This window comes from Corvus kubaryi, unplaced genomic scaffold (genome assembly GCF_017639235.1).
Source record: "Corvus kubaryi isolate FWS band 111438036 unplaced genomic scaffold, C.kubaryi_AGA036_p1.0 37398, whole genome shotgun sequence".
Taxonomy (NCBI): Eukaryota; Metazoa; Chordata; class Aves; order Passeriformes; family Corvidae; genus Corvus; species Corvus kubaryi.
The window spans coordinates 14,952,182-15,093,726 of record NW_024581137.1 but is presented as its reverse complement, the minus strand read 5'-3'; the positions used below and the strand labels follow the sequence as shown (position 1 = coordinate 15,093,726).

At 42.5% G+C, this 141,545-nt stretch overlaps 6 protein-coding genes across 15 annotated transcripts; 4 read left to right on the top strand and 2 right to left on the bottom strand.

Annotated features, from left to right (window-relative positions):
• Positions 1 to 692: 692 nt before the first annotated feature.
• Positions 693 to 17,096, bottom strand: LOC121671961 (C-C chemokine receptor type 8-like). Of its 2 annotated transcripts, XM_042044313.1 has the most exons (3): positions 16,805 to 17,096; positions 4,783 to 4,941; positions 693 to 2,620 (listed from the first exon to the last, which is right to left on the bottom strand). In XM_042044313.1, the coding sequence occupies exon 3, from the start codon at positions 2,609 to 2,611 to the stop codon at positions 1,556 to 1,558; it is 1,056 nt and encodes a 351-aa protein (XP_041900247.1). In that variant the 5' UTR covers positions 2,612 to 2,620; positions 4,783 to 4,941; positions 16,805 to 17,096; the 3' UTR covers positions 693 to 1,555. The 2 variants fall into 2 exon arrangements, with proteins under 2 accessions (XP_041900247.1, XP_041900248.1); XM_042044314.1 differs by lacking the exon at positions 16,805 to 17,096 and having other exon boundaries at positions 4,783 to 5,015.
• Positions 17,097 to 34,016: 16,920 nt separating this feature from the next.
• Positions 34,017 to 36,029, top strand: XCR1 (X-C motif chemokine receptor 1). The gene has a single exon (XM_042043529.1). It carries the CDS (start codon positions 34,094 to 34,096, stop codon positions 35,096 to 35,098), a length of 1,005 nt encoding a protein of 334 aa, XP_041899463.1. The 5' UTR covers positions 34,017 to 34,093; the 3' UTR covers positions 35,099 to 36,029.
• A 4,957-nt stretch (positions 36,030 to 40,986) lies between these two features.
• FYCO1 (FYVE and coiled-coil domain autophagy adaptor 1) lies at positions 40,987 to 86,753 on the top strand. 7 transcript variants are annotated; one of them, XM_042043123.1, is made up of 19 exons: positions 40,987 to 41,085; positions 50,213 to 50,389; positions 51,886 to 51,992; positions 53,113 to 53,238; positions 56,811 to 56,917; positions 57,787 to 57,930; positions 58,680 to 58,773; positions 59,193 to 61,823; positions 62,714 to 62,806; positions 63,830 to 63,948; positions 64,842 to 65,009; positions 65,433 to 65,582; positions 67,009 to 67,214; positions 67,560 to 67,704; positions 76,162 to 76,245; positions 79,131 to 79,226; positions 80,899 to 81,109; positions 82,399 to 82,508; positions 82,920 to 86,753. In XM_042043123.1, exons 2-19 carry the CDS (start codon positions 50,335 to 50,337, stop codon positions 82,993 to 82,995), a joined length of 4,722 nt encoding a protein of 1,573 aa, XP_041899057.1. In that variant the 5' UTR covers positions 40,987 to 41,085; positions 50,213 to 50,334; the 3' UTR covers positions 82,996 to 86,753. The 7 variants fall into 7 exon arrangements, with proteins under 7 accessions (XP_041899057.1, XP_041899062.1, XP_041899061.1 ...); XM_042043124.1 differs by lacking the exon at positions 40,987 to 41,085 and adding an exon at positions 41,708 to 41,884; XM_042043126.1 differs by lacking the exon at positions 40,987 to 41,085 and adding an exon at positions 41,933 to 42,016.
• A 2,123-nt stretch (positions 86,754 to 88,876) lies between these two features.
• On the bottom strand, positions 88,877 to 98,827 carry LOC121671945 (C-C chemokine receptor type 9-like). The gene is made up of 4 exons (XM_042044287.1): positions 98,652 to 98,827; positions 98,129 to 98,304; positions 95,100 to 95,128; positions 88,877 to 92,156 (listed from the first exon to the last, which is right to left on the bottom strand). The coding sequence occupies exons 1-4, from the start codon at positions 98,825 to 98,827 to the stop codon at positions 90,933 to 90,935; spliced, it is 1,605 nt and encodes a 534-aa protein (XP_041900221.1). The 3' UTR covers positions 88,877 to 90,932.
• On the top strand, positions 98,793 to 106,194 carry TMPPE (transmembrane protein with metallophosphoesterase domain). Of its 3 annotated transcripts, none has more exons than XM_042043280.1 (3): positions 98,793 to 98,879; positions 100,971 to 101,109; positions 101,583 to 106,194. In XM_042043280.1, exon 3 carries the CDS (start codon positions 101,672 to 101,674, stop codon positions 102,986 to 102,988), a length of 1,317 nt encoding a protein of 438 aa, XP_041899214.1. In that variant the 5' UTR covers positions 98,793 to 98,879; positions 100,971 to 101,109; positions 101,583 to 101,671; the 3' UTR covers positions 102,989 to 106,194. The 3 variants fall into 3 exon arrangements, with proteins under 3 accessions (XP_041899214.1, XP_041899216.1, XP_041899213.1); XM_042043279.1 differs by having other exon boundaries at positions 98,799 to 98,879; positions 100,971 to 101,086; XM_042043282.1 differs by lacking the exon at positions 100,971 to 101,109 and having other exon boundaries at positions 98,798 to 98,879.
• On the top strand, positions 98,797 to 140,040 carry GLB1 (galactosidase beta 1). Its single transcript, XM_042043278.1, has 16 exons — positions 98,797 to 98,879; positions 108,786 to 108,955; positions 114,594 to 114,744; positions 115,043 to 115,103; positions 115,908 to 116,002; positions 117,205 to 117,385; positions 118,575 to 118,633; positions 119,528 to 119,649; positions 119,731 to 119,771; positions 120,229 to 120,341; positions 123,189 to 123,263; positions 128,798 to 128,887; positions 129,980 to 130,093; positions 131,125 to 131,256; positions 134,552 to 134,791; positions 138,546 to 140,040. The coding sequence occupies exons 1-16, from the start codon at positions 98,826 to 98,828 to the stop codon at positions 138,804 to 138,806; spliced, it is 1,959 nt and encodes a 652-aa protein (XP_041899212.1). The 5' UTR covers positions 98,797 to 98,825; the 3' UTR covers positions 138,807 to 140,040.
• The last annotated feature ends 1,505 nt before the right edge of the window (positions 140,041 to 141,545 follow it).

Sequence of the window (141,545 nt, the reverse complement as noted above, 5' to 3'; positions counted from 1 at the left end):
ACTCTTTCAGTGCATACAAGTGCAGAAATTTTTGAACGTTGCTTAGTGTCGCCATAGATTCTTTCCATCACATATAAGAGTAGCATAAAGTCTTGTGGTTCAACCCATTAAAAATAAATTTTCATATTTAGAGAAGAGGCACAATGCTTCTGGGTGCTCTGCTGTGTAAAGCTTCTGCAAGCTTTACAAGTGCTTGGGGTGATGCTGGGTGTATTTGTGTCTCTGTTCTGGTACTTCCTACAATAATATTTTGGCACCAAGGTTGAAATTTATTTTTGAAATTTTTAGGAAGTATAAAAACATGCAATTATATTTTCAGAAGGAAAGGTAGGATTAGGAAAATATTTAACATTTTTATTACCCTAAAAAATAAAGTCTTTGATGATATCTAGGTTGTGTTTTCCCTGATTTCATGTGTTCCCTTGATTAACTTTTAAAAATGTGTTTGCAGTAATACTACCTCAATATAAATGTTATTTTTACCCTGTGAATTTTTACCGGGATTTGGAGAGAAGGCTTCCTCAGCAGGAAACTGGAGATAAGACTTTTTTTGCTGAAGAGCTTCAGAGTGCCTCTCAATTCCATCAGATATATTTTACGTGATACCCACTGAAAAATAACCAAACCCAAAGTTTCCTTATCCTAATCGAGGCTTGTAAGTCATTAGACAGACTTTCAAGAACCAAGACAAAAAAGGTGGAGCTAATGTTTATTCAAAGAAAGCATTTCAAAAATGGCAGAAAATAAAGATATTTGGGAAAAGAGACAGAGCCTACTTTGCTACAGGCCATTTTGTGGTGGTTACATTTAGCAGCGAGTGCTGGAGGCACAAAGTTGGAGGTCCCACAGCTCCAGAGGTGATACAGACCCCCCACCTGCTCTGAGGACAACGTTTCCAAGTGTAGGAACCTCCATGAGTGACCGGTATAGGGGACACCTGGAGCCATCATTTTGTTATTTTTGGAGGCATCACTACCAAAGGCTGCTCTGGGCAGCAGCAGTTCCAAGGATTCCAGGGCTGCGCCCCTGGGACCATCCCACAACAAACAGGGTCCTGAGGGCTTTTTTGTCTGGGAGCTGAGGCAAAGGGGAAATGGTGACAATGGCTGAGGTGATTCCCTCTTTGCAATGTGAAGCAGTCCCATGCCTGTCCACTTCCTCACTTTCCAGAGGGGTGTTACACACGTGTCCCAGGGATGCAGGGATTCAGCTTCCACAAGCAGAGCATACTTGGGGTGAGGCAGAAGCGATGCTTTTGTCAGAGGAGAAAATAGATACTACGAGAAACACCCTGCTTGCTGAATTGTATTACGAGAGCTCTAAAACTTAATTAAAAATTATTCTGTGGCAACGTATGGTCACCATTTTACAAATGCACCGGTGCTCTTGGGAAACCAATGTCACAGCTTCTTATGTGGCAGTTCACAGCGTATCCCAACAGGAGGCACAGGCATACTGCATCTGCCAGGGGATGCTGCACACATGGTACAACCTCCAGCACCACAGCAGACCTCTGGCCAGCCCCTCACACCAGCAGAAGGTGGCTCAGGTGGGCTCACAGGGCCCCTGCACTGTCAGACCAGCCAGAGAGCTGGGTGGGTGCTGAAAATGACTGTCCAGCCCCGGCACCTCCGACAGGGCTGGAGAGGACACGGCCACAGGACTGAAGGAGTCCTTTAAGATGGGCCTTGAATGTCACGCCAGCGAAGGCGTAGATGATGGGGTTCAGGCAGCAGTGGATGAAGGAGATGGTTTCTGTCAGCTGCAGGGCCAGCGCTATCTGGGAGCTCGCCTTGCAGTCATTGATGATGTGCAGGCTCTGCAGAGAGTCGAGGAACAGCGCGATGTTGAAGGGAGTCCAGAAGAGGAAGAAAACAATGACGATGATGAAGATCATCTTGATCGCCTTGACCTTGTTTCGGTTTTTGCATTTTTGCAGGTTTTTTAGTATCTGAGTGTAGCAGCAAACAAGGATGCTAAAGGGAATCAAGAGGCCTAAGATGTTGGCTGCAAACTGAGAAGCAACCTTCCAGGTATTGTCACCTGGGGGGTATGTGGGGACACACTGCAAAGCCTGCTCGATCTCCAGCTCCTGGCTGAACATGATGTTGGGCACAGAAGCCAAGCCAGCCACCAGCCACAGAATCAAACTGATAATTATGCCATAAGTGGCTGTCCGTATCCTCATGGCATAGACAGCATGGACAATTGCTATGTACCTGTCTACACTCATCAGGGTTATAAAGAAAATACCGCTATAAAAACCTGTGTAGTAAATGCCAGCCATTATCTTGCACATGGCATTGCCAAAAACCCACTGGTCTGAAGCATAGTGGGCTTGGAAAGGGAGAGGCACAACAAAGAGCAGATCAGAGGCTGCGAGGTTCAGCAGGCAGATGTCAGTCATTGTTGTCAGCCTTTTCCTGGTCAGGAGAACCCAGAGGACCAAGGAGTTTCCCAGGAGGCAGAAGACAAACACGAGGCAGTAAAGAATTGGTAGAAGGAGGGATTTAAACCTGCGGAAATTGTTTCCTTCGTTGCACGGAGCAGTGTTTTCATCGTATCCATAGTCATATTCTGTTGTGCCAAGGAATTGGCTGGTGGGATTCATCCCAGGTACCTGTGCAGGAAAGAGAAAGGGTTAAAAATGTCTGGCTGTCCTGGCACAGCACTCCCATGGTGGCTTCTGCCTCTGTCTGTGCTGTGTTGAGTCTGTGAGTCAGCTTCCAGGCAGGGGGGGACTACGAAATGCAGTCTTGGTCTCACTGGGTGCACAAGAGCAGCTGTACCACCCAAAGGGCTGCCCTGCATGTTCCTATACATGTGTGACTGTGAGCACTGGGATGCTCTCTGTTTTCCTGAAACTGCTTTAGACCCAGTGGACCAGCACCTCATCATTACAATGACAGGGAAAAATTCAGGTCTCTGAATAGTCATAATGATAAAAAAATTACAGATCCTGCATCAGATCTAAGGTTCTCAATTTTCTTGTGCTCCCTGGGGTGGGGAAGCTTTTTGCCTGTAGCATAAAGACCCTCATAAAAGTGTTTTGCCTGAAGAAGCTGTCACCCAGCAGCATAACCTCATTTTTAGCAGAGCTGATCAGGGCCAGGTACTGGCACAGAGTGCAGAGACATGCAAGCTACTTTTCCATGGGTGGGTCCCGGATTGGATACAGAAAACTCTGAAGCAACAAGGAGTTCACAGGGCTGCACAGCAGTGCCAAGCTCTGGGCTGCCACTGAACTCCAGGGCAGCTAGTTGAGTAGCTTGGGTGTGCCTTTTGCTGCAACACAGCAGTTTAGTGCTCCTGCCTGTTCTGTCCAGCTTCAGTTTTCTAGTGTAGAGAAAACCAAAACATTAGCGGGAGTGTTTCCCCTCTGTCTCATTTCTGAAGAACTGCAATGAAGGCAGCCTCAAAATAGTAAAATAATCTGACATGTTCTCCAAGAGTGAGTCTGTGCTTTAGCCAACTTTTTTATTGTTTCAGATGTCAGTTCATGACCCCTATAAAAGTGGATTGGGTTTCCAGACTTGAGTGTTCACATTTCAAGAGGTGATTCTTTCAAAAGGGTTTGGTTTTTCACTGCTAAGACATTTGAAAGTTTATGCTGTGCTGCACCTATGTTGCACCTGCTTACAGGTTGACCACATCTTGAAAGAGCTTCAAAGACACACAGTTTCCAGGAGGGAAGAATAATTTGTAATAATCACTGCTGTTAAGGTGGAGCAATAATATGAATGGAAGTGATTCACTCTATAGAAGTGGAGGATGTGCTCTCCTGAATTAAAGATTACTGCCTGGGGATACAAAAAGAGAGAGAACAGGGAAAACTTTTTGTATTGATAGAAAGGAATCACAATTCACCCCTTCTTGGCAGGCTGTGCCACTTGTGGGGGGAACAGAACGATCTGTGCATACAGCCCAGAGGAGTGTCAGCGTCCATCCTCTGCTCCAGGTATGGATCCTGCTCATGCCTCACTGACCTGCCTCAGCTCTTCTTGGAGGACAGTTTCAATTGGCATGTGCAATGCAGAGAAAACTGTTACAAATACAGCATTCAACCCCACAGAATTCCTTGTTCAGAAATAACAAATAATGTGAGAAAGGCCACGCTGCATCGATAGTGTAATTCTCTACTGTATTGAGCTCTTAGCTGTAGCTAGGACATCTGCATTATTAATTTTAACTTTTTATAAGGCATAAACCTTTAAATATGAAGTTACTGAGTCACTAGATAATGGCTCTTCTTGCAGCAACCAGCAACAGGTAAAAAATATTTCCTGCTGATGGTTTTGATGTGTGAAAATGACAGGCTGTGACTAAGTGATGCAGCACTGGCTCACGTTTCTTAATTGCCTGTCTAGGACCTCTTAAAAACAGTTTGTAGATTCAACTATCAAAACTAAAAAACATTCCAAAAATAATGCATACTGTGTTATAGATACATCGATCTATAAGTATGAAGATAGATATGTAGAGATAGATATATCTAGATTTATAGATATAAAGCATCTACTTCCAGCAAAATTCAAGTGTTTCTCCTGGGTTGAACAGAGACCAGAGATGTTCTGCTTCCGATCCTTACACCATTAATACCTTTAACAGCTCCCAACCAGGGCACAGCATTTTCCATTTTCTCCCTTCTCCACATCACTCAGCAGAACAGTCAAACTGAAAAAGCAGTTTTACAGAGGATATCAAGGGAAAGGTAGCTGCTGCAGGTCCCCTGGTTGGCACAGTGAGCGCACTAATAGCACATTGAATATGGATGGACTTTACCTTTGGCAGCAAGACGCCTCTACTCTCTCGGATGGCCCTGGTCCCCTTCTGCTTGTCCCCTGTTGCTCAGGCTCAGGGTTTTCCGGGAGGTTTACTTCACCTTCACTTCTCTCGTGCAGAGAGCTGAGATTTGGTGATATGAGGGTGTCGGATGGGCACCTGCCAGATACAGAATAGCTTGGAGGCAAATAGAAGATTTTGTATCTGTGGTAAACAGGAAAAGAGTGAGAGGGCTATCGAGCACCTTCTGTGAAACGAGTAGCAAATACATCGCTTTTCTAACACGGTAATGCGTAGCACTCCTTTTAATGTGTTTGCTAAAACCCCTTCTTCACAGCCACCCCTGTGAAGTGGGTTTTAAGTGAAAAACTTAAAAGTTGAGATATCTCCATCACAGGAGACATGCTAATAAATTTGCAGCTTTTCACAGAGGCTGATATGGAATTTCCTGGTCGCATTGTTTTAGTTTTTCAGTTTCTTCAGCTGATAACAACTTACATACTGCATTCTATTTATATCCCTTCCAATTAAAAACTTACTAGCTTTTTGAGCAAAATAAGGAATCACAGCTACTGATACCACTCTGCCATAATTTTTTAAGCAGTTCTTATTTAGTGGGGTATTTCAGTTTCTTTGCTACCTTGGGGTTTTTCAAGTTTATTTTAGTGACTTGAGGATGGAAAAGGGCAAAATATTGAAACAAAGACAGGCTTGAAATTTTTTATTTTATTCAATTGCTTTAAATTACCTATGTTTAGTGGAATACTGTAAATTGTGGTGTTTCATAAGTCAGACAAATGATACACTTTTTATCCGTTAATCTCAACAGGCACCATTTTCCTGATTTTAAGAACATGGGGAATGCCAGAGGTTCACTCAAGAGCCCCCAAACAAGCATGGGGCAGACTTTTACTGACGTTATTCACATGTTCTTTGGTTGCAGCTCCAACCCAAAGCACCTTTACAGTTGCTGGTTGTCGCAAAAGTGAGTAGTGAAAGAGATCCTGAAAGAGAAGAAAAGCTAAATACTGCAGGCAGTAAGGAAAAGTGAGAAAATAGTCTGGGGGGAAAAAGGAGCAGTGTCATGAAGGACCTGGCACTAGTCAGTAGCACAGTCAGAAAAAACAGACCTGTCCCATCAGGTCTTCAACATGCTCTCAGTGACCAGGGCATCACTCTGCCTCCAAGTACCCAATTGGTCTTTCTACACAAGAGAGACTAGCTCCTCTTATTCTGTTTATTTTTTTTCAGAACTAATTTTTGAATATTGTTGCAACAGAACTTTTTTTATTGTATTATCTAGATACTAATTATATGATTAATAATATGTCAGTAGTATGTCCTGGTGCTACAGACACACAGTATGACATAATGTAGCTTTGCTCTATTTAGGTTTATTTACATTTGTTTAGAAATCAATAAGGTCAGTTTTCATTATTTCTTAGGAACAAAACATTAGTAAATTAAAGATGCCTCCTCTTCCATCATACGCTTTTTTGCATTAGTTTAGTTGATAAGTTATTAACACATTAAAAAAAAAAACACAATAGTTTGACATGAAAACAATAAAGGAAAAAGAAATTTCTGCATTTTAAAACATTAGTACATGTTATAAAATTGAAAAAATTTTGCATTTTTTCCTGAGTTATTTTCTGCTGCAGAAATTACGATCTCGCAAAAAGATTTCAGTTCATTCAAAATGCATATTTTTAAATTGGGAAATCTTCCAGCTGTGTATTTTCACCATCCACAATCCTGCACAGTCAGGCAAAGGGAGGCATGAAGCTGGAAGAAGCAGTAGGGAAACATCAAGGAAATGCTGCATGTGTTGGAGAAAGTTGGAGCAAGCAAGAAAATGGAGACAACCTAAAAGGCAAGGAAAAGAGCTTGAATTCAAGAGAACAAAAGCTAAGAGAGAAGTGAGCAGGCCTGGTGACTGATATGGCTGGAGGATGGCTGGGCTGTCTGCTGTACTTTGGGCAGGCCAAGGCAGCTTGGTAATAAGGAGAGCAAGGAAAAAATTGTGGTGGGGACAGTGTTCTGGAGGAAAACAGTAGAATTATGGAGTCTGATGCTCTGCTGTGTTTTGGGAAGTGATATACAGGTGTGAGTTTCTGGCCCTACCTGTCTTTCAGAAAGGTTTATGTGCCTGCTCTTCTGGAGTGGTTTGGTGTTCCTAACACACAGCCAGAACCTGAGCTTTTCTCATCAGAGAAAGAGAATTAATGAAAGAAAGCAGAGGATGTGATTTGTCAAAAGCAGTGAAAGGAATGAAGTGGAGATGGGTTTAGGAAAGGTGCTGTTTCTGACTGGCAGGTATGAGGGTGGGTGGGAGGGAAAACCCACAGGGGTGGGCTTGGGAACTGAAAAGACGGAAATTATGATGTTGGCTGAAAAAGTGATAATTATGATGACAAAAACTAATAGGAGATGTCTGTGTTGGGGGACAGGGAAGAATCACAGACAGATTTTATTTTTCTCCCCATGTTGAGCCCTACTGGGTCTCCTGCAGGTCACCCAAGAGCAGCCTGCTGGGCTGAAGGGCAGTAGAGATAAACAACTACCAGTGTGTTCACAGACTGGGGTGCTGCAAGATGCAGGTGTGCTGAACTCCCCTTGAAAGCTCAGAGGAAGGTATCTGGTGGAGAGAGAACGAGAGGTACACATTTCCAATTTTCTTCATATCAGCTATAAGCTAGGCTTGTATCTGTCCTGACACTTTTTCAGTCTGTGAGTAGCAAACACCGCCCTCTGAGTTACACAGGGGCCGTGCAGTCAAACCTGGATTTTCTACCAAGCCAACACACAGCCCTTTGTAGTTCACCTACAAAGAAACAAAGAAAATGTGGTAAACCAGCAAGAGGTGGTAAGATGGGAACACACAAGTTAAAGGTCACCTGCATCTGAAAGTGCTAAATTCAAACAGAAGGAGGTGCAGAGAGGATGTGAGGTGGGAGGACGAGCAGTGCAAGGGCTCAGTGTGGTAAAGCAAGGTCGTGGAAGGGATACATTTGCTACATACAGACAAGCCAGTGAGGACACAGCCAGGGGAAAAGAGGATTGTCTCACCTTACAAAGAGTACAGCCATACCACAGCAATATTTACCCCCTTGGGCTCAAATGAGTTTGCTGCTGGGGCACTGGGGCTGTAGAGAAGGCTTGCTGTGGGAGGAGAGCCAGCCAGCTGGTGTAGAATGGTCCTGGGTTAAATGTCTGAAGGACATATGTCTGAAGGCTCTCATAGCCAGGGACAGGACAGCAGGCACCAGGCAATCCTTCCCAGGGCCTCAGGATGTTCCCAAGATGCTGGGTGGGAGCTGAGGAGCAAGAAGGTCTCAAATCTATTTGTTAAGAGCCTGTGCAAAATCCACCCCAGAGCCTCCTTCTCCGGTAGCCCTGACTGCTGCCCTGCAGTGTCCCTCCAGTTCAATTTTAGCTGGTCCCTAATACCAGGGCTAGCGATGTCTCTCCATACTCTGGTGGGATCTCCTGTGAGAGAGAAATACCTTGCAGCAAAAAGGAGACAACTGGTTGTGGGTATCTCTGGTGCTCCAGCCTATGGCCAGTTTGGGTCATGCAGCCACTCAGGACTGTGAGCTACAGGAGGGAAGAGCCATATGGCATCACCGCTTTGTGAAAAGGCTGATGGAGGCAGTCCCCACTCAAGTTAAATAGCAAAATGTTGTTGTATCAGGAGCTTTGTTTTGTCTTCCCATGTTTTGGCAGTGGCCATCAGGGCCAGCCTGCATGGGCCCCTGCAGCCCCAGAGAGATGACAGGGCTGGGGAGTCTCCAGTGGCTGTGCACCACACTGCTCATGCTTCCCCTTTAGCTGCTGCCATTCCTTTATTTACACTCGGAGTAGCAGTTTCTGCTGTTTTGTGTTCTGTCAGAAAAGTTGCTTCAGTGGGGGAAAAAGACCAGTGCAACCCTTCATGTAGCTGAAGACACTGTCAGCCCAACCCATCAGAGTAATGCAGACTTAAACTCCTCCAGACTACTCAGAGCCCCAAGGTCAGGGAAGAGATGCTTCACTGAAGCCCTATGTTACATGGAAAGGCTATGGCAAATGCTGCAACCAAAAGGAATCTTGCTGTGAGACAAACAGCATGGCCACATCTCCAGCTCCTACAGCCAGAAACCTTCACTGGCAGTGGAGACTCCCCGTGCACACCAGCTCAGCCTCTGACATCAGCCCCAAAGGGTTTCCTTATCCTGTGCCTTCCCTGCAGCTCCTCAGCCTGGAGGAGATAGTCAGCTTAGCTGCTGCAAAACCCCTATGCCTGCTCTTGTAGGAACCTCTCCTTCCTCCTACAGACAGTCTAGATTAATTGAGTTTGAATACAGAAAGGAAACTGTAGTTGCCACAGAAGGCAGCACCAGCAAGAGCTTGCTTTGGCCTCAGGAGTGTCAGCCACAAGCCCTGATATTGCTCTTGTTGTTTGCTACGGAGGATGGGAGGCAGCTTTCTGACACCATGGCACAGGCTCTGGTGTTGGGGTAGCAGCCATTAGGAACATATGGGAATAAAAGCAGAATGAGAGAGCCTACCTGGTAGGGTATTTTCCTACAAAAGGCTAAGTATTTCCTGGATCTGCTCACTACCATAGCACCACCTGGAAAGTGCAGGACACGTTTACCTCAATGCGATGTTCAGCTTCCACCTATCTCAGAGCTGTGGTAACCAGCCAAGTCAGGTGCTGTTCTCCAGAAAGATCACTTTCCTCTGCCTTTGCTCAACAGCAAAATAAAAGAAGCTTCTTAGTCAAAAGGAGGCCTTTCCCTTTCAGATCTGTTCTCACGTTACATCTCAGAGGGCTTACTGTGTCATATTGGAAGAGGGAAGAGATGACTTAGGTCAGCAGAGGAAAACAGACGATTAACTGCAACAGGGGTTATGGGATGTTCAGAGATGCTGGGTTGTTCAGCTAAAATGCCTTGCAAAATACCAGCAGTCATCACTGTTGGTGAGAAAAACAATGAGGACAGCTCAGTTTTGCAGCAGGTAGAGGTGGGGGTCAAGGTGAGCATGTCCTCTGCAGTGTGGCAGGTAGCACTTTGATGAATGTCCCACCCCAGATTCCTTCTCCTGGAAATCCCTCTGTCCCAACAAACCTCTCCCAGGTGTCTCTGCTTCCTGTATGGACCAGCAACTGCCCTTCCCCAACTGCAGCACCCTCAGTGAATTCCTTGCACCCATCTTCCTTAGGGCAGCAGGGATGGGCAAGGGGGACACTGAGCCCTGGATGTGCGCGGCTGGGAGTCCCCCATGAGGTACAAGAGGAAACGCCACACAGGAGCTATCTTTTGAGGAATCCTTGCCTGTTTTGGTTATTTTCACAATGTTTGGGTCCATCAGCATCAGCTATCAACACACCATCTTAGCAGGACCGCATTATCTTAACGAGAATTCATTTCATCCGACCACTTCCAGTGTAGAGGTAAAAATATGTCATATGGCAGAATGGTTCATTTCCTTTTCTCAGTGAGAATAGCATATTTGTATGCCCATGTACAAAGGGCGGGGTGAGACTTTGTGACCAGGTAAGATTCTGAGTGATGGGTTTTTTTGACGTCAAAAAGGTATATTTTTGTTGACTAAAATATCTCTGAAAGTGCCAAGTTGTTTGAGGAGAGGATTTTCCCCCTCCAAATCAAGGGGGGAAAAAAGAACAATTGCAATACTTTGTTCTGAGAAGTCCCAGACAAAACACTGCCATTTGTCATTTTCAAATACAGCATTTTTTTATAAATAACCTCTTCTTCTAACCCTTCTTCCTCAAAAACAAGCAGACTTCAAAGCTTCAAAAACTTTCCAGTAGAACTAAGATGTGTCTGTTGTGCTGATAGCAGGCAGAAGTTTTCATTTCTCTTTTCAGCTTGATCAGCAAAAAAATTGACACCCTCCACTGAAATGTGGAGTTGTATTACCGTAACAAAGCACTTGTCTATGCAGACATGTGCAAATGTGCACAGGAAAAACCTATTTGGCATTGTTCTGGCTCTCTCTCCTGCAGCAGATGCTCCGTGCAATAAAAAAGGCTGTGAGCCAGAGAATCCTCCAAAAACTGTGGCTGAGTTTGTGTGGGAGAAGCAGCTGGAGGTATTTGGTGAGGCTGGACCAGCTCACTCTGCTCCACGGTCTGCTTTTCACTGCCGGCACCAAAGCCACAAGGATTATGGCTCTGACAGCTGCAGCCTTGCACAATCGTTTGGTTTCACCCAAGCAGAAATCAGTGCGTTGCAAAACTCCCAGCACAGTAACTCATTCATAGCAGTGTCAGCAGTGAGTGGAATTTCTCACCCAGGCGTTACGAGAGGGTAATTGTGGGACACAAAGGAGTAAACAAATACAGCTCTTGCGGATGGAGTCTTTGAGAACAAAAATCTTCTCTATCTGTCCCTTACTTGACGCTTATTTTTCTCACCCTGGAGCACTTAGGTTGTTAAACCTTTGCTGTCCCAAACCTTTGGTTCACCAGTGCACAGGCACCTCTCAGATTTGCATCTGACAGTGCTTTGGCTGAGGGTGGAGAGCAGAGAAGGCTGCAAGCAAGAATCAGTTGGAACAGAGAAATCACAGAACGCCGGGCTGCATGGGACACTGGGAGTTCCTGGAGTCCGTCCCCTGTCTTGAAGGCAGGGGCAGTGTCCCACTGTTCCTCCTGCTATGCAGTTGTTCAGCCTGCTCCTACAGCCCCTGCTTTCCCCCAGCTTCTCCTTATGAACCATCCTAGTGCTTGTCCAGATTCACTCCTAGTAAATTTGTCTTAATCCAACACTCTCCTGGTATAATTTGAGCCACTTATTTACCTTAGCCTTGGAGGAACAATTAGTTCTAGGTATTTTAAAATATTATAAGATAACGTTTTCCATCAATCTTAACAGCACACAATTAATATTTTTTCCTCTGAGGTCATGCTTTCTAAATGGTTAATTGTAGTTGCTATTCTTCTTTGGTGACTATCCAGTTTTTCTTAATATTTTTGTGCATTGCAGTGCCCCAAACTAGCAAAGCAGACTGGAAGAGTCACCTGCCCGGGGTAGCTGTTTTCTTTTGCAATCACGTAGCACTGGTGGATTCACAGTTCTTTCGTGCTGGATGTCAGCCCCCAGATGCTTTCTTCAGAAGTGCTGCCTTCCCCATACTGTCCTTGTGGTCTCAGTTGACCCTGCCCATGGGGAGAAGTGGTCGTGTGTCCTCAATGCACTGCAGCCCATTGCTGCCAGACTTTTTCATCTGTCAAGGTCAATTTAAGCAGTCATCCCGTCCCCCAGTGCATTTTTACCCCTTCCCAATATGATGGCATATGTAAAAATAGCACAATCATGCACCAGACCTTCATCCAGAGCAGCAAAGTGCAGCAAATGCAGGTTTGTGCAAGGGCAGGGTGCAGCCCTGGATGCAGGATCCTTCTGAGTAGTCCTCTTGTCCAGTGGCAACCACTCCGGAGTTTGTCTGAGCACCCACATAAAGGCTGATTGAGGTGCTCAGAAAGCTTGCTAGCTCTGAGGTATGGGATACCACTGCTTTGCCCGGTGGCATGAGCCTGTAACTGAGGCTGATTTGGCATAGTGGCCTCTTGACAAATCTGTATCAGCTCCTACTTTTTTATTTTCCTGCAGCCTGCTTATTCCTTCTGGAGCTTTCCAGCAACTGTAGTTGCACTGACTGGCACGTAATTCCCTTTCTGGCATAAGCTGATGGCTCCCCACCAGATTATCAAGGGTCTCTGTGCTGGCTGGCTGCCCAGAACTCACCACCACACTTTGGCACTGGCCACACTGGCTCAGGGCAAAGGTGGGCACTGGCCACCACCACCACTGCTGGATGGCTCCACACCAGCAGCACCCAGTTGCAGCTGCCCCACCCTGCCAGAGCACAGCTCTGGTCCTGGCACCGAGCCAGGCAGCACCTGTCAGATACCCTTGAAAACCACAAGTGGCTGCACCACTTCTGCCTCTCAGCTGGCCTCAGACCATGCCAGCCCCATGGCTGTGAGGAACCAGGAGGCCTCAGGGTGGGAAGCACCCCCTGTGTGTACCAGGGCCCATGTCTGCCTCCATTTTTGCTGCAGGAGCCTCCTCTGGAAGAAACTCCAGATGATTATCAGATTTTTAAAGGAAAAAAGGTGAAACGCATGAAATCATGCTGTTAAAACAGGGAACTCTGTGTAGTTTAGGATTGGACTGATGACTCAGGGACTCTGGATTCAAACCTGCACCCTTGCCACTGGCAGGCTGCTCTCAGCACTAGAGCATCATGCACTGAAATCTGGGCATCCGGCATTTCCCATCTTGACCACAGTGGCTACAGTCTTAAAGCAGGCATCTGTGCGGCTTTGTCCTGTCTCCTTCAGGCCTCTGCCCTTGCCAGGGGCACGAAAAGAGGCTTTGTTGGGGTAGCACACACCCACGCTGCTGCGGTGTGAGCAGAGTTGTGAGGAGAGCTTGGCAACGCCACTGGTAAATCTTTATCTGAACTGCTGGTAAACAGGAAGCTGGTGAACATCTTTACTATTTTTCTTAGGTTTTTAGGTTCTTTTGGTCTGATTTTCATAGCTTTTCTTTTTCGCTTGCTTCATCTCAGGAAACACATTTTTCTGCCACCTCTTGCAGGAAATGTGCAAGATACCAAGTGCTGAAAACCTCAAGGTTCGCTCAACCCTTTCTACGAGAGGTGATGAGTCAAAGAGCCTGGTAATGAGGGCTTCAGAATGTGTTTGGGAAAAGCTGGAAGTGCAAGGGTCAAGCTCACAACAATAACCATAAGGCTAAAAGAGTTTGACAATGCAGAATGCAGACACTTACACACCTTTGTGCCATGTTCGACGTGGGGTGGCTTTTCACCAATATCAGAGAGAGAATTTCAAACCTTTCTGGTCAAGACATCCAGGGGCATATGTCTCTAACGAGGCGTGGCACCAGGCTCTTGGGATCTCATTTTCCACACCAAAGACCCACCCTGCTGTCCACACCAGGCACGTCCACCATCCTCACCACTGCCCAGCTGCTGTGCTGGGCCCATGAGCCAGAGCATGTTGGGGGAGAGGGAAGGCCCTTGCACTCAGTGTCCAGGCACATCATGAGCAAGCAGGGCAGACTGTTCTACTGTTCATCAGGTACCCCTGTCTTGTCTTAAGCTGAAGGCAGCAGTGCAGGTACAAAACCTGCAGGGATTAATGCTCACCACGTTTAAACTTTCTCTTGATCTTGCATGGTGCTGCTCGAGAGAACAAGCAAATAATCAAGCCCCTGCTGCTTACAGGGAAGCACGCCAAGGTTTGCCAGCAGGACCCAGGGGCTGCAAAGGTGACTTCGGCTGACCTTGAACTGACAGAAAGGAGTTTGCTTTTTGCATTCACCTTCTTACCCTCTCTTCACCACAGCAGTGAGGAAGATCACTTAAGCTAGACAGGATAAAACAGATTCCCACCACCTACACCATCCTCCTCTCCTGTGGGCTGGGGATGGACATGCACAGCTCAATGAAGATAATAGATACAGCCTAAAATGTTCAAAAAATAACAAATCCAGCAAGAAGCTGGGTTGAATAAGAGAAAGACGAGTCACTTTCCGGTATGCAGATGTGTGGGTCAGGTTTCCTTCTCGATATCAAACTGCAGCTTTATTTTTTTCTGGTGTGGGTTTCAAATGAGTGGGATAAAGCAGATGAACTTTTCCACTGCATAGTTAAAATCTCTATTTCCTTTTACAACACATGAATTTTCTTTTGCTGACTCTTTTCTGATAAGCTCAAATAATTCCAAGGACCATCAAGATTTCCTGCCTTGTAAGCTGGTAGGCAGGAGAGTAAAAGGTCAGAAGTTTCCTTAACTTTTTGAGGGTCTTTCTGAGCAGGACCTAACTCAAGACCAGACCTAATTCATAGAGAAGAAAATTGGTAATGTGTCCATATTTCTTGGACAGAGAAAAGGACATCTGAGAAATCCCAAAGTCAAGACCTGAGTCACAGTGCTCTAGGCACTCTTTGAAGAAAAAGAAAACTCTTGAATTAATCTCAAATAGTGTTCAAAACAAAAAAAATAGTGTTTTGGGTGTCTATGCTTCCTAAACTCAAAATGATCTCTGCTTGCTTCACCTTTATTCTCTCAAATATGTGCAAAGTCAACAACTCCAAACCCAGAAAGCCCTACCCAGTGTCAGCTTTCTCTAAAGAAGAGCCCAGCATGTAAGTGGGGGGTAGTCAGCACTGGGAAACCTTTGCACCCCATTTTGTCAATCATAGTTGCCATAAGCTGGGATAAAGTAAGCTTGTCTTTTTGACTATTTAGGACTTCTATCAGTAAAATGGGTCTGAAGATGGAACAAACCAACCCTTGTTTGTTCCTGCTATGGCTCTTTTCAGCCTGGAAAATTAAAAGCAAATTTAAAACAGAAATTCTTCTCTGTAACGTAATAAAATAGATCCACAGTCCATGGCGGCAAAGTGAAATCCCATTATGAAAAAAAAAATGCACAACATTTTGGGGTTTTCTTTGCTCTTTGAAATGTGAATAGGTATTGTGATAAGACATCAAACAGCAGCTGACCACATAAACCAAAGGAGGTTAACACTTAATGTACTTCCCAGTAAGGCATGCTATTCAACAGTATGAGTGTGCTCCCATCACAATTTCATTTATGCTCTCGCTGTTAAGCTTGGTATAAAACACACCTCTTTGGACAAAAGAAGGAAGTGACTGCACAAGAAAATTAAGTGTTGGTCTCCAGGCTCTCTAGAAACCTGTGACCAAAAAGGGTCATGAAATCACAAGTGATGTTAAAAACTCAGCCCTGGGAATATCTGCAAGTCTGACATCCAGTCTTGCCTTTAGTACAAAGTTGGTTTTTGTTACTCTTATGTCTCGAATCCTAAGCTATGGTCTGAAGGTGCTGGCAGACAATAAGATCACATAAATGGCCTTCAGGTGTTACAGAACCCTAACAGAAGTACATTCAGCACCATCCATCCTGCTGATCCCAAGGGTGCTCAGCGGTCCTCCAAGAAACTCTTTGGGAAAAAAATTTACACAACCAATACAAAAATAACAGAGGGACCCGGAAAGGATTTGGAGAGGTTGGTGTAGCAAAACAGCCATAACTCCAGCTAGCACAGCTCCAGCTTCAGCATGGCTCTGCTGTCCTGAAGCATTACAGGGGGCACAGCAGGGAGGTCTGCCTGCTCTGGCTGAAAATCGATCTCATGCAAAAAGCAAGGACATCCAATCTTCCAGGAAACAAAAAGTTTTCAGCAGCATCAGCAAAGTGACTGGCTCACTAAGCAGTGCAGGGCTGAGACACAGGCTGTGGGGAAGAGAGGCAGCTGGGCAGGCAGCTGCTTCCTACTGCTGCCCTGACATCCCCCTCCGGCTCCTTCGTGGCCACAGAGTGCACATTGCACTGAAAGGAGGAGGCTTACCTGTGGTGTGAGAGCAGAAAGCAGAGAGTTGCTGCAGGCAGAGAGAAAATCCTGCTGTCATAAAAAGCAGCCAACTCTGCTGGCAGTCAGGACACACAGGTCTTACACTTCATTTGAAGTGTTTTCAGAGAACTAGACAGGAGAGAAAGTATCAGCCCTTTGGCCATCACCAAAGTGTGAGCACACAGTGCCTGAGCTGAAAACATCCCCAGCATGCCTGTGTTTCACATCCTCTCTCATCTCCAGCACAGGCACTAGGGACTGGATTACCAGAGGTGAGAAGCACTGCAGAGCTAACAGATGCACCAGGTCATCCAGAGCTGTGGGTGCAAAAATACAGGCATCAGTCAGGGGAGAAGGAGGGACCAACTTTCGACATAGCCTCTTCCAAGACAGTGCAAAGGCAGCTGCACGAGCAGCAATTAGGCTTCACAGAGTCCAAAAAACAACAGGCGAGCATCAGGAAGAAAACAACAGGCTGTCCTAAAGATAAAATACCATCACTGGTCAGTCCCCTTGTAGCAAAGTGCCAGAGCTTGGGAAAGTTTTCCTCAGTACTTGATAGGTAAAGCAAATTTCCATGCCTTTGAGCATTACCTACCTCTCAGCTCAGCTTTGCTTCAGCGTCCTCCTCCTCCTCAGCCGACAGCTTGTGCTTTAGCAGGACCTGTGCAGGAGCCCGTGAGGGAGCAGCTTTCAGTGCTACAGCGTGCTCAGCAGTTTCTGGCTCCTGAGGCTGTAGGGATGCCCAGATGGAGCTGGAAGCTGGCATGGGGACAGCACTGGCTGCCTTTGGGCATTGAGGTTCCCCCCCTAACCAAATAGTCAGATATAGTCCAGTTTTCTGGAAAGAGTGTTTCTGTATGTTTCAATATATGCGAGCTGTTGTTTCCCTGACTGCTGCAGCTGTCACCCAGCTTCTCTGTCTCTAATTGTGAATGTGGTCCTAGAGTGCCTACAGATTTCACGGTACATGATTAAAACAGGGAAAATGCTCCACGTTGGAGCAATGCTGGAGTAGAAAGCACAGTGTGAATTCCCCAGTCCCAGCTGTTCCCCAGACAACATGTTAGGTGTTTCTACACTTGCACAGCCTCTTTTCCTGTGTCCCATCTACCACTCTGAGTAGTCCTTTCCTCTCTACTGGACACCACCGCAGGTGCCTCAAGCAGAGGATGGAAAGGGGCATGAGGACGCTCAGGGAAGAGCCAAAGGAGGAGGGATAGAGACAGTTGTATGGCACCTGTTCTGGGCATCACCAGCCCACGGTAAAATGCAGCCCAGTGGTGCCTCTGCTGCCCACAGCCCTCCAGCAAGGGATGTCTCCACAACAGCCTATTGAGTGCAGCCATTCCTGTGCCAGCCCCTCACTGCTGCATGCAGCTGCTTGTCTGCCTTCGCTAGCATGGGTTCAGCAACAGGAGCACAAGTCCACGGCATGCTGAGGGGAGATCTAGGGAGGTCACAGGCAGCCAGGGACAGGGCAGAATGGTCAGTGCAGCACTGAGAAGGAAACAGAAAATAAGCAATGAGCATGAACATCTTGCCACACCTGAGCCTTTCTTTTTTTGTGCCCTCAGATGATCCAGTGCCTCTTCCTCTTCTGCTGCACCACACTGACCCAAGGAATCAAGCTCTGCTGTCTGCATTGTCAGATAGGTATGGAGCTGTCCTTCTGCAACTAGCTAACCCTTAACTTTTCCTGCTGTAAACCGAGAGCAGGATCTGGCCCCCGAGCACCTGGTTGGTTCCCCTTTGTGCACAGCCAATTTGACTGTGTGCCCCGGCTTCCACTTTTGGCATGGCAGCTGTGCAGCTGCCTGGCTCTGCAGAGCTGGTGGCAGGACTCCCACACGCCTTCTGCTCTGCTACCAGCTCTTGTCAGTTCCTCCTCACATGCACTCCAGAAAACAGGGCAAAACCACAAAACACTCATGCTTTCTCCCATTGTACTGTAGCTCTCCAAAGCTACATTGGCAAAGAACTGTGAAGATCAGGCCTGCTCATCAGAGGACAGGGAATCTGAGCCAGGTCATGGTAACCAAGAGTGCAGACAATCCTGTAAGCAGTCAAGCTCCCCCCATCCACCTTGGCCAAGTTCTTTGTCTTCCCACCCCGTACCTCACTCTTAGCTGCTCATTCTGCAGTGTTACTTTTTGACATGCTTAAGATACGCTATTTTCTCAAAAAAAAAGTTAAAAAATAAGCTGAGGTTTCTCAGGAAGAGATGAATTAGGGAAATCTTTGCAGGAGTTTTGCCTTCTGAGGACAGTTTCAGCTCACATCTCTATCAGGATCCAGTCACAGCCCCAAAAAACAGTAGGATATGGGAGCTCCAGCTCTGATACTGGTGGTCCAAATTAACTAAAGAAGGAAGAGATGGGACAACCTGGGGCGACTGTTGGGGTCTCCCCCCCTGCCATGGAGCCCTGAGGGAGGGGCCCTGGGGGGGAGACACGGGGTATCCCTGCCCCACCTCATTCCCCATTGGTTGGTTTGTGTTCCCTGCGCGGGCAGAAGGACCCTTGGTCCCGTGACTGGAACAGTTCCTCAGCAGAGCCCCGGCCATGCGGCTGGAGAAATAAACATCTCTCTGAAACATCTATCAGGAATCTATCTGTCCATATATATTTCCTTTCCACAGGACTCCTGGTTTGATATATGCATGTTACAGTATCCCCACTGCAACAGGCGACTACAGCAAAGCCTGTGCTCTAGCATTACTCTTGTTTTGGAGAGTTTTCCAGAGAGCCAACAAAACTAGTTTCCCGAGGTAGTGTAATGTATCTGGATTTGGAACCAGCATCTGGCCCTGACTCCGAAACCCACCCTATTTAAATATCCTGAATGTTCACCATCATGCATTAGACCCTGATTGTCATCGTGGGGCTGTTTGTGTTGTGGCACACAGTGCAAAAAGGAGCAGAGGCTGCAAAACAACTTGTGGGAAAAAGAGGGCCAGAGCTGAAATTGCAAGGGAAGCACTGGGAAGAGGAAGGTGCACAAAGGTCCAGATTGTTCCTGCTTAGATTGTCCCTGCCTGGTCTTAATTTTTCAAAAGTAAAATTGAGAATATATGTTTTTAATCATTACGATGGCTCCATTTCCACAGCAGTTCACTCTTGGGTATTTCTCCTCCCTTTTCATTTCTCCCAATGCAGCTCAGCAGGACAGAAGCCCACAGGGCCAAATTTAGTTTCACAAGTGCAGTTCCACTGACCACAGCAGGGCTACTGCACAAAGCACGGGCTGAGGTGCTCCAGTGGTGTTTCATACTGACTTCAGTAAAAGTGCAGGAAGTAAACAAAAATGTACCAGTCCCTGCTCGAGGAACATGCAGTGATGCTTTGATTAAGTTTCTAGAAGAGATGAGTGTGGTGTCTTGTCTTCAAGACAGTTTAAAAGCGGGTTTTAGAGAAACCTGTATACAGAAGATTACACTGAAGCTGACGTAGATGCGGCTTACGTTAATTTAGCTTGCTTTGATGGGAGGAAGGCACAAAGTTGGTACAGAAATACATAAACAGACATAACCAGACTTAAACTAAGATTTCACTTGCATGGTTTTGTAGTGCTTTAGCTAGATCAGCTCATGAACATCCATTTTGTGTATGGTCAAACAAAGCTTCATAGCTTCTTGTCCCAGTAGTTCAAATGCCTCCCTCCAGCCCCCTGTGCTAAAGCAACAAAGTGGGGTGCTCAGTGACTGCTGGCAAAGGTAGGCACTAGTTTTGAACCCACTTTCCTCACCAGGTTAAGCTGTGCCACCGGACCTTTGCACAGCTGTATCAGAGGTGTGAGCATGCATTTCATCCCACCAGGGCATGCAAACCTGCCCTAGGGTTGGCCAAGACCAGTCTCTCACATATAATGCTCCATCCATTCCCCTCTGATGGAATGTGAGAGCCCACAAGAGCTGGAGCAGCTAAAACCTCACCTGGAGACTTTGAAGGAGAGTTGCAGAAGCTGTTTTGGCAGTGTTTTCTTCAGGAACCTTTATTTTTGGCTGGATCTTTGTAAACTTGCTGCCATTTTGAGGACTTTTTCAAGTTTGAGAAGTCTGGTTTTAGTAGGAAAGGTCCCTGCTTCCCTAGGGACAAAGCTTTCCTCAGCCCTGAAGTAGAAATAAACTCAGAACTTCAACAAACATGTTTTCTTCAAAATGTTCCTTTGTCATTTGAAGTAGAGAGAGATTAAATAAATCAACCTACACTCAGGAAAACGACTTCCACAGTAAGGCATATTTCATTTGCCAGGCATCAGAAGATCTCCACACTAAGCCGCAGAGCACTTCAGGAAAACCAGAACAGTCAAACCTGTCATGTGCAGTGACACAGGCAGAGTTTCCCCATCTTTTTTGCCCATATTTAAATTTCTGAATTTCTGTTACATCTGATAAGGACATACAAGCCAGGGAACAAATTTTGTCACTTTTCCTCTTCCATCATTAAAAAATATAGACATTGCTCATTCAGCATAAAAGAACACAATTATCCCCTGTTGCTTAGACACCTCCAGGGACAGACTCATAAAATCCTGGATGAAGGGTTGAAACAAAGATACCTACATTTCAAATAGTGTTTTGTCTGTGTTACAAATTGAGATCTACTGCTAGAGGTTCACATAGAATATTTCATCAGTTTGTCTAATCTCTCCTCCACTTGACCTCCAGTTGACTGTTAGCAAGGTTATTTACTTGTTATCTTGGAAGTATCACTGAAGCCAAGGGACTTGTCCTTATGTGGTAGAAAAAGCCTTAATGATTGCAGTTCTGACATAATCCTTTTTTCTCTTTCTTCTGTCTTCTGCCTGCTTCTATCACCTGCCTTATGGGGCTGAGACCATTTTTAAGAATAATTTAATAATATGTTTAATAATTTTAAAGAGTGTCTGAAGAATAATTTAATTTTTATTATAAGAATAATTTAGGAGTATTTTAAGAATTTTAGTGTTAATCAGCAACGTGGATACACCCAGGTTGAAACCAAGATAGGACAAAATGTCAGGGTGTCTTTGAGAAAGGGAACATTGAAACTTATTCATCATGTTATCACATTATGTGATTTTTATCAGACAAAGTGTGAAAGTGGCTGTTGGTGGGGAAGCTGTGGTGAAAAAACATGCCATATTCTTATTTCAAATTCAAGCAAAACCACAACATTTTTGTCCATTAGACTTGGGCAGACGGTGCCTCTCATTTGAGACTCCTTCTCTTTGGAAACACTGTGAATCTTCCAGAAAAAATTTGGCATACCTCCTGACCAGGGGCAAGCTGGGGACCAGGACAGTGAGGCCCAAGGATGCATGGCCTGGATGCTGGAGCAAGGGCACCTTGCACCTCCCATGGGGCCAGGGTGGTCTTCACCTGCTCTAAGAAGGGGTCCTGCCCTGCAGGGGTACCAGTCTAGTGTGGGCAGGCAGAGGCAAGGGGGCAGCATCCAGCCTGAGCTAGAGGCATCTGCCACAGCCCAGCTACAGCCATGCCCTGTCAGCCCTGTGCATGGCTGAGTCATCTCCAGCAGCCTTTGGGAAATGAGGAGCATTTAGCAAACAGCTTCAGCTGGAAAATAAAAATAATAAATAGGAGAAAAAAAAAAAAAAGAAACCATTGTGAAAAGCTGACATCCAAGATTTCATCTTCTAAATGCCAGGCTTGCCTTTCTTCATGTTCTGCTCTTGTGGTTTTTCTTGAAAATGATGCTTGCACTTTGAGAAACAAGAAAACCACTGGGTAATTAGAGTGCCCTTCTGCCTCCCCCCGTGAAACATTTGGTCCCAAACAGATGGGTGTTTTTCTTACCTTTTCACTAAGAACAAACCTCATATATTTTCATTTCCAGTGTATCTGAAAATACACTATTGCTGCTGAAGTTTTAGTCAGGCTTCACAAACTGAACCGTAAATCACCCATGCATATGCAGGTAGTGCTTGGAGACACTCGTGCTTTCCAGAAGAGACTTGGTCACTTGGGGAAGACCACAGGTCCCAGAAACATCCCAGTCAGGTGGTTTGAAGGCAGCAGGGAGGGAGAAGGTGAGGCAGCAATAAGACAGCCAGCTCCAGGCTGCTGTGATGGACTTCCAGACTGGATGGGAGATGAAGTCCTGCAGAGGCTGATCGAGAGTGACTGAGAGGAGTAGGGGAGTGGAGAGGGAAACAAAAGAAAGATCTTGTCCTAGCAGCATTGATGAACAGCACACCACCAGCACCCCAGTGCCCTGCAAACAGTGCAAGGTACCTGGAGTCACCTGCAGCCACATGCAGGACCTCATCAAATCTGGCTTCCCAGCAGCTCTGCTTATCAGCAGCTGATGTAGGTGTAGATGTATGTGCCTACTGAAGAGCAGATGTTCATCTAATCCTCCCTTTGGAGGAGAGCTCTCTGTCAGGATCTCTCGGGCTGCCGAGGGAAGGCAGGAGTTACCCTGTTCAAACGTGCCACCTATAGCTGACCATGACCACTGCACGCAGCCCGCGCCCGCCTGCCCTCTGCAGAGTCACCGCAGGCACAGTGCGCCAGGAACTCGTGCCGTATCTGCCGGTCCTAACGCAAAAACCGGACAAATCTCTTCAGCTTTACTTACAGATATAAAAAACCCAATAATAGCTATAAATATGCAGTCGAAGTTAAACAGACACATCCTTAACCTGGATAGAAAAGCGCAGTGCTGCAGCTGAAGGGCGTGAGCATGGTGGGCTGCTGCTGAGCAGGATGGCTACCAAAGCTACCATCCCAATAATGAGAACGTGCATGTGCTCTAGGGAACTGTGTTACACCTGAAGTCATAGAATCATTGAATGGTTTCAGGTGAAAAGACCATCTAGTTCCAACCCCCCTGCCATGGACAGGGACACCTCCCACTGGACCAAGTTGCTCACAGCCTCAGCCAGCCTGGCCTTGAGCACTGCCAGGGACGGGGCATCCACAGCTTTTCTGGGCAACCTCTGCCAGTGCCTCAGCATCCTCATAGTGAAGAATTTCTTCTGTATATCTAAGTCAGCCAGACTTTACCTGCAGCAACAGGTTGTATCTTTTGCTAGAACAAGAGACATTGGTGAGAAAAGCAACAACGTGATGGATGGAGCAGAGATGTTTTATATCTCAATCATAGAAGAAAACCTGAAAGAGAAGGACTCACTGAGGCTCCTCTACCAGCAGACAAGCTCTCCAAGTGTCTTGGTTTTTCTTTCTGTGTCCTGTCTGGTCTTTAAAAACCTCCTTCTGCAAACCTCACTTTGATCACATCAACCACAGAGTGCTACTCACAATTTTATAGCCCATGGGTGGCAGCATCTTGCATAGGGCTCAGCAGAAGTTGGCCTTTTTGGTGCTGTGGGAAATTCCAAAGTAAGAGAGAATTGCATTTTGTTTCAGGAAAAGAAGAGGTAGTTTGTGACCAAAAGGAACAAAACACAGACATTATTCTGAACTAATGCAGGTTAATTCTGGTTGAGATGGGAATGCACACTTAGAGCTGGGGTCTACACTTCCTGTGAGCTCTAGCATCCAGAGCTGAACAGGGGGCTTGGTAGTGCAGGATCCTGACCCCCATTAGGGCAGAGTTGCACAAGAACTGACACGAAGCTCAGGAGCAGTTCACAAAGTCTGCTCGCTGCATTGCACACAGCCATGACTGCACAGGGTTTTGGCTACATCTTCCAAGACAGACAGGCTGCTGCAGAGACCCAGGTCAAGTGCTTTGCATTGCCCACATCCTTCATGCTTGTCTGCCTCTTGCCAGTGAAGGAGCAGCCTCAGCAGGCACACCATATGGCTTTCCAAATGCATGCTTGATCCCACTGCACTGTACAGCCCTGCAAGTGCCTGCTGCAAGATCAGGGTTGAAGGTTTGCTCTTTGCGTCTCAGTCAGCTCAGCTGCTAGAGAAGAGGTACTGACATGTACAGAAGTAGCTCTGGTCACTTGGGGTGGTGGCTAAACTACATAGCAAAATTCAAGAGTTTTGGCTCTGACTGAAAGCCTTTGCAGGGAAACTTGAAAACCTTGTGCTCCCTGGAACTGAGACACCATGGGGCTGCTTCTTTGGGCTGGGAGGGGAGAGGTGGGATCACATCCCAGTTTTGAAGAAGGAAATATGTTTGTTGATTCTATGTCCTGAGTGGATTCTTCATGTCATCCATGGTTAACTAGCCTGAATTTCTTTATCACCCACAAATGTATTTAAAGCCTGTTTTAAAAAAGGAATAATTTGAAAAGATAAAGGGTCCAAGGAGACCATTTTTCTAGATTATTTCACCTTTATGCAAGCTGGGAGACTCGTGCCAACAGCTCCTAATTGCATTACTGCCTTCAACTTCTTGCCTTTTGGTTTTCTGCCCTTTAATTTGTGGGAAGGACCTGGCCACAATTGTGAGCCCAGCTCACAAACTGGATTTTCCTTGAAAGACACAACAGTAGTTGTTTAATGTGGTTTGAGTGTAATATCAGTAAAGAAGAAGGATATGCCTCTGCCAGGTGAAATGAACAGGCCAGGTGGCCTGAGTGACTGGGGGGTAAGCATAGTGCAATCTAGAAGCTGGGGAACAGTTTTGGGAAGAGCATGCCAACCGTGGTTGCATAAAGTATTGTTTGCCCTCGCTGCACTTACCACAAGGTCTTGCCAAAGGACAGATGGCCGGAGAAGTTGTGAAATGGCTCAGGACCTGGAATATTAAGATTGTGTCCCGGTTCACCAACGCTTCACATATAGAGCCCCTGGTGTCACCCCCTGCAGGGGAATGTGGGCTACAGCTGACTTTCTGCTGAAGAACCCCCTATCTGGTGGACTTTCTGCTGCTGGCCACCTGCTTGCTCATACTTTGGTGCTGAAATATGTGTATACAAGCGACATGGTGTGGCAGATGGAAATGTGCAGATGTCTTCTGCAAAGTGGTAAAGCACTTTCAGATGCCTCTTGTAACAACAGTGAATCTTCAATATAAACAAATGAGCAAAATGCTAGAGAAAAAGATGTGGGAGTGTGAGACCAAGCCAGGTCTAGCAGGATCTTAAGAATTTCTGGGCTCAGACTGAATGTTTCAGCCAGCAGTATTGCAGCCCAAACCTTTGACAGGAACAGCTGTGCTCACAGGGGTAGCCAAAGGAAATGATTTCTTCTCTGAAAAGCCTATTGAGAGGAAAGCATGAACTGACTCTGTCTGCCAGGAGATAGATTTCACCTGGTGGCACAGATCAAATGCAGTCCACAGCTGTCTGAACTGCAGTCACTGCAGGATCAGCTTGAGAAGTCATTGCTGCTGCAGTTGTACTGGGGGAACTGGGGGACAATATTTGAAGAGATGCACCTTGTCTGGGCTGTGCCTCTAGCCTTTGAGCAGGCATGGCACACCAGGAGGAAGTGCTGGGGTTTGGGGAAGTAGTGACTAAAACAGTACAGGAATGTTTGTGGTTGTGGTCAATTGTTTCTGGTGCAAGCTATTAGTTGCCTCATTGTTAATGTAAACAGTGCTCTGAATGTGCTGTGTTTTGGGAGTTGTTTTATCAAAAGTGATTTATTTTCCTTTGACTCATCAGACAAAGAGTGTTGGGAAACTGGCTGTGCTCTGGAAATGTCTTTGCACAAGGAAATTCCTCCAACTCTGTCTTCTGTAGAAAACTTAATTTTAATTATGAAAAGCTTTTCTTTCCCCAGTCAGTTCTGTTTTCCCAAAGTCTGACTGAGCCACCCCCTCACTGAGCTACTTCCCAACAACCATTTGAGATGCCATCGGGTTATCAACCCAATAAAGCCTCAGGCCATTCTCCCTTGCAATCTTTTGCTTCTCCCTTGCAATTTTTTTTTTTTTTTAAGGCTGTTATAGTCCTGACCACCCTGCATCCTGCACCTCTTTTCTCTGACTCCAAATTTAACCCAAAGAGCAGCCCCAGCCTTCGGTTCTCTCCAGAAGCAGAAGGCCAATAGGAGCAAAGAGAACATATATACACTGTATGTATATGCAATCTGTATATAATCTTCTCCAAAACTGAAAGGAAATTAGTGGTCAGTGGTGAGCAGAGTGGGGTTTTTTGCCTTCCTTTATTGTTTCGTCTGGTTTTCTAGCATCACCCTCTTCACAGGCTGCAATGTGGAGTGGCAGTTTTGGCAGCCAAGTAATTCAGATGGGTGACAGCAGAGGGGACAGCAGAACAGCAGCGAGGTGTACTCAGATGTCCGGCACCTCCATGGCAGTGGGAGCACTTCAGGTCTGCAGTGTCAAGAGGTCTGTGCTAAAGATTGCCTCATCCAAGCCTCTGTCAGAACACAGAGGAGCTGCCACTCTGAGAAAAAGCAGGGACAACACAGCAGCCAACAAATTTTTCCTGGTGATAGGCACATGCCATACTGTGACTTGCCTCGTATGGATTCACCCTATCCCTCTGGGCACAGGGGGCTGCTCGTAAATCAGGTTTTAGGCTTCATGAGAGCTTCAGCATGTCCATTCAAGAGAGTAGGTAGCAACTCACACCAGCAGAAGAGGGACCATCATACAGCCAGTGGAGAAGGGGATACAGCGGTGCTTCATTCACTGACCTGGCTGCAGCCCTTTGTTCTTCAATCTTGCTTTTGCATCCACATGAAAAGACTCCCCATCGCTGCCTCAACTGAGTTCCACACTAGGGCGAGCATGAAAGGGCTCCCAGCCTGGCCAGGGCAGTCCATTTGGAGTGGTGAAGGCACACAGGGTGCTACCCAGCTGGGCCTGGGTGCCAAGGAGCCACGTGGGTTTGGGGTAGGCAGTAGCTGATGCCAGCAAGTACCAGTGGGCTGAATAAGGCAAACTCAAACTCTGATGTTCTGCTAAGCATGAGGGATGTGATGAAGGGAAAGCGAAACAAAACTGGTTAGAAAGTGCAGAGAAGACAGCAGTGACATACTCAGTTCTGTGATGGTTGATGAAAAACTCAACATGGGCCAACAGTGTGCACTCACAGACCAGAAAGCAAAATGAATCCTGGGCTCCATCAAAAGAAGTATGGCCAGCAGGTCAAGAAAGGTAATTGTGTCTCTCTACTCTGCTCTTGTGAGGAACCACCTGGAGTGCTGAGTACAGTTCTGGTGTCCCTGACAAAAGAAGGACATGGAAGTGTTGGAGCAAGTCCAGAGGAGACCACGAAATTCATAAGGGGACTGGAGCACCTCCGCTACAAAGACAAGCAGAGAAAGTTGGGGCTGTTCAGCCTGGAGAAGAAAAGGTTGTATGGAGACCCCATAGCAACCTCCTAGTATCTGAAGGGGGGCTACAGGGAAGTCAGAGAGGGACTTTTCATGAGGAACTGCAGTGATAGGAAAAGGAGTAATGGGTAATAATTGAAAAAGGGGAAATTTCAGTTAGACATTAGGAAGAAAGTTTTTACTCTGAGAGCGGTGGGGCACTGGCACAGGTTGCCCAGGGAGGTTGTGGATGCCCCAACCCTGACAGTCTTTAAAGCCAGGTTGGATGGGGCATCGAGCAACCTGGTCTAGTGGGAGGAGTCTCTGCCTGTGGCAGGAGAGTTGGGACTAGATGATCTTTAAGGTCCCTTCCAACCCCTTAACATTCTATGATTCTATGTTTTTGTTTCCTTACACTACACCCAGCCTTTCGCTTTGTGCAAACATGGCTCAGTGGGTAGGATTTTCTCCCTTTCTTTTCTTTCTCCCTTTGGCTAAAGCCTTGCAAGTCTCTGGGACTTCAGCATCAGAATGGCTTTATAAGTGGGAATGGTCTGATACGAGTGAGCCCATTTCATAGTCAATAAAAACAGATTGTGTCTGTACTGCCAGGGTTGAGGACAGACTTTGTGACAAAGCTGGGCTCCTTGCAGCGACATTGCTCATCCATTTCTCTGGAAAAGACACCTCCTTCTGCCTGCACACACAGGTGCTGAAGCTGCTCCCATTACCTCTCCCCAGGCCACATCCCAGGGCTGCAGTCAGGAGCCTCAGGAGCAGGGGAGCACCCCCTTGTACATACTGGTCACATCAACGGCTGTCAGCACAGTTTCCATCTGTTTCTGCATCATTCCTGAAGCAATGGGCTCAGCAGGAACACTGGAAATCCCACCCAAGATGTGGTACAAAAATTCTTTAGACATATGGCTCATAATCCTCTTGGGAGAAAAAAAAAAAGGGTGCATATAGCTTAAATACACCAGCAGAATGTAGAAAAACACAACCCTGTTCTTGACGTTATCTCTGAGCCATAAAAATGAGTTCATGAACTTTATGTGGAGGCTTGAATTTTGCTAAGCTTTGGAGAAAGACATGAGATTATTTCTCCCAAAACTGTGATGTGCTCCTTTGTCTTAATAGTTTTTGGGTTTTGCCTGTAAGAACCTGTGGGGGAATAGAGTCAGCTTCTTTACACACATTTTACTTAACAGATTTATTCAGCTCTAAGATTGCTATTTAAATATAGTGCAGTGGCCAGTGAGATCTCTTAAGGACAGCCCCATCTTCCAGTGTATCATCAGGAGGATATGTGTACATCTGCGCACAGAAATGGGGAGGGGTCAACATTTTGTTGGCAGCAGAAACCTGCAGATATGTTCTGCTTTAACAAGAAAAATAAGAAGTGGTTTTGCTTGGTTTCGACTGCCAAGAAACCCAGCTACTAATAAACAAAGTGATGCTCTTTTTCACGGCCAAAGAATGGAGCAATTATGTTCTCTATGGAGCAGATGGGAAAGTGGTATGCCATGTCACTGCTGTCTGGAAAAGAGAAATGGGCTGGTGTTCAGGGCCTGGCAGGAGTGCTGCTATTAAGAAAAATCAGAATTACATGTCAGATACAGAGATCAGTGCAAGCTCTTAGCTTGCAAAAAATCAATTTAAGCTCTCACTTGTCTAAACTGTAGAAACAAACTGACAATTTCTCCACTCAAAAAATCCCAGAGAACTCCTGTTTTCTGTTTCCTCAAAGCCAATTATTACCCAAAGAACTACTTCTTATCATCCTGCAGAATTTCTTACTCATCCATCCCTGCATGAACTACCAGGAAAACCACGGCCAAACCCTACCTGGCTGCAAGCAGGGAGTGATGCTCTCCTTTGCACCACCCAGCCAAATTAAGGGTGCAAAGGAGATTTCTGCTTGCCCTGGGGGAGCATGGAGAATACCCAGAGCTGCAATCCTGCTGGCACAAAGCCTGTTGCAGGCAACCACAGGCAAGATACCAACCTCCACTTCCACACAAGCCTCTTTGGCCAAGGTTGCTCCTGCCTGTGCTCTGTTGGACAGCTGCTGCCCAGCTGCTGCCCAGCTGCCGGCACCATGTCCTTTCTAGCCAGCCTTAGCACAATAAAACTGCAAATTTGCTAATGGTAGACTGAATACCCTTGTCCAGATCATCAGTAAAGATATTAAACAGGACTGGGCCCAATACAGACCCCTGGGGGACACCACTAGTGACTGGATGTGGCACCATTCACCATGACTCTCAGGGCCCAGCCATCCAGCCAGTTCTTAACCCAGCAAAGGGTGCACCTGTCCAAGCCGTGGGCTGCTGACCTAGCATGTAAATTTGAACTCAAATGTGTGTTTCAGGATGGCTTCCAGGCTCATGGTTTGGGATGTTTGTGCTTCCCTAGATTGTGGTTATCACAGGGCTGATGGCCAGGACTGGGGGGCAGAGCTCAGGGGGAGCAGGAGGTCACCAAGACTCTGGGCTGACTGTGAGTGTTGTACCTGCCTGTGAAACCCATGGAGCACAAGTGGAAGCATTGGTCTCAGAAAATGACCCCAACCCAACAGAAGGTTTTGCTTTAAAAATAGGGTGAGAGATTCCTTGATGAACTGGGCTTCTTGAGGCTTTGCAAAACTGAATTGGACAAGGGAATTCCTACTGACTTTTCACTTTACCTTGACATTTTGCTTTACCCATGTCCTGGTAGAATTTGTAACCATGTGCAAATCTCCTCTAAGGCAGACAAAAAGTACATCCGCCAGCACAGACCACACTGTTCAGAGTACATTTGCTTTGGACCAAGTCTACGGGCCAGTCACGACTCCCAGGACTTTCCTGTCCACCTCCTACATATGACTCCCAGGCTGTGCTCCAAGACAGATACCAATCATACTTAGGGAAGGAGAAATGTTATTTAATGTGTTTTAACTTCCTTAAATTAAATTGCTGCTCCATAAGCCTGTTTTAAAAACTAAAGCCCCTTCCTGCCAGAAAAGGTCACACTTGGGATTATTTCTTCCTATCTCATTCTGGAACAAGAGATTGGCTAAGGAAGCAGCTACCAGATAAATTTAGTTATGGGGAACAGAAATTTATTGTATGTGTCAACGTTTGTTGCCTGTGTAAACCAGCCTGCAAAAACATCTAATTTCTTTTTTTTCCTGAGAAATGTGGAGAACAAGCTGTGAAGCCCAGAGGCTTTTTTGGATGAAGTGAATAAAAAATGCCATCAGTGCATGTCTTATGGTAGGGGGCTTCTCTCTATTGCACTCCCCTTGTCTTTTCCAATTAAGATGAGATTAACCTCAGTTTGTCTGTGTAAATGCCAGGAATCTTCTTAAAGGGGGCTGTCTCAGCTGCCTCGGCCTGGGGAACAGACTGGCAGAGCACACAGCAAGGGCTGATGTGGCTCCTGCCAGTGCCTCTTTCTCTCCCTCCAACTGACTGCAAAGTGAGCAGACAACTCCTCCCAGCCACTCTTTCAAATGCTCAGTTTGAAAATGAAATAAACTGATCAACAATATGTACCTTCAGCTGACAGAAGTCTGACTGAATTTTCAAAGAAGGAAATGGAACTGGAGGTCACTAGTAATATCATTCCCCCATTTCTCTATTAGAATCCTTTTTTGATATGATGCTCCAAGGCAAAGCACAGCCCTGCTAGAAAATGAAAGCTTCTGCAGAAGCAGTTTTTCTGGGTAAGAGTGAAATGAATGTTGAATGCCCTGCTGAGTGTTCTTCAGAAGGGCAGGAATGACTTTAAACGGTGTGATGTGCTTTTCCTCTGTTCCTATTTGTCCTGACAACTGAAATTAAGGTAATTTCCGTTTTTCAACCAACTTCTGCTCTCATGAAACAGTTGCATGATCTGTATTTCTTGTGTGACACTGACATATTCTCAGCCTGTTGATTCAATCACATCATTTTTTATCTCCTTTGCATATATCTTAACTAAAAATCCATGCACATCATTTCTTACTTGTAGAGTTGAAAGTGGGGAGATAAAATACAATAGAATGATTTAAGGAGTTTTGAGGTAAAAAGGAAAAGATCCAAGTGCCTTAGGTTCCTGCAAGGTTCTCCTTACCATCACTGACCTCATGGAGGGCTTCCCAGCTGGAAGATATGATGGAAACATCATATCAGAGCACATAATCCTGATCAACCATCCACAAGGTCTGATGATTTGGAGGTTGGAGCCTCTACCTGTAATTCCATGGAGCCTGCATCAGGCAAGATGGCATATGATGAATTAACTTGTTTTGTGAAATGTGGCATTATCCAAGAGCTAACTTAGCAGTACTAAAAATCAGCCAGGAACAAGCTGCCTCACAGAAGCATTTTCCTACATTCTCTGGAAATGCTGGACCCAAAATCAGAGGGAGGACAGCTGGTTCCATGTAAAAAAGCGTTCCTCTGGCTCGTCCCAAAGTGCAAGACAGAGCCTTTTGAGTCAGGTGGGTAGGATGCCAAGGCATATGAAAATTTGGAGATGGAAACAGCAAGAGTTACTAACAGGGTTTCCAATCACAGCTCTCTGCCAGCATGAATCAAATGCCTACGCACTCAGCATCAGTGTCCTTGGGGAAGATGGACACAGAAAAATGGAGACTGTTTGGACTGTAGAAAATATTTACCATCTCTTATCATCTAAACTGTGAAGAAAATAGATGTGTTGATACACTTTTTTTTTTTTTTTTTGGCACCTAACTGTTATTTGACATAAAACACCGTTGCAAAATGGTGCTTTCTGCCTTGCAAGTATTGCTCAGCTCTGACAGCAAGCAGGAGGGTGAGCAAAGCTCCCCAGCAGATATCTGCTCTCTTACCACTGCCTACCTTGCAGCAGGGGTGTGAAGAGCAGAATAACATGATGTGATGAGGGACAGGACATGTGCAGGTCAAAACACTTCCCAGGCAGAGGCAGGGATCAGCGCTGAGGTCTCTTGTGAGAAGAGTCCTGTGTCAGGGGCCAGCAGCAATTGTGGCAGAGATCAGGAGCAGCCCTGCTGGCTTTGTAGCTCCTGGCCTGTGGGCAGACCTGCCCTCAGGCTTGCTGTCACTGAATGGTCAGCAAGGAAGGAGAGAGTAAGTGATGAAGACACTGGGTAGTACTATCCTCTCATCCCTGGAGAACCTTGATTATTCACAAAGTGGCTTCTCTGCTCCCTTAGGACAGCTGCTAAGGAGCAGCATACCCCAGCATGAGCTGAAACAGGACACAGTGATGGTCAGGACCTCAATCTAAACTATTCATTGCTTAAGTGTTGTCTGTACTATCATGTAAAACCAGAGAGGATGACTGCCTTGGCAAGGACTTAGCCTGCATACCTGAAAACTGCAGTGTGATACAGACTGAAGGCCACAAGCGTCTTTAGTTAGAACTGTCACTCTGGTGGTAAATGTTCCAGGGCCACTTGCTGTCACAGTACTGAATCCTACACATCCCTTGCCTCCAAAACTTGCTGACCACAAGCCACTGGATAGATGGTCCCTGTTCTGTGCTGCCTGTGTCACATTCTGGCTGACCTGAACCACCTACCCCAATGGAAAGCATTAAATTCTGGCAGCCAGAAGTGCTCCCTGACATGCTTTCCTTGTGTAGACATAGCTCTCCTGTCCTCCAAAGGCAGCATGTCATTTTAAGCTTGTAGCAGGCAGATTCTGCCTTCACTAATTCAAAAAGGAAAACAGCACTAGCACAATTTTGGCCCAAGCTGTGGAGTCTCTTTCTTGCAACTGTACTTTGAAGGAACTCAGTGGCAGGTCTCTCACGGGCTGTCAAAACAGGATCCAAACATGGTGTTGCAGATAAGCCTTCTTCTAGGATAAAGTGAATTTAGACTTTAAACCACTGCTCAGAGACATCACTGATTTTTCTGTACCTATTTTTTAGCTTAATTTCATAAAGAAACTAGGCTGATTGTATGCCATTTTCCCAGTCCCACTAACTGTTGATCCTGTTGGCCAATTTCAACTCGCCATCCATCTGGGATTAAATTCTTGCCGGCATACAGGCAGCACTCTCAGAAAAGGACTGTGATGTGGTCACTGCTCCTGTTGCATCCCTGAGAATTGTCAGGCCACAGAGGTGCCCAGAACACCCAGTGTGATGACGCTTCTGTCACGGCTTTGAGATGTTTAGATATCAGCAAACTTCAAGACAAAAATCTGTAAGAAACCTGGCTTTTCTAGTTCTTAGTGCTTACAGTTGTTGCTACTGGTACTGCTCAGCTTTTTAGGTTTACGCAATGCTGAATTTTGGTGACAAAGAATCATCTATACAGTGAAGTGCTTAGGAGTTGGATACCATTCCAGAAAACTGAAAAAACAGTAGCATATTTAAAAGTTTGGGCAACTGAGATATTTACATCAAAAAACAATGCACCTTCATACAGTAGAAAGTTAGTAATTGGCCATTGTCACCAACCATTTTGGTTCAGAAACATCTTAGTTTCTGACTTCTTAAGTATTTAAGATTTGAGTGTTTTGCAATAAGTCTTTGGTATCTACCTGTTCATGCTCTAGTCATCAGAAGAAATTAGTCCTTTCTCTCCCCAAGCCAGGAAAAATGACTAGTTTCACTGCTGCTTTTTCTCTCTTAAAATAGAAGTCTCCACAGTGGGAGTTTAGTTATTGGGTTGATTTTCACAAAAGTTTTAGTTTGATTGTTGCAGTCCTTTGAAGTAGCTGCTGGAGAACAGCACAAGATTTGCACAGACAAATGGATGAAGAATATAATTTAGATTATAATTACTCCTATGAAGACCTTCATGAAACCAACGTCTGTGAAATGGGTGACTATTTCACATTCAACATCTATCTCACTGCTGTCCTCTACACTCTGGTATTTTTGCTCAGCCTGCTAGGAAATGCTTTGGTGTTAGGGATCCTATTCAAATATGAAAACCTTACGTCTTTAACAAACATCTTCATCATGAATCTCTGTATCTCTGATTTAGTTTTCTCCTGCATGCTGCCTTTTTGGGTGGTGGACCAGTCCTTTGGATGGATTTTTGGTGAGTTCCTTTGCAAAGCATCGAATGCTGTTTTCTCCATTGGCTACTACAGCGGTGTTTTCTTTTTGACTCTCATGACTATCCTGAGGTACTTGTTTGTAGTGAACCCCCTTTCAACTTTGAGATCCCAGACGCAGTGCTGTGGTGTTCTGGTGTCCTTGGCTGTTTGGACTGTTAGCATACTAATTGTGGTTCCTGAGGTGATTCACACCACAGTGCAAGAAGACTTGGAAGAGAACATGTTCTGTGATTATGCTGATGGGAATTGGAAAAAGGTGGACATTTATGTGAGAAATATACTCTTCCTGCTATCCTTTGGAGTCATCGTATTCTGTTACTTCAAGATACTCATAATCCTGCTCAGAGCAAGATCTCGCAGAAAGCACAAAACTGTGAAGCTCATCCTCATTATTGTGGTGGCTTTTTTCCTGTGCTGGGCACCCTACAACATCCTCAGCTTTCTGACTACTTTTCCATCACCCACCTGTAGGTATGCAAAAGACTCCAACCTTGCCTTTCACATCAGCCGTAAAATTGCTTTCTCCCACTGCTGCCTCAACCCTGTGCTCTATGTGTTTGTGGGAGTCAAGTTCAAGAGGCACTTGGCACAGTTATGCAGTCTGTGTTTACACTGCAGCAATGGTCAAGCCTCCAGCCCCAGGACCTGCTATGAAGGCAAATTCCAGAATGAAGGGGCATCCTTGTACTGAAGCAAGACCTAACTATTAGGACTAATCCTGAACAAACTTTCAGATTTAGCATGCCATGGATAGCCTCTAATTCTGAGAGGCAATTCCCTGAGAAAGAGACATAAATTTACTCTTTGCAAACATGCTGTGTATGGAAAATAACAAAATGTACTTGCAGTGGGATGAAGAGATGAGAATGCCAAGAAATTACTTCATTGGCCTGAAAGTGTTAAGTTCCCAATTTTTTGCACAGTGAGATGGATTTTCTCTCATTTATATTCTCTTTTGAAAAGAAAAGGATCGCTTTTTCCTTTGGGCATTAAAACATAAGGTTTTAACATAAAAGTTGTTGCATATCTCTTTCTTACCTGACTAAAAATACTTGGATTGTATATAGCAATGGACACATAAGTATTTTTGCAAATTTTAATGCTTTTCAGAGTTTATCAGCGTTTATCAGTTTACTCATTCGTCTTTTTGTGGGGTGGGGGGTGTCTCAGGATTAACTGTCCTGACAATAGCTACAAGACCTCAGAGTTTCTGAAGTTCTCAGGGCAAATGTTCTTTTATCTTTTGGCAGATAAGCGTACATAAAACAAGCTTTGTGTAAAAGTAGTCTTTTGTGTCTGAAATGGAAACTTTGGGAGAGCCCTAGAAGGAACACAAGCTGTTGAACAGATACTTCACTAGGATATAAGTTTTTCTCCTGTTACTGTTCTTTGCCGCAGGATTCTTCCAGTCTTTGAATATCACTTCAGACAATTGCAGCAGATCAACAGCCCATCTCCTGAGCAGAGCAGGAGCATATTTGCCTCTAAATGATCTTTCCCTCCTTTTCTCCCTTTCCCATGGTGCTGAGAAGACTTAAACTTCTATATAGGTTATAGTGCAGGAAAAAAAGGCTTTTTAAATAGCAGGATAAAAATGGCTTGCTTTATTTGTAAAATTAATGTTTGGGCTTTTTTTTTTTTTTTTTTTTTTTTTTTTAAAGAGAAACTGATATCCTTCTTCATTCTAGCTCAATGGGGTATTTTTTTCCCCAGGCAGTGTGTGCACACACATAGTGCATGTTATTGTGGTGTAGCTGAATGACAAAGTACCTGGAAAGCAGAATATTTAATTTCCTGGCATTTGTAGAGAAAGCCAAGGTAGTTTTGCAGTGGCACCTGCAAAAAAGCAATGGTTTAGCAACAGTTCTAAGCAACAATCTGGCTTTTTGGGCATCTGTCTTAAAATGTCTATGCTGCTTCCACACTATTTCATTTGATCTCTAAAGATTATCTGGAACAGACAACAGATTCTTCACAGCTGCTGTATAGTTTACAAAAAGTAGAAACTCAGATGGGCCCATAGTACAATATCCTATTTGTGATTATACCCAGAAGCAAGAATACCTAAGGAAAAGCAAAAGAATGGGGTGAAAATATATGACATAGACTCATTAATCCCACTGGGGAACTCACTTGTGTTCAGACAAGCCATGGAAAAGGAGAAGTTGTCACTTTTTCTGGTTTTGGTGGAGACCAGCCTTTGGCTATTGGCTCCCGATAAGAAATATTTGAAATGAATGTGGCTTCAAACAGCTTTGGACTGGGGACTGAATACCATCAATTATTGAAGAGACAACCTTTTAAAGGACAAATGAGTCCAATTTATTCTTCTATTCTGGTAAGCCAGGACCACTTCATGGGCACCAGCAAAGCTCCACAAGAGGAAAATACTATGACCATGAGTACAAGAAGGTCTCGTGCATAATTTCAACAAGCTGTCATTCAACTGATTGACCTAGAGCCACACAACTGTGAAATATTTACTGTTCATATATTTTACATCTGTCTGAAAAAAAGTTGAGAATTATAAGAGAAGCATGAAGACTGAAATGATCCTGCTCTGCCCAGTTTTTAGCAAGTTATTGAAATCTGTTTGTAGCTTGAGCATATTTTGTTACAGTGTATCTGAGCACATAAAAAGAACTCTTAATATTACCCAACTGTATTGCTGCCATAACCAAAGTAACTCAGAATGTAGATATTTTGCCTCCTGATATAATGAAGTAGTACTAATAAACATTCAGAAATTCAATGGAATACTACACTGTGACTATTGTTCTCAGCCTCTGATAACCACCTATTAAAGTTAAGGTATTTTTAATTGAAGAAGTAATTGTGAATTTTCATAGGTTAATTTAGCCTGGAAGAGACTTCTGGAGGTGATCCACTCTTCTGTGCTGCTCACAGAAGTTCCATCTCCCTGGTCAGACAAGGTCACTCAGGCCTTTATCTGGTCAAACTGATAACCTGCAAGATCAGGGACTCCATAACTCCTCCAAGTCCTTGTTGCAGTGCTTAAGAACTCTTATGGTGGATGTTTTTGCTTCTACATGAACAAAATTTCTTTTGCTGCAACCTGGTGATGTAGTTTTTTCCTTACCTTCTCTGTGTCTTCACATTAGATAATGGAACAGAGCCATCATATCTCCCCTAAACCTTGTTTTTTTTCCTGGGGATAAACATATCCCAGCCAATTTAGTGTCTTCATATATCATGTGCTCCAACTCCCTGTCCATCTGTGATCCTCCATTGGGCTGATTTCAGTCAGTCAATGTCTCTTCCTTACACTGGTGGCCATCAAAATCAGAGCAAGAATCAGACTCATAAATGTGGGCAATTTTGGCAAAGCAGAACATGTACTTCTTTACTGCCAGAAGTGTTTTCATTGAGTCAGGATACCTTCATATTCTCAATATTTTGAAATATTGAGTTCATTGAAATCGTAAATAAAATTCTATTTTATCTTCTCCTTATCGTTACTCTGCAGTTGAAAATGCCCTTGCTCATCCAGTGAAACAAAAAACCAAGGAGACAGAAAGGACAAAGAAATGTGTGAGGAGTGGAGTACTCTCTCCATACTCAGAAACTGTTCACGTAACAAAACCAAAACATATTTGAGTTTGTTTAATTCCTCCAAACAATGCTGCTTTCTTCCAGCAAAGAGAGGCAAAAAGATAATGCTCTTTATCCATATGCCTATACATACATCCACGTACACCTCTATAGATGTATATAAAGGACTCTGTTTCATTTAAACTGCACAGTCCAGAGTCTAGGTCTTGGCTTTCCCACACTATTTGATGCAGTTGAACCAGCATCAAACCAGATCAAAATCTTGGTACCCACTTTGTCCACACAGGAGTGAAATGCAGCCAGTTCTGGGCAGTGATAGCTCCTAAACCTGATGTACTCAGGTGGAAGTCAGTCTCAGAAGCTGACCTGATATTTAGCAGAATATGCTTCCAAGCTCCTCAACCACTTTGTCTAAAATGCCATATTTGCTTCTACATGTTTTCCAGAGCTTTGCTGATTCTTTTTATGTTGCCTACTCCCAGCTTTACACCTACTGACTATTATTTGTCCACCTATTCAAAACAGAATGCAAACAAATGCAAAAAGCGCTTCCAAAGCTTTCTCCCCACAGTCACAGAAGGTTTCTGATGATGAACAGCAGCCTGTTGTTCAGTCTAGCTACAATGGTATGTTAATCCACCAGGGAAGCTGGGGGTTAGCTGCTCTCATAAAGTACCTCAAGTGCCTAGGGGAAGCAAAGCCCTTCCACTTATTATATAACATGAATTAACTCTTGCAAAAAAATTTAAAGAAAAATTGAAAATAATTCCCATCTAGCCCATCATAGCTTATGAAGAAGTTAATCAATAAATTTTATCAGAGTAAAAATACAGGAAAGCAACACGCATGGAGCAGACAACGTGGTTTTTTTTTCCAAGTGCAGCTTCCAAAAAGGAAATATCTCTAACATCTTTTATTGCTAAGAAATGAGGAAATACAGAAAATTCTAAAGAAGTGTTGGTCAGCTATGGACCTAGTTGGAAATAGCATGTTTTTCTCTGAAGAAATTGATGTGTACATAAACAGGCAATAATTCAATAATTAGTATCAATAATTAAATATTTCTGAAAGTAGCTTGTTACTACATAATTAAAAGGAGGAACAATCCATTCCAACTGATTATTTCTGAGTGAAAAGTAGAATAGCACAGACTTTTTGAAAATTTTTAAAATAAAATCCATTGCAATGAAATTATATGGGATTTGATTTACCATTACTTGTGTCTGATGACCCCGAGATTACTTTTGGAAGACACCCAGTTGCCTAGAGATCAATGGAAAACAAACGTTCGTTTTCAGCAGATGCTCCTGGCACTGCTGCATGATTCAGCAAAGTGTGCCAAGAAAAGTAAGCCTGAAGGTTGCTTCCAAACGATGTAAGTCATCCCCGAGCATTTCACAGGTCATGTGCCTGCAACATGTGTAGCCCTATAACCTGCATTTCTGAGGGCACTAAAATGCTTTTGAGCTACTCAAAAACATACATTAGATGAAGATTAATCACCAAAACTTAAGGTCATTTAGTCATTCTTATGTGTGGAGGATGATGGAGACATGTCAGTGACTATATACTACATATATTTCCTCAACAGTCTTGAAAATTTGATGCTTTGATCTTCAGCCTAAGCTGATGTTTATGACACTAACAAAGTCACAAGCATTGTGGCGAGAACTGATGACAAACTGCTTGCTCACAAGTTTAATTTAAAATGGTTTATTTACCAAAGTAATGTGGGAAAAAAAAGCAAAGGAAGTCTTTCAAGTTTGCACTTCAAGTGCAAAACAAGCGTAGCCTCTTTCAGGCGCTGGGAAAGAAATGTCCTTTCAGAGAATCATATGCATATCATATAGGAGGGTTAAAATCTGAAAAGAGGAAACAGCCTGCTTGTAGAAGGGGCCTGGTGCTGGAAGCGTTAGGAACCCTGTGCCCCACACCCTGTCTCAGGAAGCAACCTCTTGTTCCAGTTTCACACCTGTTTTCTCTCAGTCTCTTACTTTATACAGACATATTAATTTCTACCTAAGTCTTTCACAGAATCACAGAATCAATTAGGTTGGAAAAGACCTCTGAGACTGAGTCCAGCCCATGACTGAGCACCACCGTGTCTATCAGACCATGGCACTGAGTGCCATGTCCTGTCTTTCCTTAAACACCTCCAAGAATGGTGACCCCACCACCTCCTTGGGCAGCCCATTCCAGTGTCTAATCACCCTTTCTGTTAAGAAATTCCTCCTTATGTCCAACCTAAACCTCCCCTGGCATAGCTTGAGACTATGTCCTCTCACCCCTTCAGTTTAGGGATGAAGATTTTCCTTTCATCAGCTGGTGAGAGCAGAGAGGGGGGAATCTGCTGCATACCAGTTTTGTCATGCCTGACTTTCACATTTGCTTCAGTTGTCTGTGCAAAGTGCTTGATGAACTGATGAGAAAATGAGAAAAAAAAGAAAAAAGAAAAAAACCCATAAAGAATAGTCCTAAAAGCAACAGTCAGTACTATATTAAAAAGTATTAAGACAAAAATTTATTAAAATTTTTTTTTCAGTGGAGCCCGCAACAGGCCAAGGAGCAATGGCCATAAGCTGAAACACAGGGAAGTTTCACCTCACCGTGAGAACTTCACATTGAGGGTGGCAGAGCGCTGAACAGTCTGCCCAGGGCGGTCATGGAGTCTCCCTCTCTGGAGACATTCCAAACCCACCTGGACGTGTTCCTGTGTCACCTCCTTGAGGTGACCCTGCCTTGGCAGGGGGGTTGGATCAGGCATCTCCAGAGTCCAGTCCAACCCTAACGACTCTGTGATTCTGTAAAAAGCGACCCTCTGGTGTGAGGGCACCAGAAACACCAGCTTCCCCGAGAGGAAACCACCCCAACGCTGCCGCTGTAGCCGAAAGCGGCGATGTCTCTCCCAAAGTCATTTCAAACCCCTCAGCTTTCCCCGCAGCACTCCGTCCCGGCCGCCTGCGGGCGCCCCTGGCGCTGCGCCCAGACACCGCCCCGGGCGTGGGGCGGCCCCTCCGCGGCCTCACGGGAGTTGTAGTCGGGCGGCGAGGGCCGGAGCCTCACCCCGGGCCGGCTGTGCGCGACATGGCGGCGGCAGCCGCGCAGGTACCGAGCGACCCCTCCCGCACACCCCCGAGGAGCGCGGCGGGGCCGGGGGCGGGGAGGCGGCAGCGGGCGGAGGGAGCTGACGGGGAGAGAGGGAAGTAACTTCGGCGGCTTCCACTTGTTGCGGCGCCGAGCTCGGCTTCGAGGGGAGGAGCCCCAGCGGGGAGAGAGTTGCCGGCCGCCTTAGGGGGTGCCCGGGTGGGCTCAGTGGTGGGGTGAGCGCGGGCATGGCAGGGGCACATCAGCCCGGGGTGGGTTGGATGCTGGCTGTCATCGCCTGGGAGCCCCTCGAATGGGGGTCACCGTCTCTCAGGGCCAGCGCCTGGGCGGACGTCGGCCACCATCCAGACCCAGTCCCAGTCTCCTGAAGTGTCATCATGTCTCCCTGGTGAGCGCTGACTTTAGGCCCACATCAGCACTGCCCTCTGTTTTCTCCTCTCCTGCAGCTGCAGGGGGAGCGGAGTCACCCTGCTGGAAACCAAACACCCGCCCGTGTCCGTGCCCTCACCCCGCTATAAAGTGCTGACAGGCAAATATTTGACGCGGCCCTAATCCCACTTTGCCCTTGTGTCGGCAAATCTCCGGCGGATGGATAGGGAGAGAGTTTTGCTGGCACACGGGGCGGCTGGGTCTGTCTCCAGAGCAGATGCCGGGTTTGCAGCCGGCCCTCCTCCTCCGGCTTATGTTGATCCTGGTAATCCAGAGTGAGCAAGGAGAAGGAAAAAACACAAGGTTTTAGTGAAATGATTGTCTACCGCCTTTGGACACTGGATTCCACTCGGGCAGAGGTCCTGCGGTGGTGAGTCGGGCTGTGGAGGGTCTGTGCCGTGTTCTGGAAACTGGTGTATCCCTTGCTGCTGCAGCTGCCCGAGCACAGGGCCCTGTTTTCTGTCCAGGTCACTGCATCCAGCCTCCTGCTGATTTTTGCAAGGTTGGTTTGGCACACAGAGTTGGTCAGCTGTAGACTTCACGCTCCTGGTTCTGCCTCTCACTTGAAACCAAACTTCAAGTTTTAAGTTTCAAGTTGAAACAGAGGGAGAAGTAACAGGCCTTTGTCTGCTTAATGCTGAAGAGTCAAAGTGGGTGATTTTACCCAGCTCTGACTTTGTACGCTCATAAGGCAAGTTAGGATGAAACTTACAGGGTAAAACATGTTCTCTGTCTTATCAGTAGCATTGCAAACTGTTCTCTCTTACTGCCATGCAATAGTGTGTTTTATGTTTTCCAGATTTTGTGGTGTGCAAGGCAGTTTGTTGGAGTCTTCCAATGATCCTCATGGGAGTGATTGAATTTTAAAAATGTTCTAGACGTTCCAAATAGTGTTTTCCAACACCCACATTTAGAAGAGTGCACTGCAGTTAAAAAGTTGTTTCTTAAGAGAGTGCGGTGCAAAACAAGTGATAGTCTGCTCTGCTTCTTGTAGTGTGTATATATATATCTGTAGTATATATATTTGACAGCATTTGTTGTAAACATGGTTTCACTGCTACTTCTCAGGAGCCTGTTAGTTATGGAGCCTGATTTTCATGTATAAAGGAGTCTCTTATGTACACCATTTGATAACAGCGAAAGAGTGTGTTATATTTGCAGTCCCTCTCTCCACTGCTAGAGGGTTACATAAAAGGAATAGGAATTTTTCGTAACATCCTGGAGGCTAGGTTCCTCTAAGACTTGTTTGGTGAGTGATCAAGACATAAAGAAACAACTAGGGAGAGAAAACTAGTCAAGATGTAAAGTCTGTAAAATTGCAGAAATTATGCAGTGGACCCAAGGAAAAGTAGTGCTGAAATTTTTTTTAACCCAGATTGTTATTTGTTTTTCTTAGTTGATCACATTTAAAAATAAACAATTGTCTATTTGTCAAGTAAACACCGAAACCTTCTAGTGTTCTTCACATGTTCTTGAGATTATTAAACTTAAGGGAACTCTAAGAGCCCCAAGTGTTTTTATTGTTACACGTTATTGTTTTTATTTATTTGTTTGTATTACTGTGTGTTTGGTTGGTTTTGCCAATGCAAGCAAACTTTAGCAGCTTGTATCTAATCCAGTTCATATTTTGATGTAGTAATTTCAGTTTGTCCACGGAGTAGTGGCTGTTTGTGTCCAAAAATTCTGTAATAGTAATAATTTAAAATCATTTACCTGGATGCATTCTGACAGTGGTTTTACAGTTTTTGACACTGGTAGGAGGAGCAGAACTTTTTATGCAAAGTGCCTGGATCTCAGTGTAAGCACAGGACCTTGACTTGTATGCCCTTCCTTCGGTTTAGTATTTTTGCCGATCACAGTATTCTGTGTTGGTTGGTGGTTTAGTGACCTCAGCAGATATTTACAAGCAATTAATGCCTGAATGAGGCCTGCTGGGAAGAAGGATGAAGATAGGAAAGGTCTTGCTACTGCTACAAGCCAGTTTAGGTTTCGAAAGTGAACCAGTTGGATCAGGGTATCCCGAATAACTGGGCTCATGCCAAGCCTGCGTCATCTGTGGGCCTGTCTCTTCCTATTCAACCAGTATGACAGTCTCATACAGGCCTCTCCTCCAAATGCTTCCTAATCTTTGGGATTTGTAACTCTGAAATTTCCCCTTCCCCCCAAAATGGTGACCTTCACTGGAAAACTCACAAGAACAGAGGCAGAGAAGAAATACTCCATACTTCCTGCTGCAGAGGAAGGAAAACAAGAATTCTTTCTGTTGACTCTGGGGCAGCATGACTCAGTGGCCTGTCAGTTTGGGTTGCCTCAGCGTGGTTTTTGCTTGCCTCGCCCTCTATTTGGTCTACATGTGTGTGGTCAAGACCTGTAATTTTCAGTGTTGCATGTTGGTATTTTACTGGGAACTGCATATAGGCTAAGAGTTATCCTAAGGAGCTGCTGGCTGGAGGGAGGACGCATGAGGTGCTACAAGTGGGCAAGACTCAGCACCCATCTGCCAGACTTCCCAAAACCATTAGCTGGAGGAAGCCTTTTCAAGTACTTCTGAAACCTCAGCTTGGAGGGACAGTGTGCACCGGTATATACAGAGGTAAAATTGCTGCTAAGGAAAGGTCCCACTCAGAGCCAGGATGGAATGGTTGTTGCTTTTAACTATCCCGAAGTCTCAGAGGTGGCTGAGCTACTATAGTCAGGCCAACCTTGCTGAGGAAATTAACAAGGCCCAGAGACCAATTTTGGAGACCTGAAAAATATGAGATTCTTTGAAGTCTCCAAGCTTGTGCGATGAATGAGTTGAGTGTCATGAATCGCCAAATGCTCCTCTGCAGCTGGAAGTCCTCTGGTGTTTCTATTTCTGTAGGTGTCTATGTGGTGCTCCTCAGAGTAGCACCTGAGTGTCATGTGCGTGGCTTGAAGAACATGTAAGACATTTAAATAGTTGTGTGAGTTGTAGAGAGAAAGAGCAGATTTTGTGGCAGGGAGGGACACAGGGAGAATTGTTTAGGAGAATAAGAGCATGAAGAGGGGAAACAAACCTTTTCACTTTTGAATTAATTCTGTCTTTTCAGCTCACATACAGGCATTGAGACAGCAGGGGTACCTTCTCCCAGGGAGAGTGAAAGAGGATGGGAGCAGCTGTGGAGAAACAGGTCTCTGGAAGAGTTATGGTTGGGTTAATTGATAGATGTTAGTAAACAAGGTATAGCATTCCTGACGTGGCGTGAGGTCTGGCGTGTCCTAAGGGAAAAGGGCAGACAAGTTTGTTAAAAGCGATACTTGTTCAATTCCTGTTATCAGAAGAGAGCTCTTCTCTTTGTAAACTGACTGCTTCCTCAAACAGGGAAGTTCTGTCATCATGAGATAGGGCTGAGACAAGGTTGTCTTTGTGAGATATGTACTAGCTCATCCCTGTGGTGTTGTTTGCAGAAAGTGGTCATTGAGTTCATGTTTGTCAGCAGTTACTGATGTGAAGGAATATCGGAGACAACACTATTCTCCAAGTCAGGAATCTGTGTCCCCGGTCTGATGCATCTATCCTGTTTGGCAAAGTACAGTGTAGGGTATTAAAGGGTTTTAAGCCAGATGTTAGAGAGGAGAACCAGTTTGGTAGGTGCAGCTTTAAAAAAATTTGGTAGGGTTGCCAGCTTTGTCCACTCAAGGTTAAAACTTAACTCTGTCTCATGGAGTTCTTACTGTGCCACTGTATACTCTTGTCTGTTGCCTAGCTTTGATCTTTTTCTAAAAAGAGGTTGTAAATTCAAGGAATAGGGGTGGAATGCAGGTCAGTTGTCCATAGAATAGGGAAGACTGCACAAAAAGTTTATAAAACTTTACTGATTCTTTTGTGTCAGTCTTTTCTGTCAGGTTAGGGGTACAAGCAGTATTTTACGAATGTCATTAGTTTGTGTTTTTATGTTGTAAAATGCAAATATTCCAAGAGCACAAGAGCCTTCCCACAAAAAGGCTTTATTGTAAGGAGTTCTTAACTATAAAAATGCTCTTTCTCTGCCAAGCATTTGCAAAATATGTGAATGTTTTTATGCACTTCATCTAGTTATTCTCTTCCTCTATGTTATGATACTCAGAGAATTTGTTTTTCTGGACACGTATTTTCTGCGAGATGTCTTTTATTGTTAATTGTTTATATTCCCAAACCATATTTTTGTCACTGAAATGTGAAGATTTGCTGATGTAGAAAATTAAGGGAAAAGATTAATTTAAAAAGAAGATTTCACTTCTCAGAGTGGAAACCCTAGCTGTCATTCAGACTGTGCCTGCCTTTTGCTTTTAATCCTTCTATTTAATATAGTCCAGTCACGTATCTTTGTATAGAGTGTTAAAGCACAAACAGTTGAGTTGCCCAGTAAGAAGCACATGTGTGTGCATGACAGAAGAACCACGCTGTCTTTTTTATACCTCAGACCCTTACTTCCAGCAAATAGTTCTTCAGCTTTATGGATGTGCAGCTCTGTGTGCCTGCATGGTACAAAATGAGAAAAGCTGCAGCGCAGCTGCCGTGAATTTCACTGGGGCTCTATGTTTGCTGCAACAACAAAGTACGAAGTAGTTTTTTCAGACAGTTACTGTAATGAAATTAGTTAACTAAATCAGTGCTGTTACAATCCTGAGAGTTAGGGACTTTCTTTTCCCAGTTCTTCCTTCATCTCTGCCTGAGGTTTGCATTCAGTGTCTTTTGTCAGTGTGTCTTGTAGCCAACTGTATGACCAGGTGGGTTGTTTGGGATTTTTTTTCCAGTGTACCTTGCAGTTATCAATCAGTATCTGCTTTTATAGAGCATACCATGTTCACACTACACAAGGGAATAATACAGTTCAAGCTGTGACTCACAAACATAGGATTTGTCTCAGTATCCTCACTTGCCTGTTTTGTTTCATATAGAATGTTAGAAAAGGCATAGGATTGCAGGCACCAAATAATTAAAGGTCTTGTGATACCACTTGGGGCCATGTGATGAAGTGCCCTTGTTTGGAATGACTAGTCCAGAGTAGTCATATTAACAGGAAGTATTTCCATAAGCAGTAGAAAGTAGTGGGTCTTGGTTTCCAAAGAATAGTTTTTGCAAATCTGATTTACTGTTTAGCTGAATTACACCAAGTCTGCAGTGTGAGCTCTGCTCTTAGTGCACACTGAAAATGCACTTGGGTGGGGAGTGGATTCTCTGATATCAGGTTATAGTGGAGGTCTCACTGTAGTCCTTAACAATGCAGAGACACTCTGCTCATGGGCATCCTCCCTGCTTCCTGTTTTGATTGCACATGGAGAAGTGTACTATTTTGAAGATGATTGCCTTCTCTCAAGGTTGGCCAAAATTGACCTAAAAGGGTAGCTGCTGGAGATGCAGACATGGTGTAGAAAATGAAGATAAATTTTATAGAATCAGATTAAAAGTAGGTCATTGTAGCTGCTTCACTAACCAGTTTAATTACAGTCATTACATTTTGTTGCCTGTTTTATATGTGTCTCACTCCCCTTCAGGTAAATCTTTTCCTGTATGTGGGCTATTTCCTTTCTGCTTCTTTCTTTAATCTCCAGGATATCCTCCTCTGTAAAGAAGATTGCCACCCCCACACTAGCACTTATGCCATCAGGGAAGGCAGGAACCACCTTCAGAGATCAGCAGGCATGGCCCAGGAGTGCGAGGAGGGACTGGTGGCATGCCCTGTGTTGCCTCCTTTGTGCCAGGTCCTTAGTGTAGCTGCACTGATGTCATTGCAGCTCAGCAGTTCTGGGCAAGTTAATGCCATCAGCCTCAGTCCAGTGTTGTTATATAAGAGGTAACAATGCATCATCCAGAAAGCTTTTGACCCACAGTGGGTCACTCGTGCCTGAGGAATGTATCATGCTGTTTTCACAAAGCAAATATTTACAGGTTTTAGTAAGATAGAAAATGCTGGAGGAACAGTGATGTGCTCTAAGGAATTCTGGGCAAAATGTTCTGTGATCAGGAAGGACTAGATCAGGTGTTTACAGAAGCTCTTCCTGTTTTGTAATCTTGGGAAACCAGTTAAGATACATTATCAGCTTTCTTTGCCATAGGAAATGAGAGCTCTGCACCTGTGTTTTCTAAGAACACCTCTGGAAGGACCACAGAGGGGAGAAGTATCTTTCTCCCCATTTTTTAGAGGAGAAGGCAAGTAGAAGTTTCAGCACGTTTGCCCTATGCCATAGCCCAGGTCAAAAGATCCTCTTCATCTCTGGGAAGAGAAGGGGCTAAATGCATGTCTCATCCATGGGAACTGATGCAAGGAAGGGGAAACTGTGAGACCTTGCTCCAGGTATTGAGAAAAGACGTGACAGGGAGCAGGCAGTGGAGTGGGCTGTGCAGCTTCATGCCTCCTGCTGAGTTGTGGTTTCTTTTCAGGATTCTCACATTCTGCCTAGGACATCCAAACAGAAATAAAGATGTGTATCTTGGGCTGCTTTGGCACAGCAGTTATCAACCCACTGGGAGCACATAGCCCTCTCTTGCACTGTGCTGCTGAGCTGTTGTGCACCCAGTAGTCATTTATTTGTGACTTCTGGCCAAACACACTGACTTAAGCAATGCTAATGGGGCTGGGGAAACTGAACTGCCTTAGTCCTCTTCCAGTGAATGTCTACTTGTGCACCCTGCTGGGAATTAGCACTTGACAAGGTCCCATGCTGTGCCTGGCTGCCGTAGGATGCCCAGTGTCCCACTCCCTGCTGGTTATTGCAAAATAAAGGCTCAATTCCCAATTGCCTACTCTCCCAGGCTCTCTGTATGTGCCTGCAGCTGGCCTGGTCACTGTTTTCCTGGCATGCCTCTTGCATTGCCTTTGCGTTTCTGGAGCCTTGCATGGGATCTTGTTCTGGCCTTTGGGAAGCACAGGCAGGAGCCTCTTGTTGGTCCTTGCTCTTTTCCCTCTTTGTGTGAGGAAAAGCATTTGATTTGGTCACACTTTCTGGCTTCCATTGCCCACGTGGCACCATCTTCTGGCTTAAGCTCCTTTATGTAACAGTTGCCAAACCGAACAGATACGGCTGATATTACTGTGTGTGCTTAAAAAAGGAAACATTGACTCACTGAGTTTGTTACTCTTGCTTTATTTCAGTAGTACCCAAACTCACCAAGTAGCCCGGAAGTGTGGCACTTTGTATGGTCACTCCCTAGAATCAAGATAGGAATCTTGGGTATGTCACATTGTTGATTTAAGGTCAAAAATTGTGTTTGGCAGCACAGGTCAGGTGGTCTATGCTGTTCTGGCCTTCTGTTCCTGAAGCAATCAGTTGTGGTAGGGATTTTGCAGGCCAAGGCCCTTCCCCAGACAGGACATGGTCCACATGACACTTGTGTCATAACATAACAACTGCCATCAAGATATGGAAATGGAAACTAGCAGGTAACAAAGCACAGGTATGCAGAGAAACACACGAGTAAGCCTAGTTTCAGCCTTCTCTTTATGCTTAATGTATTTCTGTCTCTATGGCTTTGTTAACGTTTGCTTTGTTTCAAACAGAAAAGAATATGGGGTCACATCAGGATCACTTCCTAACAATACCTTAATACATAGGGTAGGAAGGATGATCCATTTGATTAATTCAGACGCCTACTTCAGCCATGCCAATTTAGCTCTTTTGGGAGTGAAAGAAAGGAAAGAGAAAGGAGATATAATAATGTGACCTAATCACATTAGATTCAAAAGTTTGTAAGATTTTAATTACAACTTAATTTCATTGTAGTTCAGCTTGAATTATAACAAAAGCACTAATGCGTAACAGCAATTTTTCTAAAGATTCGGTACTTTGGGTGTTGTGTTTGCTTGAAACTTTGGCCGTACCTCTGCAGACAGAATTCTGAACAAACTTTGAACAGGATGCTTAGTAAGTTCCCTATGTAGTTTCTATGTGGCTTTTTTCTTTGAATGATTGTTCCCAGATTAGCGCTGGAAAGATTGCATCCCCAGGCATGATTGTTTTAGTAAAGTGTTTGAGGCTTTCAATTAATTTTACTTTAAGAAAGATTTTCTGTGAGTGCCGAGTATAACTCACTTATCCTAAGCAAAGAAGGTGGTGCAAGGTATGTTTATCCAGCCAAGGATGCTGTAACAGAGCTTAAAATAAAGTGGTGTCATCTTACATGTGTAGGGAACAGTGAGTTCTGAGAAGGGGTTGAGAGGTGTTCCTTGTGCTAAAATCACGCTCCAGTACTAAAGCTTTTCGTAGCTCTTGCGCATTAAAAGTATGCTCCGGTGCCAGAGAGTCAAGCATGCGTCATTTTTGACTCCATGGCCCATGCCTAGTCTGTGTCTTGAAAGTCTTTCTGAAATGGTCTTATCTTTTTACTCTGCAACCTGTAGGGAAGATCTGGCAGAGGCTTTGGGGAGGGAAAATCATGTGTCATTGGAACCTCCCTCAGGGTCACAAGATAGATTGGATGAGATGCCAGCCAGAGCTGGACTGTACCACCAACTTTGTTGTAACTCCAGCCAGAGAAAATTGCTCTCTGAGGTTTGCTTGGTAGTTTTGTAAGATATAACTGAAGAAATAACTGAAATGGAAAGTGAAAACTAGAAGAAAATATTAAGGAGATTCCTGGAAAAGTGTTGGCCTTGGAATTCATTACTCAACAGGATCTAAAATGCCAAAGCACCTCTCTGCTACTCATTTGAGCTGATAAAGACTTTCATTTTATTTTTGACTTTTACAATTGCAGGTGTCACAGAGAAGAATAATCAGCATCAACCCAATGGTCACCAAGGCTATGAACTCTGCTGTTTTTATCTAGATGGATGAAAAGGTTAACAGCCCAGAAGAGGAGTTCCTTTTGTTTCCAAGATGGCAGCAACTAGTGGCGAAAGTCAGCTGCAGCGGATTATCAGAGACTTGCAAGGTACATGCTGACAGATACATTCTGGAGGCTGGACTGCATCCTCTGGGTTTTAGATAACAGAGAGTAGGAGTTGTGTTTTCAATTGTGTAACTCCTTCCAGCAGCAATTGTAGCAACATAATTCAAGGTGTGCAATGTGATGGATTTTTTTTTGTGAGACAAGTGCTGTACCTTCTGCAGGACCCTGAATTCTTAAATCCTGCAAATTTAAACATACAAGAGAAGAAATAGGTTTTACAATTTAAAGAAAGGTGTGGGGGGGGGTGTGCATTGTGAGCTAGTACTTCATCGGCATGCAGAGAGTTACAAGACTTTATGTGAACTAAGGAGAAAAGGCCTAAAACTCAGGCTTCCTTGATGGGAAGCTGGTGTGGAGTTGTTGCTAATGTGGGAAGGGGAAAAACCAGGAGGCCAAACCTAGCTGGGAAAGGAGACCCAGAGGAAGAGTGCTGGAGAATTACACCTGCTGTTCTTGCTGCAGTGGAGCCTAACTTGTCTTCCACTAGAAGTAGCCAATCTCATTTGCAACAGTTCTGCTGCAGGCAGAATTGGCATCAGATTCATAACAGTTTTCCTGCTCTCTTTCTGTCCTACTCAGCTGCTTATACCAAGATTCAGATATTTTTCCTTTTAATTTTTATTAACTATAAGGTATATGCACCAAAGCTGAGAATCTAGATCTTCCTGTGACATAAAAAAGGAGGTCTATGTGCCTGCTGACAAGAAGAAATTTTAATTTGCAACGGGTTATCAAGTGGGACTGGGAGCTAAAGCTCACTCAGTCACCTGAAATAAGTATAAAACCAAGGTTGAAAGCAAGCTCAAAATCAGTAATTTCTGATGTTGAGAAGTACATCCTTTTGGGGCTAGAGTGCTGCCCAGGGGGACAGTAGAGTGTATTTTGACTTGAGATTTCCTCACCCACTGTGGGTGTATATTTTAGGGAAGAGTTGCTGTATGCTTATTTTTTGTGTAAATTATTTTTTTCATTTGTGTTTGTAACCAGCACAAGCTGAACCTTCCTGAATAAAGCATGGAGAAGATAAATGTGCTGACTGAACGACTGTTCTCGTGTTACTGATCCCCTTTAGCAGATTACATGCTTTGTCCTTTCTAATCAGAATTCTGTTTGTCCTGTGGCAATACCTTAATGTGCACATGAGACAGCAAAAAGTCATTTCTCTTCCCTCTGCTGAGGTAGCAATTAGCAATTGTCTGTTAGCAGGTTTTGTTAAGTGTCAGAAGTACTAAGTGTCTTTTTAAGAAGAAATAATCCGTACAACAAATTGACACAGCTTGAACTCCTGTTTTCTTATAGGTGGTCTTAAATTGGAAGCATAGCAGTCATTTTTTTGTACTGTCGTTAAGACATTGCAGCTAAAAGGAAATGAGTCCACATGCATAATGTCCATGAAGAAAGTATTCATTTAGTTGTTTATGGATTCAGTGCTAGATATCCTTTGCATTAGTTAACTATTTTGGTGTCTTGTTTTAAAGATGCAGTGACTGAATTAAGTAAAGAATTTAAAGAAGGAGGTGAACCGATCACTGATGACAGTGTCAACTTGCAAAAATTCTCCTACAAGCTTGAGTACCTTTTACAGGTAAGAAGTGATTTGTGTATTTGTAATCCACCAGCAAAGCTCGGCCTTGTTTTCTCTTACTTCCTCTTCAGTATGTGGGGTTTAACTCAAATAATCGTAAATATCCAGTTGAGTCTCTCTTTGTATTTATTTTTTGTTGTGTGCGATAAGTGGACTGAAATGTGTGCTGCCTATTATACTTATTTCAAGTGAAAATAAATAATCACAAGGCAGTGCTGGTAGTTTGATTGAGGAATGTAAGGCATTTCTGTACTGATCTGAAAGATCTGGGCTTGATTTTAAAGATCTATCGTGCTAAATTATCCTGAAAAAACTGTGGTAATGAGATCTTGACATTTTAGTGCAAAATAAATCTAGTAAGCTGTTCATGGTGCAAAATGTAGTGGTGTGAGTAATTTATAGAATTTCAGCAATTTCACTTTGAATTTTTTTTGTTGTTGTTGTATGAAAGGCTTAATACAAAAGGCTGATTTTTAATCTGGAATGTTGTGTTTTGTCCACCCTTAAAATTTAAGTAAAAGAGGACACTGCTGGGCAAACTGAAATTCAGTTTGCATAGTGTGGTGTCCACATATACTGTAATCATGTTAGTGATTGCAACAAAGACATGCTAATGTAGCCTTAATCTAGGCAAAGGAGTTTTAATGGAATTGCAGAGGCTCCAGCAGAAGCTGAAAATTCTTTTGGGATTTGAATGGTCCAAGGTGCAGTTCATACCCTTGCTGCGTTGCTGCTCTAAACATGATTTATCTAGAGCAGGTTTTTCTGGTACATACATGTGTGCTACTGGCACACTTAATTACAGGTCTCTCAACAACTGGCTGTTAGTGCTTTGCTCTTGAACAGCTGCAGATCTTTGTTTCAGCAGTTTTGAATGGATGTCTGTATTTTAAAGAGCACCAGAACATTATTATCTCTTACTGTCAGTAAAGTAGCTTTTGTAACTGCTGGATTGCATCAGTACAGTGCAGTGTCTCTTTCCTTTGTGAATACACTGGCTAAAGCTAAGAGGACTCATGAAAGCACATGCTGCTGGGAGAGGAACAGAATTTCAAGTAGCTATATATAAGTATATTTCTATTTAGATTTTGCTCATTGTATTTTGTTTTCCTGGTTTAAGTTTGACCAGAAGGAAAAAAGCACATTGCTGGGGAACAGAAAAGACTACTGGGATTATTTCTGCGACTGCTTGGCAAAAATCAAAGGAGCTAATGATGGAATCCGCTTTGTCAAGTCTATTACAGAAGTAAGCATATCAGTTAAGCATCAGAATATGTGGGTTTTGTTTTGCCGTGTCTTTTCAGAGAGCAGTAGCAACAAACCAAAAAAAATACACTGCTTTTAACACATAGCAAAAAAACCTTGGGGATTTTTTTTTTCTCACATAAGGTATAAAAATACAAGATTTCCTTTTCTACTAGGGCACCAAATTATGTAGGATTAGAAGGCCTGACTCCTGTTTCAAAGACCACTTACATAAGTGAATGGACCTGTTTGTCTCTGATTGTGCCCTGCTTTTTCATAAACTTAGTGCCATTTTCTCTTGAAAAGAAATGAGAAATTGAGTCAAGGGTAGAGCATACCATCTTCAGCACAGCTTACAGCAGGATTTGACTCTTAAGTGTAAGATGAAAAGTTCACCATATTTGACTTTTCTTAAGACTTTTTTAACTGGTCCATAAAGTTGACTGACTGAGAGCAGCAATTTCATCTTCTGTCTCAACTCTGTTCCGTCGTGTGAAATAGCATGATGGAATGACATGGGATAGTTGTCATTATTCCCTTGGGTAAGCTGTCAGGAACAGCACAAAAAGCCTTGTTCCTGTTAGATTTAGATAGTAATAAAAACCATGTTATATCTTCAGGTCAATGTGGGGTGAAATAAAAGCTGTGAGAAGCTTTCTGTGTTGATCCTGTCTGAGTCTTTAGAATCGTTTGAAGAAGATTTTCCTTGTGGGTGGAAGAGGCGGTGGTGTGGTGATGCTGGCCAGTGTTGTCCTGGTGCTCACTTCTATTATCTATGAGCAGTGCTAACTTGGATTGGCAAGTTGCTATTTACAGCAGATTTTTCTATTCTCTTGGGAGTTCTTCCACAGCAGCTCTAGATAATGTTGTTTTGATTCATCTGAAAGAGAGCCATGATACTGCAGCAGAGGCAGGTTCTGGGCTCCCTACCTTTCTTTCTTCTCTTTGCAACTTTCACAGTGTTGAATTTTGCTGTTCCAAGGTGAGCAATCCCAGGAAGGGTTTCAGTTTGCTTTACCAGTGGGCAGGAAAAGAGGGGAGAGGCACAGAAATTTGGGTTGGATTTCACACTGCAGGACAACCAGAGAAGTAAGGACAGTAGCCGCTGCTGCAGGAAAAATCCTCTGACTATAGATAGTGGCCCCTAAATTCTCAGTAGCAGGAGCCACTCTGATTTCTCTGCAAAGGTGGCTGTGCTGTAGTCTTCAACAGTCTGTTGCCTGTGGTATCACCTGCATATTGCCACATGTAAAGACTGCTCTACTTTTTCCTTCTACAGTACATCTGGCTGTTAAATTGTTAGCACAATATAAAAAATTATAGTTTGGAAGCAGGATATGTTCTACTTCAATTTCTGTGCAGTCATAGAAATTAGCTTGTGGAAGGTTTCTTTAATCTTTATTAACTTGTGGTTTAGGAATATAAACTCTTAAAAGAGGAATCAGTGATTGGTTTCAGGTAACTGAGCTGGCAGACTCAGGCCCAGAAATTAAATGACACATGACACAAATATATGTTTGTTATTCCCCTTCATTACAGGCAGAAATCAGCAGCAAATTTTTGAACCTGGCTGGATAGAACATAAAGGTTTCCAAATGTCCTCTATTTGCTCACTGAACAATACTAGTTGACCTTCAAAGGTGGAGGTGAACAAAAAGGAAAGAGTAATAGTTAATTTTAAGGATGGTCAAACATTAGACAGCATAATGCCTCTTCTGCCTGCAGTGCTTCTAATGTTAGGGTGCACGGTGTGCTAGAGAGGTGGAGCAAGGAAGCAAATAATAATGCCCTGGAAACTCTTATCTGCTAATTAAGCAGAGGGCCTTGTTCTTGAGGGCAGTAGGTGAGCAGTGAGTTCTGGTCATTCCTCTTTCCCCTTCAAAAGGTGATTACACTAAATACACGTACTTCCAAATCTTTACAGCCATACACTGCACCTTAGCTACAGTGTTTGCTGTCAACATGGAAACACTGTCAATACCAGACACTCTGCCTCCCTGATTTCTAGCAGGGCTCCAGGACGTGGCATGCTTTTGCTTCCTAGTCAAATAGTCTTCAGCTACTTGTAACTGCATATATGTAAATATTTTCCTCTACTTCTCATTATGTACATTTGTTCTGGTCTCTTCATATTGCTTGAAGAAGGCATTGCAATTTAAATTGAAAAAACAATGGGAGTAAGGATAGGATTAATTCTGTGGCTTCCAGGGTTTGGGATTTTTTTTACAGTTCTTAAGATATTCACTAAATATGCCTACTTAGGAAAAGACACTTGTAAGCTTCTGTGCATAGAGTAGGAATAGCATCTCCCTGAAGAAATATTCAGATGTCTGCAGGGTGAATGAGGGCAAAAACCAGTTGGTAAATTAAATTTGCTGTTTGTGGTATACTTAGTGTTTAGGGACCATGGTATTTTGCACTTTGTATGCTATAGAATTCAAACCAAAAATCAGTAAAAAGTGTTGCTTTCTTTGCTTCACGTTTCATTCAGGTTATATTTATAAGGAGCATTTTTGTATGTAGTGGGTTACTGAGCTAAATGAAGAACCTGTGTTACTTCAGAGTAGAAGCCCAGTAACAGCAAAAACAAGGAAGCTGTGGGTATTGCTCTCATTTCACCACAGTGGAATACTGATCAGCCAGAGAGAAAGCTTGTGTGGCCTTTGAGCCTTGTTTCACACTAACTTTCCAAGTAAAGTTACAGTAACCTACTAACTTGTGCCTCAGCCTCTCTGTTTTTGTCTTGGCATCTATTTTACATCATAAATGTATTTGTTTTGTTGGTTGGATGAGCAGTTTGGTGAGAAATTCTTTCATCATGCTCCTTTCCCGTTCCTAAATTGATTATTGACTTTGATAGAAAGAAGAAATAAAACAGAACTATTCAGTGCTTCACTATTTTGCAGGACAGAAAATGGTTCAGATGTAAAAATAAAACATCAGTTCCCCAAGTCAATAGCTATAACAAAATTCAGTGCTGAGCTTTGTGATCCCCCTTATGTTGATTTAACAGCTGTCTTCATAAAAAGATCCATTAAATTTTGGTCATGCAGCTGCTCTTGGTCTGAAGAAAGAATTAGATTTTAATCAACTTAACAGCTAAGTATTAAGAAAGGCTTTTTGCGTTGTCTGGGGTTACTGTGTCCATGGGGATGTATATTTTTATATGTGTACATCTTTGTTCTATGACTAAATCTGTCCAGCTGTGGCCATATGCATCTTAAGTAACTTAAGCAGTCACTTCTGCCTTTGCTGGGCACATTGAGATTTGCCTTATGTTGTCAAGTGTCCTTAGCATAGTCTGGACTCAATATATTAGATGATTCATTGGTCCTGTGATGCCTTTTATATAATTATAAAGTGGACAACAGTCAGCTGTAGAAACAAATCCATCGTTCTAAAAAGATTACACCCAATGACAGACTTAGGAAAAGGTTCTTACTGGTTTCCATTAAAACTTTTTCCTTTACAGTGGCTTATTATATTTTTGTGTTGCTGTGTGGGCTTTTCTGGCCATGTCTCTCCATTATTACAAATGATATTTAGACTTTTCTTGTGGTTTCTCCCCTCCAGCTACGAACCTCTCTTGGAAAAGGAAGAGCATTTCTTCGTTACTCCCTGGTTCACCAAAGGCTAGCAGACACCTTGCAGCAATGTTTTATGAACACCAAAGTGACCAGGTGAATAGCAAAGTGCTTTTTAAACTAATAGGTGTTTTCTCAGTGTGATCAAGCAACATCACCTAGTAGCTATTGAAAGAAATTGAAACACTTCCAAATGTTTGGCTTAGAGAGCTGGTAATAGGATATGAAGGATCATAGACCTTTTGTCCTGGGTCACTGGTTCATACCTATCTTGGGCTGGTAAAGATTGAAAGTTATTACAGCTAAATATGTGTGGAGTGGGTTGCACTGGTGCTTCTGTACGTCGGTTTCAAAGGTGTTGTATTTATAAGTATTGAAGATCCTGGGTTTGATGGGCTATTCATCATGAGAGAGGATTAATTTGGATGTGTTGCACAAAGCCCCAGAAAGCATTTGCATATATCTCTGGATGGTCACACAGAGGAACAACTTGCCCTTGGCCAAGAAACTCCAAGTATAGTTTGTATTTGGTTGGAGGGATGCTGCTAGGGCTTTAAGAAAAAGCCAGCTATTTTCACAATATATTTAACTCTGGATGCTGCTTTCTGTTCCTCATTTTTGATGTTTTAAATGTGTGATTTAGGTATTTACTGTGTGATTACCCAGTGCATAGCACATATTTTGTATTGTCAGGGATTTGCCCAAGCACTACAGGAAAAAATATTTTGTGCAGGTACTCCTATAAAGATATTTATGTGGAATTAAATAAAGGTGTTTAATTTCATTTACATTGAAGGGATAGGATATTGTTCGGTGGGTCTGTTCGTTGTAATTTGTGTTTAGAATACTGTATCATCATTTTTCTGAGGTGGAGTGAATAATGATGTGGGGTTTTTTGTACGAGAAACATCTACTTCTCTTTTGCTTATGAATGAGTACTTCTTTTTAATTTGTTTATTTTTAAGTGACTGGTACTATGCAAGAAGTCCATTTCTGAATTCCAAAATGAGTTCTGACATTGTGGGTCAACTGTATGAGCTCACTGATGTTCAGTTTGACTTGGCATCAAGAGGCTATGATTTAGATGCTGCTTGGCCGGCATTTGCCAGGTAAGATGGAGCCACGTTGTGATTTTGTGTTAACAAGGACATAAAACACCTGCTTGCTGAAGAATCTGTAAAAACTTCTGCTTTTGAAGGTAGGAATACTTGTGTTTGAGCAGGTATAAACTTTTTCCATGTAATTAGTCCATGACCAAATTGGCCTGTTTCTCCTTCAGTTTACTGAGTACCAGTGATCAGAGATGGTGCTCTGTAATACAGCACTTACAGTAATTGCAGTTTAGGCCCAAATCCCAAGCTATTCTCATCTATAGAGGCACAAGAAGAAATCTTCTTAGCTTCCTCTGTTTCAAGAGCTGAGGCTGCACAGCCAAGCAGTGTGCTTCACTTGCAGCAATGGTGATCCCACCTAAAAGTGGGGTATAACAAAACCTACCAGATCTGGTCCAGGTCCATTTGTATCGATGGGAGTTTTCTAGGGCCCTTTCCTGCCACCATCTGGTTGAGGAGCCACCACACAGCAATACAATTCCTTAGAGCAAGGCTGCATTGGTTCTTGAGGATGTGGGAACTGACAGCTACCAGCCCCATCACCTTTTATAGATACCTTGGATAGCCCTATATTATTTTTCATCAATTTCATCAATTTCAGTGGTTATTGGGCAAGGCAGCAGGTGCAGTTATGTCCTTTTTTATGTGGTAATTACCACTAGATAAATCTTACATATACAAGTAGAAAGACACAGATATGTGTGCTTAGACTTACCTTATATATTGTTTCTCTGTGTGATCCACAGGAGGACTCTGTCCTCGCTTGGATCTTCAGCATATTTATGGAAGCCTCCCAGTCGCAGTTCCAGCATGAGCAGTTTAGTGAGCAATTATTTGCAGGTAAGCAAATTGCAAATAAATGTTTATATGTCATGGTAGGTCTCTGGTTGGCATAGCTCCAGAGAACTTTGTAGTTTTATGATGGTTATAAGTCTTGAAATGCTAAACTGCTAAAAGCATACTTAATTAAAAGTAAAGGGAATTGTCTCTCAGCTGCTTCAACTTAACATGGAAATCTTGTAAAAGAAAAAAAATATGTTCAGAAGATAGGTATGTACTACCAGCAGATAGGTATGTTTTCATTTATCTTTTGGGAAAACAAGCCCCGTTTACTAGAAGTTGATATCTTGTAGTGCTATGAAGGCAGCACACAATGTCACTGTACATTAAGACCCTGAATTGCTCTTATTTTGGCACACCATTTAAGTGCATGTTTAATACTACTTAAACTTTCTTCTTTTCCCCTTCTGTTCATTTAGGCACAAGAGTTTCCTTCCAGCCCTGACGTAAATAACTCACTAAATGTTGAACACCTTGAGGGCTATGAAGAGATGCGTTTAGAACTTGACCAGGCTGAGCTGAGGCAGAGGGAACTTCAAGATCGTATTCACCAGCTAGAAGTTGAAAACCAGGAGCTCCAGGCAGCTGTCAGCCTTCAAAAACAACAAGTACAGGTAGAAAAGGAGAAGAGCAATAACTACAGTGAGGAGAACTCTCGGCTGACAAAGATAATCACAGAGTTACAGAAGCAGTGTGGGGTCTCACACTCCACTCAGAGCACTGTCCATGACCTGCAGAAGTGCCTACAGTCACTGGAACTGAATGCAGTGGAGCAGCAGAAGGGGCACTCAACAAAGGTGGAGCAGCTGTTGACCAGCAAGGAAGGTTGTGCCTCAGAATTGCAGGTTTCAAATCAAGAGCTGGAGACCTCTAGGGCTTTGATTGCTGTGAAGGATCTTTGCATTGATGAGCTCAAAGCCAAGCTGAGTTCCACAGAACAGAAGAACCTCAACCTCCTTGCAAAAGTTGATGCTGCCTTGGACGAAAAGGGACAGCAAGCCATAGCCCAGTACGACTCTGCCCTACAAATACGGGCACTGTTAGAGAAGCTTCAGGAGATAGAAAAGGAAAAAGCAGATATGCAAAGACTCAATGATGAACATACATCTCAGCTGAAAGCAGCAAGGGAGGAGCTGCTGCTGAAAGAACAGGCACAGAAGGAACTGGAATCAAGATACAGTAGCCTCACTGCTAACTCCAAAGAAGAGAGTGAAAAGCTGATTGAGAGCCTGGAGACCATGGCAAAGGAAAAGGATGCACTTCAGAAGGCCCTGACTCTGAAAGGAAAGGAGATGGCTGAGCTCCAGACCCAGGTAATGGGGTCGCTGGCTCAGGTGGGTTCACTGGAAAAAAATCTTGAGGAAGCCAGGAAGGAAAAAGAGAAACTTGAGGAGGAGTATGGTAGGAGGGAAGGAGCACTGAAGCAGGAAGCCCAGTCGCAAGCAGAGCAACTTGAACTACAGGAGGGTCGCTTAACAAAGGTGAGTCAGACTGTGTGTAGCCTTCAGGAGCAAAACCGGAAACTCATGTCTGAGAAGGAGCATCTCGGGCAGAAAGTCAAGGAGCTGGAGGAGCACATGGAGCAGCAAAACTCTGCAGTGAGTGAATTGGATGAGGAGAACAGGAAACTGAAAACAGAGAATGAGAATTTGCAGCAGTCTAAGAAGAAGATGGAAGAGAAACTGAAAAATCTGGAAGCTTCTAAAGCTTCCCTAGAAGCCGATGTAGCCAGGTTGAGAGCCTCTGAGAAACAACTTCAGAGTGAAATAGATGATGCCCTGGTGTCAGTTGATGAAAAAGAGAAGAAGCTCCGGGGTGAGAACAAACAGCTGGATGAAGACTTGCAAAATGCCAGGAGGCAAAGCCAAATTTTAGAGGAGAGACTGGAGGCTCTGCGCTCAGAATATGAAGAACTAAAGCAAAGAGAAGAGACCTCCAAGGAGTCTTATGCCTCATTTGAAGCACAGCTGAAGAGTGCCAAACAGCATAGTTTACAAATGGAAAAAAGCTTGGACACCTTGAAGGAAAGCAAAGAGTGTCTCCAATCACAGCTCACAGAGAAGGAAGTAGAACTGCAGGGCATGGAGAGCCAATGTGAGCAGCTAAGAGCAGAAGCTGAAAGATACAGGAAGAAAGCAGAGACTCTTGAGATAGAAAAGCTCAGTGTTGAAAAGACATGCCTTCATCAGACAAAACTTATAGAATCTCTCACATCAGAAAAGGAATCAGTGGAAAAACAGCAACTACAGCAGGCAGCGTCCCTGGAGAAGGAGGCCAAAGAGCTGGCCTTCAGACTGACCATGACTGAAGAGCAGTTGGAGGTCAACCGAGGTGAAGTGTCCAGGCTGCAGGCAGAAGTCCTCGACCTACGAGTCAAGCTTCAGCAGGCCACTGATGAGAGAGAGAGGATGAGAGGTGAGCTGGCAGTCACTGAGACTCTCTTGAGTGAGCAGAAGACGCTTGTCCAGCAGCTGAAAGAGCAGAGTGAGTCTCTCAACAGAAACCATGTGCAAGAACTGATGCAATGTAAAGAAAGGGAAGAAAAGCTGAAAAAAGAGCAGGAGAAAACAGCCCATCAAAAAGCTGAGCTGGAAAGTAATTTAATGAACTTAAAGGAAGAGCTGTCTAAGGTTAAGCGGTACTTGGAAAATGCTAGAGTGGAAAATGAAGAAAATAAAGATCTCCTCCACAGGACCAACACTGATATGGCTGAACTTGGTATTCAGATTTGTGCCTTGACCTCTGAAAAGGTGGATGCAGAAGAGCAGTTGGCCCAGGCCACAGAAAGGTTCAAAGAACTGGAAGAACAGGCAACAGAGCAACAGGAAAAGCTGAAGCTTGACATCTCTAATCTCAGAGAGGAGAACAAGCACCTGCAAGAGAAATTAGAGGAGGCTCAAATGTGTGCTGCAGCTGTTCCAAGTCTGCAATTGCAGCTGGAGACAGTACAGAAACAGGCTAAGAGTTTCCAAGAGACCAGCCAAGAAGAGCTGTCTGCAATAAAATTTCAAATGAGCACAGAGATTCTAAATTATCAGACAAAATTCAAGGTAAATTAATGTAATTATTATAGCTGAGGGAGCTGCTTTACCATCTGCTGCAGCAGTTACTGCATGAAATCCTAAGGTTTGTGTGGGTCAGGCTCTGAGACTAACATGCAACTAGCCTAAGCCTGAGAATCTGAAAATGTCTCTATGCTCATGACCTGGGCCTCTCTGAGGTAAAATAACTCCTCAGAGTTCTATGGACACGTGTAATGGAAAGGCCATGTGATACGGAAAAGCAAGTCAGTGCTCATGAGGGTGATGATTTCTTATGTTGGCACTGAAGGTGGCATCTGCTGTCCCTCTGGTTACAGCTGTGGTTGTTTTCTTTTTTGATAGGAGCATTGCAAGACCTGTCTGTCACACCTGTAACACTGCTTTTCCTAAAAACTGATTTTGATGAAAGGAAACTTAAACTGAGACCAGAATGCAAAAGCATTTAACTCCCGCATGTATTTTTGCTTTCAGCTGCTCAAGGCAGCAGCTGAGAAGATCAAAGTTTTGCTTCCAAAAAAGCATGAGTCAGCCCTATGTACATAAAACAGCACACCTAAAGCCTGAAGATTTCATTGTGTTTGCTTTGCCATTCTGATAAAATGTCTAAGATTGCTGGTTGATCAGAGGCTTATGCCACTGCATGAGTTTGACCTTCTTTTTGCTGAGAATTGCAATAGCCTATGCAAAGTAACAGTGAAACACAGTTAATGTGCCACCATAAAGGGAGTTTGCTTGATTCCAGGAGTTGAGTGTCTTTTTAGCTGTCTTTCATGAGCCAGTGGTGCTGCATTTATCCCATGCATGGCAGTAAGAGCACTCATAACTCACAGCTGGGAATTTTGTAGGTGAGGGGGTGGCCGCTGGAGGATTACTAACTACTGGCTCAATCTCTCTGCCAGGCTGTCAGTGAGGAGTGTGGGAAAGTAAGAGAGCAACTTGAGGAACAGAAGCAACAACAGCATGCTGCGGAGGAAGAGATTACAGAGTTACAAGTAGGTGCTTGATCTGATTTAAAACCAGAGGTGTTTGTGTCAGCAGGCATTAGTGTTACCACTGGGAAGGCAAGCAGCATTTCTAATGACTGGCTGAGAATCTGAGAATGCCTTTGTATAAATACAGTTGCTGCAGAAAAAATACTGGGCAGCTGACAGCCACTGAAACAGAGATTATGAAAAGCACAATGTCACTTAGGATTTGCCCTGCCTTGAAAGCTGGTCAGGTTTTATGTAAGACCTGCTTATGTGTTCTCTTCTTAAATGGGGGTATAGGTTTAAGATGTGTCTTTCTTAGGCTCTGCATGCCCACACAGCCACATGTGTAGATCCATCTGTTTGCAGGCTGCAAAGGGCACTGAATCAGAGAATTAATGTGGCTGAGAAATAACCCAGCCACAAAAAAATAGAATTTTTGCAATAAATTTGTCAAACAGTTGAGTTAGAAGGGTCATACTGAGTTCTAAGGAATCCGGAAAGAAAAAAGTTAAGATTACTGGATGTGGCCTAGGAGAAATCCATACCTTTAGAGGTAGTTAGGTATGTTCCCTGAGGACTCCAAGTTTGGCAGACTTCTCTGGAGAGTCTAGCTGTGAAAGAAGTTGAGTTGTTTTCAGGTGTCCTTCATATTCCATATGGGTTTTAATAAACAATATTTCCCTCCTATTTAATTTTTCTCTTTTGAAGCTTTTAGGTGGTGAAAAAGCTTTCAGGGTATATTCTCTTGCCATTATTTTAGAGAGATTTTTCTTGATAAGGAGGCAAAAGCTCAACTGACATGGATTAACAAGAATTACAGGCTTAATACTGTCTTACTTTAGAGTGTATCCCTTATTCAGTGTGACAGAAGTAATCAGTCACTAGTACACAACTAATTACTGCCTGCTTATACAATAATATCTTAATTGGTCATTTGGCTGTAACTGATTCTTTTAAAACATTGTTAGCTGTCTTGGTAATTGTCCTGTGTGTGGTAAAGTCTTGTTTTTATATGTAAAGAAATACAGTAATTTATTTTCCTAGGCTGCAAACACGAGTTTGTGTAGAAAGCTGGATGAAGCAAGAGAGCAGCTGTCGGAATCAGAATCTGCTCGGCTGCAGAAGGAAGAGGAGGTGACGTCTCTTAGAGAGCTCTTGGAAAGGTGAGAGTTTGGGTTCTTTCCATAAGCTGTTAATTGTAGGCCAAGCAGGGGAACAATAATCAAAACATATTGAAAATTGCCACGGTTTATGAAGTACCATATGCCATGGGGTTTTATACAGAACAAATCGTGCATGGGCACTGACAGGGAATATCAGATGGACACTTCAGATGAGAAACAAGGAAATTATCCAGCACACATGAGTGCATGGTTTAGTTTTTACTGTATTGTTAATTTAGCTGATACAAATTCATAAAAGACATTTTTATAACCTCCTTTTACCTTACAGGTTAAGCACAAAATTAAAACAATATTGGGGGGTTTTTTTGTAAGGAATGGAAAATTTATGCTTTTGGACAGTTCGGTTTTTCTCTCCTCTTCATGGAGTTTCGGGGAATTTTCTGAATGGGACCACATCCTGCATGTATTTGTCAGGTTTCTTATCAGCTTTAATTATCTAACTCAGGCTATGCTTTCGAAGTCTCTAATGTGGGCCTGTGTGGTGTGGGTAATCTGGCAGTCAGAAAGAGATCTTCATGAGGCATGGGCTCACACAGAGTCTAACAGGTTAACCAACGCCTATGTATTTTTATATTTTTGTGCTGATAAGATCTGTATTGTTCCTAGTTGGTAGTTATCATAAGCTTTACTATAAGCAGGGCATCCAAGAAATTGCTGGTTCCTGGCTGTGTTCACTAGATAATGGATCTATGTGCATTTTCAGTGATGCAGAAAACTGGGGAGATTCTGCCTAGTTCTAAAAACTATGCACATTGAGAAAAATTTCACTGAAACTACCTGTTTATCAGGATGGAAGAGCCCTTCCTCCCACAGGGAAGACTTGAATGCACATGAGCTAAAAATGATTCATAATTGCCTTTGTATTTAATCAGGATCCAAAAAGAAGCTGATGAAGCAAAAGAGAAGATCCTGGATTACACTGAGAAGCTCAGCAAGGTGGCAGCAGACAAAGATAGCAGTGACCAGAAGTTATTTGCTGAACTAGATGACCTGACAAGAACAAAGCAGTTCCTTGAAGAACGTTTGATAGAGCTTATCAGGTTGGCATCATAATAAACAGCAGCAGAAATTCTTGCTTAGGATGTTCAGGGATACTGCTTAGGTCATCCAGGCTTGTATTCCTGAATTGAAGATACAAGTAATGGCCAAGTTCATTAGTGGTTGAAATTTTGCATTTCCATAATATAGTCAAAAAATATAACACTCAATAGTATCTCCTTATTATGCTGTCTGTTTTAAAAAAAATGTAGTTCTCTGCATGACATGTGTTTTTCTCCCTGTCTTTGCAGAAGCTTCAGTAGGTTTTTTTGATCTATCTTTATTTCTGAAAGCTCCTCAGAAGTTTGGAGCAAAGGAATTTTTATTATGAAGCTTTCACCAGCATTCCAGTTGAGGTTGGTTAACAGAAAACCAGCATTGACAACTTCTATGTGTTTTTCTTTCTTTTAACTGTGTCATTGCAGAGATAAGGATGCTTTGTGGCAAAAATCCGATGCTCTGGAGTTCCAGCAGAAGCTTAGTGCAGAGCAGAGGTGGCAGGGGGACACAGAAGTTAATCACTGTCTGGACTGCCAGAGAGAGTTCTCATGGATGGTGCGCCGACACCACTGCAGGTCAGTTGCTGAACTGTATTGCACTGTTCAAAAGTAAAACTCAGTATGGTTGTCTACATGGAGGAAATATTTCTTAATGTTCACAGTTCAGTGATGAAAATCGTTAATACATGACATTGTGGAGGCTGAAAGGACACATGAGCTTACAAGGGGATAAGACATTATTGGAAGGATCCCTTGACATGTATTAAGGCAAAGATCTGGATGCAACTCTGACTTGTCTGTTAGTTTCTCATTTCTGGAAACAAAGATAAACACACCCTGTATAGTGTGTTTCTTTGAAGGACGGTGCACTGGTCTGTGCATGCTCTAAACAATATTCACCAGGATGGCTTTGCTACTGTGATGGAAGTATTCCAGAACGAATTTCAATGTGCTGTGCAATTATGAATTTGTTTACTTACACTAGGTATGTTCAGAGATAATTAACTATTGCAGAATAATCTTCTTTTTAAAAGTGGATATTAAATTATTTCCCCTACAGTTAGTATTAGTTATCTGATCTAGATTTCTTAAAAATGTATTGAAATGGATACATTTCAGAGTCCTAGTGGTATGTTTGGTTTGACTCTTTACTGTTCCTTATCCTCATGACCTGATTTGTCATGTAAGGAAAGAAGGAAGCACTGAAACTGTTTCCATTTCATGTGAATGTAAACAACATTCTATAAGGATTAGTGAATGGTGAAGTCATTTTGGGTAACAACTTCCAAATTACTCATTCCTGCTAAGGTCTCTGAAGGCTGCTCATGTCTTCACCCAGTAATGATTTAAATTATTATGAAAAACAAAACCATTAAAATTTCATGAGTAGCAGTCATCCTTACTGGGTACTTTTCTTCATGAAAATCTCAACATGCTCATTAAAAAGTAGTTGACAGGCTTAATACTGAGAGACTTCAGAGTGGAGAGGGCAGGAGGAATGAATGTAAATGTATGTGTCCAATACTGTTTTTTCTTTCCTGTCTGAATGGGAGAGGGGTCATTACAAAGCAGAGACATATAGATGTGTTCTTAAAATCAAATCAAGTTTTGTTTTACCTGTCTATGAGATTCGGCCTGTGTAATATTATTAAGTACATTTCCTTACTTTGTACTTAATATAGATATTATTTATTTGTTTTGCATATTTGTGGGCACTTGATTGTTTTTTGTCTTTAAATGTGGGTTTTTTGTATTTTTATTTTTTCTGTTTTCCCTGTTTATTAAGGTAGCAAAATGTGAATGTGAATTTCTGTCCTATGCTTGTCAAGAAGACTTGCTTCACTTCAGAAAGGAGCACAGTCTGAGTTCTGCAAATGGGTGTAGCTTTCATGCTTTTGCAGAAAACAAGTCCATTATGAAAGAGCCCCAAGGTCTGTCACATAGATATGTTCCAGCTGTGTATGGTATTTTTCTAACACCTTTGGTTTTGAATCATTTCTAGAATGTGTGGCCGCATTTTCTGCTACTACTGCTGCAACAACTACATGGTGACAAAACATGGTGGAAAAAAGGAGCGTTGCTGCAGAGCTTGCTTTAATAAGCCTAGAGTCATTGTCGACAGTACAGATGACTCTGGATCCAGTGCCAATCAGGAAGGATCACCAGCTTCATTGGAATCTCCTGTGTCACCATCTGAGAGGGCTTTTGGTTAGTTTACTGTTTGCATGCTGTGGAAAAATAAGTAGGGTTCTTTGACAGTCTCCAAGAAACCACATGGTCACCTCCTCCTCCAAGGATCTGCAGGAGACCATAGAGTGTTTTCAGGGTGGGACTGATCCTGTCTTTGAATTTGATTGGTATTGAGAGAAATGTTCATGTATATTAAATGAGTGTCAGTCAGCCCAAGGTTTTCCATTAGTTCTAATAGTTACCTAAAACTTCTGTAAAGGTAGAAGAATGGCCCAGGCTTCCCCCTTAAGGGTTCTTCTTGTTTGTTTTCCAGAAAACCAGCTAATAGTGTTTATGTTTCTTCTCATGGTTTTTTTGGCACAGTTGCAAGTGAAGCCTCTAAACCACCAGATGATGCAGCATTTGATATAATCACTGATGAGGAGCTGTGCCAAGTACAGGAATCAGACTCTCTCCACAATGAAAGTCAGATAGAAAGAGACTCTCTGGATCAAAGCGTGACAGATCTGTGAGTAAACTGCTTCTCAAAGAGGGGACTCTTTGGGATTTGCTTTAGAATGTTCTTTTTTTTCCCCATTCAATGAGAGTAGTCAACCTCTGTGTAAAGTGAAGACACCTCTGTTGCCAGGCCACATGTTCAGTAGACCAACACACGATAATTTTGGTCTATTTGCACAGCCAGTATTCAATCTAGTAAATCTAAACTGCTAATCCTCTCCCTCCACCTGCTTCACCACAGCACAGGGGTGTAGTCCCAGCTCTGTGCTGTCATCAGGCAAGCTGTCACCCTTAAAGGCAGCATTCAGGCTCTCTGTGTCTGTAGAATTCCTTACTACCGTAGAGATGACAGCTTACAGAAAAGAAAAAGAATAACTGTGTAGCTACATTTGGCACAAGTTTGTTCTTTTCTTTCTTAAGAAAATGAGAGTGAGTGCAAATTTCAGTAATTTTTTTACATCTATTTCTACATAAATTACCAATGAAAAGGATTTAAGGCCATCTGAATATCCAAATACTTGGTTTGCAAATTACATTGTAGTATTATAGTTAAATGTGTGTCCATTTTTAGGCAAAATATTGTTTTACTATTGTTCAGATATTTTCAAATATTTTACAAAAATTCTGTTCCGTGAAATATATCGTTTTTTAAGAAGAAAAAACAAAAAGAGCAATTTCACCTAAATTATGTACTTGGTTTGATTCCAAGCAGAAAAATAGACATGATAAATCTAAATGCTAAACTGAAAATAGTCACAGAGTAAATAGTCTGCTGCTGAGACAGCAGACCTAGACTCTTTTGCACTCAGCAGACCCATTTCCAGTAAAAACCACAATGACTTGCAGTTTGGGTTGAAGACAGACAGTACAGACTGTAAAAAAACTTGTCAAAATTCTACATATTTGTTTCTTGGTAAATACGTTATATGTATTCTGCCTACTTTGTATACTGTTAACACTGGCAGTATATTCCTGCTTATGATGTGCTGGGCAGACATGAATGAACTGAGCTTCGCAGTGCCCTTGTGAATTTAGTATTGCCTTTGTTTTGCAAAGGGACAATTTGTGGTGGGGAATTTTTGTTTGGTTTTTTAATGAGAAAAAAGTGAAGTGTACAACTTCTTTTAATTCATGCTGTCTGCAACAGGTATATTACAGGTGAGTTAACTCTGCAGAAAGCAACCAGGAGAAGAGAAATAAGTGTGGGTCACCATTTGTTTAAATTTGTGATTGGTGTAAATTCATCTTGTCTGACAAAGTATTCAGGCAGGAAGGAAAGATTGCCACTAACAAGGGAATACTATTCTTGAAGAGCACCCATGGAACAACTTACTTACACCATGTAAACTTTTAAAGGTTGTATATCTTCCCTTGTTGTCAGATTGTAGGCAGGAGAGCCAGGAAATAGTGCTTTATCCTCTGTTGCTTTTTGTTATCAGTTTTGTGGGCAGGTGGGAGAGTCCTACTGTGGTTTGCTTTGAACTTGAGACATTCTTTGTAGAGAACACAAACAACATCTGCCCTTTCCCATGACACCAGTAATGCTTGGAAGATCTCACTAGCCTGAGCACTGGAGAGGAGAATGGCCTTCTTGCTTTGCAGATGACTTGAGCATCTGGTGTTGATTGTGGGTTTGTGTTATGGGAAAGATCTAGAAATTGATACGTGAGCCAGATGATGGTGTGGTGCCTGTGGTGCATATTGAAGAAAAATATCAGGGCACAGTGCTGATTGCGACAGCACACAAGTTTTCTCACTTGTTTCTGTGGGGAGGAGTACACGTGTACTCAAATGAGATACTTTGGCTGTTTGTAAGTAAATGTGCCAAAGCCACTGTATTGAGTACGAGCAAAGGTTCTGCTGACCCTCTGTCCTATCTCTGACAGCAGCCCATGAGAGATACTAAAAATTTTCCACTCTGTTTTCTCCCACATTTCAAAGATCTGCAGTTCAGTGACTTTCTGAGCTACTGTTTCATTGCTGCAGATTTCTTGGCTGTACTGGACTGAGCACCTGGAACTTCATGTAGACCTATCATCTTTATTCTTTTCCTTTCTAAAGTGTCCAGCTAAATGTGGCCTGATTTCTATGTGGAAACTTCACATAGTCTCTAGTGGCATTCCAATAATGCTCTCTTTGCATGAAATTGAATATTTGGAGTAGAATTTGCTTTGATACTGTGTCTGGGGAACACACAAAGGATCCAAGATTGTGGTTGCTAGATGCATGTCTGAGGAAGACATACAAATAAGTAAGTTTTCAGGCTAAACTTCTTTATTGAGATCTGCTGAAAATAATCCAGGCTATTTTGGTTTTGCCAGAGATTTGCACCAGCTGGTGGAACTCTAAAAATGAGGGAGATTTGCAGCCAAGAGAGGGAAGAGAAAGGAGGCTTGCTGTCCAAGTAGAAGATCTGCGATTGACATGCTCTGTTGACCTAGTTTCTTATGACCTTACTCTGGCTGATGGCAGAGATTTTCACACTGACCATACCTATTCTAGGTGTGAGTCCTTGCTGGACTGAAAATGCAAGTTGGTTCTCAAAGCAGTGAGTTTTCTTAAAGGACATTCCTGTTTCCATTTGTCCCCCTTTGGTGCCTACTGTACTTGTACTCTATTTTTCACTTGGTCTCTTCACTTAGCCCTTCCACTGTTGTTCTTTCCTTGAAGTGACATGAAACAATTACAACAAAACTATTTCAGAACAGCAGGTTTTGAGAGACTGTCTTTATTGGTACAGGTCAGTTGCGAATCAATTAAAACTCACCTTGGTCATGAACTGCACAGGTGTGTGGCAAGGTAAGAGAGATGATGTACTAATACAACGCTGGCTGACCTTGAAGTAGCTCCTTCCTAAAGGTTAGGATTAAGCAGCAGTTGCTTTATACTTTCAGGTCTCTTATGTGTGTTTGGAGCAACCTGATCAAAATCTTAAATGTGAGAAGCTGAGATTAATTGTGCAGTTGTGGTATGTTCTACTACTTTAAGGCTCATGGGTTTTCTTTTGAAGTGTTGTATTTTTGAACTTTTATTTCTAAAGCATTCACATTTACAGATTGTGTTCGAAAACAAAGGGCCCCAGGATAAAGCAGTGCACTCTTTCCATTTTTATGTATTGTAGGCATAACATGCCTGCAATAAATGTTGCAGCAGCAAAATCAAGATCATAGACAGCAGAAGAGTGAAAAAAGCCCCCAAACTTGCCACTGCCCTGGTACAGGAACAAAGTTTATTCACACCTTGGTAGTGGTAGAAAGAACATCTCAGCCTCTCTGCACAGTTGTTCTTTGGTTTAGATTTTTTTTTTTTTTATTTAATGACTCATAACACTCTTTGCTGACCTAATTGCAACTCACGTGGCTGGGCAGGGTGCAGTGTGGCCAGAAGGGGGAAGTGAACATGGTCCAAAGCATTCGCTGCCCAGTGCAGAACCAGCCAGGAAGGAGTGGGGACATGAGCACCTCTTGCCACCCCATGCTGGCAAAGCCTGCATTGCAGTTGTGTGTTGAAATAGGATCTTTACACATGAAATCACAGCACATTCCTTCCTAGCTTTGTTTTTAAGGATACTTCACTGTGGAAGAAACAAGAGATTGTGTAGTAAAGAAAGGATTGCCTAAGCAGCTGTTTTCTAAGGGGAAAAACGGTAACATGGGCACAATGCTGCCAAAAAGGGTCAGGTTCCTCTGAGCTGCAGTGCTCTGATAGGAAGGCCTAAGTATAAATGGGGAGTAAAGGAAGATCCCAGAGAGTGTGGTTTTTGCAAGAATGGTTTGAAGCAGTTAAAACTGGTATTTCAAAGGTTTAATGCAACAGACTTTGACCCTTTGGGCCAGACTCAACCCTGGCTTTATTGCAAGCAGCCCACAGCTGCATAAAGTCCTCCCTTTGCTCCTCTGCAACATCCCTTCTTTCTTTTCCCTATTCCAGTCTCCACACCTGTTCTACTACTTTCTGCAAGAGCTTCTGCATACTTTTCTGTCCTGCACACCTTTTTGCTTCCAACTGGGAAGTGAAAAGACCAGAGGTGGAAAGGGAGAACTGGTGGAACAAGGTTGAAAAATAAGTAAAGAATCCACAGTTTCATGACAAGGGAACCAAGGTGCCAGGAAAAACAGACTGGAAAGATGTCATGATGCAAAGAATGTGTGGGGAATGGTGGTGTGAGAGTTCTCATCTGCAGAAACACTGCTCAGTGTTGGAGCTAACGTGTGGTATGACATCCCTTGTGTTTACAAGGGGCCTGGTAATCTGGCAACATGAGCTCTGTTACCAGATATAAGATACCAAGATGTGTATGGAATATTCAGACTGTGAACCTGATAGTAGATGAAAGGCAGATGAAAATGCTACTTTATTACAGAAATTTTAGATGAATGCTAAAGGATTGTTTGTAGAGACCTTGGCCCAGATGGAATAAAAGCCCAAAACACCCAAAACACCACAATCACACATGAAAGCCAGCATGAAGATTGAAATATATATGTTTTTAATCCAGGAATTCTCATTGAATGAATGGGCTGAACTAAAATACGTAATATATTTGAAACAAAACTCATGAAAGCTTTCCTTAACAAACACCATTCATAGAAAACCAGGAGACCAGAGGTTTGGGAGTCAGGAAATTCAAATTACCTTTATGTCATGAAAAGTGGAGTTTTATCTCATTGTTTTTATACTTTTTGAAGACTTCGGCACTCACTTACCAGCTTGGACTGGAAAAACAGGAAGCAATGAAGTATCATGATGAAAATAGATTAGTCTAAAGCTGATCAGTGTTTTTTACTAATGGTATTGTATTTCCTCTTTCACTCAGGCTCCCTATATCAGTACTTACAAACAAAACAAACAGGAAAAAAGAAGCTGTAAAATAGTTGCAGGTTTTCTAGGCAGTGGGTACATGCTTGTGGCATCTGCACTATATGGAGCAGTAAAAGTTTGAGTCTTCCTCTTCAGTTGTTTGCTACTGTAACTTGCCATTTGGCACATCTTGATTTTTTAATAATTTTGTGTTAATACTTCCTGATTTTCATTTCCATGAAGAAATAGAGGGTTAAGACAGCCATAAAAATAAGCAAGAGCTTTTGTTACGATAATTGCCTTTTCAAAGCTGCTGTTCAATTTAAAGCTCCAGTCTATGATCTTTATCAATCTGAAGAAAGTATAGGGTATTTGGGTAAGAATAAATAGGACAACTACAGAAAGTATTTTTATAAGTTTGTTCTTTTGGAGACTTCTAGCACACAGTAAGGTTCTAATAATTAGTGAGTAGCAGATGATCATGGCTAGTGTAGGAATAAAATAAACAAGGGTCACTTGGATCACTTCAAGAACCAGTTCTTGCTATGGGGTTTGGGTATTCTTCCTGACATATTGCCTTATCAAAATTAACACCTCCCAAAAAGTGTGGTGCAGCAAATACTTGTGGATCACCCAAATCAAGACAGAGATTAATTTGCCCCATGCCATTTGTATGGTTTGACACGTGTGGTTTGGTGGCAAAAGTAACAGCAATAAGCTGGTCAAAGGTGATAGACATCAGAGTTAACATTGAAGTGTATACAAGCCCCATATAATATGACATGCCACGATGCCTGAAGTCCACTCCTGAGCAGCTGAAAATGCCCAGAGTGGCAGCATCCAAAGAAAAGCCCGGTCAGCTATAGCCACGTTCAGCAAAAGTACTGTCAGTTTCTGTCAGCATCTTCAGTTTCATGTGGAAAACTAGTATGCCAAAGACCAGTGCATTTCCTGCTATGCCAAGGATGAAAACAACAAAATACATACATGGCAAGGAAGACTCCTATAAATATGAAAATTCTCATTTCTGTTTTCATAGGGATCAGTGATGGAGAAATTATAATAAAAGTTAGCAGTATCTGTAGTTGCCATCTTGCCTTCTTTTTAAAGGCAGCCTGGAAGGAGGCATATTGAGATTTTTTTACTCAGCAAATAATTAAATCCTAATGCATCCAGGAGACAGACAAAATCCTAAGTACTAACAGATAAGAGTTGTAGTAAAGCATCCATGACAGACAAAAGCAAATCTATTTATTTGCTGAAGAGGATTGTCTTGACAGTCAAGACCCAAACACAACAGCTGGTGGATTTGAATACATCATCTGTTACCAGATTTATACTGATGGGGACTCAAAAGCATACTCAAAAGACAATTACAGAGACTTCTGAAAACAGTATAAGGATTAAGCTTTCGAATACATCAGTGGTTTAGTGCTCAGACTGAGAGTTTCTGGGAAAACCCATGAGAGAAATAGAATTTGTTTTGCCAAATTTGGCATTTAGACTCAGGTTGCAGACTGAGCATCAGAGTTGTTTGGCTTGGGTTGGACCTGTCCCAAAAGGCAGGGTTTGAGTCTCAATGAGTACCTTAGAACTTGTGGTTCAGTTAAGCCTCATCTTGTTCTGTAGATGTCAGTCACATCATCAGATGACTTCCTCCTCCTCTCAAGTCACTTACTGGAAACACGGAGGATTTTCATTAATGTACTACATTTGTATTACTTGCAGAGGGAGGAGTGAGCGATTCTGTCAGCCCCTTCCCTCACACTCCCTCTCAAGAGTTGATGCGGTTTTGCAGTGTCAGCTTTCCAAGTTAAGGAGAGGCTTAACTCAACAGCCCTGCAGTCAGGGCTGTTGCCAGCACATAAAAGTAACAGCTCTAAGACTAATAATCTTTGCAAACTGCTTACCTGGTAAATTAAGTCTTTTATGAGATAGGTTTATTGGCTTTTTTAAGATTTAGCCCAAAAACTAAATGCCCTCTCTCAAGCTACAAACCCCATGTTTCCGTGAGATTAATCCTACTACAAGATATTACTCAGCATAAGATTAGCAGAACTCACCTCTGAATCTTTAAGATTGGCTGAAACGCCTCACCTGGTGAGTTCTAATGTACAGCAGTTCGAGTGTCCCTGCATTCTGCAAGAGAGGGAAACACTATTCAGAGGAACGAGCCCATGCAGGCAAATCTCTGCAGCAGCCTGTAGTGCCGTAGCTGGAGTGCTTCTGGGACTCTGACTTGTAGAGCAGTGAGCTTTTCTCTCTGACTACTTGAGTTTGGTACCTGCAAATGTGTATGAAAAAAACCAGCACCAAATCTGACTTATTTCTGCAGCATCATTTATTGAAAGAAGACAACTGACATAAGATATGTAAGGCTGTGCAATGCTCTTTGAAAATGGAGTTCTCCCTTGTGCTTCATTGCATGTAATAGCAATTTCTCTGCCTTTAAGAAACAAGCTGGGAGTAAGGTGCTAAATATTCACAAACTGTTCCTGTCAAACAGGGGAGCAATAGGTTGTGACAACCACCTGCTTTTATCAGTTATTTTCAGATGCAGAATAAGGTATGAGGGTGACACAGCAGTGGCTAAGCTGTGTGGTAACATATGGATTGTGTGAATTCATCACCTATAGGGAGTGGGCTGAGAGAGTACTGTTACTCCTGGATGGGTCAGTCTGAAGAATATTTGATTGTAAAGCTGTGAAGGACCTTGGGTACAGAAACCACCCTGGCTGCAGGGAACCTGCAGGCTCTGGGATGGAGCAGCCTCTGTGGAGGTACAGGCTGGGCAGGGAGGACTGGGCAGCAGCTCTGCTGGAAGGACCAGGGGCTCCTGGTGGATACTGGTGTACACTCAGGCCAGAAACTGCTTGTGCTGTGCCTCTCCTATAATTCTGCCTCAGTTTCCCTTAATAGCCTCTAAAGAACTGTGTGAAGAGAAAATTCCTCTTCCCTATCACAACAGAAAAAAAAATCACAAAGATTTTGCACGTTGTCCCCTGGAGCACAGAAATATTCCTTTGTCATGATTGTTTCCCTAGCTCGCTTTCTCTGTATTGCCTCTTGTCTTGCAGATAAGAGTGTGACCAGTTTTAAGGCCACAGAGTCCTTTTGTATTGTTTGTTGCATTTTTTCTTTGTTTCATACAGGATGTAGCCTAGCTACATCAGTCATATATTTTTTTTTAAACAGCTGGGATTTCCTATGTACCAGTATGCAGATCCACCCCTAGCACATAGTGGTGGATTTTCATGTCCATCTGGGTTTTTTTTTCATCAGTTGTCTGTGTAATGCTTTCCCATCCCAACGTATGTCAGGGTTTGCCCTTAACACGTCCATCCCTTTCCCACCCATACACCTTCATGCAAGACACTGTCTTGCACCCTGTTAAAAATCAGTGAGCTCTGTATCCCCCTTGCTCCATCCCAAACCATGCCTCTTTTCTTGCCCATGTCAAGGGCTGTCTGTGGCATCTTTTCTTCTGATCCTTTACTGTCCTCTTTCTTTCTTTACTTTCTTTACTGCTCTTTGCTGGGTTGGAGAAGAAGGCTAATAACTAAGTTAGGGTGCCTGGGGTGGGTCTGACCTGCTAGATAACAGCAGGCCCAGGGAATCATTGGTGCACTTCAGCATAATGCCTTTGATTGTTTCTTTGCATTTTCAGATGTGTTTGCTGGGCTAAGCAGCTGTTAGGGGCTCTGTACAGCCTCCAGTCTCCGTTTCAGGTTTCTGGCTTTCACACAATTCGGTAAGACTCTCACCTGGATGACAGAAGTTCTCTCCAGAAATCATTGCACTGCTGACAGGCAGATGGGTTCTGGGATTTCACTGCTCGGCCGCATGAAGCCGACACCTCAGACACGTAGCTACAGCTGTCAGAGCTCGGGTGTTTATGAAAACAGAAAATTGCTGAGTCCAGAGTTGAACCAGCTTTTTTCAGGTTTTAATTCTAAAAGTGATTTCTTACTTTTAACTCCACAAGCCGTTTATGATGTTGGCCACAGTATATTTAGTACCATTTTTAAGAAATGCTTTCCATGTATAACAACAAGCACGCTGGAACAGACCATCCACCTTAGAAACAGTGACCAACAGCAGGTGCCTGAGGAAGTGCATGAGAACAGGACAAGCATGAAGTAATAATTCTTCAAAATGCTCTATCAGCTTCCAGCAATCTGTCTTGAGGCTTTGCTGAATCCGAGCTCTTCTCTTCTTGCTGTAGTGTCCTTTCCATGCTTCAGTTCCTCCTGCTTTCAGCCCCACTTCGTCTCATTTTTAAAAAGATAAAGAAGGGAAACAATACTGGCTGTTTAAACAGATACACCAGAGGGTTCATATTCATAATCTGGGGACCTGTCAAGCTGCAGGAGCATTCTTAGTGCTGACACAAAGGGCAAATAGGTCATGCAAGAATAAATTCTCCTGTCGGGGAAAAATGCTTCAGTTAAATCATGAGACTGTTTCTTATATTATAGGCTACCAGACCTTAGTTTAGGCTGTTAGACTCAGTGAGTCATCATAAAGAGAAGGAGGATTTTCTTTGTGATTATAAGGCACTTTGGTTTAATACACAAAGTAGGAGACCTAGCATTCCCTTAGTCTTAGATGTGTGGTGAATGTATTGGCTGGAACAGCCAAGTATCAAGCTAACCACCTAACCATGTACTGGGTTGCAGCAGCAGGAGTAAGGAAAATCATGTGTTAGAGGAGAACATGGAACATATATTGGTCCTGGGATTTAATCTACATTTCAGGGTTCCAAATGAAAGGTGAAATCAATGGATTAAATCAAGAACTCTAATGGCATTGTGTAGTAAATAATGGAGTTTGACACTTCTAGAAAGCCTGTAGTTGTGTGGTTCTTTTGCTCTGCATGAATTCAAGGCTGTGAAATTAAAGCTGTGTAGCTAACCTGGTGGGATGGGAGACTTACGTGGATCACAGCATGAAGCCTGTTGCTGTTCCCACTGTGCAAGAAAAATATATGTGTAGTTTTACAAGCTATGGTTTAATTTCCTAGTTTGTTGTTTTGGGGCTTTTTTCAGAATCAGTTTTCTTATCTAGTTGTATAAAGATAGCTAACTATGAAATTATTTGTATCAGTAAGTATTTGCATAGATACTGTACTAACCTTTATGGACCAACATGTAGTAAGTACTTCACTCCTACATTTCTAGTGTCTGCTTACAGCTCAGGTTTTGGCACTTAATTACAGTTTTGAGTCTCCCATGCACATCCCAGCTGTCTCTTTAGGGTATTGACAGTAGTGGTGTGACTCTGAAGAAGTCAAGAATTATCCAAGAGGCTGCAAGAATAGGAAAAACAGGAATATCGAAACACGAATTCTGTAGATAACAGTTCAGGAAATGTATAGACAGTGGGTGCAGTTTAATTTGCAGTCATAACAGTAAATTCTTCCTCTTTTCAACCAATGGTGTCACTGCACTAAACGGACATGTGATTGCATGTGTTGACACAGTATATTCAGATGCTGCTCATGACCCCCTGAAGGAGATATTTTCCCCTGCTCTTCTGCTCAGCAGTGCTGCTTGTAGAGCAATGTCCCACTGGATTTAAAAGAAAGTGCTAAACTGGGCATTGGTTTTGAGAACTGGTCTACAGCAAGTGTGGCAATTTTGCCCTCTTGGGTCATTATTGCACTTGATGATTCAAAAGCACATATGGTATTACATTTTATTAGATTCCCCTGGTTTTGGAAGGAACCAACCAGCTGGTTCCCTGTAAATAAGAGCCCTTGGCATTTTTTCTGGGAATGACAACTTAATTGTCTCAAACTGCTGGAATGCAGAGAAGCAAAACGAGAATCAGTTAGAGAAGCTCTAACTTACTTGGAAACTATCAGTGTTTGTTTCTTGACTCTCAGACTCATCCTTCTCTCTGTGTCCAGCCCTGTGATTCATACCTGGTGCTACTCCAGTGTTCACCCAGAGCATACACCTTTTTTGAGGGAAGGAGTGGATAGCAGGTTCTTCCCTTGGCTTCACTGCTTGCTGGAACACATCATGGTGCGGAGGAAACATAGTGCTTTGTCATCTTGTAACAGTGTCTTTAGTGTATTTGTGTTCGAATCATGCAGTATTTTGTGTATGAAAAGAAGACACAGAGTAGCAAATTGTACAGCAATAGAAGATGTTTGTGTACATGTGTCAGAGTAAGGAACTGGATAATATGTCTGTAAAACACCTCACAGATTAAATCCAGGGAGATGTCTTATCCTTTTTCAAGCTTTGTTTAAAGGACAAGTGCAGACTGTTTTGCTTGTGTCTGCCCTCAGTCAAGTTCCCACCTGCCAGAGAATCTTTAAAACATGGCATCATCTCAATAAGGAATTTATGTTATGATTGCAGAAAAGATGTTCTGGATGTATATATATGTATTCTTCTTAGCTCATGAAACCAGGATAGGAACAGTTTTACATTTGTGCACAGTGGTGAGCAGAACAGGGCTGCGGTTTTGCCCAGTTTTGTCACTAGAATATGCCACATAAGAATCCTAGAATTTGGTATCAGGACTATCAAAACATTTCTATTTTAGGAAGGCATCAGCATGCAGATGGTATTCAACCACATACTACTCAGAGAATCATTATTTTCCTTCTTTCCTTTGTTCTAGAAACAGCACATGTAATTCTTCAACCTTTGATGAATCTGAAGAGTGGCAAGTTGCTCAAGATGCTGAGATATGCTTGTTGAAGTCAGGAGAAATCATGTAAGCACAACAGTTTCATTGCTATAGGTGAAAGCATAAGGGCTGAGCTCAGATATCAGCTATGTGAGCACAAGCCTTGCAGGCTCCTGGAAGAGTTGATCACTTGTATCCCAGAGTAGAATTTGGTCTGAGGAGGATGAGAGGGTGTAACTCAACCATACAGAGCAGCAGCAATGAGCCAGGTCCTCTCTCTTCAGTCCTAGGAAACTTCAGTGCAACTGGGGAACAAGAAGGAAAGATGTAGGTCCACATCACACGAGAAAACATTTCCTATTTTTATTGCAGGAGTTGCTGTCAACAGGAAGGAGGTCGAGGGCTGTGCAGTTCTAGCAGTCTCTGAAAGAAACTGCAAGGACAGGTCAGGGAATGCAGCTCCAGTTGGACTTTTGCCAAAATGAGGGAATTGGTGGCCTTTTGGAGCATGTATCTGTTATTTTTTGATGGTTTCCTAGTGTGTCTTGCCTGCTCTGGTTGATACATGCCACAGCATAAAATGTTCACCTAAGCCTCACCTCAGGCTCTGTGTGTAATGTGTGTGCACAATTCCCTGTATGTGTCCTGCTCTGAAAGTCAGAGGTATATGCAGTAGTGATAGAGCATGTCACTTGCACAGCCAAGAAAGGAATCCAATGTATGGAAATGCACGTGACTTAGAGAAATTCACCTTTGCTCACTGCCCCCTTAAGCCTAGCTTTGAAATTTTGCCTTAGTTATGGGGAAGGTTTTAAACTTTATACTGCAAGGAGATAAATTAGTCCATGTTTCAACCTTGTTGCTGCTGTTCAGAGATCCAGGTAAATGAAGTAATAACTAAAACCATAGCTGAGCTGTAAGGCAAAACCAAGAATTATATTTAGTTTATTAAAATTAAAGGTCACCTGAGACACCACAGGCCTGTGGTTTACTCTGATCTCATTGACTTGCAAACAATTTATTTGGCCTAAAGAGTGACGGATTATATTAGTTTTAGTTAGGGTAGTGTAGGTGAGATTCACAGCTCTTAGAAATTACAGGTTTCCCCTGAAGAAAGTAACTAGTGTTCTCCTGCTTTAGGACCTCACTGTTTGCAGTCTTAAATAGATACCAGAATGAAGTCAGCTCATATAATGCTGTAGGACTCAGCATAGAACTAAGAACTTCCTTTTTAACTGGAAGTATTTTGAGTCATTTTTTTTGCAGCTTGGTTGGGTAAAACAGAGCCAGATGTAGCGTTAAGTGCTTCGGAACGGAGCTGCTGTTCACGTTCCATCCACCTGTCCCCTCTGCACTCCTGATCCCTCCTGTTTCCTGTGCGAATTTTTATCTTCACCTAGGAAGGTGAATAAACCAGGAAACTTACTGTTTGTTTAAAAAGAACAACGGAGAGCAGCACTCCTTTCTTATTGTAGTAAGTCTAAAAAGCTTTATTCCAGCACTGGTTTTCTTTAGTTGAAATGAAATAAAAGTGAACAAAATCCACATTTGGCAGAGTAGTGAAGGTTCTTAGTATCAGTCAGCTTTTTTGTAGTTTTTGCTTTCATCTAAGGCTGAATTTTCATGCATCTTGTGGACCTGTCCCAAATATGCTGTGGGGTCAACTGGAAATAGATGGAAAATAAAAAACAATGATTAGTGGTTCTATCTGAGTAAGTGGATTGGACTCTTCAAGTAATCATATTTTTCTCCCTCACAGGATCAAATTACCCCTTACAGTAGAAGAGATCATGAATTTTGGAGAAAGCAACAGAGAGCTGTTCATCAAATCCAGCACCTACAGTATCATTCCCATCACTGTTACAGAGATGGGCCTAACAATTAGCTGGATCTTCTCATCAGACCCCAAAAGCATATCCTTCAGCGTTGTCTACCAAGAATCTGAAGACACACCGCTGGATCAGTGCAAAGTAAGGCCTTTGTCTCCTTACTACCTTAGAGGTTGTAGTGTTCTACACTCACCCAACCTACAGCAATTGACAAGTATTGCTAGGAGGTCTTCACCAGAATGCCAGTTGCTATTGCATAAGGATTTGTTTCTCCAGTTAAGCTGCAGTTCTGCTAAAGGCAAAGCTACATCTTTAGTTATTTAATGTTGCCTGCAAAAGTTGAGTTGAAAAACCCTCTAGTTCCTTTTGGTTGCATCTGAAATTCACCTACTATTATTAAGCAAAAATAGAAGTCCAAGTCTGCAAAATTCTTTTTTTTCCTCAATTTCACTTAATTTGTAAACTCTTTAAAGCTGATTTTGCCAGGCTCTTGAGCAGAAGCCACAGGGAAACAGAAACATTGTTTGGGTTACCTACATTTCTTACAATGAAGCATATACTTAAGTGCTTTGATGGTGTGCAAAATCTCTTTGCCAGTGCCCAGGGTACCTGGTTTTATATGTGCTGTCCATATTTCATGAGGATTATGGCTTAAGTGAATCTATTTTACTCAACTAATTGCAAAGTTTTACTGAAGACAGTGCAGCTGTTGGTTTAATCCACCATAGTAGGGTGAACTCTGTGGCTGTGATTTCCTAGGGGAATAAGACATTTATATAGCTTGTGTTAATTCACTGCACAGTTACTAACTCTATGTAAAATATCTCTTTTTCTTAATCTGAAAGATGAATGGAGTGTGAATGCTGCTTTTGTTTTGATAAATTTATTTGGTAAAACTTTGTGTTTTATAGGGTCATCCTTGATCTATGTCAGCTGCTCTTCTGACAGCTGTGCTAGGGTTTTACAGCAAGACACACACAGAACCACAGATACACACACTTGTGCTGTAAGCTCAGATAAACAATTAAGATTTGCTGAGAAAGCTTATTTTATAACACAGAGAGCATAAAAGCATATATTAAAAGATATATTTAGCCAAATCTTGCTCTTGGATATATGAATTTAATGTACCACTTTCTGAAGTTACTGAAGTTTCTTAGCTTGACATTTAAAAGTTCAGGATTTGATTTTATCTCTGAAGCAGAGATGAATCGCCATAGGTTAATGCTGTAAAGATATAATCAGGAAAACAAATGTCTCACTGTGAGATTTTAGTTTGGGTGAGTTTTTAATGCTAGTCAGTTAATTAGTTTTGCAGGCATACATGCACTGTGGGAGTTTCAAGGTGGCTGAAATCAAGGTTTTCTGAAAGAAAGTGTCGATTTATAGGGCAAATAGCAAACTTCATTTTCATTTGTATTGAATTCCAGGTTCTTATCCCAATGACTCGCTGCAACTCTCATAAGGAAACTATCAGAGGACAAGTGAAAGTCAGAAACCCTGGAATCTACACGCTGATATTTGACAACACATTCTCTAGGTAGGTCCTAGCCAGGTATAAAAGGTGAAATAAGCTTGGTTTTACAGACTGTGGAGCTGATCAGATGCGCGTTATTCTGCCATTCAGAAGTAAGTATAAGAAATTTTTCCTCGCTTGCCAAGAGATTTTCAAGACTGAGTTTTGGTTCTCGTTCTTGTTTGGGGTTTTTTTTCCTACCCCTACAGCAGAATTCCACTCTTCTTTTTGGATCTTTGGAAGGGTTAACAGAAGTTAGCAAGTAATTTGTGACTCATTCCAAGACAGTTTAGTTAGGACTGTTGTCCTTTTTACAACAAACTGTCAGTTTTTTGCCCAAGTATAAACTGAAAGACTGAATACACTTCTAAGAAGCTTCCTCTCTTGTTGGCTTCAGCTAATATGATCTTTTTGCTCTCTTTCTTTCCTTGACAGGTTTATCTCAAAAAGAGTGTTTTATCACTTGGCTGTAGAGCGACCTGTCATCTATGATGGAAGTGATTTTCCATAGCCTTTACTATACTATGTATTTTTAATTAAATTTTTAAGATATGCTATTATTTGTGTACATGTAAGCATTCTGATTACCACTGTGTTTGAAGACTTTGAAACTATGCAATAGTTCTAATGCACTTAAGAGGAGATGTGTACACTAAAAAATGGAAGCCTTTTCAGGAACACTAATGGTTCTGTACTGTGTACAGATTGCTGAAAAGCCATGTTGTTTGGTTTAACTGGCCAATAATAACCAATATTTTTTCAGTGGGGAGAAAAATAAGTGTGGGGGTGTCTAAATGCAAACTGAAATTCTCTGCTGAAAATTGAGCTGTTTTTCTTCCAAAAATATCCTTCAAAAGGAAATTTAAAGAAAAATGCCTATTTTTGACCTCTTCACTGAGGTGTAACCATAACCATCTCTGTTCTTCTATACTGCTCTTACAGTCAGAGCAGCAATTATGTAATACTTCAATCTTCACAGGCAAATACGGTAATCCATCTAGAATTTTTTATCTTTTCCAAGTTTTATAAGCAGCAAGCCATAGGAGTTTTATACTTTTTGGGCTAAGATTTGGCAAGTTTTAACTGGCTTTTTAAAATGCTTTGGCACTGAATACCAGTTACAAAATAATAAACACGAAGCAGCAACTCCTTTCACTTTGGCTCACCGTACTCTATATGTTGGTCCATGGAACCCAGCTGTTATGGTGAGCACCAGTGGCAGAAAGCAGAGCATCCCCTGTGGAATAAAGCACTGCTCGCTGTGTGATATTGGGAAGAAGAGCATTCCTTTTTCCTGCCTTAGCACCTTAGTCATCAGCATTCACAGGAAAGCACAGTTTCTGTGGAGATCAGCAGCGTCTCTCTCTCTAAACCACGTGGAAGGCAGCAATAGTGTTTGAACCGGTCTCAAAACTCCATCCAAAACGGAATGTATATCCAGGCCTGGTGAGCTCTCCACCCAGTGGTGTTAGTATATTCTGTCCTTTTCCTAACCCTTGCAGTTGCCCTATCCAACTGCTGACTTTCCATATCAGATTTGGGGGCTGTTAACACTGCCTTTTAAGGGAAGACTGGGTTCTCACTTATACAAAATTTCTATGCAAGCCATCTGCTTTCTGTATAGAATTTCAGCTTTTTGTCAGAATACCTGAAAGCGGATTTTTCCGTATAAAAAACCTGTCTTCCAATAGAATGGCAAAACATTTGGCAGGAGAAAGAAGAAAAGCTCTTTCTCCCAACCAGCCCTCCTCATAATTTAAGTGTGTCTGATTTCTCATGTTACTGATCTCCCAAGGAAACCTTGGGAGGGTTTTAGTGCAGCAGTTGGTAGAAGACCAGCACAACCTGTGAGGAACCCTGTAGAAACTTGGTGGCAGCTGTAGCTGGCATACAGGGGTCATGGTGGGAGACAGAAAATAAAGCATGAGGGGAAAGAAGAAAAAAGGGCAAGCATAAGCTGAAGCAAATGGTTTGGGGAAGGGAAAGGGGCAAACTTAAAAATGTAAAAGCAAGGACAGGGAATTGGAGGAAGGAGCTCAGCTGGGAAAGGTGGTCAGGAGAGGCCAGCTGGTGTTTATGTATTGCTGGTCCAATCCAATACCCATACGGGATCTCCCACACTAAAAGACTGGTTGATTAAGAGGTGGAGATCACAAACCAAGTGTTGAATATTTACATAGGAGCAGCTGAGGCAGAGGGAGATTTCTGATAATAGGAAAGAAAAGAATTGCAGATAAAGCTAAAGCTTGCTCATAATTTGTTCCAGTTGTTAACAAGATATAAATACAGTGATCTTGAAAAAGATTGTGAAAGAATGACTGCTTTTCATGGAGCACCTAGGATTTAGGTCTCTGGCTCATCAGTAGCTTTTTCTTGCCTTCAGCTGCCTTCTTACCCATGGTGGTGGTGTGCTCCCAACCCTCTGCCAGGCAGAGTGGTCAGTGGAAGGTGCAAGCTCTTGAGGGCTGCAGTGCAGCTAAGCCCTGACCTGGTTGAGTGCATGAAAATGAGATGGACGAGAGACTGACATGGGCAATAAACAGCAATAAATGGCATGGATCGGTTCATGAATTACAGCATATTTCAGTCTTGAAGCTATGTTTTATATTTAATTAGTCAAGAAGAGATTATTTATTGCTTAAAAATGGAGTACTGTGTACCATATGCTATGCAATTTCACTGAGCTGTTGCTGAAGTCTGCTGCAGTTTTCTTTTAAGCTTTTAGGTGTGGTTTTAAAAAGCATTTTGCTGTTGTTTACTTAGAATACTAATCTTACTGGGATATCTTTCTTAAAATGCCAAATGTAAGGTAAAGGGACACTGTCAAGTATCTTCAGCCAAAATATGACATCTCTGTTCAAAGGAATTTGAAATCTCTCTAGTCAAAATTATTTGACAGCCTTGCCTCTTGATTTCCTTTCCACGTCCAGTTCTTGACATCTTTTCATCCTGTGGCAAATATTTTTAAGCCCCTGTTCATGTAGCTCTTAAAATAATTGTCTCTATGTAGTAAGCCAAATGTTTCCCTGGAGGTCTCATGTAGACAGTCCTGAGACTGGCTGAAGCCTGTGTTTGGGAAAAGGGGAGTAAATCCACTGGTTTGTGTTCATTTAGCATTTGAGTCTTTATGGTCCCTTCTCTTCAGGTTTTCCTGCCCATTGAGAGTAATTTTACGGCTTTTTTTTTTTCCTCTCTGAAAGAGGTCTAACAGTAGGAGTCAGAACCTGTAGTTTAAAGATCAAAAGAAAATTTTTGCTTCTGACCAAAGACAGTAGTTAAGGAGAAAAAGTTTCAAATTATGAAATATCAGGCTGGTAAGGTGCAAGTGGACAGGAGTGCAGCTGTTCAAAGAAGCTTCCCAGGAGCAGTAATCCCATCATAACAGCTGGAAGAGGCTGTGCAGAGAGAGTAAAGAACCTGACATTAGTACAGACCTTTTGTTTGAATGTCCCAGACAGTTTATTACTGGAAAAGTAGAAACCCAATAAAGGACTTTGCACAAGTGCAGGCTTGTGCAAGAGATTATTTCATTGTGCAAGAGATTATTTAATTCAAGCACTTCATTCCTCCATTCACAAAATGCTTGTTCATGTGAGCTATGCCAGCAATGCTGAAAAATCTATTTATTTATAGATGCTCAGGTGATTTGTTGGATTGGGCTTTTTATTATCTGTAGGAATGCAATAAAGAGAAAATAAATATTTAAAATGGATCATGAAATTAGTTGAAGGAGATGTCACATTCATAGGACAAAGAGACTATACATTGTGGTCAGCATAAGCAATTAGATGATTTTCCTGGGTGCTGGAAAGGGTAAGGAGCTATGGAGGGTAAGATTTTTTGTTATGAAGAGGTTTATGCGAAGGAAAGAATGTAGTTTCTTCAAGAAAGTGACAGTGTTCCTTTACTCAGCATTACTCCATGTTTTTTTATGAAAGATGTATTGCACAAGAGTGTACCATGTTACAAAATAGCAAAGCTACAAAAGCCTGACTTCTTTCCTAAAACTGAAATTGCACTATAGTTTTAATTATGCTCAATCACTGAGGTTGTAACTTGTTCAGAAGCATTTTTTGGTCTTAACTGCCAAAGAATTGCAAACCCTGTTCACATAAAACTTCCTGCTCCAGATTTGGGAAAAATCATGTATACCAGTGTCTGTACAGTTACAGAGATGTAAACGGTTGTGTGTTGGAATATTTCTTGATGCTTTTTTTCCCCCTTTTTTAACCTCAGGAATTTAAAAATAAAATTCTTTATCGTTGCGAATGTGTGTCCCTTTTCTGCCTTGTAGAGATAAGTGTGTGTGGAAGATAAATCTGATGATTGTATGGTCTACTTGAGGTTTTTATGAAATTCAAGGTTATCCTCCTATTGTGCCATCCCCTCATTTCAAAGCTACAGTTACCAATAGAAGTTTCAGAGCACCTCAGGAGGCATCTGGAGTCCTGGCTCCACATTCAGAAGCTTCCCTCCAGGAGAGTCTCCAGGAAAGCCTAATGTAGAGTACGAGTGACCCGCAAAGAGTGAGTTTTACGTATACCCATTTACATGTGTAAGTGACTGTACTTTGCTGTACCTCAGCTCTGCAGGGGAGCCATTGAAAGTCTTTGTGTCCATTTCCAATAATGCATTTCTATTCATACTGGATAATACCTTCTCCCTTGGTGCTAGGGGAAAGGCTCTCCCAGCCCTACTTCTGCCTTAATGTTTCTCAGTCTGTGCCCCAAGACCAGGCCTTGGCACACACAGGATAACGTTTTTCTGTGGGGACCATGTGAAGCTACCACAAGACAGTGGTATCCTTTGCATTCGTCCTTGAAGTGTCACAGGGATGCTTTGAAGTCCAAATATAATTCCTGTACTCTCACACCCTTCCATCACTTCCCTGCTCTCTGGAAGAAATGCTTCTGTGAAGATGTCTCTGTTTCAGGCAGAGCAGGCACTACGCAGGCAATTTTGCCTGCAGAGAGTGAAAGTTCCTCATGGGCTCTCCCAGCTTCCTCCCCTTGTACCACAAGCTGTGCTACGTGACTGCCTGCACTGCAGTAACAACGCAGCACTTGGGGCAGATATGAGTCCAGCTGCCCCTTCAAAGAAGAGCAACAGCGTAGGAGACTACAGCCCAAAACTGGGAACATCTAGGAAAAAATGGTCTTAAAGAGAGGGGAGGGGAGCCAAGCTATGGGAGATCTCAGGCCCCTCCCAGGACTTCCAGCAACTGCTCGGTGACCATCCTGCTAGAGCTGTGCATAAAACGTGAGCAGAGTCCCATGGGATGTGTGAGGGACCATGGGGCAGGGGAGCCAATACCCTTTGCCTGGGAGGAAACCTCCATCCCAGAAGAGAGCATCAGGTGAAGGATGGGGACACCCTAGTGAGGGACAAGAGGGATTGTGGTAGGATAAATCCAAGTAAAACATCAGGGCAGGGGGACAGAGGAGCTCAAGGAGGGCTTGACCACAAGCAGCTGTGCTGCTGGCAGACGGAGGCCCCAAGGAGATGGAAGAGGGAGTAATGGCAGAAAACACCTCCATGACTGAGTCCTTGCTGTGTGCTGGCCAACAAGGGTTGGTAACGAGGCTGCAGCCAGAGGGGCACTGGGATGCAGCTTCCTCCCAGAGTTTGTGTGGTGAGAGCAGCCTGGGGAGCCACCAGCAGCTGCTGGACCACAGGCAGCTGTGGTGGAACAAGCCCCAAGAGGAAAATCTGCCCCCAGCGAGGCTGGGCCACTAGCTTTCCCTGACAAAGTGATGAGAGCAGTGTGACTCAGAGCAGGATCTGCTTGACCCAGGGACAACCCTGTCGCCCCAAACTGCTGCAAGTTCATTGCTGTTTCACCACCCTCAGCAGTTTCACCTGCTGATCGAGTATGAGTATTTCCCACTGTGTTTTGGGGACTGAAGAAGCTTTACTTTCTCTGAGATGGCCATGCAGTTCAAGTTCCTGGGGCTGGCGAAATGCTGTGCAGGGGAGAGGGGCTTGCAGCAGCTAAGGTTTGCACACTTATTTGTTTGCATAACTGGACGGGTTTTTTCGGACCAGGAGAACCCTCTGTGTAGGAGCACCATCAGCCCCAGCCTCAGGAAGGGGTAGTGGGACTGAGCTGCTGTGGAGAAGCATCTGCCCCCAGTGTGCTCCCTCAGAAACCTGCCCTGCCTCCCCAGACTGCACCTCACCCCTCACCTCAGGGTGCCTGTGGGGTTCTCAGCTGCAGCTTCCACACCACAAGGGTTAGATCTGTGAAATAAACCCGCTTAGCAAAGCTTTCCTTCGGACTCTTTTGAGCAGGGTAAATGCTGTGATTGCAAGCAGGTTATGTGTATGGATCCGAACTGGGAAGGATGTGTGGGCAAGAAACAACCACTTCATCCCCTTGGTGTACATGGCAGTGCCTTTATTTAACAGAATTTCAGCTTCTGTTTGCTGAGCACAAACTGCAAACCCCCCCCAAACCTTTCTTACACATACAGTAAAAAATATGTACATCTTTGACCATTTTTCTTCCTAAGGAAAAGGTAAAAAACCCTAATAAATGTATATGAAACTTGAATGACACTGAACCGTGCCATAAATCAGATCCCTCCTGATGGGAGAGAATTTTCTAAAAGTCCTTGCAAGGAGTTTCAAAGATAAACCAAGACTTTTCCTTGAGTTTCAATGCTGCCGGATAGTTGTTTATTAAGTCTTATCAGAGGAACAGAGCCACTAACGTGACACAGGTACAGCATAGAGCACAGAAAGCAGGAGTGAAGTCTCTAATTATCAAGATTTACACAGCCTTTTAAAAATAATTTAACCAATAGTTACTAAAAACATATATTATTTTCACTTTCCTACCAATTATTCAGTAACACGGGCAGGAACTGCGGAATGCTCTATCCAATCATCCCAAACTACTTTTACTGCAGAATATGGAGTAGTAGAAGAAGGAGAAGAAGGTTTAGAGAACAACAACAATCCTCCATTTTGATATTTTTTACTCTTATCTATTTACTACAAAGAGAAGCCCCAAAATCTCTAAATTTTTACCCTGTGACAATCTTACATAATAGTCTATCACCTAAGTCACACCACTGTATGTTCTAGTTCTGTCTGACCGTTGGTAATTTTTTCCAAGGTTGGAGGTTAAAACAGTGTTGTTCAGGGGAGTAAGAACCCTTAAAAACAGGCAGAGAAATATTCTCGGCACTCTGGGTTCCTACACTTGAACCCCATCTGCCCAGTGGTACCCTATTAGCTAGAAAAGTGGCACCAAACTTTGCAGAAAGCTCTTATTTATCGACATGCTTTAATGAAAAATGCACAATGACAACCCTTTTTCCCCTGGAAGAGCTAATTACCAGAAGGCAAACCAGGTTAAATGAAATTATTTAAAACAAAGCCGCCAGAGCACTACAACCTGCAACTGAAGAGTGAGAGGTGCAGGCTGTGGTCAGGCAGGACAGGCGATGCCACGTCCCTGTGAGGGGATGAGCGAGGGGGAACAGATAAATGATGCCCTTGTGGGCTCGGGTTTTGGGGGGTGCATTACAGCACACCACTTTTGGGAATGGCAGCCTCCACAAACTGATGTCTCATTCCAAATTTCATCAGGTTTGATACTTAATTACTCCCTGTCTTGCGGGCCCTAGGTTAAATATATTTTCCAGAGATATTGGTGCATAACTGGCTGTCAGTTGAACCATGGATTTGGTTTTTGTGTTCTGATTTATGACAGCTTTGCACCATACAGCAAATATCGTTGGGACAGACAACTCAATGTCTCTGAAGCCCTTATATTTTCATTGTGAGGGGTGATTTGTTTCCAGTATCAAAACGGGAGCCATCACACCTGACATCACACAGCTAAAATACAGGAGAAAGACAGATCACATTCTGCACTTCATATATGTGAATTACTGGCCTTTCTTTGCAAGAAAAGCCACCTATGGAGCCAAAGAGAGCAGCATTTGCTCACTGCAACAAACCAGTGTCAGAGCTAAATGCTGTTCTCCTTTAGAGGGGAGGGGATCTGTGTAGGAATCTGGCAGGGCTCCCAAGTCAGGCCACCCTCACAGGGGAACGAAGGCTGAGCCCCCTCCTGCTGCTCCATACCTATGGACAGAACTCTTCATCTGCCTCTGTTGCTGCCATAGCTGGGTTTACCACCTCCCTGCAAGACTTGTTATTTCAGGTTGTGGTCTGAGCTGCAGATGGGCCAGCTATTTACAGCTGTCACAAAGATAGCTTTTGACCTCTACCAGTTCTGTTTATAGCAAGTATGGTTCCATTTTGCTCCCATCTGCCAAAGGTTTCCTGTCCTCTCAGCCAGCAACCCTTGGTTGGGTCCCGCACGTCAAGGACAGGCCCCCAACCCTTCCTGCTCCTCTGGGATAATCTTTGGGGTATACAGGTGATTTTCAAAGAGTTTGGTGCTTCTCTGGAGAGGAGAGGGTGAGGACTAACTTACAACATGACTTTGCAAGGAGGGGACACACCAGAGGAGGTCCAGTGAGTGCTGAGGATGAGAGAGTTCCTCACCTGCCGCCTCCCCAGCATGGCAAAGGACAAGTTTGAGCTGTGCTCCTGGCTGTCACAGGCAGAGGAGTGCTCCTGGCCCCTGCTCCAGCAGCAGCCACAGCTTTGTATCATCCTGCCCAGCGCCGTCCTGAACCGCTCACCAGCGAAGACATAGAGGAAAGGGTTGAGGCAGCTGTGGAGGAAGGCGATGCTCTGGGTGACCTGCAGCCCAATGTCCAGCTGGTTGGCAGCCTGACAACTGTGCACCACCCCGGTGTAGGTGTTGATGGCTTTGACCAGCAAAACAATATTGTATGGGAACTGAGAGAGGAGGAAAGCAGTGATGATCATGGTGATGATCTTCAGTGACTTCTGCTTTTGGGATCTTTTTGCTTGTAGGAGGGTGTTGATGATAAGGGCGTAACAAATAACCATGACAAAGAGAGGAAAGAAGAATCCTATGCTGACTTTCAAGGCCAGGACCGTAACTCTGAAGATCACGCTGACATTTGGTGGGTACATAATTTTGCAAGCTGTTACATCACCCACCTGCATGCTCTGGCTATAAATGATTTCTGGGATGCACAGGCTCACAGATGTCAGCCAGACAGCCAGGCACATGAGCTTGCTGCGCAGGAGCCACCTTTGCTTACAAGTTTTAGCTTTCATTGCCTGGACAATAATGATGTACCTGTCAAAGCTGATGCAGGTTAGAAGCAAGCTGCAGCCATAGTAGTTGATCTTATACATGCTGTTGACGACTTTGCACATGAAGTCCTTGAAGATCCATCCATCGGAAGCAGCCTTGGCCCAGAAGGGGAGGGTGAAAAGGAGCAGGAGGTCGGCGATGGCCAGGTGCAGCAGGTACCGATCCATCATGCTCCTCCTGGAGTGGTATTTGCAATAGACAAGCACGACCAAGGTGTTCCCCACTGTGCCCACAGCAAAGATGAGCCAGAAAAACACTGGCAGGAAGGCTTGAGCGAACTGCCTGACCTGCCTCTTGTCGCACATGAAGTCTGTGCTGTTCACTGGGTTTTCACACAGGGACAGCACCGTGCTGTCATTCCTGTAGTAATCCAGGCTACTCTTGCCAGGATGTGTGACCTGCAATAGGACATGTAGTGAACTTGTGTTGAGAGGCTCAGTAAAGAACACATTTACCCCTCTCTACCAGATGCAGTTGAAGATGCCTGATGTATTCCATTTAAATGAGAAAGTTCAAAGGCTGCCAGTGAAACAGAGCATTTCAGATTGCTTGAAGTGTGCAGTACAGCAGAGATTTATAAAAATGACCCACTGAATAAGAAACTCTACAAAAGAGCAGTTCACGAAGTCCCGCCAACGTCGGTTATTAAAATGGCAGGTGGTGAAAGCATTATCTCAGGTAATTCAAAACATGGTTTGCTTGGCTTCAAATACATAACAAAAGGCAAAATGCCCAGCTTGGAAAGAGGTGGAGAAGAAGTTGTGTTATTGCTATGTTGAGATAGTATCAGTGGCTCAAAAGAGGCAGAAAACTGATGGAGGCAAAGAGGGAGGGGAAGGAAAAGGAGATGAACAGTGACATAGCTGTATACTCACTACACTTGCAGCTGCCATCTTCAGCCAAATCGCTCCTCAGTCCTGAAGGAACCTCTGTAGCCTGGAGAGGAAAGATGGGGAAAACAATTGATTTGAAACAACTCTGAAGCAGAACTGTGACTCTTCCTTGTACTTCTTCTTCTTCTACTTTTAAGAAAAACCTCGACTCTTTGAAACAAGTCTGCCCGGAAGATGAACAAACCACACAGAAATTGATGTCGCTGATTTGAAATATTTAGCTATTTCCATTTTACAAATTTACATTTCGCCTACATTAGGTCTTCAGCTTCTCTACGGCACTGTGCTGATTAAGTCCTTTGATGAGTCACTGCAATCTCATTTTTCACAAGCTGTAGACTCCCCAGTGTGCACATGTAAAAAGTAATCTAAAAGCTCTGTATCTTGCAAAAGATTCATAAGAAAAATTGAGATGTGTCTCTTAAATTATCTAGCAACTATGAAGGAAAAGTACCTGGCTTTAGCAGTGCTTTGCAGTCTTAAATATTTGCATCTGCTTCCGCAAGTAATTAATCTCTACCTGCAACTTCTCTTTCTTATCTGTGAGTTTAGGCACAGTGCTCATTGCTGTTGGCCTGCAAAGCTGATCATTAAGCCCCAGTAAGCAAGAAAATACTGTTTTTTTCTGATGCAGATTCCTTTTCTAGTCAGCCCATCATCACAAAAGGTAGCTGAGCCTGGTGGGCTCGATGCAAGACACATGCACCTAAGTATTCAACATGTTCTGCACCAGCTTCTCCAGAATAATGCCTGGTGACAACACAAGAAGGGTCAGTGCTACTGGGGAACTTCAACTAGCACAGACCTTTCCTCCAGACCCCTTCAAAAGCAGCTCACATAACTGAGAAGTCACCTTGAAGAGACCCCAGCAGAAGCTGGATGGAGCCAAACCTCCTCCATGGGGAAGTGGCCCATGTCCATGCTCTGGCTTCCCTCTGGCTCCTCGTTGGGGGCTGACTAAAAGCACCTGTCATTGTGCCTGGTAGCAGGCAGTCAGTGAGCTCCTGATTTCTCCCCAGAACTCACTTCTAACATGTCATTGCAGCATCTGCTGAAAGGTGCAGAGCTGTGCATCCCCAGGGAGCTTTTTTGTGTTATTTTCTTCTAGCTGTCAGACCTACCTTAAATTGCAAACAAAAAGATCATTGTAACTGGACCAGTTTGGTGGGGAAAGAAAAAAAAAAAAGGTGATTTGTAATTCAGTTTCCTTTCCATGGAGGCTGCTCGTGGGAAAAAGAGACATGAACAGTGGAGGAGTGGGGGGACTCATTGGGATAGTTGCTGCAGCAGGGCCAGCCTGGATGTGGCACCCAGGAGTCACACTCTGCATGTGATGTTTGCTCTTTACACCTACAATTGGAGCTCTTTTTAGGCTGAGGTGAGTGTGTGCTCCTGGGGTCTCAGCCTGATTAGACCTGTCACAGACTGTTCACTCTGTGGTTTTCATGTTTTAGGTGGCTCAAACACAGGTGGCAATCTTCTCTTTCTTTTATTTTTATTTTGGTTTGGTTTTTTTGGTTTTTTTTCCCTGGTAAGTTCTTTCAATACCAAAGGGACAATGTCTCATACCATCATTTTTCTGCTCATATGCATCATCTAGCACAGGGCAAATCAGAGGTTGCTCCTAGGCTGTGCCTTGCTGCAAAACACTTTCACTGGGGAAAAAAATATCCATGAACAAGAACTGGATGCCTCTGGGCATCTGCCAGTGTCTTGGGAAGGCTGGGACAGGAATGAGGAACCAGGTCTAGTCCTGACTGCTCCAGATTGACCCACAGTCACAGCTTCCCACTGCTGTCTGCCAAGGCTGCCAGCAGGCAGGAGCCAGGATCACAGGGTCTGTGTCATGCCCTGCAACACCAGGTGCTTTACAAGCAACAGCAAAATAGAGCAAAACAAAAGCATGCCACCTTCAAGAGGAAAGGCCAGGCTATCCCTGCTGCAGGAAGTGGGGAGATCCAGGGCAGGATGGCAGGCAGTCACATGAAGTCCCTACTGGTGGCACATCTTTATGTGACAACCATCCAGAAGAGTATGGTAGGAAAGACTTTGAAGAGGAAGGCAGTGAGAACTGGTTAATAAAAGTATGAACTTGCACATCTTATGTCTTCTTTCTGGTTGGCTGGCATGCAAATGATGCTGATTTAAGTTCCCCTCTCTGCAGGAAGTCTGAGCACCACGGGGTTTTGCTTTAATGATGGTGTTCAGCTGTGACCAATGCTCATTCAACTCACACTTCAAGGAAATTTCCAAATTGCAGTTCAAGCTCAGTTCCAGTTATGGAAAAAACAATGATTCTGGCTAGTTTTTGGGTTGAGCTCTGCTGTCACTTGGCACCATGCTCATGTCAGCAGCAAGGCATCTCCTTCCAAGGGGAAGGAGCCCAGGATGCTCCACACTCAACTGCAAAATCTCCCCTAAGGCATCTGGGTATCTCTAGTAATTGGTTGTCATCTTAAAACTCTTCATGAAATGAGCATAGGTCTGTATGATGATACCACTGTACAGTACTTGGCTTCTTTCACCTCCTGGGCCATCCTCTAGGAAAAGAGGAGTGGGGGAGCAGATCTCAGCCAAACCCCAGGGCACCTGCTAAGGAAAGCCCAGGTGTGAAAGCACAGGTGCAGTGTCTGGGACTAGGGATGAGTTACTCTGAGCTTGCAAATGGCTGCCTGACAGTGGATCCATGGTAATTATCCTTACTTCAGGCTAGTTTGGCCCTTGGTATAATGCAAGCTGATTCAGCACTGGGAGGGTTACATTAACTGCAGTAGGGTAAAGGCATGCCCATGGGCAAAGCCTTTGATGCAAGGATCTTCACATCCTTTGGTCTCTCCTTCGTGAATCTGAGCTCTCATGTTCAGGATTTAAGTGACTTTAATCAGACTTAGTTTAATTCTCCCTGGAAGCAAATTAAAATGTGTCATTTAACCCACCACTTTATACAGCCAGTCCCACTGTACTAAAAGCCCCCGGGGCACATAAACCTCCAGACCAGAACATGGGCAGCTGCTCATCCTGTTCTTTACTTTCCTGCCACATGCCATTTGTTAAGTGAGTGTTGCTGACAACAGCAGCTTTTTTGCCCCTCAGAGTGGGAACAGAAGCAGAACAGTGTGAATGTGAGTCCTCTTGCCAAATTTCTGCCAAACTGGTTCCTGATTTGTATCCTCACTCAATGCCATCCACAGTTAATTCCTTTCAAGCAAAACCAGAGACAATGCAGTCAGTTCTTGCAATACCAGCATGCATTGTGAGATAACTTTTGACTTCCCCTCAGCTCATATTGATGCAAACCTAAGCACCTCTGTTTTCCTTACAGATTGCTTTCATGTTCATCAAGAGAACTTGCAAGTGAAACACTATATTTTTTGTTTTGTTTAAAGTAAGAAAATTAAAACCACCAGCATTTCTTCTATGTGTTCTTTTTAACTTCAGGGTGCTTAATATTAAGCAGAATTTGGGGATGATTTTTAAAGCCCTAATTTATTGCAGGTACTACAGACAGAGAAGTACTTAGCTTGACATACTGATCAGGGGCTGGAAAGATTTTGCAGAAACAGAACAAAACTTGTGGTTATATCCTCTGCTGACCCTGACCAAAAAGTTTCCTTTTTTCACAGTGAAAACTGCATTGTGTTTGCACTAAATCTGTCTTTTAACATACCTGTTTTCCTTCCCTTGGGTAAAAGTAGGACATTATGCTGCTTCATTCCAAGCAGGCTATTTTAGAAGTTCAATAATTCCTCAGATGGTCTGTTTAGGAGAGGCTGTGTCTGCAACTCACTGGAGGATATTTGCAGTCAGTGAGATCAGTGCCTCTGATTGCAACTCCAGCCAGGTTACTTACTTATGTAGATTACACAGAGAGCTTCCTGGCGATTTCCATACCCAGCAAACAAAAGGCTGTTCTTATTCCCATTTCCAGCATGGGTACACAGTCCTTAAATTTTTCCTTCTCTTCAGAAAGGTGGAGAGTTAAAGTGAAAAACCATCTTGAAAACTCTCTGAATGGCCCTGTCAATTAGCACATCCATCACAAAAATGTGTTGGCCCAAGCCTGCCCAGATAAACTCCTAACAACAGCTGAAATAACAGTTTTGGCTGTGAGGATGGGTTGCAAACACAGAGCTTGAAGGAAAAAAAAAATTATTTACATTACCCTAAGTGTAGCAACACTTTTCCTCCACAAAAATAGGACAGGTTTGAAGTCTAGGTACTGAAGACACACAGTTATCCGGTTTCTACCACCAAAAAAAAAAAAAAAAAAAAAAAATATATATATATATATATATATATATATGTATTTCTGTGAACCCAATTCCTGTTTGCTGGCAAGGAATGTTGTAGCAATTCCTGTATAGAGCCATGTCACCAGCAGCTCCTTTTACAGAGCACTTGGCAGGTGAGGACAGACAAACCAGACCCCAAAGGCTGGTGTTAAACGTTCTCATTCCTGTCAGGTATTCATATTCCTGTGCTGTGTATTCTTAATTAAATTGGGAGCTGCCTGTGTCTGCTTGCCTGGATTGGAGTACTCATTTTAGAGTACACATTCTTTTGGCTGCATCTGTTCTCAAGGGATATAAAAACTTTACAGATCTCAGGTCCAACTACTATTTTAGGAGAATCGCTGGCTTTGTTACTCACACTGTAGCCTGGTTCATACTGTGCCTTTTAACTCCTAAGTGTTTGTCTGCAGAAGTGTGCGGGGGAAAGGAATAAAACGAGGCTCGCCAGGGATGAGCAAAGGAATGGCACACCAAAGTTTGAGAGACTGTGCACCAGTGAGATCCTTAGTTGGCTACATGAGGCACTGGGTACAAGGAGCTGCATTTGAAGTGTTTCTACACACAGCATGAGGAACAAGCAAGAGGAGCTTAGAAGCCTTGGCTCTGCCCCAGAGATGCACTGTCACTGGCGTAAGCGAGCCTCCAGGTAAGGATTAAAGGACAAACAAATAAAGCGGATGTGATTGTGGGAGTCTACTACAGGCCACCCAGCCAGGATGACAACACCAACAAATTAGTCTTTAAGCAACTAAGAAGTACATGTAAATCAACACAGCTGATAAAACAGGTCCACAAGATTCCTAAAACACCTGTACTTCTTGGTACAGGTACTAAGAGAACTGACTGGGAAAGGTGCCCTCCTTAATTTGTTGCTTGTTAACAGAGAGGCACTTAGGGGTTGAGGGATGATTTGTGACTTTCTTGGCCACAGCAACCACGAAGCAATCAAGTTTAAAATCTCTGCTGACAGAAGGAAAAGTGCCAGCAAAATTTCAACTCTGAATATGAAGAGAGCAAAATTCAGGCTGCTCTGGGAACTAGTTAGTGAGGTCCCCGGGCAAAATGCCTCTTTCTGGTTTGGGTTTTACTTTTTTTATTTACCCTTTTCCCTCTTTCCCCTCCCTGGCCCCGCATTTTGTCATTCTCTTTCCAAAGCACCCTCACCCATGAAGTAGAAATTAGCTGCATGGATGGAAGTGAGAGTAGGGCCACCTCCCTGCCTTCCTTTTGTCCCCCAGGCATCCGCACCTCTGGTGCTGGCCTGGAGACTGGGAGACCCTTCTTCCACCTCCTTGGCGTGGGTGGAGCTGTGTGAGGCCTTTCTGCCCAGCCAAGGTGGCAGAGGCGGCTGTTCTGTCATTCCTCTGGGGAGCTGGGACAAGTCCTTGGCCTTGGACCGGCTGGAGCGCATGTGGTGCTGGTCACTGGAGGTAAAGGCCAGAACCAGCTTTCAGTCCTGGCACCTTTTGCATGGGAGCAATCTTTGAGATGTACTCATCATTGGAGGTTGTATGTTAATTTTACTGCTGGGCAACTGAAAGAGGATGACAGTGCTCTAGCACAGGAAGGAGAAGTGCTTCTGCTCAGGACGATGGGCTGCCCAGGGGAGGTAAAGGGCAGCAAGACCTTTCCATCTTGGAAACTTTTGCGTGAGAGGAATCCTGGGATGTATTGGAGGTTGTATCCCAAAGTCTCCTGTGAGCTGCTGAAACTGCCCGGCAGTGCTTTAACACGGGAACTAGCGCACCCACCCGCACTCCCTCAGGGCTACCCAGGGTCTGTCCCGGGGGGCGAGGGCAGGAGGAGGCCGGGCTCTGAGGGGTGGAGCGCCGCTGCCGCGGTGCCGGTGCGGAGGGAGGAGGAAGAGGAGGGATGCCCGTCCTGCGCCGGCCGTTTCCCGGCGGAGCCGTCAGCTGACGCCGCCGTTTCCTGGCTGCCGCCCGCCATGCTGCGACTCCTGCTCCCGCTGGCCGCCCTGGCCGCGCTCCTCCGGGCGGCGGTGAGTGCCCGCCTCGCCTCCCCCTCCGCCAGGGACACGCGGGGGGTGGCTGTGAGGGGCGCGGGGGCCCGGTGTGGGCGAGGGAGGGCTGGCAGGGGCCTCCTCCCGCCGCTGGAGGAAGGCGCTTCGCCTCGGTCCTTTTTTGAACCATGAGCGATTTGGGGCTCATGGGCGGCGCGCAGGGCGCGGGTGCCGGGCTTGTGGCATCGCCGAGGGGGAGATCCCGGAGCCGGGGCAGGGAGAGGTCCGTTCCCTTCTCCCGAGCAGGCCGGCCCGCTCCCAGCCCGCTGGTGCTGAGGAAGGGCTGGCGGTGCCTCCGTCCGGGCGTGATGGCCGGGGGCCGGAGCGATGCTGCCAGAGCCGGGGCTCCCTGCGCGCCCAGGAACCGTGAAGGCCTCGCTGAGCAACCCGGGGCAGTGGGAGAACCGGTACCGACACTGTTGGGAGATCCCGTGGGAAAACTTGCTGATCCTGTGGTGTATGAGAGGAGGGAAAGGGGTTTTTCCTGTTCTGCGTAGATTCTGTTATAGCCGCCTTGTCCCGGGGGACACACTACCACAGCCTAAGGACAAATCCTCAGGCTCCACAGTTCTCGTGGTTTATGCCTTGAGTTTGAGGCAGAGTGTCACTGCATCATTGGTAGATGTTGCAGTTGAATGGGGTACAGGTGGTTAAAGGCGTAGGAAATGTAGAACAACGTCATGTGAGACCTTTATGGAAGGGAAGATTGAGTCACAGTCAGTGTGGTCTCTGAGGGGTGAGGTTGTGGCTGAGCCTTCCAGAATTTTGAAGGCAGCAGGCAAGAGGAATGGAGGACAAATACTCTTCAAATTTGGTAGTATTAGCATTTTGGGGGGATTTAATAGGTTAGTTTCAAACAAATAAAATACTGTAAAAATACATAGTTTTGAGAACTTGCTGCCATGGGAGGTTGGAGAAGCAGACAGTACTTAACACATGAAAAAAAACCACCAGGATTTGCCAAATTTAAATACATCAAGTTCATAAACAACATCCAGAAGTGACTATGCAAGGATTTGCCCTCTAACGTCCTTAGTGTAGCAGCTTTGTCAGCTGAGGGGGAGTATGAGGGAGCAGACCACAAACAGGGGCCAGGGTCCTGTCATTTCTTTAAAAACAGCATTTCTTACTGCTTTGTGCAGACAGAATATTGCATGGTGCCTGGAGGACCTGTGGACTTGAATCAGTAGGGCGTTTCTTGTGCTCTTATCTTCCTAGCTCTGTGTGTTTTCTGTAGAGGCATATGTGTAAAATAGCACTATGTCTTAATAGTTCAGTAACCGCTGAGAGGGCTTGAGGAACTGAGGCTGGCAAGCACAAGTTCCCTTATCAGCCTGCAGTTCCCTGACACAAGCAATGAGGGAAGGGGTCTTTTTAAAACTTGGTCTAGTCCTCAAAGTAGATCAGGGTCCTGTCATCGCAGATGTGCTAATGTTCTTTTAAATTAGCTTGGGAGGGTATATGCAGCAGCTATAAGCAACCTGACAAACTGGAGTTTGCAGACTTCTGGGCTTAGGCTCACTGCTGAGCCCTGCAAGGCTGCTTTTGTGCCCTAGTTCTGAGATATTTTGGCTTTAATGATTGCTTGCTTTCTCTATCTAAGCGTGAATTGAGAGACAGGAAGTGTTTTGAAAATCAGTATGCTGTTATGGGACTGTTATGTCAGATGTGGTCTCTATTATATGTCATAAAAGACTATCCAAACTCTTTTTCATCTATGATTAAAATAAAACAATAGGTTCCTTTTAAATAGAAATGTGCAACCTGAGCATTAGTAGAAACACTGTGACTGAGCAAAATACAGAGCAAACCAGGGAATTCTGGTACCATTCAAACAAAACTGGTGCTTGTTTATTTTCAGTCTGTGAGCAAACATGCATTAGATTCTGTGCTCCCTTCTAAAGGAGCAGGGTGTGGTGTTTTAATCCCTTTTCAACTTAGTTGCATCCTGTTAGACCTGGATATGCTGGAACAGGTGTTGAATCTTGGAAAACTCTACACGTAGTGGAAGTGAGCTGGAAGTGAGTAGCAAAACACAATATGAATTTCACTGATCCTACTGATTTTCAGGGCTTTGGAGAAGTCTGATTCACAACTACAGGCAAGGATATCTGCTGATCATCTGCAGTTTCTGGGACCACAGTTGCATCTGTTCCAGTGGGGATTTCACTGCTGCTGTAGCATGTGTTAGTAGAACCTCTTGCATTTGGTAAGAATGTTTTAGGGTGATGCCTGCTTTTCAGACGGAGCCAACTGCTTGGCAAGAAGAACAGAGATCATGTATTAAGTTAATAGCAGAAGCAACTTAGTCCCAGAACATGTATGGGATTTACAAATGTTATAATGGTTGTTCCCAGGACTCATTGCATCCCTGTTGTGATGTATTGCCATCTACTATTAGGAAGTCTTAATGAGAAAAAAGAATTTAAAAGAAGAAGGGGTGTGGGGGAGAAATGATTTGGGGAGGCAGACAGGGAGCTTGGAAGGGGCCTTCCAGGATCCAGTCTCTTCTGTTGTCTGATTTACTCCACTTCAGGACATCTCCTTTGTGTCTTTATGACAGTGATTCTGCATGACCCAGCATCTTGCGTAGTATGTAGAGTAGCAGTCCTTTATTGCAGTCTGGGAAAAAGGGAATGTGTGTAATATTTTAAAGCGGCTCATACTGGTTCCTGGTTGCAGGCTTTGTTGACCCAAGGCATCCCTTCATAACCACATTATTGACTACTGGAGACTTCTGCAGAACAGAAGGGAACAGTCAGGAAGCAAAGATGATCTCCTTCAAGCAATTGCCCATTGAAGCAAAGGCTGCAGTGGCTGCAGGAGTGGTTTTCGTCTCCATGATACTATCGCGGAGTTACCTGGCGGAAAAACTCGATTTCAGGACACGGCGCTGGCTTCTAAGGCTGCAAATGGCGCTATTTGTTAATACACTCATGTTGATGGGATCTCTTCATGTTTGGAGAAGCACAGTCACCACGTTCACCAGGTCTTCAGCTGCCAGCTCCTTCTGTTTCATGCTGTGGAAAATAGCTGTGTTCATGTTTCTAGCTTTGGCTCATTCTAGCTTCTTTACATTGCTATTTCTTGTTGCAGAAGAGCCTTATTTCTTTTCTTTAGCTGCCTACACTTGCTTGGGGGCCTATATTATTCTCATCTTTTTCCTCTTCACTCTAGGCTCTGTAGAGCAGGCTTACAAGTTCTTGGCTGGGAGAGGCGCTAAGGCAGGCACTGGCAACAAGAACAGAACAGCACTGAAACCAGTTCTGGCAGTCTTGCTGACTGTTGTGCTGACTGTTGTTGGGCTGTTAAATGCTTCCCAGCCTCCTACTGTGAATTCAGTGGAGATTCCAGTTCACAAGCTGCCCTCAACAATGAATAACCTGAAAGTGGTGTTGCTTTCAGATATCCATCTGGGGCCTACAGTTGGGAAGACCAAGCTTGCCATGATAGTGAGGATGGTTAAGGCTTTAAAACCAGATATCACCGTGATTGTTGGGGACCTGACTGATGCTGAGGCAAAGATCATACGACCTGCTGTTGAGCCTCTTGGAGAACTTGATTCCCCTTTGGGAACTTACTTTGTCACAGGAAACCACGAGTACTACACCTCAGATGTTAGCAACTGGTTCGAGCTGTTAAAATCATTTAACATTCAGCCACTGCATAACGAGAATGTGAAGATTGTTTCACCAAAGAGCGCTTCAGACTGGTTCTGCCTGGCTGGCGTGGATGATATTGAAGCAGATGTGTTGCACTACTCAGGACATGGCATGGATTTGAAAAAAGCTCTCAGAGGTTGTAGCAATGAGCACGCAATAGTACTCTTAGCTCATCAGCCAGTTGCTGCAAAGTGGGCCCTTCAGGAGAGGCCAGACATAAATTTAATTCTCTCTGGCCATACTCATGGGGGGCAGATTTTCCCTCTAAATGCTGGAGCTTATCTTTTGAATCCGTTCTTTGTTGGCTTGTACAAAGTTGGGCAGAACACCTTTGTCTATGTCAGCCCAGGGACGATGTACTATGGAATACCCATGAGGCTGGGCAGCAGAGCTGAAATAACAGAGATAATTCTGCGTTCTCCTTGAGGAGTTTTCCAATTGACAGACTTCTAAATTTTTTTTTTTTTTGGCCAGTATATTGGCTCTTCTACTATGAAAGCAAATCCTTTTTCAGGGAAGCCAGAGAAGATATGTTGGGCTGAGCTTCAGCAGGTTCTGTTAAGTTCGAGCAGAAAACGCTAACTGTATCTTGGGGCTATGAAACAGATTTGGGACATATTAAATTACTGAAGAAATTAGGTCTTTGAGCTCATTATTGTTGAGGTTCTGCATTTAAAGGTAACACTGATGTCATGGAGATAATATGTGTCCTGTGCATGTTTAGTATTACCTGTGTCCTGCAGCTACTTCACGTTCCACTGTTCGGTATCCATCAGGCAGCTGCCTTAACAAATCTCAGGCAGGTGAAGTTCTGAGCTTGTGCTGTGAAGTCACTTGTGCATGTTTTGCAGAAAGGCCTGCAAGAGTGCCCACTGAGTATGTAAACTCTAGGAGGCTTATGCTAGATTTGTTGTGGGAAAGGAATAGTATAAGGTTTTTTTCTTTTAATTGAGGCTGGATGTCTTTATTCTGCTAGCTGTCTGCAGCATGTACCAGGGCTTCTGGTCTGTGCTTCTTACTAGTACTATAAGTTGCCAGGCATCAGTTCTGAAATTCAGTTTTGTCCAGTTAAGAAGTTGGTGAGACTGATGCCAAAGGGTGAAAGTAGCTGTCTTTCTCAGGCATTTTCCCCAGAATAGCTGGGCATCCAGTAATTACTTACTGAAAATAGCTCTAATAAAAGCAATTGAAAAATATTTCATAGTTAACTTCTGTTGCTGTCTGAGCATACAGTACCTCCTTATATAAAGCACTAATTCCAAAGCTGAAATACTCAGTGTCTTTTATCTTCATTCTATATTTTTTCTCTCTGCCTAATTTCTCCTCCATCATTTTTCTCTTGCAAGAGTAAGTAGATGCTATTTGAAAACAATGCAAATGGGTTAATGCTTGACATTTGTTAAAGGCTTTAATATTTAAGTAAATTATGTTCTCTTTTAATGAGAGTAAACTCTGCAGCAGGTGACTTTCCCTAAGAGCATTTGCATGTCAGTGTCATGGTTATCTGATGGGCACATAGCAGAGTAACTGCTACAGGATAATGAGGGATGGAGGATTTCTTCCCATCTTTCATGGAAGGTCTTAACATAAATTAACATAATATTGGGAAATTTGAGGTATTAGAAAATACTGATACAAACATTCTTGTTTCTGTATCTTTGTGTTCACATAAGAAAGCTGGGGTGTAAAATAATGTGTGAATTTTGTCCAGGCTGATGAAGCACTTTACTTCCGTACATCTTCTCTCTCCTCCTGTCCCACCTCAGTGTTGCTGCATGAAACATCACAGGCAGTTGGAGCCTGGGAATCCTGCCTCTGCAATCTGCAGCTGTAGCCACAGGGTTTTCCTTGCTCTGCCTTTCTGCCCAGCAGTACCCGGGTTCCTCTCAGGCAGACCCATGTAGCATGAGGCAAAAGAGAGCAGTTCTTCTACAGGAGACTGAGGGTGGAAGACCAGAGCTGAGGTGTTCGGTCTTTTCCTGTCTTCCTGTGTGATCCTGAACCAGACAACCATAAACGCTTTGTTTCATTCTTCAGCTTCTGTTCTCATATTGAAGGAGATAGATGGGGGTGTGTTTGAAGAGTACCATAGTCTTTGTACAGTTGAGGGGTTTTGTAAGTTAAATTCTGAAGTTTGTCTTCATCCACTCCAGACATCTCCCAGGCAGAGTTTCTGATTCCTATGCTGGTTTTGTAGACTGCTCCTCTGTGCAAACATCTTACATTTTCACTCAGGAATAATGAGAAATACTGTAAGCATGTCATGAAGGTTATTGGACTTGTGGGAAAAGTCAGTCCTCTTTCAGCCTGAAAACTAAATACCTTACCAGCCAGGCTCTCTACTTGCCAGATTAGGTAATTTCTGTTTCCCATCACTTATAATTTTTGTAAACTTTTTTTTTTATGATTGTGTGATAATACCTGTTTAAGTATCTTAAAGTTTCCTTCAACACTTCCCACTGTCCATGTGGGATTTTTTGCAGTTAGTGGCATAGTGTCAAATGGTCTTATGAGGAGAGAATTTTGATAGCCTGTAGCCCTCTGTTTGCTTGTCAATACGCCTTCAGTTAAAAGCTGTGTTCTGGGTTTAGTGGTGCAGAGTATTCTCACCTGGCCAGTAGTCCAGGAGGATTGTTTTTAACTTGTTGCACTGAATATTCTTACTGTGTTAAGAACACTAATTGTTAAGCCAGTTTCTTCAGCAGGAGGCATTTGTGGGACTGATTTTAGATGGTGTCAGTTTCTCAGTGAGTTGCTAGTATTATTTACTTTTCTTTTTTTCCCTGCCCATTTTATTTCTCTCTTCATTCTGAGGAAGTGTGTGCAAAAACCTAGCTGAAGGGATCCTTCCATCCCAGAATTTCTTCATTACTTTGTATGCGCCTCTCTTGGAAGATAATTATGTATCCTTTCAGAAGCAGATATGCGTCCTTTTACGAGTGGTCATATTGTCATTTCATAAATTTATTGAGTTCTCCCGATGTAATTTAGTTCTTGCCCATTTTTTTTGTTTCTCTCCCTCTGAAGGGTTGTCTGCTTGGTGATTACTTATTACTTAGAATGTTTTCTTTCTGTGCCAAAACACTTCAAAGCCTTTTCTTATTTTGCTTTTTAAGTATGAATGGAAGGTATCCTAGATCAACATTCTGTTTGATAAAAGCAATGAACCTTTTCCTTCTGTTTGATAGAAGGAATGAACCATTTCTATAATCTCTCTAATCAGCAATCTCTAACTGTCCTTCAAGGTTCTTTCTGTACTTTTTCCAGTTTGATTTGAATGTGCACAATAAAGACCTGTGTTCAGTATTTCAGATGAAGAAAAATTGCTGTGCTGCTTATTTTGTAATTTAAAAAAAATTTTTTTTGTAACTTTTATGTGTGTGTGTAATGTATTTAATCTGGAGAACTTAACTAAATGAATATATATTTCATCCTATAAAAGGCCAGTTCATTGGAGGGTGAGGAGGAGTTAATTACTGCAGAATTAATAGCAGAATATAATAGTACCATCACTCTGGGAAAATTATATTTATTATATAATTACTATAGAATTGATTGGAAAATATGTAAAATTGTGGTATAACAAATGCTTTAAATGTTGGGATTCAATAAAACTTTATTCTTATATCAAGCATGAGGCCTCTAATGACCTTTTATTTTGTACCAGTATGCACTGTGGCAGTTTATGCTGAATAGTTTTAACACACTCATTCTATTTACCAACAAAAACTACAAACAATAAACCTGACTAGTTTTGGAAACTCTTACACCCCCACTGCCAAGCGAGGCATGGTGGAAAGTGGGGAAGGTAAGGCCCCTATTACATTTGCCTAAAGCCTCCTAGGAGAAAAAGGTGCAGACTGAGGGGGTGAGGATGTGACACAGAGAAGAGGGTCACTGTGAGGGCAGAGAAGGGTTCCTAAGAGAATTTTTTGGAAGGAACAGAAGAAAATTAGTGATTTGTGATTCTCAATTTTGATACTTAAGCTGTGAGGTAGAGAAAGAGGTGTTTTGTGATTGGTCTGTGTAAGAGAGGCTAAAAATCTTCAGAGGTGGAGGATTTGTACCCACATTTGTTTGCTTTCTAAATAAGAAAAAAACCTGTTTTGTAAGTTTGGAGAATGAGAGATTCTTGCCACTAATAAACAGTCCTGTGTGTTGAAAATGGGAAAAAATCCTATGTTGAGAGATGTGCACATTATAGAATGTTGAAATAGCATTAAGGTTGCAAAAATAAACACTTGATTTAAGCAAGGACAAATTCTTTAGTTCTTCTCTTTTCCATGCAAGTATGCTCTGAGGACGTAAGGTGCAGCATTATACCATCGCCTGTAAGGGTCTGAATTTTCACCTGGGCACTGGTATGATTTGGTATGAACGAGCTGGCACCCCAAACAGTGCTGTTAGTGTGTGTTGCTTACCAAATGAGCAGACCCACTGCCCCATCTTCTAGGGAGACAAAGTAGGAACGAATTCCCTGCATATTCACAGCAGTGAGTACGCAGTATTGGCAGAGCCAGACATAAATTCGTGAGGACAACTCTCCTGTTTTTTTTGCAAGACCTGGTCTGCATGCAGTAGGTCATCCACTGACAATAAAGTAATGCTGAGGAATTGATCATGATGGGAAGTCCGTTTACAATGAATGATGAGTGAGGTGAAGCGGAAGTACTCTGGTACTGGCTTCCTCCCTCTCCTCACCCACATAATAACATTGTCAGGAAGTGTATGTGTTGGGATGGTGCTTTACAGCTATGGTCACAGCTTTAAAAACCTCACTTCTAAATGGTAACTGGTTCAGTGATGACCACTTTCATAATTAGTACCGTCTTTTAATTGTTTTAAGATAGCCTTAGCTCTCTGTCAGAAGTGTCTGTCCCTGAGGGCGTGTAAACAGTTTTTTCAGCATTCATAATCTTAACAGTTCTCTGCCACGAATAGAGCAAGTGTCTTTTCCATAGGGCTCTTGATGTGGTTAGTCTAAATGAGGGTGCTAGAATCCTCTTACAGAGGGACACCATAGCAATTTATTTTGCCTCTCCTTATTTCCAGGGATAGTGGCCTTTTAATGTGTAAGGTGCTTCTATCCATAATGATGCTTTTTTCTGGTTTCTTTTCTGTGTTGTTGCACTTGGATTCTGAGTTCCACTTAGTCATGATCATTTTGAAGCACTCAGCTCTGCATTAGTGCTGTGACTTGTCACAGTGCCCTAGAGTAAAAAAGCGTTTCAAGAATGTGAAACATCTGCTTGGTGTTTGTAAAGGTGAATAGTTTCCTTCAGGGGTGCACACAGAGCAATTCCATCCTAGTGCAGCATGCCCAGCCGTCAAGATGCAGGTTATAAATGAAAGATCAGGAAAAGGTCACATACATTTAAATTGAACAGAAAGTAAGCAGCTGTAGCTACCTGTGCATCCTGTGCAGCAACAGTTTACTTGAGGTCTAACAGCCTGGAGTGACTACAGCATCATAATTTCCTATGGAGAATCCCAGCTTTTGAGAGCAGTTGGTTTGTGCTTCTGAGTTCTGTGAGGTCCCAATTTTGGAGAGGCCTGACATGCCCATACCTTTGTTGAGTCAAGATTTATTTATCTTTGTTAGGTAGTCTTAAGAATGGGTCCATGTTTGTGGAAACAGAGCATAAAAAGCCTCTGCTGTGCAGCACTTGGCAGTCCCTTGCTGGATCCTTTCATATCTGTTGTTACACGTCTGCCACACAATCTCACTTGTTCACTGTTGGCAGAGTGCTGTAAATTGCTATGTGTGTCTAGGACATTTTCCACAATGTTTTTCAGGTTTTCTGTGAAATAATGCCTTTGTTGCAGATGCAACATGCTGTTGTCTTCCTCCTTGGAGTTTGTAGTCTTCAAATGATGACAGAGTGTTATTGCAGTTGCTCTGTTTAATGGCGGTCTAGGGATAGGCATATTGGCTTAGTAATTTTGTCCTTCATGTTTCAGGAGGGAGTGTGTTTTCTTTAAACTATATCTGCTAGTTTGCTGGTTCTTTTATCCTGTGACACATTGCACTGGCTCCCTTTTGCTATTTATTGTGCTGAGACTGAGGTCGGCTGCAGACAGCTGGAGGAAAGTCATTTACCATCTCTTATTTTAGGACCATTGTATCATCTATTGTAGGCAACCCACAGATGTTGGATAGCCTGTTCTCTGTGTCTTTCAAAGCAGAAAAAAATTACATTGTGTCTCTTTTTTTTGTTTACAGAAGGTACCTGAGAGGAGTTTTGGGATTGATTATGATTCCAACTCTTTTGTCAAGGATGGGAAACCTTTCCGTTACATCTCTGGTAGCATTCACTACTCGCGGGTGCCCCCGTATTACTGGAAAGACCGCCTGTTGAAGATGAAGATGGCAGGGCTTGATGCCATCCAGACGTGAGTAGCTGTTGACTTTCCAAGTGATTTGTGGTCCTGGCAGCTGTATGAGAAGTCATTAAGAGGAATGCTGCCATTGTTACTTGGTTTATTATTTTGTCTGTAATAGGTGAGAAAGCTCTGGAGAGGTTGAAGGGTGGTACAGGATGACCTCTAACCACATAAATGGGGACAGTGGGGCAGGTTGTAGCTAGCAGCCTGTTCCCCTAATGATAGGCAACACCTCTTGCTTCACAGCCCAGGGTGCAAATGTGACCTGAAATAAATTGTTCAACTGTGAACTTCAGCAACTACGTAACAGCTGTACATGCTCTGCCTCTGCCAGAGACATTGTACTCTGGTCAAAAGGCAGACTAGGTGAGAGGAGACAATAACCTAACAGTTAATACTGCCTGGGTTGTATCACCCAGAAACCTTGAAAATATTGGTAAAGACTGCAGTAATATTTAAAGGTATTTCACCAGGAGCATTTAAATTTAGATAAATGAATGGGGAATTAGATGTACTTCTTTAAAAAAAAAGAAGTTTAAACAGCTTTCAGTTTTGTGTGTGTGTACAAACCCCTTAGTCCATTTTTCTTGTCTTTTCTACCTGGTTGTGTACTTAATTCAACAGATGAGGCACAGATAAAAAAAAGCCTCAGCTTACTCTTATTTTTGCCATAGCTTCCTTGACAAGGGAAGTGGTGGAAAAGTATAAGGCACAGTCTTTTCAGGAAATGGTTGTGATTCCCAAGCAGGTTTGTTTTCCTTTCTTAAATCATTGAAAGGCTTAGAGCTTCTCTTTGAAACCATCTGCTTTTGTGCTATGGACAGTGCATGTTCTGGCAGTGCAGAGCCTGTAGGCTAAGGGCATTTTGCTCAGTGAGAGTGTTGTACCACCTCTTCTTCCTCACTCTTGAAATTTCTATTGTTGTTAGACCTGCAAGTTGCAGGGTTGCCTTGTACACTTGTATCCTTGGGGCTGAGATTAGTCAGAATTAGTATGTGAAGAAGAGACAGCAGGGAAAGAAAAAAAGTTGAATTTTTCCAGATTTAGGATTCTCTATTTTTTAGTGCATCTTAAGACTCTTCCCTGTGTTGGGATGATGCAGTCACTTTTTGGTGAGTGTATTTTGTGGTTATTTTTGTTGTTTTCTATTAAAGAATTGAGTTCTGCCTTTGCTCACATTAATAAGAGCAATGGGATTAGGTAACACACTTGCTCAGGATAGTGTTGCCTGATTTGCCCAAGTAATTACTTCTTGCTGAAATAAAAGTAATTTAAAGTGGACCTGAAAATTATACCTTTTGGTGTCTGGCTTGAAGGTCAGCCTGGGTCCAGACAGTGGCTCTGTGGCTCCCATGATCCATAGTGCCTCATACTTCCCTTATGTGTCTGATTGATTTTCCTCCTCCTCCCAACACCCATGGGTTTTCAGTGCCTTCTCTTAATTTCCAGCTTTTTCAAACAATCCCTTCCTTTTTTTATTTATTTTTTTTTTCAAATTGCCTTTTCATGCCTCTGCTGCATCACTGGCCTTTTGAGATAGGAATTTCTTTTTCCATTTCCCCCATCACTATTGTTCAATGGCAAAATTGCTGTGGGGCTGGTTTGGGATTTTTTCCTGTTGCTTACTCCTCTTCATTTGTAATCTCCCAGCAACAAGGTGTGTTTTTTCCTTCTTTCTTTTCTGCTTTTTTCCCTTGTTGATATCTTGTGCCCTGCTTTACTGTTTTGCATTAGCGTCTTTCTGCTGTGCAGGAAGGAGTGAAGATTTGTGTTGTTTTGCTGGTGCCAACTGATCTCTGTTGGTCTTAGGGGAGCTGAGCTGTGTCTGTTTTGGCACAAAAGGTGCTGTGCAGCTGGCAAGTGGTTATGGCACCTGTGGCTTTAGGTGTTGTTGCTGGATCACATCACAACAGCTTTGTTACAGCCTGTTTTGTTTTTCTAAGAGCAGACTGAGTTTCTTTAACTTTCTCTCCCATTATTGCTCACCTTTGGATCTTTTCTACTATGGTGAAAGATAAATCTAAAAGTGTACCTTAGAAGCAGAAAATACTCCTGTGCCTTGCATTTTCTACAAGAATCAAATCCATGTGTCTTTTCATTTGACACTAATCTCTCTCTCTCTCCTGATGCTGAAAAAGCTCCTCACTAATCAAAAACCCCTTTTGTTTTTCTTTGAAGTTTGCCAATAATCAAGTCTTACTGCTCTTGATAATTTGAGATAAAGCTATAAATATTCATATTACCCCAAAGAAATCTTCTGTGATTTTGGTAAAAAAAGAAATTGGTCTACGTGATTGGGTTTTTGTTTTCTCTTCTGCGCACTTTTTCCTAGATCAGTAATACTGCTAGCAAGGGACTGAGATACAAATTGTGTGAAGTTGCTCTGGAATGAATGGGCAGCAACACTGCCAGACTTTCTGGCAGAATGTGGTAGTTGGAATCCCAATCTTGAGGCAACCTCTGAAGACTGTGATTTTGCTGCTTGGAATTTTTCCCATAAGATAGGGAGCGGTCCTGCTATAATTTGAAGTATGGGAGCATTCCTTGTCCTTATCAAGGCATTCCTAGTGAGGTTTACCACTTCAAGGGAAACAGGATCCTTTTATTATGGGATTGTCCTTGTAAATACCTTGTGGTCAAAGCCAACCAGACATGTTCTTCTTCCTGTTCTCTGCAGCTTCTTTTCCAAAAGGCTCACTATGCCTTGATGCATCATTCTGCTCATGACCGAGTCAGCAGCTCATGCCAGACTCTGGAACGGGTGAAGTCAGTACACGAATATAACTGTCCGCACCTGGTAGCATCTTAAACAATAACAGAACAGGAGAAAACAGGTGACAGAAAGCTTGATCTTGCATTAAAGCTTAAGAGATCAAGGCCTACTCCTTCTAAAGAGCAGATTGAAATTTAATGTTGTGGTCAGTGTGATGTCCCAGAAGATGGTGGAGGAGGATGCTGAGGAGCTCACTCCCCACCTCAGCAGGCAGCACACAGAGCTGTCTGGTCACACAGGTAACTGTCCTTGTTTTTAGTTCCTGGACTGTGTCTGCCAGCTGGAAATGGGTGCTGGCTGATAAAGGCATCTGGAAAGCACGAAGTTTGGGTTTTCTTTTGCACGGAGCAAGTAAACAGCCACTAGATGGGGCTGAAGATAAACAGGATTTGCTGATCAGTGGAGATGCTTCCTGGAAGAATCCGCAGTTACCTTTACAGGCTCATAGAAAGTTAAAGAATGTTGAGCATTTTCTTTGTTTTACTCTATTTGTTGACTAATGAGCAGAAAGCTGTAAACCTGTACAAACTCCTTCTAAGAAAGAGCTACTGTTTAGCATATCTAATATTTAAAATTTAAATACAAATTACTGTTTCTAAAGACTCATATATGAGTAATTTAACTAGCATGCTCATTTATGAAAGTAGTACAATTTATTTAACTTTACAGTATTACAAAAAATCCCACCCTGGTATTACAGAGAGAATTATCTTGTACATTAAGGAATTTGAAGAATTTTGTCTATTGATGATCTCTGAAATAGGAGGGGAAAGCTGTGACTTCTAAAGAAAGGAGGGTTATAGCATGAAGCTTAGAAATTGTGTGTAAATGGAAAGTAAACTCAAATACAGAAGAAGTACCATGTTTCGAGTTTGAAAAAGGATGTGAGTTTCCTTTATAAATTCATTGTTCTGTAACTAAAGCAGTACAAGATTAACAACTGACTATAAATTTCTACATTGGTATGTAACAATTATGCTCATTAAAGATAACAATTTCAAAGCAAAATTATTTCATTTTAGACCATCACTAGCTGTAGAAAATACATTGGGGGATTAAAGTGTCTTAATAACAATTTTTAGACCAGTGTTAAAAATAAATTTTTATCATGATTCATTATGTAAAAAAACGCTTTCAAATAAGTTTTTTTCTTAGTCTTCTTCCCTTTTTCTCCACCAGAATCTGTTTTTTTTCCAGTGTTGTGGTCAAGCATGTGACATAAATGAAAACTGGTTTTGGAAGAATTTTTCTATCTTCTTCCATCTTGAGCATAAGGGAGCTGGAGAAACCCTTTCGTCCTCACCTCAGACAATATTAAGCGTATTTAAACAAGTTCATAAAACTCTTGAATGAGTATATTTTCACATGGTTCATATATTCTTTAAATGCACTTGTAGTTTTTTTTACAAGTGAGTTAGTCGTGTTTCAGAAACAATTAGAGCAGCTTGACTCAGAAATAAAATATACCACATAGAGGAAAAAATTTGCTCTTTGATGCCTGAGTGTATTGCTTTGACTCCATCCTGGCACTCAAATTTTAAGCTTTATCTTTTCAAACAGAGGCTTAAAATTTTGGCATTTGAGATATAATATTAAGGTTGAAAGATTATAATTTTTGTATTTGATGTTCATGTGCATATTTGTCTGGGTATGGCCATTTCATTACTGTACTCATGTGAAGCTTGTTTTTCTTCCTTATAGAAAACATTGTTTTAGGATTTTTCTTTCCCTCTTGGGTAGTTTTTACAAAATTAAATGTGGAACATACTAACAAACCCAGGTGGTAAGAAAAGTGTTGCCTGAGAGGATGTTTTCTTGACTAGGAACAGTTTTGTGAATTTTAGAAATTTTTCTCAAATTAGTTCTCTCTGGAACAGTGTTCCTAAAAGGATTACAAACCCACGTGCAAAACAGTAAATGTATGAAGAATAAATTTTCCCATTCCCTTGAATCCTTGCTCAGGTTGTACTCATCCCTAATTTTACTCTGTCTGAGCTAGACTGCCACTTAGTAGTATGGCAAACAAAACATTCGTGATTGTCAAGCAGGGACCATCAGCTACAACACTACTCGTGGTAGTTGGTAGATTAGTTTCTTTATTGTCTTGCAACCAAAGTGTGTTTTTTTTTATTTCTGTGAGATGTTCTGGGCTGAGGTTGTGGTCTCCTAAGTCCTGGAGGTAGGAGAGAGGTGTTCTTTCAAATGGTGATCTGCACGTTTGGCACCTTTATTACTTAGTTGAAATTAAGCTTTACTTTGTCCAAGCTCTTGGACACCTTAGCATCTCTTAACTTGACCATTCTTCCTATGGTGGTTTTCCAGAACTTGCATTGTTCCTGGTCCATGAAAACTTTCAGGACCTAGATGCAATATCATTTGAGGCTTAGGTGTTTTTCAAGTTCCTTGCAGTGGCAGTGGCGTAGACCTGTCAGCCAGGTTGGTGTTCCCTGTGCAAGCTGGGTGATCCATTCATGAAGGGTCATGTGCTGTTTTGGGCAAGCTCATTTTTGGCCTCCTCCTTCATGAGTGGTTTACCACATTCATCTCCTCGTCAACCTCCCACCACTATGCAGCTGTAACTGTTTACTTAAATTTAGGAACAGACATCGTGGTTTCAAAATGGCACTCCCAGAACCTGTTCTTACCCCGACAGGGACTCCTGCAGACATAACCCTAGTTTCAGTATTAATTTCAATGCCTTCTGCCATATGAAATACCTCACAAAAGAAAGGCTGTAGAGTTACTCTTGTCTTTTACTGATCTGAAGGATGAGCAACATTACTGATCTCTGGGGTATGTAGTGCAGATAGTTGCTATTTGGAATTCTGGTTTAGTCTCAGTTTCCTAATGGAAGGTGATTTTCTCTCTCAATAGGTATGTCCCATGGAACTACCACGAGCCCCAGATGGGCACGTATGACTTTTCTGGTGGCAAGGATCTAGAGTCTTTCCTGCAGCTTGCCAATGACACTGGATTGCTTGTTATCCTGAGAGCTGGACCTTACATCTGTGCAGAATGGGACATGGTATACAACCTTTTGTAACAGCTCATTTCTAGGGTAAATCTAGTGCAAGTATTTCTTAAAGTAGACAGACTTACTTGGTGTGTCCTTGGACAAGAGTCTTGGTTTAGTGTATTAAAATCCATGCATCCTAAGTGACTTCTTACAATACAAACTTACTCTGTATTTTTTTTTTAATTAGGAATTACTACTTTCTTGTAGAAAATCAGTTTTCCTGTCTCAGTATATGTCTTGATAAAATGCTAAATTCTTCTTAGTTTTCCTAAAAATGTCTCTGAAGTGTTTCCCTTTCTTTTCCCAGGGAGGTCTTCCTGCATGGCTGTTGGAAAAGAAATCTATTGTTCTCAGGTCTTCTGATTCAGGTAGAGGCATAGAAAAAGGCTATCAAAAATACACTGTAGTAGCAAGGTGACTTGCTGTGTGAGACCATTACTAGATAATTCATATTTCAGCTCAAGTTTTCTTGGGAGTAAAATCTTCAATACTTTTAGTTAGAAATGTGCATTCAAAAAGTATATAGAACAAACAAAGTAGGGGAGAAAGTTTCCAAGGTATTGTCAAGTTGGTGCCAAGAGGGGAATCATTGTCACTGTTGAGGAAAAGACAGTCTTTGAGGTTTTTGGTTTTGCCACAGCCACTCATAATGGGGATCCTTCTTGACTGGTCAGTGTGCAATCCAGAAGTAGTTACAGGATTCTCATGTGCTCCTGTTAATGGACCAGACATGGAAGAATGAGATGAGACAGGAGATTAATGTGTTTATTGAGGTGAATGTAGGGGATGAACATGTAGATGTCATATCCAAGTTCAGTTCTGCTGATTGTGGGTTAAATTATCTATTTTAAAAAATAGTACATAGATCAACATTTGAATTTGTCTTCTTGTTGAAATGTATTAGGGCAACCTGTGAGACATAATGAAGTCCCTTTGATAATTTTCCAAGTTCATCGGTATTTAAATGTTTTATTTTTTAGCAAACTATACTGGAAGCATTTATGAACAAGTGTAAGAGCACATTTGTTCAAGTATAAGACCAATCTGTTCATTAAATGCTGTTCATAATTTACATAATTAGAACACTATGTAAAAGTGACCCATATGTAATTTAAAACAAAAATAGAAAAAAGCAGAAAAGTTGAGAAATGTTTATGCTTTGTGTGTCACAGATTACCTGGAAGCAGTAGAGAGATGGATGAGTGTCCTTTTGCCAAAGATGAGGCCTTACCTCTATCAAAATGGAGGTCCAGTCATCATGGTGCAGGTAACTTTCTGAAAATCAGATGAACCCAAGCAGCATGAATTCTTACACTGCTCTTGCAGACACTCCATGGGTCTTGGGTGGTGGTGTCACAGGTGTTTCTTAAGTTTCAGGTAGCTGAAAGATTCTGATGAAATACCTTGTCCTAAAGAACTGAATCCACTGTTTCTAGAAGTCAAAGAGCATTCATCTGCTCTGTCAAAGTTGTTTCCCACAGTCATATAAAGCAATAGAGGGAACTTGTATGGCTTTTTAGATCTGAGGTTCATGGCAATTCTCACATAAAGCCAAAATACATTACAATTGCCTGAAACAATCTGACAGGAAAAAGGGGAATAAGAATACCCTTAGATAGAAGGAAAAGCAGTATGGAGTAAGCCTAACTTAAGATGTAAATGTTTCAGGACACAATATTTTATGTTCATGGTGAGTAGCTTCTGTCCTAAACTCCTTCTAGATGTGCAGGAGTGATTGTTCTATATTTGTAGTATTTGATCATAACAAAGCTTTATTTCAATTTTTTTAAACTCCCTGACTGGCACAGTGTGGGATAAGAGAAACTTCTTGTAATATGCCCAAGATAATTTTGTTGAACAGTATGTTTTGTCTGTTGAGCAAAAGCACTGGGAAAAATTGTTCTTTGGCAGAAATAGGATGATTATAACAGGACCTTCAGGACTGGAACCTATTGGTTCTGGAGCTGAAAAGTTCATCTCCTTGGAAAAGGGGCAAGATGCGTACCTCTCAGTAATAGCAGAGTTGTCCTCCCTTAAGTCATTTTGAGTCTATTGCAGGGCTTTGTGGTTCATGTGAGCCCTTTGTAGATGTCTCTGTTCTGGATGCCCAGTTTAGTTGCAGTTTTGATCATTTCACAACGTGGTTTTATTGTTCTGCTTGGGAGGTGAGTTATAGATCTCAAATTTTAATAGAGACTGTATTATGATCGCTGTAGCTAATTAGATACTTTGGGGAGGGGGAGGAATTTTGCAGGAGAATGTCTTAGCTCTGCACAATGATTGCTCCACTGTAAGATACAGGTGAGAGGAATGAGTCTTGTCTTCTCTTACTCCTCCCATCTGGAGTTAAAATGACATTTTCAACATTGCTATCAAAGGGCACAGAGGGTTGGACTTGTGCTTTCTGGTTTTGTTATCAGATGCAGACTGAATTGGTTATGGCTTTACTGACTTGCTTTTACTCTGCAGGTGGAGAACGAGTATGGAAGCTACTTCGCTTGCGACTACAACTATCTGCGTTTCCTTCTGAAGCTCTTTCGCCTGCATCTTGGGGATGAGGTGGTGCTCTTCACAACTGATGGTGCAAGCCAGTTTCACTTGAAGTGTGGGGCTCTCCAGGGTCTTTATGCAACAGTGGACTTTGCTCCAGGTTGGAAAGTGCTGTTTGATTCCAGAAATTCTGAGTTGTGTGTGTTTGTGGCAGAACAAACTGACTTGACTGCTTGCCAAACCTACCTGCTTTGTTTAAATGGGGTAATAGGTGTTTATGTACATCTGATGTATGCTTAAACATACAAGAATCACCCATGAGCTCCCAGTTAGAAAATCATAATCACTTCCTTGATTCTTGAAATCATGAATAACCAATTTACATTGCTCATAGTGCATATCTCCTAAAAATTAGCAATAATAGTTGGCATTGACTCCATGTGTTTTTTAATTTTCTTTTTTGGTGGTGGGGTTTTTTAATGTCCTCTGTCTGTCTTAGAATCCAGCCATCCAAATACATTTCTTTTTAAGCCAGAGGTTATTATAAAAAAAATTACTGTTGAAGATCATCATTAGGAGTGTGCACACTGCTACAATTTGCTGTGATATAGGCCTGAAGAATGGCTAAGCATCAGTAGTGTGATCAGAGAGTACCCTTTTGACAGTAGAGTTAAGGATTTAAATGTTCATATACTGCATGGACTTGACAAAACAGGCTTAAAGCACAAGAAACAAACTCCAAGACAGATGTTTTAATTTTTTTTAATGTGAGGCTTCTTCTGCACATTATTCTCTCTACAGCCAAACACGTGCTTAGCAGGGATCTGTTTTCTTGCAAGTTGAATGATATTGTGAACTCCTTCATGTGTATCCTTTATGCAGTGGTGAGCTACTCACTAGAGTGATTATTTCCAGCCACTGTGGCTTGAGCCACTAGGAGTGATCAAAAGTGAAACACCTCTTTAAAGATTGCCTGGCTTCTGTTCTTCCCCGTAGCCTTGGTGACATAACTCCAGACTTAGACTTTCCAATGATCAAGTAGCAATTCTGACACATCTCAGACTTCTTTGTGCCAGGATGTCATTTCTGAGAAAAGCTGGGTTTTCAAAAAACGTATCTCAAAATCCAAGACATGTACACGAGCATGCATACGTGCACGTATATATTTTAAGTAAGTTTTGCAAATTAAACATTGGAATCAAAAGTATCGATTCCTGTGTTTGCTGGAGTAACTTTCTTTTCATGTATTTTGCTAGGCTGGAAGGGAGATAAGACACCAATTTCAGTAAAATGAAGGACCCAGAAAGTCATGGTTATAGCAACTCAATTTTATTTCTTTCTGTTTGTAGGTGGCAATGTCACAGCAGCATTCTTAGCTCAAAGGAGCAGTGAACCTAAGGGCCCTTTGGTATGTCTTATCACTTAAATTTTTTGTGTAATTTCTAATCTTGAAGTTGTTAATCAGAGAGGGGTTGACAGCAATGCACTGAACAATTTTAGGGATCTGTTGACAAAGCCATAATTTCCAAGTCAGAACAGAGGACCTTCTGTGTGTGTTTGTCAAACCCATGTTAACTGCTCTGCAAATGCTGTTTTAGTCTCAAAAAGTATTGATTTTGTTTCAGTAGTTTTCCTCGCTAAGACAAATGTTTACAAAGCAGCGGAAACACTAAGGATGGTTAGATGAGTTAGTGAGATATGTGTGTAGGTGGAAGTTAAAAGCAAAATTAAAAGGGCAGGTTAGAAGTTGCTTCCTGTTTTCAGCTACCCTGGAGGTTTTGCACATATGTATATGTGTGTAAAACTATAAAGCTATAATGGGATGTGAGAACACTGGAAGCCATTTTGACAAAGGGAGAGGGCCCATTGAGGGTACAAGATTATCTCTGTGCTATGGAGTTGTTTAGAAAGCAATTTGAAATCTTTATTTTTCATTACATCCAGTCTGTGTATGTTATTCTGCAGAGAATAGCATCATTTATTTGAATTCCAAGCATCTGAAACATGCCCTTGTTGACAGGTTCCCAGGAAATCCATGGTCCTTGGTGCCTAAGCAATTGTTTTCAAAGTGTCCCTATAAAATGACTAAAACAATCCCTTAATTTCTTTGACCTGTAGTCTGCTGCAAAGGACTGATTTAGTATAGACCTTGCTGTATTTATTGTAGTTCAAAAATGGCTCAAATTAGTCAAGGTGCCTTTTTCTCCTTCCCTCTTACAGTTAGGAGCTTTAAATCACATTGCATTCTGTTCTTGTTCCCTCTTGATGTTTTCCCTTCCTCTTTTGCCCTTCCTCATTTCAGGTTAATTCTGAGTTTTATACTGGATGGTTGGATCACTGGGGGCACCGTCATTCTGTTGTGCCCGCACAAACTATAACTAAAACACTTGATGAAATCCTGGCACGTGGTGCTAATGTTAACCTGTAAGTGTGTGTTCAGCAGAGCTTAATTTTGGGGGGATTTATTTTCCCAGTTCAGCAAAACCTGATTTTTTTTCTTTTTAGGTACATGTTTATAGGTGGGACTAACTTTGCCTATTGGAATGGTAAGAAATTATTTAAATGATAGTAGTGGTGGAGGGGAGCTGTTTATGAATTAGGTAGTAATGTATTCTGTGAAAGAATAAGGTGTGCCTACTTCCACATGGCTAAAGATGACTGCACTAGCTGTTCTTTGTTTATTGCCAGCACGCTGTACTCAACCCACATAGTGTTTATCTTTGCCAAGGCTACTTCTGCTTCACTCAGTCCTGGGAAACAATTGAGACACAGATAAATGTTTTTCTGTTCAGAATATTTCACAGAGCAGTGTAAGCTCACAATGATGTTGTCCTCCATCAGGAATAGTTTTTTTATGCCAAATCCCAAACATCAAGGCCTACACTGAATCTAAAAATGTAGCTGTCTGGCTGTAATCAGAAAGAATTCTGAAAGTAGATACCTTTGGAAAAAACCATTTCTTCTCCTGTTTGTATTGCTTTTTCTTTTTTCCTCTTCCCCTAGGTGCTAATATGCCTTATATGCCTCAGCCCACTAGTTATGACTATGATGCTCCACTGAGTGAAGCGGGAGATCTGACAGAAAAGTATTTTGCCTTGAGAAAAGTCATTGGTATGGTGAGTGTCCCCAGGGCATTTTTGGAATGGTTCTTTGAAACATCCCCAGTGTCTGCCAGACTCTCTTGTTCTTGTGTTGGTGTAAATTACTCCTCAATTTACTATTTTCTGCAGCTGGGGTAAGTGAAATGGAACAAGACAATTAGGCCAACCTAACTGCTTCTTGTTACAAAAGGGAAAAAATCTTGCACCTCTCTAGCTGTTCTTTCTGTCCCAATGGCTTCCTCCTTCCTTTTAGAGGAGAGAATACTGCTGTAGGCCTGACACTGACATGATTCACCTCTCCTCTTTTGCTGTATTTGTTTTCTCTCAACTGAAGGTCAGTAAGGTGAATCAGCTCACTCAGTTGGATGAGAGCCAGTGCTGCCACAAGGGGAGCAGAGGGAGGTGGGAAGGGTTTGGCTGGCAGTAGAGATGGAGGAGAAGTGTACAGAGCCTTTTCCTTGCAGCATCAATCAGCCATTCAGTCAGCTTAGGCTTGTGACCTGATGTCAGCCCAATGTATGCTGCAGCTTAGTGCTTTGGCTGTCTATCCCAAGCTTCATGTTGAGGTTTTGGGCCTCTGTGAGAAAGGCCAGGCTTACTCAAAAGGACACGTCTTCGTTTTGTGTTTTCACAAACTGCACCTAGTGGGTGGGACCAGGTTTGCCTTGCTGTAAAAATGCACAGTGTCTCCACAAACTGGAGACTGAAGGGAAATGTGGAACCTGTGTCTGGGTTTTGAGTAGCCTTGCACTGGAGGCCGTTCAGATGAGGCTTAAAAACAGGTTCCATGTGAATGCCAAGGCTCAGGCTTGTAGTCGCTATCCTGTTGCATACCAGCAACACTCCTGTTCACTAGAGGACATTTTTATTCTGGGAGTAGATCTCCCAAAACTGTACTACACTTTCTCTAGGGTTGAGCATGCCCTTGTCCCTGTAACTGTGGAAGGCCTGCTGTGGATTTTTTTCTTCAATTTTGTCATTATCCCTAATCCTGATGGATAAATTGATGGGATAATTTTGACGGCCTTTCCAAGGGGAGTTTCCTGTCTTGATACAGCTTTTCCCACCAGAGAAATCCATCAACTTCCTGGTTTTGAGTTGTTTTCTTCAAAGTGCAAGATCCCTCTCTGAGATGTAAGTAGTATTCTAGTGCACTGAGAGAGCCTTAATAAGATGTGAAATGTTCACTATAACCTCAGGTGTGTTGGGTCATTTTTTGGTGTGGTTGGTTTCTTTCTTACTTTGCATATCCATAGATTTTCAGTAAAGCTTTCCTGTCACTGCTGTGGATTCTAAACATGTAACAATTTATCTACTCTGTTGCGGTTTGAGGTAAAGATGATGAAAGAAAAGAAAGTTGCCTGTAACAAATGTCTGTGTTCAGTATGTTGGCTGTGCTACCAGGATAACTTTAAAGTCTTCCTTTACATTTGCCATTAGTTAAAAAATGTAATAAAGAAGAATAATTTCAGTCTACAGCTTCTTCCAACTGCTGACAGCATTCTCTTAATTTTTACTATTTGGGGTGAAATTTTTTACTCTTGACTTCTTGGGTGAATACAGATTTTGTTTACTTTAAGTCTAGATATCTAGATTATTTTCAAATGCAGAGGAGAAGAAATGAACTTTTACCTGGAAATGTAAATTAGGCTTTCATCCATCTGTAATTGACACTTGACAGGATAGCACTGGGGATTATATATGCTGTGGTCTGTTAAAATCAAAACAAAAACCAAACTGAAAGAACAAAAAAAACGCCACCCCAACTAAACAAACAACTTTTGTCTTGGCGCGGAGGCAGCTTTTGAGCAGCACGAGTTTTACGCTGCTTATACCATGTGTAAGCCTTAGAAAACCATGCCTTGTGCATGATTTCCTCTTGCATTTCAAGTAGAAATCAAAGTAAATCAAATATCTTAAGAAAAATTCCCTTTCAGCCCCTAGCCATATGTATTTTAAAAAAACCTGACAAGGTAAGCACTCTGACGTCACGAAATTTGCAGATGGAGACACTTCACAAGGGTGGGCTTTTGTGCATGTTTGTTAAAATGTAGGCTTGGATTGCTTTTTCACGTGGGTATCTCATCTGCAGCAGTTTTTTCTTTACTATGCAGACAGGCCATGTCCAGTTAATGGAAGACGAGATGGGAAGAGTGGATATAAACTAATGGCAGGAGAGGGAGAAGGGGATGATGACAAGGAGAAAAGAAGGTTATAGGCTCAGAAAGGAGAAGGCCCAGTTATTGGGCAGAAAGCCACTGTCTGGTCTGCCATGCCTCAAAGGTGTCCAGGAAAGTAGTGAGCTGTGGTCTCAAGGCCTGCTTCTCAAAGACCCCAGTCCTGACAGTAATGGATTAGCAGGTGGTGGTGGTGGGATATTTTAACTCTGAAAGGAAAGGCACAAGAGGCTAATACTTTCTATAAGGAAGTATTGCTGACAAAGAGTCTGGTGGAAACGCTGTCCTACAGATTTGGAAAGGTTTATTCAAGCTCCCATGAACTGGGGAGAGGACTGCAGAAAAGCTGTGGAGGGCCGTAACTCAGGCTGTAGCCACAGGAGGGCTCCAAGGGCACTGGGATTTTTTGGCAGCTCACTTTGTTCGTTATGCTTTTTACCTTTACCTAGAGTTGAATAGTTATTAAAAATTTTTTGCCATATGTGATCAAGTCAGATTTTTTCTTCAAAAAAAAAAATCTTCGTCTTAAGACTAGATGCAGCTGTAACCTTTAGGGAGGTTATTTACTTTAAGCCAAAGTTCTAATTTTATAAGTTGTGAAGTATAAAGTGAGAATTCAGTTAAAGTGTGTTTGTATTTAACTTTTGTGTGTGTGTGTCTTTTTTTTTTCTCCTTCTCTTTCTAGTATAAGCAGTTACCAGAAGGTCTTATCCCTCCAACAACACCCAAATTTGCATACGGGAAGGTTCTCTTGCAGAAGGTAAATTAACATCTGTAATACACCATGTATCTTTTCATAATGCTCTCTGTTTGCTTTTTACAAAAAATGTTTGTAAGGGTGTCACAACAGGGTCTAGATATCCTACAAAATAAAGACAAAAACCTTGAAAGCAAACTTTGAGAAAGGAGGGAGCAGAGCTTGGGAGTTAGGAATCATGCCCATATTAGAAAATGATCAAATGCATCTTACGTGGATGTAAAAAGATAGTGTTTACAATATGCAGTATGTGCCTGAAGCTTTACTAAACCGAAACTAATATATTATTAACACAACAGTAGCATAGTTGTTAAAGATAACTCATGTATCAGTAATGTAGCTGGGAGGAATGTTACCATGAGACTTAAAAGCAAAGAGTCGTTTTGTTGCTGATGATGCCTCTAAAGTGGAAGGAAAAGTAGGATATACATATTTTAAATACTTCTGGGTGTTTAAATTTTTTAATGTGAAACATTTTGGATCAATCTGAAAGTTTTATTGATAAATTTTATGACAAGATTTGTGCAAATCTGTAGCTGATGAGAGAAATTAAATCAGTTCCCTGCTGAGGGAAAAGCACACAGAACTAAGCATTCAGAACCCAGACTTGCTATGTAGTGTCTGACAGCAGTGGTATAGCTGGTCAGCTCACAAGTATCTGGGGTTTGACCATAGCACCATCATTTTAGGACCAAGGACAATTTTCTCTGAGATATGGTTGAGAGCTAGGTTCCTGCAGTGAGTGAAGTGGATGGTTTAGTGGGCAACAGAAGAGACAGCAGGTATGAATTTGGCAATACTCTCTCTGCTGGGCTCAGACAAGTTTCGAGATGGAGTATTACTGTGGTTGATGTGCTGGATACTGTAGCTCCTAATGCTTTGTCTTCATACTTTGTAATTTCAGTTTGACAGTTATTTTCCAATTAGTGATGTATCTGATATGTTACCTTCTGCAGCTGAAGCATTGCAAAATTTAGTAGTGATAAGGCTTTGCAGGCACTTTCAAGTCATTCTGCTCAAGTGGTAGGCAGGAGTACTTTTTGCATGAAAGTGGTTCACCTGTGAAGTTGAAATAGATCATATCACTTTCAACAACCTTTGAGTTCTTACCGTGTGAGGTTTCACTGAACTGGCAGTGGTGACTAATTATAGGCTCTTATTGCTACACCCACCACTCTGGCTGCTGTCTTAGGTTGCAAGCACTTGGCAGCCCAGTTATCAGATTTTGACTCTCCCATCTTGTCATGGTTCCTGGCTCTCAGATAAGGCTGTCCGGTTTTACTAGAATGAGGAACTTTCTCTTTCATGCCTTCAAGAAATGAATGCTGCTGGACTCTCACAAAGGAGTCAGATGACCAAACTTGCTCAAATATCACATCTTTGACCTGACCTGCACCTTCTACACTTTCTGACTTTTTCACTCTCCAGGCAGCAGTTTTAGGAATCCAGATGGCATGTCTAAACTGCCAGATGTAAAGTTCCTGTCATGCCTGTATATATATTGCCATCTGCACTGAGAGCCTCTGGAACTGTTTGCTGTGAAGAAGGCGACCTTTTGCTGTGGGACCCACTGCTTAACTTCACCAGCAGTTTATTCTTCTGGGTTTCCCTGCAACACAAGACAAGTCTCCAATCACAGAGTGCTTGTATTGTGTCAGCCCAAAGCTGCCTTCCCAACTCCATTCTAGCCCCAGCTGGAACCAGGTCCAAGCATCTTCTTGTGTGGAGAAGCCTGAACGTATTTTGGTGAATATCGGAGAGGGAATATTCTAAATAATAGCATTTAGCTTTGGTAACAGTAAACTTCCTAGCTACATCATTTGCATGACAGTCAGTGCTAACACAGGTACTGTGTGGGTCTTCACTCTGCAGCTGAGGTCCATCAGTCAGTCTGCAATAGAGAGCACTGGATCTACTCCAGTGAACCAACTCCCTTGACACTTTTGCAGAAAGGAAGAGAGAAAGGAGATTCTGGAGTATTTTCGGGCATCATATGTTGTACTTTACCAGAGGTACATGTGACCAGAGCAGACTGTTCTCTGTCTTTTTTATTCACAAGATATTCTTTGGCAGTTCAGTCTTTAAGTACCAACTCCCCTGATCAGGCAATTGTTCATTTTGAGTTATTGATTTCTTTCTAAAAATCCTTCTGGGTGGGAAAAATACAGTTTATTAAAAGATGCTGGAAACACTGACATTGTTATATAAGAGAAAAGGCAGGAAAGCAGGTCATAAGGAAAAAATCCTGTTGCATAGATGCAAAAGAGAAGTGTTGAAGATGGGGAAATGAGGGCAAGCAAAGGCAGAACTGCAGTAGATGGGCTCCAGAAGTGTGAACAAGATGATAGGTTTTAAAGATTTAAGACCCAGGACTTGGGAAGCATTCTTTCCGGAGGAAAATAAATGACTCTTAGTGCCTGCAATGTGTCCACATGGCTGTGTAGGCTTGTGAGCAGGTGGTAGTTTCTGGTCACCGCTTGGAGAGCCCTGAGAAATGCTTGGTCACAAGGAAGTGCTTGCCCTAGCAGAGCAGCCTGCAGACTCAGATTCTGGAGGTGTACTCAGTTCTTAGGATGTGGAGAGCTCAAGCAATAGCAAGTAGCAGGCAGTGCTGGTGTGTGTTGGGGCTAGAAAGGGATTAAGTAAACAGGATGCTGCCAGTAGTTGGTATTCCTGTTGGAGGTATTTTGTTTCCTTTTTCTTTGATGGTTGACCTTACACTTGGGTTTTGAGGACTTTGCTTTGGAGGTTTAAAAAAGCATTGCTATTTCTATTAGTAGTCATTTGTTGTTTTACAGGCTGCTTTTAAAAATTCCTGACAATATTTGTAATTTTTAAGTTTACTGTTAAATTTCTCTTGTGATACTGATTGTCCACTAAGTAGCAGTCAAGAGGAATTTGCAGCAAGACCGAATCTTGTGTTGAAGGTTTTCTTGTATGTACCACGGAAGACTGAAAAGCTGAACAAAAAAAACCTACTGAAGTTTCAAAGAAACAAGCTTCTACCAATCTCTTAAGTGAATCATATATGGTTGACCCATATTCAGAATAGAAGCCCCTTTGGTAGCAGGGACTTAAAAAAAAAAGTCAAACAGACAAATGTACAAGCTGCTAATACTCAGGTCAGCAAGGCACAAAGCAGCATTCATTGCTGCTTAGTAGCTCATTCAAGTGACTATGTCTTAATGGTGCTTGTATTCATTTCTGGTTTCACTGTCCAGCTGAGGCTAAGACTATTAATCCCCATAGGATTGTTAAATTCTATTGATTACCTCTGTCAGTGTCTGTGCATCTCTTGTTTCACAGCTCTTGCTGAAGACCTGGTAGTTCAGTGTTTCCTGTGGCCTGGCAAATCCTGCATATTGCTGTAACATTACTGGCTCCCTTGGAGGAGCACAAGATAAGGAATGGACCATGTATGCAGTGTGGAATGTTTGGGAAATTTTACTCTAGGAAAGATGATTGCTATTTCAGGTACAACGTTTAAACTGAAAACATAAGAGCAAACTACTTTCATCAAAATTTTGCAAATCATGTTTGACCAGCAGTCTTTTAGCCCAAGCGAACATGCTTAGCTGTGGGCTAGTGAGGGTGACCCAACCTCCAGGTAGTGTTGGTGTTATCTTTTATATACTTATGGCTTCCTTTTGCTTGGTTGTTCCTGGCAAGAGTTAATATAAGCTCATTTCAAGTCTGTTTAGGTCTGTGTCTACGTGGTTGTTGTGGTTTAATCCTGGTAGGCAGCTAAGCACCAGGCAGCCACTCATTCTCTGCCCCAGTAGGGTGGAGAGAATCAGAAAGGTAGAGGTGTGAAAGCTTGTGGGCCGCAATAAAGACAGCTTAGTAGGTAATGCAAAAACTGCATGCATAAGTACAGCAACATAAGGAGCTCATTTACTACTACCTTCGTGGAGGGAGGCATTTGGCCTTCCCCAGGGAAGCAGGGCTCCATCACAGAATCATTAATGTTGGAAAAGACCTCTAAGGTTGAGTCCAAGCATTAACCCAGCCACTACTGTCTTCTTCAATAAACCATGTTCCAGAGTGCCACATCACAGACCTTTTGAACAATTCATGTGTTTTGGTTACTTGGCAAGATAAACACTTGTCACTCCAGGCATCTCCCCTTCCTCATTTTCCCCCCAGTTTTTATTGCTGAGCATGGCACCATATGGTACAGGATATCCCTTTGGTCAGTGGGGGTCAGCTGTCCTGGCTGACCTGTGTTCCCTCCCATCTTCTTGTGCATCCCCAGCCTACTCTCTGGTGAGAGAAGCAGAAAAGTTCTTGACTCTGTGTAAGCCATGCTCAGCAATGCCCAAAATATCCCTGTGTTATTAACAGTCTTAGCAAGAATCCAAAATACAGCCCCATACTAACTACCATGGAGAGAATTAACTGTATCCCAGCCAAAGCTGCAGACTTAGTTATGGGTACATAGAAAATTCATGCTGGCTTCTGTTGCATCACTGTGAAATACTGTATGTGCATTTTAATATTTCAGTACAACTTTCATGTAAGTTCTGAAAAAATTCAATATTTCTGTTATTGAAGTACCTTCAGAAGTTTGTATTGCTGTGAGTGCTCTTACATTATACAGTTTTACATTATTTTAAACACCCTTTTTTTAGTAAGCATTTGAATGTAAATCTGATATGTGAGAGGTATGTGAATGTCTAATGTGTAGTTACCACTGAAAGTGATAATAATTCTGGTGAAACAGACTGACATCTTCCATGAAAAATTGCATGCTAGTGATTTTTTAAGCTTGTAAGACACTAGGCATATTATGTGTATTTTGACCAACCTAAAACTGATGGTGGTCTTTGAGAGAGAATTGTACATGGGTAGAAAATTCCATAATCACAAAAGGAAATTACAGATGGCAAAAAAAGGCAATTTAATTGTACACATCTAAGTCCTTATTCAGCAAGGTATTCACATGTGTGACTAGCCTAAACCTTGCTCCCAGTCTCATTAAAATTAGTCCAGCTTCTTACATGTGACAACTGAATTTCAGCCTTAGAGTTTCTAAAATAATTTAAGACTAAATAGGGTAAATTCATCTTGGATGGCTCTTGATGGAATTAAACTGTATCCCTACTTAGCTCAGAATCATTCCAGTGGGAATCAGTGACATTTTCCCTAGCTTGATTCTAAGTATAATTGAGCAAAATTTAGATAATATATTGTGTTGTATTAATTGTCCAGAACAGCTGCGTTTGTTTATAGAACTTTTGTGAGAAGCTCCTGGGTGAGTTCTAGTTAAATAATAAAGGGTCACTTTTATATTTATGAACGCATAGCAAAATTAGAACATCTGGTTTTTTTAAAACACTGCTCTACATGTAGCATATTTCTTTCAGAGTTTGTCGGTTGTCTCTGCTGTATTGTATTTTAAATGTGTCTGCAAAGATGGTATAAAGATTTATTAACTTTCTGGACACATGCAGCTAGCTGGCTTGGTGGCTGGATGTGCAAGCTGTTATGGACTGAAACTTACTGACCTTTATGTATCTGCCTTTTCTGTGCTGCAGGCAGGCACTGTGTTGGAGGTTCTTGATGGACTGTCACCTTCTGGACCAGTGAGAAGCACTTACCCATTGACCTTCGTTGACCTAAAGCAGGTGAGGGTTCCTTCAGTAGGCACTTTGCAGTAATTTTGTAAAGTTTATTTGAACAACCCTCTCTGGTATTACTCTTCTTATGTCATGTCTTAAACTTTACCTAGCACAGAAGTAATAGTATTATAAAGGTGTCCAGGATTTTTGCATTGGAGGCCTTTCCATATTCTACAGTGCTCCTGTTTGCACCTGGGATTTTCTTCTTCCCCTGGATGTAGGTATCTGTGCTGTCTATGCTTTCACCTTGATTTCTCTCCTCTCTGAAGTATTAATTTTCAGGTTTTTAAGACACTTTTTTTAAAAATCATCTTCATAGCACTCTGCTGGATCTGCTCCAGTAGTTCTATGTCCTCTTTTCCTGAGGAGCCCAGAACTGGACACAGCACTCCAGATGTGGCCTCACCAGGGCTGAGTAGAGCGGCAGGATCACCTCCCTTGACTTGCTGGCAGTGCTCTTCCTGATTCCCCCAGGATACCATTGGCATTCTTGGCTACAAGGGCCCTGCTGGCTCAGGGATGTCTTGTTGTCCACCAGGACGCCCAGGTCCTTCTCCACAGAGCTGCTTTCCATCAGATCAGCCCCCAGCCTGTGCTGGTGCCTGGACCCCGCGCTTGCCTTTTTAGAAGTTCATTAGTTACCTCTCCACCCGACTCTCCATCTTGTTAAAGTCTCAGTAATGGCTATGACTTTTTTTTTCCATTCCTGATGGGCAACTTAGTGAAAAATATTTCAAAATGTTCCTGATATAAACCATGTAGTATTTAAAGATAATTAGATGATGTTGGCTTGATGAATATAGCAATTTATGGGCACTAGGTGAGAAGTGAACTTGCAAGTTTTTTATATAAACTCAGTTATAAAGGGATTTTCACCAGTTTACCTAAAGGTCACCCATTACTTAAAGGTCAAAGTAAACTCTGATCTGAAATGGTGTCTGTGATCATCGCTATCTGAAGTGAATGAAAGTTAACATTTCAGTCCAAGTGTGTAGGCAGAAATATGGGATGTTTTTAATTCATGACCTGAATTGAAATGACAGAATGACTTGGTTCATTAACTTGTTGGGGTTTTTCTCTTTCCTTTTCTTTTCCTAGTATTTTGGGTTTGTACTGTACAGAACTACACTTCCAAAGAACTGCATGGAGCCAACACCGCTGTCTTCACCTTTAAATGGAGTCCATGATCGTGCCTATGTCTCTGTGGATGGGGTAAAAATACTGTTTGCTGGTATTAATGTCTGCCATCACTGGCCTTCATGAAAGTCACGGATGCAGTCTGGGGTTTTTTTAAACTCCTTTCTTCAGATTATCGAAGCAGTTCTGATCTTATTTAATCATGTAAAGAAAATAAGAAAGTATCTGGCTAATTCATACCAGATGTTCAATTTTGTGTTTCAGAAAACATGACTATATATTGTCTTGCCATTTTTGACATATTTGAATGTTGATACAGATTCATTACTTAGGTGAATAAAAGACCTGGAGAATAGATTTACTTGCAGTTTTATGGAATATGTTACTGATATATATGCTTGGTGGCTTTCTGCAGTATTTGCAAAGATTTTTTGTAATTATTCCCTTTTTTCTTTCTTTGAGCATGGAAGGAGGAGGAAGCCTGAGAAGCCTGAGCCTGCATCTTACCTTATGAAACTGGCTCCAAACCACAGTTTCAAAAAAAAAAAAAAAAAAAAAAGAAGTTTATTTTACAGGAAGTGAACTTAGTCTTTCTTGCCGTAAGCAGGGTTTTGGCCCTGCTTAATGACAATTTATATAAATTTATAGATTTTACAGTCACGTTTTTAGTGAATATTTGACTTGTATTAACTCTCATCACCTTTGTGTCCAGGTCAAGCTCTTCTTTCCATGTGTTGTGGGAATAGGAATTAATAAAACTAAATATTGATGCGCACTTAATTGGAAGATAAGCCCGTTTAAATCACTGATATTGCTGAAATCTTTTCAGTCACTGGACCAAATTTGGGAACTTGGTTTTTGTGAATCAGGTGCATCAAAACCCACTAGCACATCCAGTTGGTGTACTGAAATGTGAATGTTGTTGTAGAAGCTCTTTGTGTGTGCGTGTGCTCACCTGCAAGAGGGGGAAAGGAAAAGGCTTTTTTTACTCTTTTTTTTTTCCCTTGTCACTTTTAATTTCTTTGTGCAAGTTGAAAAAACAAGTAACAGGGTATTTTTTGTTTTCAGTGGTTATTGTTTTCTTCCTCTTGTTGCAATTCATATAGGTACCTCAGGGTGTCCTTGAAAGGGACAAATCACTGAAGATAAATATAACTGGGCAGGCTGGAGCAAATCTGGACATCTTGGTGGAGAATATGGGCCGAGTCAACTTTGGTAGATACAATAATGACTTTAAGGTAAGTAAAATCTAATGAGTTACTGGATTGTAATGGCTTTTCCTCTTTTCTGCAGGTTAAAAAGAAAGTAGTAAATCAGAAAGCGCAAAAAGGTCAGGATGTGACTTTTACCTTAAATATAACTACTCACTAGTTTCCATCTGAGTTTTTCCAGTCACCAAAATCAATGTGAAATTAAAAGGTGCTAGACACCTTTTAAACTTTATTTGTTTGTTCACTTGGACTGTCAGCCAAAGTGTCACACACAGGATTTTCTGGTTTAGTTGAGTTTGTAGATAACAATTTTAAAATTGTTTCTATAAACTCCAAAAATGGGTTGGATATTGGTCCAGAACTTGATTGCACTTTGAGGCTTGTGAATCCTGGGATTGCTTTTGGGGGGCTGGGGGGATGTATGTATGTGTACATGAATACACCTTTGTATCCTCCTTGTCCCATTTAATTTGTCAGCAGTGTACCCTTGCAGTATTTTCAGTGTGTCTGGGAAGGCTGTCCATGAGCACTTCAGCATGCAAAAGTGCCAGTTCACCTGGACTGACCAGGTGTTAGAATTATCAGAACTTCCCTGTGCTTCTGGGTGTGTGCTGCACTTTGGGACTGTCACTTCCATGGGTGAGTGGCCGTGGTGGGTTGACACTGGCTGGCAGCCATGTACCTACAAAGCCACGTGCCCATTCTGTTACTCCTCCTCCGCCAACAGGGGAAGGGGAGAAGATACAATGAGGGGTTTGTGGCTCAACATGAGGAGATGGGGATCACTCAGAAATTACCATCATGGACAAAACAGATTCAACTTCGGGAACTCAATTTATTCTTAAATATGTCATCATAGAGATGCTCCCAGAATCACTGTTGGGCTCAGCAGTGGGTCTGTTTTGGAGTCAGCTGGAGCTGTGTTTGTCTAGCATGGGGTGGCTTTTGGCATCTTCTCGGAAGAGCCCCCACTGCAGCTCCCCTTGCTAAAAAACCCTTGCCATGTAAACCCTATACCATGGAGGTGCCACTAGTGTAGCACTAGGAAGGGCAGGGGGAAAAAGTAAACTTTTCTGGTTTTAGACTGCTGCGTGATAGTCAATAAAAGACAGGATTGCTGTAAAGGTCAGTCTTGTATTATGTTTGGGCTGTGTACAGTTCATAGCATGCCTTTTTTTTGTTTTTTTGTATTAGTGGGACACAGTAGGTAGCAGTAGTGCCAACTATCATACTGTCTCTTCAAGGTACTTTGCCTTTATCTGAGTGGCAGGGGAAGGAAGCTAGTACCCCAGAGTTTCGCCTTTATGTTGAGGCAGCAGAAACAGCTGCTTTTATTTATTTATTTATTTATTTATTTATTAACAGGCCAGATGATAGGAAACCTATATACTTAGTGCCAAATTAAGGTAACAGAATAAAGGTTTAGAGGTTGGATTAGGGAGGTGCTCAGTTGCTGTGGTTGAGCTGAAATTCACATGTAACCTTTTAATAATTTAAGAGTGAAATCAAGTTTAAGAGACATGTCCATGGTGACAGTAATCCTCTAAAAGCAGGATGTTTCTGTGTAGAAAAGGCAACCTTCCTTGATTAGCTTTGCACTGTGTGCATTGCTTCTTCCCATAGAATCCATCCCTCATACTCTCCATTGTGTTGGTTTTGAAAACTGGGTGTAATGATACCTTGGGTTTTAAAAATTCATGTGCTTTTGAAAATCAAGTTAGGGGAAGAGGTTCCTGCCTTGTGAAGCCTTGAATTTTTAAGCAAAGAGGATAGGTTTTCAGGGTTTTGCTTAACTGGAGTTTTACCACTTTTTTGAGCTTGAAATGGAACTAGGCATCTAGCTTTTGGGAAGGAACTTTTAAAACATCCTATTGATCTAAGTCATGTTGTTAAAGGATACGAAGGAAGACTGTGGTTTCTGGTTTTTTATGTGTCTTCTCACATGCACCCTGCCACCTATATCTCAGTTTTACTTGGAAAATTTATATCTGCATCTTGGTAACACTGAGTCACTAACCCAAGACATTATCTTGCACTGTAGCAGAGAAAGTGGTATTTACTTCCAACAAATCTTCTCCAGTTATGGATTGTTGAATGTGTATTCTTATGCAGACCTAAGTAAGAATGTTTAGTAGGCACTTCATATAATTTGAAAAATCACACTTCATAGTGCCTACAGATGAGCTTAGGGAGGCAGGTTAGAAGGTTCAGCCTAAAAGTTACATTGCGTTACTTCATTTGATTGCTAGACAGAGTAGAGTCTAGGTTGTATAGAAAAGTTTTGTCTCTTAACTTTTGACACTTGGAGATATTTTATTTTGACATAAGAGAAATAAGCTCCTGTTATGTAAAGTGGACATTAGGTACAGGAAGAGAAAACCACTTAGTGCTTGTACAGATGGTCAGCCTTGTGGAGACAGTGCAATGCTTATGAGGTATCACGGCATACACACAACATAGTATCAGCTCTCCAAAGCCACAGAAGGTGTGGTTTTGCTTGTTCCTGTTTGATGTGTGGTGTTTGCAGCATAACTTGTGTTGCACTGAAGAGCAGCTTCTATGCAGGGTCTATTCAAGCCCTTGCACTGCACTGAAACACCACTTTAGGAACTCTGACCGTAACAAAATTAGGGTGTGTGCAGGGGTAACTTGATGTTCTTTTCATTCTTCTTAAATTATGACCTTGCCTTGCTTTGGCATTTGGTGTGCAAGTACCCCGGTGTGCTGTGAGCCACTGTGTACACGGTCCCATAGAAATGAGACGGGATTCCATGGGCTTGAAGCTGACTGTAAGCTGAAAGTATTTCACTAAATTGGGCATATGCATTGATTTCATGATACTGTATCTTATCTGGAAAAGATTTGTAGGAAGTAAATACCACTTTCTCTGATATTGCACAAGTTAATGTCTTGGGTTAGTGACTCAGTGTTACCAAGTGATGGTATCTCAGGCTTAATGATATTTAGTGTTGCTTCTCCTTTTATTAAGCATCAGGTTTTGGAATCATGTTCATGTTAAAGCAAAATGGAAGTTTTCCCAGTTACAGGAAAAGAATTTGAAAAAAAACCCCCTTGTGTATCAGCAAAAACCTAAAACTTTGAAGAGGAACAGATCTTTCACAGAGAATAAGTGAAGCCCTTCATTCTTAAGCAAAGCTTACAACTTGGTGAACACCAGATGCTTGTTTTTTCATACACAGATTGGCAGCCAGCTGTTATTTTGATTCAGTTTTTATTCGTGACTGATTTATAGTTGCACCCAAATAACTTCAATAACATGAGGTAATTATATTTTTGTGTTGGTTTTTTTCCTTCCTCCTAGGGTCTAGTTTCAAATGTAACTCTTGCTCAAGATATACTTGTTGGATGGGAAATCTATCCTCTGGACATAGATGGAGCAGTGAATTCTGGCATTATTTATCTCCATGATCACCCGAAGACATCTGCTGTCAAATCACTGAGTTACGAAGTACCTACATTTTACACTGGTACTCTTTCAATTCCTGGAGGGATCCCAGACTTGCCGCAAGACACCTATGTCAATTTTCCTGGCTGGACAAAGGTACAAGTTTTTGCTGTAAAAACCTCTAAGTCCACTTAGAAAGGTACTGAAACTTCTATGGACAGTCAAAGTCCACCTCTCTTACATGGGTAGAAGTTGGTCATAGTGGTGGGTAAGAAATTGATGCTTTGCTTTAAGTAAATCTAGAGATAAAACATTAAGAGAAGGGAAACACATTCAAAAGATACATGGTATTGATCTAGAGAGTGGAGCATCACAAAAAAGCCCCAAACCAAAGCAACCCAACCAACCCACCCTAGTTTTTCAAGAGTGAGAAAGAGTAACTGTCAGGCTGTTTAGAAATGTTGCATTTAGTTGTGAGGGGTTTTTTTGGAAAATATTTGAGTCGCTGAGTAGGGAGTTACGGATCCTGTTGCAAAGCATAAAGAGTGTTGGACTCAATGGCTGGTGGTGTGCCCCTAGATACAGATATAGTGCATGGAGAAGGTTACCTGTGCCTGGACTGAATGGATCGGAGGGCACTGCTGTGGGAAGCCTGTGGGCAGATCTGTGCCAATGGGAACTTCTCACAGGACTGGAGCATAGCTAGAGAAGGAAGGAGTGTGTTTTCACAGTGCCATGTTTGAAACCACCAGCAGTGCAGGATGGGTGATGAGCAACTGAACTCTCTGGTGGGAAGCACAGGGAACAGAGTGGGTGCACTTCCTCTTGGAAGCCTGAGCATTTAAGTCCAGGCTTTAGGGAAGTGCCTGTGACAATGTTAGGTAGCAAAATCGTTCTTTTCTGAAACAATTAATTTGCTGCTGTTAAAATAAAGTGGGAAAAGGAGTTGCTGTTGATCTGTCTCCACTGCTAGTATTGTAGTTAAAGCATTTCACAATATATAGGAGGCTGTGATTCGTTGCATGCACTTGGTGTTGCAGACACTGAGCTTGGATGAGGAAGTCTGACACAGTCCCTGTTCCCATATATGTGCATGTCACACAATCACTGAATAAAATTCATAAATAGCTTTTTTTTCATGGCAACTGTAATCTGAGACATTTTTAGTAAATTCTGTGATCCCATCAGTCATAAATCTTCTTCAGGAAGCAAGGTGGCCATACCTGCCATTTGGCAAACTCATATTTAAAATGGCAAGGTAGTCCAAGAATTCTTAAGTATAGGTGGAAATCTTTTCCTCTGATCTATGGAAACCTCTGTTTTACATAGTTTGTATACCCTGTCCTGGTAAGAGTCCTGGTAAGAGATTCCAGGTGAACTTAAGTATGACTGTTCAATTGATCCTCCAAGCTTTGTATGGATTGGACAAGAGTTTTAAATAAGATGCCTAGAAACTGAGACTTTCAGATAACTTCACAAATCAGCAAATGCCTTTGAGGCAGAGGGCCTTAAAGGGTATAAATTCCACTTGGCTCTTGCTGTGTGTGGCCCTTAGTTCCTTGCGTGGCACTGTGTAAATTGCCTAAGTGTGGAGTGGGATTGTTAACAAGGGTTAAAACTCGCCTATTTGAGTAGTTGAAAAACCACAGAAGCAGCACTTAGCAAGAAAATTTAAAAGTCCTAATGATGGTCTGCCTTTGTGAAGGCAAGGAGTATAGCGTGATGGACAGCCAGGAAGGAAGCGTGCAGCATTAACAGTCATGACCAATGTTGTAACTTGCTTCCCTTCAGTGCTTTTTAAACCCTTTGCTAGTAATAAAACCTACTTCACCCTCACATGAAGAATCACGATGCCCTTAAGCATACGTGGCACTGAGTGAATTCTTAGATTTATTGAACCTTTTTTTTCTTCAATAGAAAAGAGGATTTGGAGTCAGGACTGTTCTTGTTTTCTGTAGTTGCTGTCCCTGCTAAAGGAAGTCTTGCTAGTGAAGATGAAGTTCCCCCCCTTTTATTTTGTCTAGGGCATATTTATTAGTAGTGTATATAGTGTCATAATTTGTTGGTTTAGGGCAAACAAATTCTTGAGTGTGCAGTCTTTAGAAACTGCAGTGTTAACAGAGACAGTTTGGAGTTGAGAAACTTGAGTTCTTAGCTTTACTGGAAAAAGGACTTACAACCACTGACTGATTCAGATCAGAAACAGAGACCTGTCTGATCATAGCTCCTGCATCAGAACTCCAATGCAGTTGATTCCTACAGTAAACACCTGCTTTCCACAGGTTATTGTCGTTCTCTGTGAGAGGAGGGCTACTGTCTAGTGGGTACATTCACTCATCTGTCTTGTTTGAAGGGAGTTTGCATTCGTACCATGTTTTCTTCTAAACCTACTACAGGAAGTAGTGAGCTTGGATAAAGATAAACCTGATTTAAGAAAAAAACGTTTGAGGTCAAGGTTTATTAACACCTTGGCAGAGCAGTGCAAGATAGCATCTTGTACCACGGAAGTGGATACAGAGGCGAAATAACTCAGCTGTGTCTGTACATTACTAACTCCTCAAAAAGTTTCTCTTGTGAGTTTCATAAAATTTTTTTCATAAATACGTGAAAAAGGAAACACTAGAAAAATACCACTAAAGCAGCTTGAATGGCAATACTTATTATATTACAATTGTGCTTCTGTAAATTGTGTTAAAATATTCTAATTTCAGCTATCCTAGACAACTTTAGGAATGTAGTAAAATTCTTTCTTTCCACTGATTCAGTCAGTTTTATTATGTTTATCAGTGTACATCCATGCCATGAGTCTGATTGTCTTCTGTATTCTGATCACCAGAGACTAAAGCAAGAGAGAAAAACACAGATGCAGTTATCTGTTCCCATCCCTTTTCTTGACACTGAACTCTTGTTTGATATACAGTGAAAGGGCACTTTGGAGGAATAAAAGCAAATTATTCATCCAAATCAGTTGTATATCCTCCCTTCTGTATTAAGAACGAAGACTCAGCGTGACTCAGGAGGAGTCAGTTTACAATTTACTAAACCTTCTGCAGCTTGCCAATTTATAGACTTCTGGAAAAATCTTCATTTATGTCACTTCAGTGTGTCTATTTTGTGGTAGATAAATTAGTGTTTTGACTTTTTTCCTTTTTCTCCTTGCCCATTTTTTTTTTTTTAATCTTTTGAACTTAAGGTATTTATGATGTTAGGACAGTATTTTGAACTAGGGATTCTGACCACCTTAACTATAAAAAGCAATTTTAAGAGTTTGTATGCCACAATTTCATTGAACTTAAAATAATACTAGCAGGTCCCCAAGGCTTTTAATGGTTTTATGTAAGTACAGCAGTACTTTCTTTCAGTGTGGTTTCACAAGTACTTTTGTCGACTAAGCTATTACAAGTAAAAGAGAAATCTGAATTTCATGTGTCTAGACAATCTGTATCTTGCCCTTGAAATCTCAGAACAGGGGCTACCAAGGTAGTGTAGTCTTGTACAGAGAACCATAACAGCATTAGAATCTGCTTTTTTCTTCTGTGCATTCATTCTCCTTTTAACAATTAGCTTCAAGCAAATACAGTTTTCAGATTTGTTTTGGTCTTAAACTTGGGGCAAAAAATCAGTGCAAGGAGCCTGCAGTTGTTTCTCTAATTATTGTCATATTTGGAATTATTGCAGTGTTCTACCACTTTCTTTTTAAATATTAGTGATGGCTTTAACTGCTCAGGGAATTTAGGTTCTTTTGACTGTCATTAGCATTTTCTTGTACAGATTTTCTATCTGTGTGTTCAATCAAACTGAAAAATGAAGGGAGTTGTTACTATATTGAGTGTTATGCTTAAATCTATTTTGTCATTTCAGCTCTAACAGATTATTAAAATGTTGTTATTTTTTCTTTCTCTCTTAACAGGGGCAAATTTGGATCAATGGCTTTAATCTTGGTCGCTACTGGCCAGCCCGTGGTCCTCAGCTGACCCTTTATGTTCCAAGTAATATACTTGTTGCATCAGTGCCAAACAACATAACAGTGTTGGAGCTGGAGCATTCTCCTTGCAGCAGCCAGGAGTGTGAAATAGAATTTGTAGATGAACCTAATATCAATGCAACCCTAAAGCATGAAACTGAGAAACCCCCACTCTTTGTTAGAGAGCTATGGATACACCATCTATAATGATTTGAGTATTTCTTTATCTTCCCACCCCCTCTTTGCTTCTCTTTCCCTCAGACTATACTGATTAACACTGAGTCTTCGAAAAAGGGAAGTTGTTTCGGTGAGGCAACTTCTTAAATTATTAAAGACTTTTTTTTTAAAATCTCTCAGTTAAATATTGAATTTCTTTTTAAAAATAAAAGCTGGAGCTTTGAAATTTGCCTTGGACTGTGAAATTGAACTCAACTGGAAGTTAATGTTTCCATCAGTCTTGTAAAAGTGTAGTCTTTGTACACTGCTTACACTACAGTAACCTTCTTATGCTTTTATTTTTTACCATGTTTTGCAACTGGAGAGGGGCCTACAAAAGGGGTGTACAGCCCCCCACTACCTTGCTGGTTTCACTTAAGTGGACTAGTAAGTCAGAGCTGCCAATAGACAAGCAGCTTTCAGCTTCCTTAATCACCTGGTTAAAGTATCCACATCTTTTTAGTCTTACTGGGTTTACTACCAGCATTGAGTGGACCTCACTTTTTTAATGCAAGTGACTTTGGGGAAATTTCAGTTGATTTCTTAGAGGAGCAGTGAGAAAGACTGTGGAAGAGAGCACTCAAATGCCAGCTGGTCCAAACAGCAGTAACATGGAGAGGGACCTTGTGGTCTGCATCTGTCCCCTCTTAGAAAGCCAGTTTTCTGCTTCCCTATTGCTATCTCTAAAGACTTAAAGTAAATTGGTTAGTACAATGATATATGCAAAATTTAGGCTGCTTTGGTGGAACCATAGCCTCTGACTAACCTGCCTGCAGAATGTGGTTTTTAAATGATCAATTTTTCCTTTGATTTTTTTTGTTTGGTTTGGGGGTTTTTGTTTTGTTTATTTGTTTTGTTTTATTTCTTTTTTTTCCCTAGTGGGCATGGAGTATCTGCTTTTCATAGGCCAGCACCTTGAAAGTGGAATCCTTTAAGTTAAAAAATTTTATTTCTCTTTTAGTCATTAATTCTCATCACCTGTTTTGTTCCAGTAAACTGATGGTCTTTGTTAGTGCCTGATATTTGCACAAACTCCATCAGTACATCTGAGTTTCTACAACGGACAGACTCTTCTTTTTGATTCTTGTGATTTTGATGTCAGTCACACAAATTCCATGGTGATATTTAAACAACAGAAGATGATGGAATCAAGTATTTTTATAATCTGTGACTGCTTCCTTTGATTTTTGTCTGACATTATTAAAATGGTTCCTTAAAGATTAAATTCCTCCTCTGTGTGTTTGAGAAGGAAAAAGGGATGAGAAAGAATTGTGAGCAGTATTAAGGGAGAAATGAGATTATAAAGTCTCTGTGGATGAGGAGTTTTTCTTGTTGATGTATGGTTTATTTTCTGTGAAGATATATGAAGAAGTATACAAAGTAAAGCAAAATGAAATAGCTGTGATGGGCTGAGCAGACACTGCAGGTGCCACCCTATTCTGAAATGGCCAGTGCAAACACCTGACTATTTCTTCTCAGCTAGTGAGGACCAGTACTGTCACTGGAGAAGAGAGTGAAAAAGAGCACCACTCACTTCATGCCTACTCCATATTTGATATGTTTGATGGGCTTTCAAAGGAGACAAATGTGGCTCATCTGAGACCAAGAGGTTCTACTCTTAAGTTCTCACCACAAATGCCAATTCCAGGGACTGAGAGCTGTGTGTTCAGTACCCAGACATGCTTGATTCTTGGAATGAAGTGGTCCGCTCTGACCCCAGATTTTTTTCTTTCTTGGCACCATCCCTATGGAGAACCTGGAATGTGCTCTGCATGCAGTTAATTATGAAGTATTAATTACCTCAGAGCCAGGCCTTGAAAATAAGGGATGAAACAGAATTAGTTTTTAACTAATTATGGGATTTGTGTCTTGGAGTGTGCAGAATGACAGAACTATTCACGTATTATTTAAGCTCAGTGCTTTAACAGCTGGGAGTATTTTTATTTTTATGTCAGTGCTGTGAGGGGAGTGGAACTCTTGGCTCTCACTCTAATTTCAGTTTACATTGTAATAGTGAAAACATAGTATAATCCATGAGACATCACTTTCCACCATAACTGTAATATTGCCAGTAGAAAGGCTTTGCATCAAGAATTATAAGCATGCATCTGATTAGTTCTAAGAATAACAATAACATGGAAAGAATGAATTCAAAGTTTTTCAAGTAGGGCTCTAGATAGCTTCTTCAACACATCTGCCTATTTACTGCTTTCGGTGAAGTGGTCTCCTGTCTACAGAAAAGAGCTGAAAGTTGTGGTCCTGATTCCTAACCCTGTTCTTCTACATGGAAACACTGCTGGAGATGGTATTTGAGTATGCAGAAGGAAGGTCCCTGTGACAAGGGACCTTCAGAGTACAGCACTAGCAAGAGGAACCAGTTGCCAGTTGCTGCTGCTTTACCCAAGGATGTGTCTGCAGGTGCGAGTGTTCTGCCCTGCCTGTGCCCACACTGGGGCACTATGCCCACACCACTGCTGCTACTACATGCCTGGGACTTATCCTAGGTTTCCTAGCCCTGGCATGTAGTCCTGCTGGGACTGAGTGTGATACAAAACAGGACAGCGTGGCATTTGCTCCTTTGCAGCCTCAGGTGGGTCAGTTATTTTAACCTATCCTCAAATGTAGTTCAGCCACGTCTGAGGTGGAAATGTAATCAGAATGAAACTTTCTGACTGTGGGCAAACGAGTAAGAGAAGAGGGGCCATGGGGAGTTACCTGGCTCACCTTGAC

Coding starts and splice junctions, on each gene's coding strand:
- FYCO1 (XM_042043123.1), top strand. CDS start 50,335: ATGGCAGCAACTAGTGGCGAAAGTCAGCTGCAGCGGATTATCAGAGAC. Junction 51,993..53,112: donor AGCTTGAGTACCTTTTACAG/GTAAGAAGTGAT, acceptor TCCTGGTTTAAG/TTTGACCAGAAGGAAAAAAG. Junction 81,110..82,398: donor CACCGCTGGATCAGTGCAAA/GTAAGGCCTTTG, acceptor ATTGAATTCCAG/GTTCTTATCCCAATGACTCG.
- GLB1 (XM_042043278.1), top strand. CDS start 98,826: ATGCTGCGACTCCTGCTCCCGCTGGCCGCCCTGGCCGCGCTCCTCCGG. Junction 130,094..131,124: donor CCTATGTCTCTGTGGATGGG/GTAAAAATACTG, acceptor CAATTCATATAG/GTACCTCAGGGTGTCCTTGA. Junction 131,257..134,551: donor GATACAATAATGACTTTAAG/GTAAGTAAAATC, acceptor CCTTCCTCCTAG/GGTCTAGTTTCAAATGTAAC.
- XCR1 (XM_042043529.1), top strand. CDS start 34,094: ATGGATGAAGAATATAATTTAGATTATAATTACTCCTATGAAGACCTT.
- LOC121671945 (XM_042044287.1), bottom strand. CDS start 98,827: ATGGCGGGCGGCAGCCAGGAAACGGCGGCGTCAGCTGACGGCTCCGCC. Junction 98,305..98,651: donor CCCCCCGGGACAGACCCTGG/GTAGCCCTGAGG, acceptor CTTTACCTCCAG/TGACCAGCACCACATGCGCT. Junction 95,129..98,128: donor TCTCCAGGCCAGCACCAGAG/GTGCGGATGCCT, acceptor CTCTTTTCCTAG/AGGATGGCCCAGGAGGTGAA.
- LOC121671961 (XM_042044313.1), bottom strand. CDS start 2,611: ATGAATCCCACCAGCCAATTCCTTGGCACAACAGAATATGACTATGGA.